This window comes from Perissodus microlepis, chromosome 14 (genome assembly GCF_051167445.1).
Source record: "Perissodus microlepis isolate ML-2025 ecotype Zambia chromosome 14, ASM5116744v1, whole genome shotgun sequence".
In the NCBI taxonomy this organism is placed as follows: Eukaryota; Metazoa; Chordata; class Actinopteri; order Cichliformes; family Cichlidae; genus Perissodus; species Perissodus microlepis.
The window spans coordinates 4621901-4766079 of record NC_140474.1 but is presented as its reverse complement, the minus strand read 5'-3'; the positions used below and the strand labels follow the sequence as shown (position 1 = coordinate 4766079).

General features: G+C 42.2%; 3 protein-coding genes across 6 annotated transcripts; 2 read left to right on the top strand and 1 right to left on the bottom strand.

Annotated features, from left to right (window-relative positions):
- The first annotated feature begins 2605 nt into the window (after positions 1–2605).
- clns1a (chloride channel, nucleotide-sensitive, 1A) lies at positions 2606–8575 on the top strand. Its single transcript, XM_084950829.1, has 7 exons — positions 2606–3009; positions 5194–5330; positions 5529–5660; positions 5766–5876; positions 6847–6852; positions 7640–7813; positions 8505–8575. Exons 1-7 carry the CDS (start codon positions 2891–2893, stop codon positions 8573–8575), a joined length of 750 nt encoding a protein of 249 aa, XP_084806955.1. The 5' UTR covers positions 2606–2890.
- A 2529-nt stretch (positions 8576–11104) lies between these two features.
- Positions 11105–15736, bottom strand: aqp11 (aquaporin 11). The gene is made up of 3 exons (XM_084950828.1): positions 15045–15736; positions 13760–13876; positions 11105–11861 (listed from the first exon to the last, which is right to left on the bottom strand). The coding sequence occupies exons 1-3, from the start codon at positions 15640–15642 to the stop codon at positions 11761–11763; spliced, it is 816 nt and encodes a 271-aa protein (XP_084806954.1). The 5' UTR covers positions 15643–15736; the 3' UTR covers positions 11105–11760.
- A 36493-nt stretch (positions 15737–52229) lies between these two features.
- pak1 (p21 protein (Cdc42/Rac)-activated kinase 1) lies at positions 52230–129221 on the top strand. 4 transcript variants are annotated; one of them, XM_084949716.1, is made up of 17 exons: positions 52326–52428; positions 72407–72462; positions 98591–98810; positions 101419–101513; positions 102659–102806; positions 102961–102998; positions 104050–104112; positions 104409–104522; positions 105598–105835; positions 109243–109306; positions 110859–110907; positions 112481–112593; positions 117415–117532; positions 118579–118678; positions 118982–119178; positions 120335–120472; positions 124292–129221. In XM_084949716.1, the coding sequence occupies exons 3-17, from the start codon at positions 98618–98620 to the stop codon at positions 124376–124378; spliced, it is 1755 nt and encodes a 584-aa protein (XP_084805842.1). In that variant the 5' UTR covers positions 52326–52428; positions 72407–72462; positions 98591–98617; the 3' UTR covers positions 124379–129221. The 4 variants fall into 4 exon arrangements, with proteins under 4 accessions (XP_084805840.1, XP_084805841.1, XP_084805842.1 ...); XM_084949714.1 differs by lacking the exon at positions 72407–72462 and having other exon boundaries at positions 52230–52428; XM_084949717.1 differs by lacking the exons at positions 52326–52428; positions 72407–72462 and adding an exon at positions 94861–95167.
- Positions 129222–144179: the final 14958 nt, after the last annotated feature.

Here is a 144179-nt window from a genome sequence, read left to right as displayed (position 1 = left end):
ATTATTGTAATGGACTTTACATTGGTATTGATCAGGCCTCACTATCACGCTTGCAAATGGTCCAGAATGCTGCTGCTCGCCTGTTGACAGGGACACGCAAACGTGAGCACATTACCCCTGTTCTTGCCTCTTTACACTGGTTTCCTGTCCATTTTAGAATTCATTTTAAGATGTTTTGTTTGCTTTTAACATTTTAAATGGCCTGGCTCCTTCTTACCTGTCAGACCTTCAACACCGATACACTCCATAAAGGTCTCTCAGATCAACTGACCACTCACTCCTTGCTGTCCCCATGTCGAGACTGAAACACTCGGGGGGGGGGGGGGGGGGCAGAAAAATTGGTCCACCCCAAGGATCGGGTCCCGAGACACAAACAGAGTAACACAGTGTACGCTGTTAAGTGCAGGAGGATTGCCATGATTTATACATCGGGGAAACCAAACAACCTCTGGCGAAGCGGATGGCACAACACAGAAGAGCTACCTCGTCAGGCCAGGACTCTGCAGTCTATTTACACCTACAGGCCAGTGGACACTCTTTCAATGATGAGGATGTGCACATCCTGGACAGGGAGGAACGCTGGTTTGAGCGCGGAGTCAAGGAGGCCATTTACGTGAAAAGGGAAAGACCATCTCTGAATCGAGGAGGGGGCCTAAGGGTACATCTGTCACAATCTTACAATGCTGTGATTGCAGCCATTCCCCAACTCTCTGTGAATGGGACTCATGGTTATTGATCAGTGGTTGTTGATCAATGGTCATGAGAATTTGCATAACTAAGATTAAGGAACTGACCTCCCTGCCCTTTGTTCCTTCAGTGGGCTGGTTTCAGTCATTATGCAAAGGTAGTTTTTATAAGATCGGGGAAACCTGCAGTCAGCTGAGACTGAAGAAGTCACCTGGATGAGTGACGAAACGTTTTGTGGGAGAAACGTTTCGTCACTCATCCAAAAAAACGTTTCTCCCACAAAACGCTACGTCCAGATGAACCAGTACTGGTGTGCAGGTTTAGACTTTTTTGAAGAGTTCACAGAAAGTTCACAGAAAAAACAGTTCTGATCCACAGAGAGCCCTTTGGGGTTTACTCGACCTTCTACAGAGTCAGGTGGATACTGCTCAGCGGTCTGCAGGTGATGCTTTGTGTTGTTGTGGTCTGTGTGATACAGAAAACCAGGAGAGGAGAGTAGCTTTCAGCTCAGACACACACTTAATATGCTTATCAGCATTTATTATGATAATAATAATGATAATAATAACAAACAAATATTATTGTAGATATGAATCTGTGCTCTGAGCTGACTGGATAGCTCACTCTCTTATATAAACATTATTATTATTATTATTATTATTATTATTATTATTATTATTATATTTTGCCTTTTTTTAAATTCTTTGATGTACATCTTGATGATCTTTTTTCATATATTCTCATTTAATTTCAGCTTTAATGATTATGTGCTTTTTTCTTTTATGTAATTTGATGTTTATCCATATCTCATTCATGTATCTCTCAGAGTATCATTTTGAATATTCTTCTGTTTCTATCAGTGATCAGTTCGATCTATAAGAAATGTTAGAAACCAGTTGTAAATGTATTCGTTCTTCACTCTGATGTGAATCATTATCATCTCTCTTGGAAAATGTATTTTGTTATTGTGTTTAAGAGCAGATTCATTACAGCACCATGTTTATCTGCACTATATTGTTTTCATTGTTGTAAATCATTTATATTTGCATTTCAATTGTTGTGATGCAGCAGACTGGAAACATGATTGTCTGATACAGCAAACACTTCATAATATGGACTTTACTGCTTTGATTGTGTTTTTATATTCTCCATTTTTGTTAGGAATCATTTCTGAAATAAAAATATCTAAATCTAATTTAACAGGCTGAATGTTGATGCTTTTCTGTCAATGACTCCATAATGATTTTAAATTTTAATAAACACACAATCCCCATATTTCAGTGCAGGATTTAATTAACCGGATCAGAGCTCCCAAACTTTGATGTCAAATGAGTAATCAGTGTGTGTGCGTGTGTGTTCTGCCTCAGTGCTTGTGGACCTTATAGTCCTTACAAACTCTGTCTTTATTCTGTTTCCAAACTATTTTTCAAGAAACTGATATAATGAGGATCAATTATCCAAACGTAATGCGTTACTATTTTGAATATTAATGATTCTTTTTTTATTAAGTCAGTGTTTAAATCAGTTTATACAGTTAGTCACTCAAATTTGTAACCAGTGAGGAAGCCCTTAAGTTAATGTCTTTACCAACAAGTGAAAAAAAGAAAGAAAAAAAATCTTATGGTGTTTACTCAGTGTGTCCTTTCCCTTTTTTATACAGATAATCATTTATTTTTACTTTGTTGATTTGTGCTTGTTTATTTAAAAAATCGTGTTTGTTCTGTCTATATGCTCAGTCTTTGTTAGAATGTTATTTTTTTACTTTTTTGGGGGGGGGGGGGGGGGTAAATAATGTAAGAATTTATGTTTCTACATCTTTAGGAATAAAAGATTACGAAACAGCTCCATCTCGCGACAGCTTTTTAAACTGCCAATCTGGAGTATGTGAATTCTCGTTGGGAGTTCTGTGTTGTCGCGATACTTTAGCGTGACGTCACCCTGAACAAGCACTTTGTAACCTGTGTTTTCAGTTTTTGTCACGCCTGTTCTCGCACTCAAAGCTTTCTGTCCCGGATCTGCTAATCCAAGGGAAGAAGCGTTATAGCACGGCTGCCGTTTACTCGCCTCCAGCTGTCGGACACTGATTTAGCACTGAGAAGTTACCCCGGGTAAAATTAGCCAGCTTTAACCAGCACAAAATTTGTCACGCAGCTGCGCGTTTTCACCGGTTTCTGTTCTTTTCCGTCCGAGCGGACCGAGGACTATGGTATTACTGAAAAACCTCCACCCTCCCACCGAGGGAGTGAGACACGAACAAGCCGAGACCACGGCGGTGATGGACGGCCAGCGGCTCGGCTGTGGCACCCTCTACGTCGCAGAAACGTAAGTGGTGCACGTGGCGCGTGTTTGGCTCTTTGGCTCGTGGGTCTGGGGTTCAGGCTCGTGTTTATTGAGGTTCTTATCGGGCTTTGACGCGCACTTCATTGCACTTCATCAAATCACACCAGTTTACATTATAGACACAAAATAAACGTCTGCTCCGCGCGCTGAAATCACTTCCGGAGCGCACTCTTTCAAAATAATACATTGCAGAACAAAATGTGGATGTCTTCTTTTAAATCCAGTATTAGAAATGTGTTTACTTATTATTTATATTACATTTTTTTCTTGTACCTCCGTAAACATGATATATTTTGTGTGTGTTTTGGTATACCTTAGACTCTCGGTAATGTTAAAAGGCGGGTTTCTTTTTCCTTTCTTTCCTTTTTACATTGCCTTTGCGTTCTTTTTCATCTTGTTGTCTTCGTGTTTTTATATTATTTCAGTTATTCAATTCTTAATTTTATTTATTTATTTTTCTTAAGCTAGTAAAAAATTTTGGAAAAGCACAAAACAGCAATAAACTGGGAAGGAAACATTGTGCGTGTAAATTCAGATTTTACAGCTGTGTTATATTTCTCACAGACCCACGCTGTTGCATTACAATTACAACAGCGATCGTGGCTGAAGAGTTGGGAGTTCGCCTTGTAATTGGAAGGTTGTCGGTTCGATCCCCGGCTTGGACAGTCTCGGTCGTTGTGTCCTTGGGCAAGACACTTCACCCGTTGCCTACTGGTGGTGGTCAGAGGGCCCGGTGGCGCCAGTGTCCGGCAGCCTCGCCTCTGTCAGTGCGCCCCAGGGTGGCTGTGGCTACAATGTAGCTTACCATCACCTGTGTGTGTGAATGGGTGGATGACAGGTTGTGTAAAGCGCTTTGGGGTCCTTAGGGACTAGAAAAGCGCTATACAAATACAGGCCATTTACCATTTACATATTTTCTCATTACATATTTTTTTTTAGGGCTGCCACGATTAGTCGACTAGTCACGATTACGTCGACTATTAAAATCGTCGACGACTAATTTAATAGTCGACTCGTCGTTTGAAGCTTTGTTAGATCCCAAAAGACGCAGGAATGAGTAGTAGGATTTAAGAGTGTAATAACGGACTGAAACAGAAGATGGCAGCACTGCATGTACAAGGATGCCAGCTGCCGTTAAACCCCGAAGAAGAAGCTGTGTCCCATAATTCATAGCGCGGCCCAGAACAGTTTCCAACAATGGCGGCAGCTAGTTAGTTTTAATATTACTCTTATTATTCTTTCTGGGTCACAAAATAAACGTTTAACATATTTTCAGGTGAGAATGTAGCTGTGTAAACCTCAAATATCTGCTCAGTTTATCAGGACACCACATATTTTCAAAAGCGCTCCCACGTTTTCGGAGACGTCTGTTACCCACTAGCTCGATAGCTAGCAGGGGGCAAGGCTCATTAAAGCCCGTGAGAGCACCGGACTCCCGGCAAATCGTTTTCAAACCCACCGCCGTCTTTCGCTACTCAGGTTAAATATATATAAGTCACTTAGATAACTTAAAAATGTTATTGTTTGTCTTTTTTCAGTATTTTATTTGTTCCTGAGTAAATCGGTTTGGCTGAGATTAAAGTTATAGTTTTTACACAGCTGAATAAACATCAAGCAGACAGCTGATTATCAGAAGTGTGAGATGCTCCCGTTATATTTTAGATAGCAAGGAGCAGACAGACAGTTGAGTTTATTAAACTCAGCTGTCTGCAAATGTCATTAACATTTAATAAACTATCATCTTGTCTTTATTTTTAGTTAGCACATACCTTAAACACTTCAAGCTGTAAGCTAATGATAGTTATATAAGAGCAGATGGATGCTGGTGCAATAAGCTGTACGTTTTACGTCCAGTGGATGATGATCTGATTAGTCGACTAATCGCAAAAATAATCGGTGACTAGTCGACTATCAAAATAATCCTTTGTGGCAGCCCTAATTTTTTTTACAAAGCACTTTTTTACTTTTAGAAAGTAGAAGCAAACAATGTTAAAGTAATTTAGTTGGCATTTTTTAACATTTTTTAAAATATCATATGATAAATTAATAGTCAGTTGAGACCGTAATTAGTCGTTGCCAGAAAAGTCATAAGCTTGGCAGACATTTAAAAGCATCTAAAAGTTGTTTAGTGCTGTTGTTTGAAGCAGTTTGTTTTCTTTTTATCAGGCGCCTGTCGTGGTTTGACAGCTCAGGCCTGGGTTTCTCTCTGGAGTATCCCTCCATCGGTCTGCACGCCATCTCCAGAGACGTCAGCGCTTACCCACAGGAACACCTCTATGTCATGGTCAACGGCAAACTCAACAGTGAGGCGAAGTTTACATCTGAACTTTATATCTCTTTTCACTTGTTTAGGCCCCCAAAAATATGCAGTTTTTGGGGGGCGAGGGGAGTCCAGTCTTCAGGGTTGTTAAAGCGTGTTTGACCCGTTGTGTACAAATAGTTTCTTTACAGTTTCTGAAGGAGTTTTTGGGTCACTGCTGACTTCTCCTGTTTCCTTACAGAAGAGAACGAGGCAGAAATGGCAGAGAAAGCAGCTGATGATGATGATGACGGCAGCAGTGATGGTGGTGACGATGATGAAGACGAAGGGGTGATCACAGAGATTCGATTTGTTCCCAGCGACAAAGCGGCATGTGAGTGACCTCGCTGAGGATGAGCAGCAGGCTGCACATCCTGTATAAACGACAGTTGGAGATGGCGCAGCATCACACTTAAACCTTTGTGTGCCTTACTTGCAGTGGAGTCCATGTTCTCAGCCATGTGCGAGTGCCAGGCACTTCACCCCGATCCCGAGGATGACGACTCGGACAACGACTTTGAAGGAGAGGAGTACGACGTGGAGGAAGCCGGTGAGGCAAAACTCAAACGCATAGATGCAGAATGCACCTGGCTCAACGTTACAATGAAGTGGCCTGTAAAAATGGGTCTGATTTCAGTCTGGATGATTTAGGATCCTCTGTTTATCCACTTCTTTGTCTCTTTAGCAGACACAAAGAAGACAACAGCTCCTCGCATTCCAACAAACAGTGATATTAATCCTCAAATTAATTCAGAAACACAAAACAGAAGCAGAAAATCTTTCCAGAAAAAAACAGAGTTTTCTTTTTAAGCATTTTATTGTATTTGTGAATACAGAGTAGAAATGGCTTTGTGCCTAATTGTATTTCTATTGAAGTGAATTTCTTACATCACCAATGGCTGTTCTTGTAAAGTTGACCTGTTCTGCTCATTTCCAACCTTAAATATTTATTCTTGGACACTAAATTATCTTTAAACACATTTCATATTTACTTTATTCCTCCTTCCGACAGCACCACAGTTCATCCTCGATGCTCCTTTGTCTGACACAAACCCCTCCCATTTATCTCCTTTAGCTCCTCCCATTTAAGTAAGCTTCCTTCTGATGGATGGATGGATACTTTATTAATCCCACAAGGGAAATTGTTGTTGATTAGCTTTGTCTAGCAAAGAGAAGGTCTGATTAGCCACATTATGGATGTCCCCGTGTTTGAGATTAGACAGATCCAGGTTATAAACTAATCCTCATTAATAAGCGCTTAAAAGCTCATAATGATTACTTGTTAGTATGGTGATCTCATGATTTGTTATGGTGGCTGTTTTACTCTGAGCACGCACCATTGTAGCTGCATATATGACAGAAAATAAGGATTAACAAATAGTTCCAGTTTAAATAGTTTACTGTAAAGAACATTTTATAAAATAGTTATTTTGTCTTAATGTAAAAGTCTTTTCATTTTTCTCCTTCTGTCTTTTCTCTTTCCCCTTCACGGACTGATGACTCGGACTGCTTGCTTGCAGAGGCTGGTAAGTTTAAATGAGATGAGCACAGAGTAACTGATGTTTATGGCAGTGCAGTGTGGACAGGTGGATTAAACAGTACTCTTTGTAAATCTGTCTTTAAATCACTGAAGAAGCAGCAGGACTGAGAATAGATGGTTATCAGCAGCTGAACTTTCAAAATAAGAGTGAGGGGATTGTGCTATCCTGTTGTTAAGTGATGATGTGTGAACCCTGCATCCAGGTCCAAACGACTGTTGTCTTTTTAAGGTGTCATTTAATCTGAACAAGCCCTTAAAATTAGTCATCACGATCACTGCCTACCTCCCACTTTTCATCTGCAGCACATATTAAAGCTCAGTTTTTAAAACCATGTGGTGTAACTACAGCCCAGCGCTCAGGTTTGCCAGACACCAGATACTTGAAGGTATCAGAAAAGAATCACTCTGAGACTAACAAAGATTTGAATGGGTACACAGCTGTTTAGTTTTCTGTCTTTGTTTATGTGTGAAGTGACAGCAGAGCTGTACATTTTAGTTTTTCAGAAATCCCTCAGAACATGGTGCATCATCTTTAGATGGAACGGCTAATGATGTCAGACTTACAGGGCAGACTGGAGATGCCACTGTTTGTTCCAACAACAAAAAACAGTAGAAAGAATTCACAAGTGGTTGTTAGACATCAGTCTGGGAGATATAGTCTGTGTGCGTAAAAGCTTTCAACACCTTTATCATGTTACAGCAAAAACAAACAGGTAGAATTTGTCTTTAAATTGTTGCTGCTGCATCACCATCTCTCTCCTCCACCTGCTTAGAGCACGGTCACGCTGACATCCCAACCTTCTACACCTGCGACGAGGGCCTGTCGGCGCTAACGCAGGAGGGTCAGGCCACGCTGGAGAGGCTAGAGGGGATGCTGGCTCAGTCAGTCGCTCAGCAGTACCACATGGCTGGAGTCCGGACGGAAGAAACAAAAGCCGAGTTTGAAGGTCAGAGTCGCACAAACCTCGACCTGTCGCTCTTTGTGTTTTAGTCTTAATGACATGACACACGGAGCACGATGAGACAGATGTGAGGGACACAATAACACAAAGTTAGACTAAAACTAAACAAAATGGCACCGTAGATACAAAAAAGGTCAACTCATGTTCGACGTTGCTCTGATGCGTATCGGGAAGGTGGATGGTTGATCAGCATGCAGCCTGGCTGTCATCCATTGCTGTCTGAACTTTGCAGCATTAGTGTTTTGGTTGCCACCATGTTGGTTTATTCAACAAACTGTATTTGTCAGATAAATTCATTAAAATGCTTCAGGAGGCACCAGCAGCATAGACAGAGTGGAGGTGAAGCTTAGCAGGCAGCTAGCAGCTACACCTGTGGTGACACACCTGTGAATCAAAGCAGCCAGTCCCTAACTTTAAGCTCTGGTATGAGTTATCATCACCTGTACAGTTGTTACTAAAAATGAAACTATCCTATGTTTTTCTTGCTTTAACCAGTCAATGAGAGACTAATAAATATACTGTTCAGTTTATAATGTAGAGCAAATATAAATTACTTACTTACATTTCCTCAAAAATCTTTTCTGTGCAGTGAAAATTAAAGTATTTCTGGATGATTTGCAAGATGACGATCAATTATTTTAAGATTTATTTCTGGTGTGTACATTTATGTTGACAGATGGGATGGAGGTGGACACAGCAGCGATGGAGGCGGGTCAGTTCGAGGATGCTGACGTAGAGCACTGGTAGGTCTCAGTGTGTCGGTCAGCATTTGCAGGAATTGGCCTTTAGAAACAGGAACAGGCAGTCTGGCCAAAGAGCAGACGTTATGAAGAGAAAGAGAAAGCTCTGTGAAAAACGTGGTGGTAAAACAGTAGCTTCAGGGTGGAAATCTTTTTAAAACTTCATTTTGGGGCAAAGGTGGCACACTTTTAAGCATTTTAATCAGATTTAACAGGTGATGCTATAAGTGCTGATTTTAATTACCACTGAAATAAGAATTCATTTACGTCATGCTTCAAAAATAAGTACAATTACATTTATAATGGCTGCAAAAGATCATGTGATGATCTTTTGGGTCCAGATCCACCGTCTGAATCTCAGCATGCCAGTGAAATTTAACTACACTCACACTACACTACCACTTGTTTAACTAAAAATGTGAGAATGGGTGGATGACTGGATGTGTAAAGCGCTTTGGGGTCCTTAGGGACTAGTAAAGCGCTATACAAATACAGGCCATTTACCATTTAAAAAAGGCAGTGATAATATATACAGAATATCATATGCAGAATAAAATGTAAAATGTGTGCTGAGATGAGAAACATACTGCACACGGCCCACTGAGCTAATCATCAATCAGTGTTTGCACTGATTAACCGTGTCGTGAACTTGTGACCACAGAAAAGTTGCCTGTTTGCAGTTTGGTTCATTCGTGTGCGTTCTGACTCTTTCTGTAGATGGAAATCATGTCTGCAGCCGGTCAAAGCATCAGTGTTGCATCGTGGGATTGAAGACAAGGACAACAGCACTTCTTTAAAGCTCTTACTCTCTTTTCTGTGAAACCTTTTACCGCTGAGCTTCCGACATCTGCTCTGCCGCATCGTGTGGTTTCTGTTAATTCGATAACAGTCACATCGACATACTGTCAGGCACTTCTGTAACAAAGCTACTCTGGACTTTTGAGATGTAGTCCTGAACGTGTTTGTAACACCAACTAACGCTGAGTTTTTGTTTGTTTTGTACCTAATGACCAATTGAATATTTGATGTTTTTGCTGAGGACAGTGGATCTTTGTATGTGATTGTCAATAAACAAGTAGTTTTTGTATCAGCTTGTTTATTTCAGTGTTAGTGCAGATAACAGTGAAACTCAATGTGGATGGGAGCACCAAAGTTTGTCCGTCTGGAGTTGCTCATTAATTCGTATATCACGTAATTTCAAACACCACAACAGTTTGAGGTGTTTGTCTTCAGTCCTGTTTTTGAGCATCAACAAGTTCATTTGTAAGGCGCTGTTCTCAGGCCAGCAGCTCTAGGAGTCCTGGTTAAAGTCGGTGTCAGCTGTGTGAGTCATAGATGTCATTTATTTCCTACAAACTAAAAAAGCTGAACCATCGTCCTCCAAGTGTTGATTACATCATTTTTTACAGGGTTTGTAAATCGAACAGTTCCATAGCATTATATTCTATAGACCATACTGGTAGATCTGGAGAAGCTGACAATTAAACCACCAGCCTTCCAATAATGGTAAACAGCCTGCACTTCCTTCTCAGCCGTCATTGAACAGGCAGTGAATGCCCACTCATTTAGATGTGCGAGGAGCAGCACACAGCAGCAGCTCTATAAGGATTTTATATATGATAGAAGCTTCTGAGTAATTTTCAGCTTTGCGTGGTCTCACGAAGGTCAGTCAAAAGAGGAAGTGTAATCTCACAAAATTATATTTTCTTGATGGGCATCTTGACACTGGATTGAGTCTTGAATTTTGCAAATGTTTAATGGACTTTATCAAAAACGGTAATCGTAAAATAGTGAATGAGCCAATTATTGCATCAGCTTTTAGAAGTTTTCCATCTTGCAGATTATCTGCACAGAAGAAATCAAAAATATCTTTATTTAACTTATTTGAGCAGCCATGTATCCCACATGGTGAAATGGAAACACAATTTTTGAAGTTTCCTTCAGTTAATCATCAGAAAACGGATCAAACTTTACGGCAGGCGTCTCAAACTCGCGGCCTACGTCACACCTATTTGCGGCCCATATATTGACGTGAAGAAATACAATGGAATTTGGTCCTTGTTAAAGTGAGTTCTTTAAAAAGCAAAAAGTTTTTTAATATGAAGGCAACAAGAGCAGAGAGCACAAACATGCTGAGGGATTGGCTGTGTTAGTCCAGTGAGAGCGTCAAAAACTGATGTGCACACTTATGTCTGTGTTTTTATTTTTTTAAATACAAACACAATTATGCAATGTTTTCTTGTTTTCTTGTTTTTCTGGTACTACTTGAACACTAAAGTGGCCCTCCAATGAGATGGCAGCGCAGCAGTGGCCCACAGCTCATTTAAGTTTGAGACCCCTGCTTTATGGTATCAACATAAAACTGATGCATATTTAACAGCAACAGATGTGTTCAGACTGACACTTGGATTTGGCTGAAATGTGCAAAATTTCAGGACAGCTTTCATAGTATGAAGCTAATAACTTTTCGTGGCTTCTTTGGAAACACTAATGTTTTTGCTGAACCCTTCCCAGGATCAAAGAAACAACCAATCAGCACTGACTACACTGTTTATTTATGTTTGCATGTACAGTATTTACAAAGAGCTCAAAGGCACTAATTGCATTTGTGCAAAAACTAACAGGCATGTGCATGTACACTCCTACACTGTGCATGGCTCAGGAATGTTATATTAGGTAAAAATATGACTAAAATACACAGATCATTTACTCAAAGACAGACTAATGAGGTTGTTGCAATATTATGCTACATCACATTTTCAGTTTGCAGTTGTCAGATTAGTTTAGTAGCTTAAAAAGTGATTTAAACATAAAATAGGGGCTAAGTGTATGTTACTGTATAACATTTGTTTGCAGGGTTTCAACACATCTGTGTCCTTTGTATCAGCTCTGTGGTTCCAGTCGTTTAAAAAAAACTCGTGCAAACATTATTTTAGTAACCCTAAAAAAGGTCAGTGTGTTGACTCAGGATTAAAAATACAAAAAGTTCTACAGGTTTGATTGAAAGTAAAATGTTGGCGTTGCCCTGTTCACAAATTTAAAAGCTAATTTTGTGTTGAACTTCTCAGATGTGCTTCTGGTATCCCTTAAAAAGAAGTGCATTCGTGCCGTTCTTCTTCTTCCTTCTTTCTCAGCAGCAGGTTGACAGTCCGTCACAAACAGCTTCACCTGAAAATCGCCGTCCAGCAACGCTCACGCCTTCTTCTTGTTCTCCGTGGGAAGATGGCGAGGTGACGGTTTTGTTGAGAGCGCAGGGACAATTTTGTCGAACAGCAGCACCGAGCTCATCATCCCTGAAAGAACCACGATGCAGAAGAAGAGGAAAAAAATTAAACTTTTAAGACAAAAGTTCTTTTCTGTATATCAACCATGAAAGTTCTGAATAAAACATTTAAGGTGTTACTGTGAAGCGATGCACACCGCTCAGATAAATGAAACAACTCCCAAACAACAGTCACCTCGAGGTGCTTTTTATCCAAAGCTGTCTTATTTTTTAACTACACAACAAATGTCAGTCAAAAACTGGAATATTTCATCGACCAAAATCTGATGTGTGCTCTCTCACGTTTTTGAGTTTTGCTGTTGCATCAAATTAAATGTGCCTGAATCCTGAAACAGCAATCATGGGATTTATTCCATTAAACAAACGATGTCATTCCTGAAGCACCGAGAGATATTTTTAGACGCTCGTCGCTCTGCCAGCGAAGGTAAATTACACACATCTTTGCTTGAAACAAATGAGTCATGAGATTTTAATATTTAAGCAGCTTATCAGATTTGTGTCAACACTTTGAACACAACTGGCTCGCTGGCTGCCAGAGACACAGGCACTAAAACGTAGCAGTGCTCATCGCTAATGTGGTTTCTTCTGTCTAACAGTTCAACTAAAACCTTTACTGGTGATCCACGTGGCAAAGAGGGGTCATTTATGACCACAGCTCTTTATTTCTGTGTACCGTCGTGTAAAAATATTTTCTATCTTGAATCTGTCCTGGAAATATAAAGACGAAACTGTCTTTAAGGCTGCACCACGTTTTGGACTTAACTTGAAAGAAAGGCAGATGTGAAGGGTAAAAGTGAGGTCATAGGTCAAATGTGACATGATATTTGGATCGAAACTATATTGTGATATTTAAAATCCGCATATACCAGTGCAACTTCCTAACTGTCGTCAAAGGCAGCAGCATTTTAAGCACAGTTTTACAGATTAAAAACGTTTTATGAAGGTTTGGCTGTATTTGACCTTAAAGAACTTAGACTTTTATTGTCATCGACCGGTTTCTTGCACAGCGAAATTGGATAGCTGGACCACAAAGGTGCAAAAATAAAGAAAAGAAAACAATATACAAGGAGGAAAAAAATAAAAAACAATATATATGTAAACTGCATGGTGTATGCGTACAAACACTGAAACAGAAACATTGTGGGGCGGTATACAAGGACAGTTATACAATATAATAAAAAAATAAATAAGGGTGGAGGGGCTATGGTCATTTAGGGTGGGGATGGTAATTTCACTGAGACCAAAATATTGCACAGAACATGGAAAGACTGAGAAGGTCAGAAAGAAGGTCCAAAATAAGGTGATATTCAGGAACCCCATTTATCATTCCCTATATGCCGACACGATGAAAATACAATGACAGTAAGAAACATAGTTTTACATAGCTCTATTATTATCCCTTTGACATTCAGAGCAATCAACTGACCTTGAAGGAAAGGTCGGAGGTCAAATGTGATATGATATTTTAAACCTTTATATGGTATTTTCTATATGTTGACAATACACACCACACTTGTTAGAATCATAGTTTCTTAGTTAAAAGGCTTTTTGTCTATTTTCAAATAGCATGTAAGGCAAATGTTACTGGATTGTTAACATGACTCCACGCTACACCCCCTCAAAGTTTTATCAGAATTCATTCAGGACTTTTTGAGCTGTCATGTTTATAAACAAAATGAAAAGCCAGAAGAAATTTCAATTTAGAAAAAAGTTTATGTGTTTATAATTATTAAATGTCAAAGACCTGAATTTATAGCACTGAGGATTTTCCAGCCAGTTTGTGCAAAAATCACATTAAAAACTATTTTCAAACTGATGTTACTGGCTTCAGTCGGCAGCAGGAAAAATACTTGTGATCTCTTTAAGTTGAGATTTTTCTAACGTCTCTGTCAGGTGTGTTAGTCTCACCGAGCAGCGGGCCCAGCCAGTAGACCACGCAGTACTCGAGGAAGGAGTGTCCACTGCAGGGGAACTGTGTGGAGAAGGCCAGCGCTGGGTTAAAGACAGCTCCGGTCACGCTGCCACCTGGACACACATGCACAGTTTTATTAGTGAACTCACATTTGTTCATCATTTAAATCTGTTATACAGCACAAAGCAGCTGAATGCATTCCTGAATCTGCCTTAGAAAGTTAAAGTCTGTGAAGGTTCTCAGTCATGCAGGTCATATTTGCATCTGGACTCCAGACGCTTTTCTTCTCCATAAAGGTATAAAAAGAGAGCAGAAAATTATAATATTCCAGCAGATGTGTGACTTTAAAGGTTACTGGCTGAAAAAAGGTTATTGATCAAACAGATTCTTGCTTAGATTTTAATAAGATTCTCTGGAGGAAAATTTGAAAATATTTCCTCCTAAATTCTCAGTATTCACTCATCAGCATTCAGTCAAACGTTCATTTAGGGGTGTAGTTAAAAAACTGCTAATAACTGACTTTACACGGGAGTTGGTTGGTCGGACACAGTGAGAGATGTAAACTGTTACTCTTCATGTGAGAAAGAAGGTGTCTCTGAGATGTACTAATAGTGTGTTAGTTCCAAATAGTAAATTAGTGAATATATTTCATTGCAGTTTGATTATTCTGGGACAAACAGCGCAGTCTTCCTCAAAGCATCACTGTGAATATAATAACAGTTTATTATTGGTCAATGAAAAAAATAAATCCTCTTTATTATCAGAGTGAAAACAGACTTCCACAAATGAATGTCAACTGATGACTCCATAAATATTCACCTCTTTAAAGATGACTAACCTCATTCAACAGCCAAATGACTTATAAAATCCTAAAATCACATATTTCTGGAAGGTCCACTCACTGGTTATTCAGCATGCCAGGCTACAGTTACACCATGCAGACAAAAGAGCACTCGCAGCAAGTTAAAGGAAAGGTTATTAAAAAGTAGCAGTCTGGGAATGGATACAGAGATGAAAACTACCACAAACAAAGCGGCTCCGTCCCTCACACCGCTAATGCGTGTATATGAAAGCAGGAGGTCTGAGCCACTGTTCAGCCACATTTAGGTGATTTTTATGTATTCGTGGCTGAAGTGTCTGATTGGTGCCCGGTTCGTGTCTCCCCCAACAGACCCCGGCACCATGTAAATACTCTGATGTGCTCGTGATTTCCGATCACGTGATTAATTAGCGGTGGAGCCGGATTTGATTCCCTGCAGCAGTCATATAGAGTTATCATACCTGCATAAACCGCTGTGGTGATGACCGCAGCCACGGCGTGCACGCGGTATTTCTCCTGCACCGATTGCGTGTGCGTGATAACAGTCTGAACCGCAAAGGCGCACGCGAGCTCAACCGCAGCGGCCTCGTGCAGGGGCGCGTGGATGGGGCTGGTGCATCGGAACCCGAACAGCTTGTGTCGCGCGTGCAGTCTCGACAGCCCGACCCCCCACAGCCTCGGCACCGCAGCGCGTGCAGCGGCGGCCGCCGCGAACTGGCACGCGATCCTCCGCAGGGCGCGGGAGCCCGACAACTTGGCGCGGTAGGCGCGCTCGAGCGCACCGGAGGGGTTCCCGATCGCCCCGCTGAAGGTGAGCCCGTGGACCACCGACGCCAGATACGTGAAGGTGAGCGCGAGACCAGGCTCGATGCCGCCCACCTCGGACAGCAGCTTGAGCTCGTGGGTGCAGCAGCACAGCTGGAAGGTGGACACGAGCTCCACCACGTACTCGGAGAGCCCGGTGTCTGCTAGGGCCCGAGCCAGCAACCTGCGGGTCACGTGGCTCAGCACGACGATCCCCGCGAGCACCGCCAAAGACACCGCCACGTCCGCAGACATGCTGCCGGCCGGTCCGTGCTCCCAGCCGGGGACAATCCCTGTGCGTGGCCGCTGCGTGCACTGAGCTGCGGGCCTCCTTTCTCCCACTAAAGCGCCCTGATGATGGGGTGCGGAAGTCTTTGCTGTGCCGGGGTGCTGTTTCTCTATACCGGAGGATGTGGAGTTCAAGCGGGAGCAAATGAGCTCCAGTCCCGGTGGCTCACATGGTGCGGAAGTGACTGAGCTCCGCAGTCCTCCTCCTGCTGGTTGTCTGCTCACAGTACGGACTAGTGATGTGTCGGTCGCGAACGAAAGCTGAAAATTTAAATAGTTAAAAGTTGAAATGTGAATAGTTGGTTTTTGTATTATATGATTTATTTATTACATTTTATGTGGAGTGAATAAATAAAAGTATATTTACGGTGGCCCCTACAGACAAAGCACGTGCAAACTCCAAAACACATAAAAACTCAGAAACACATAAAAACTCCAAACACATACAAAACACAACAGAAGTGCTCCAGGATGCTAGGCGCAGTGTTGAGCTTTTGTTACCTAGTGGCTACACAAGCCAGCAAGTATCAACGACCGGATTTGGTGTGTGGTAGTAACAGGTAAATGAACTTTTTTTTAAAATTATTTGAATATATATGAGTGCTTGTGTATAAATACACAGAAAATACACAAATGCTTTCAATTGTGTAATTTAAGTGATCTGGGTATCTCTGTTTTGGAAGTTCAGTTCATGCTAGAAATGTGTTTTGGAGTTTGTAGTGTTTTGTCTCTAGGGGCCACCGCATATATTTATATATAAACATATATAAATAAAACCACTTTTTTTACATTAGTAATTCCTTTTGTGCATAATGTTATATTATTGTTAACAATAAATTAATTAAAGCAAAAAAACAACAAGAAGAGCCGGTTCGGAGCCGAAAGAGCCGGCTCTTTTTAGTGAGCTGAGCCGAAAGACCCGGTTCTCTAAAAAGATCCGGAAATCCCATCACTAGTACGGACTCAAATCAGTATAACGATGTAGGGAAAGGAGGACTGATTCACTGCGTTTCTTCTCCTTCTTCCGCTTTCTTCCATGTTTTTTCTCCCACTCGCGGCCCCGTGACGTCACACACAAACATTTTAAAATTTACTCAAACAGAAGCAATAATCATATTTACAGTACAAAAGAGTTGCTATCAAATTATATTTAATGTCAATAATACTTTTATATTGTGCAGAATCATGAAGTATGATCATTAAAGTATTCTTCACTATTTTGTTGCAGTAGATTATTTTAATTAACCTACTTCATATTCTGCAGTGAAATCTAAATTAGTGAAGAAATAAAGCAGACACCATAAACCATCCCTTAAATTATTTAAATCAATAAGGTGTTGGCCTGCATTCTGTTTTTGGCTGCATGTTAAGGTCAAAATGCTGATGAGCTCTGATCCAGTTGACTGATATACTCTGCTCTAAATCCTGCACTGAAATATGAAGATTGCGTATTTATTAAAATTAAAAATCATCATGGAGTCATCGACAGAAGAGCATCAACGTTCAGCCTGTTAAATTAGATTTAGATATTTTTATTTCAGAAATGTTTCCTAACAAAAATGGAGAATATAAAAACACAATCAAAGCAGTAAAGTCCATATTATGAAGTGTTTGCTGTATCAGACAATCATGTTTCCAGTCTGCTGCATCACAACAATTTGAAATGCAAATATAAATGATTCACAACAATGAAAACAATATAGTGCAGATAAACATGGTGTTGTAATGAATCTGCTCTTAAACACAATAACAAAATACATTTCCAAGAGAGATGATAATGATTCACATCAGAGTGAAGAACGAATACATTTACAACTGGTTTCTAACATTTCTTATAGATCGAACTGATCACTGATAGAAACAGAAGAATATTCAAAATGATACTCTGAGAGATACATGAATGAGATATGGATAAACATCAAATCACATAAAACAAAAAAGCACATAATCACTATAACTGAAATAAAAAATGAGCAGAAATATAGAAGAATTAAGTCGAAAGATAGAAAAAGGCAAAATGTTTAAAATATATAATCACATAAGAGACTGAACCGTCCAGTCAGGTCACAGATTCATATCTACAATAATATTTTTTGTTTGTTTTTGTTTTGATTTCATCACTTCTATGTATTATTATTATTATCATTATTATTATCATTATTATTATTATTATTATTATAAGCATATTAAGTGTGTGTCTGAGCTGAAAGCCGCTCTCCTCTCCTGGTTTTCTGTATCACACAGACCACAACAACACAAAGCATCACCTGCAGACCGCTGAGCAGTATCCACCTGACTCTGTAGAAGGTCGAGTAAACCCCAAAGGGCTCTCTGTGGATCAGAACAAATGTTTCTCCTGACACACACTCATCCTGTGACTCAAAACCTGTACACACATACTCTCCTGCATCTTCCAGTGAGACATTAGAGATTATCAGGCTGCCATCGGAACAAGTGATTCTATTGTCATTGCAGAACTCATCGTACACAATTTTGCCTTCTGTTTGGATCAACTTAATGAACATAAAGTCCGAAGTACTAGTTTTCCAATTACCAGAGCATCTCATAGTGACTTCATCTCCCTCTGAGAAAACCTTTACTGCAGGTGGACCAAATTTAGGGCACACCAAAAGCCAGTACGCATGTCTTACTGTTTCACCTACACAGTAGTAGATACCTGAATCATTTAACATTAGTGATGGAAGTACCAGCGAGAAGTTTCGACCAACTTCTTGATCAATAATATTGTAGGGAATTGCCTCCCTCAACCAAACTGGGGGCTGGTCATGAATGGGGTCCGTGAAGGGACACTCCAGCACAGCTGTGTCTCCCTCTGAAGCATAACGTAGCTTTGTTTGTTTGGTCAACCGTACAGAGTAAGTGCTCACACACTGCTGTTGGTTCATCAACAGGCAGATGTAAGACGTTGGTTGTGTGTTGACATGAAGAAGTGATGCGTTTGTCACCTGCAGGAAACTTTCTTGGACTTTATTCACCTTCAAAATTGTTCTGTCTTCGAAACTACTCGGCCCGGCTTGTTGCCACTCCCCGTAATGTCTGATCCAACGCACCGTCAGATTCTCACCTGCTCCCTTACATTGTACGTCTTCAGTGGCATCAGGACTTGTGATAGATTCTTCCCACCTTACTGTCTTGCACACAGTCAGGCTGATGTTTCTCTCATATGTCACGCTGCCCTGAGTCCAGCACACATCTTGGTACAGTCCAGAGTCTGAGTGGGTCAGGTTGTTGAGAGTAAATGAAGGAGAACCATGAAATGTCTCAGGAAATGAGAGTCGTCCTGTCAGGTCTTCGTGTACTGTGAAGTTTCTGTTCCAGGGGTCAGAGATGTTCCACAGGACCAGAGTATCTTCACCAACACGTCTGGAGGTGATGCAGGAGCTGTTTTGATCTGGGAGCTTGAACTGTAAAGAGCCTCCTTCTTCTTTTATGGCGATAAATTCTTCTGCATGAATGTTGCTGATGAGAGTGAACAGCAGGGAGAAGCAGAGCTGTGCGACTGCAGCCATCCTGCTCAGAGGTCTCCTGGTGAGTGTCGTACAAACACTGACACTGCTCGCTTCATGAGCTTCCTGTTTGTGGTTGGAGGAGGAACGCCACTTCTTTATCACATCATCAAGGAACACTTTGAAGCATTTGGCTCGATATCACGCCGTATATCTGGTTTCACTCTTCACAGGCCAAAGTGTGGACACGTTTTTTTAATACTTCCTTGCATGGGTCCAGGGGTATCAAACATGTGGTCTGGAGCACAGAACCGGCCAGTCACAGTGTCCAATCTGAACAGTTACAAGTGAGATAATGTCAGCTTTACCACACAGCCATGAATATTTATGAAAATCCTTTCTAAACTATTTAAAACTTTTTGAATAGTTTTTTAGTTTCAAAAACAACTAAAAAATGTTGTTTCTTATGTGATCCTTCATAAAACATCACATATTTTCCAACATAATTCAGGGTTTGGTTTGGTCTAAGTAAGCAGAGAAGTCCAGGCATCCAGTTTCCATGCAGATGTTTACATGAAGCTCATCATCTGATGATGAAACTTACTTTGCACCCAAGCAGCCCAACCAGAAATTGAAAGTGTACATGCATCAAGGGACGGAGCGCATCCCGTCAATAGGTCCAAAGTGCAATCGAGGCTAATCCCATGATCTTCTTATTTTCTTGTAGACCGAAGCTGAAAATCTGGCAGTATTTATTTTTGTGATTTCTTTTCCACTCTCAGCTGTTCTTCTCCTGTATTTGGGCCTGTTTGTTAATTTATTTCAATCATGTAAACAATATACAGGTACATTTAGCAAAGAAAATTAGAGAAAAAAATACTATACAAAATAAAGTTAATACATTTCAATATTGCTTCTGTTCTGATTCAGTTACATGTCGAAAGGGAGAGGGAAGAAGTACACATTTATTTAATCCCACCCCTTTGCCATAAGTTATCAGTCAATATTTAGTCAGCTTCCTTACTGATATAATCTGTAATAAAAATAGTGAACAGATTTCTGATATAATATATACTATAATATCACATCAGGAAATTTTCTAAATAGCGACATTCACTTAATTTCAACATTTTCCCTTTTCTTTATAGCTCAAGAAGATCATATCTTTATAACTCTTGTTGAACTGTTTTATGTTTGGATATTTCTTCAATTCCATATTCAAACTGTTCCACAGCTTCACTCCATGCACAGAAACACAAAAGTTTTTTCCTGTTGTACGTACCTTCCCTGTTTTGAAGTTACAAAAACCCCTTAAATTATAACTTACTCTTTAAAAAAAAAAACATACTCTGAATATAATCTGGCAGTTCCTTATTTTTTGCTTTGAATAGAATTTGTGCTGATTGGAATTTCACTAGATCAGCAAATTTCAATATTTCAGACTGCAAAAATAGTGAGTTTGTATGTTCCCTATAACCTGCATTGTGGATGATTCGAACTGCTTTTTTTTGTTGAAGAGTAAAAAGTGAAAGTAATGTGGTTTAATAGTTGTTGCCCCAGACCTCTGCACAAAAGCTTAAGTATGGTGAAACCAGTGAACAGTAGAGAATATGAAGTGATGTCCCGTGTGATACCTGCTTTGCCTTGTTTAGTATTGCAATGCTTCGTGATACTTTGGAATGAATATATCTTACGTGAGCACTCCAGTTTTTCATCTATTATTACCCCGAGAAATTTATTTTCACTGACTCTTTCAATATCAACACCATCCATCCATCCATCCATCTTCATCCGCTTTATCCGAGGCCGGGTCGCGGGGGCAGCAGCCTAAGCAGAGAGGCCCAGACCTCCCTCTCCCCAGCCACCTCCTCCAGCTTATCCGGGGGAACACCAAAGCGTTCCCAGATCAGCCGAGAGATATAATCTCTCCAGTGTGTCCTGGGTCTGCCCCGGGGCCTCCTCCCGGTGGGACATGCCCGGAACACCTCACCTAGGAGGCGCCCAGGAGGCATCCTTGTCAGATGCCCGAACCACCTCAGCTGGCTCCTTTCGATTAAAGGGTTAGGGTATCAACACCATTTAGTTTAGGGGGGGTTATCAACACCATTTAGTTTAATCTTAGCATTGTATTTAAAGTACTATTTCCAAATAACATAATTTTAGTTTTATTCAAATTTAATGATAATTTGTTTTTATCAAGCCAGAACTTCACTTTACTTATTTCATTAGTCATATCATCCAATAAATTCTGCAGATCATCACCAGAGCAGAAGATGTTTGTATCGTCAGCAAAGAGAACCATTTTTAATACTTTGGACACTTTACAGATGTTGTTAATGTACAAGTTGAAGAATTTTGGGCCCCAAACTGAGCCTTGGGGTACACCACAAGCAATGTCCATATATAAGGAGCAACCACCATTTAATTTCACAAACTGCTTACTTAAACTAGAAAGTGCATTTTCTGAAGAAACTGCAGTGTGAATGCTTGAATCTGAATGTATGCACTGAAATGAAATAATTACTGAATTTAAGTTAAAAATTTTGAATGAGATAAAAAAAATCTGAATTTTTAAACTGAAGACAAAAGTGCTGAACTGCTAAAAGCTGACAATCACACAGAAGAAGTTGGAAAATAGCTGAAAATGTTTTAAATGTAAATTAGAAAAACCTAAGTAATGAGAAAAAAAATTAGAGTCAGAAAACATCTGAATGAATATTAAAAGTTCATATTCTTTGAATTACTGAATGACTAAAATGTGATCCCTCCACTTGGATCCACACAGTTTAAAAAGTTTACGTCTCTGAGCTTTGAAAGACACGCTGTTCGAAAGAGAACAACGATGGCGATGTTTTGAGGGTAAAATGATGGCTGTAGAGCAAACACTGTGGACACAGCAGCAGTTGAAAGAGAAGTGTTTAAGATGAATCTTGGCAGAGTGAGAGACAGCTTCTTAAGCAGGCAGGTGTGAGCCTGGTTGCTATAGTGACTGCACCCAAAGGCTCCATACACACGCACACAGACATGCACCTCACTTCTGCTGCTTAAAATGAACAGAAAAGTCAGGCCGAAACAAGTCGTTCCCAAATGAAAAGTACAAGTCGTATTGACAAAATTCTTGTGACATGATACAGTACATACTTAAAGTTTACTCTTCAGGCGCCCCTCATGTGCCGTTTTTTTCCGCCAAAATTATCCACACCCACTGCCGCGCTATGCATTCTGGGATATGTTGGGCCACGAAGTCTACACCGCCACATCCTTAAAATTCAGGGAAATGAAGGATGCATTTGAGGGCCGGATTTCGAGCAGCCTTCGAAGTGGGACAGCCTTCGTCGCGTCGCTGTGACGTAATTGGCCTTAAAATGCGGCCTTTAAGGCTGCAGACCCTGAATTGGGATACAGCCATAGCCTAACATATGAAACAGGAAAAGACGGCCGTGTAATCCCTTTATTTCCCTTGAGAGAGAAATGGATCTGAAACCACAGAAACCAGAGTGTTTGCAGAGTGCAGACACACAGATAATGAAGACATGCTGCTCGGAAATGTTAGATACAGATAAAAATGGAGTGTGTGTGTGTGTGTGTGTGTGTGTGTGTGTGTGTGTGTGTACTGAGCCAAGATTGCAAAACAGCCTAACTGCCTCAGTAATTATGGACCTTATAGTCCTTACAAACACTGTTTCACTAACTTCAGTAAACATTTTACATACATATGTCACTGCTGTATAATTTACAGCAAACGCCGTGAACGCAGCGGTGCACGAGCCACTGCAGTGGAGCTCACGTACAGCTTTATGGGCTCAAAATGTGGTTATAAATATTTTGTACTTGTACTTTTGTATGTGTAAAAAGAATTTGTGTGTGCGTAAAAAAGATTTGTATGTGGACTCAGTCAAAAAAAAAACGTGTGCATCTCTGCAAGTTACAAGTACGAATTTTGACCCTATTTTTCTTCCTTTCATCTGATTGGTCAATGTCATGTCAATCACAAATGTAACAATCCAATCAGAGAACAGATGGGTTTGGCTGTCGGAGGGGAGCTTTTTTGAACTGCGGGTTATTACTCTATAATATTACTTACTCTAATATTACTAATAATAATTATTAGTAATATTAATTATTAATTATCTAATAATATACTAATCTAATATTACTTACACCGTACTTTACAGTTATTTATTTGTAAAAAATGTTTGGAATCATGTATGATTTTTGTTCCACTTCTCACATGTTTACCACTTTGTGTTGGTCTTTCACGTGGAATTCCAATAAAATTGATTCATGTTTGCGGCTGTAATGTGACAAAATGTGGAAACGTTTAAGGGGGCCGAACACTTTTGCAAGCCACTGTAAGGAGCTTGGAAAGAAAAGCATCTTGCATCAGGACATCCAGATGTTTTTCTTCTCTACAAAGGTGTATTAAAAAAAAGAACAGCAAATTATAATATTACAGCAGATGTGTGACCTTAAAGGTTTCTGGCTGAAAAAAGGTCACTGATCAAACTGATTCTTGCTCACAAAAAACATTTTAATCAGATTCTCTGGAGGAAAATTTGAAAACATTTCCTCCTAACTTCTCAGTATTCACTTATCAGCATTCAGTCAAACGTTCATTTACGGGTGTAGTTAAAAAACTGCTAATAACTGACTTTCCACAGCAGTTGTTTGGTCGGACACAGTGAGAGATGTAATCTGTTACTCTTCATGTGAGAAAGAAGGTGTCTCTGAGATGTACTAATAGTGTGTTAGTTCCAAATAGTAAATTAGTGAATGTATTTCATGGCAGTTTGATTATTCTGGGACAAACAGTGCAGCCTTCCTCAAAGCATCACTGTGAATATAATCATATAATGTTAAAAATATAATAACAGTCTTTTTATTATTGGTCAATGAAATAAATAAATCCTCTTTATTATCAGAGTGAAAACAGACTTCCACAAACGAACGTCAACTGATGACTCCATAAATATTCAGCCCTTCAAAGGTGACTGACCTACTTCAACAGCCAAAATCACATATTTCTGGAAGGTCCACTCACTGGTTATTCAGCATGCCAGGCTACAGTTACACCATGCAGACAAAAGAGCACTCGGAGCAAGTTAAAGGAAAGTTTATTCAAAAGTAGAAGTCTGGGAATGGAGACAGAGGAGTTCACTTAAATCTGTCATTATGAAACGGAAGCAATCAAATCTGCCTAAATCTGACACTCAAAGGTAAACTGGATACCTGGCTGACCATCACGTTCACGACCAGGTGAGGACGGATCAAAGATCAGGAGTCGATTTCAGGCTTGGGCTTGCTTTCATCATATTAGTCCAATCCAACTTTATTTATAGAGCATTGTAAAAATAACATGGTTGAACAAAGTGCTTTCCAGCACAAAAACTGAGATAAAAGTAAAAAAACAAATAAACAGAGAAAGAAAGTAAATCTCCTAGGACCTGGCATCCACATATGTGGACATCACATTTTGGGTTTTTTAGACTAAAATATTCAATTTTGCTTTACAAGGTCCCGATATCCACTTACGAGGACATTATACTGCTACTGTTCTATCGAAATTTTAAACGAATATCCTCATATGTAGCTCTTATTTTTCTTAGAAACAAAAATCAGGTTAAAAAAAATCTGGTCATTCTTTGTTTTTACATTCATCGGGTCCCAATCAACCCAAATATCAAAGAGAAATCAAAAATACATGCCATGGAAGAGTTCGGGTCTTAGGAGGTTAAATAACAATAAAATAAATACATAAATGAAAATAAAGATTTAAAAAATTAATTAGCAAAAATATTAAATATAAAAACTAGTGCTGTCAGCGTTAATCTTGTTAAAATGACGTTAACGCCATAACCGCATTAACTAAATCTCTGTTTGTGAGTTAACGCAGATCGCTCCGTGCGTGGGGCTGGACAGCGCTAACGCATTAACGAGCTAACTGCGCTAACGCATGTAGACTATGGACATGCTGTACACCTACTTACTGGTTTTTGTTGCATCAGTCTGCGTCTCCCAATTAACTCAGTCATGTGACTGATGCAAGCCAGATACTTTTATCTGGCTTGCATCAGTCACAACCCTTTATAAAGATTTTCCCCCAGCGGAGAATCTGTATTACATTTAAACCACACTGTGAGTAATAGAATCAGTGAACGTGATGTTTGCAGCTGATTTTAAACATAAACTGCTTCCCTCCAGTTTAAATTTCTTATCTCTCAGCTGCAGCCTCTGTGCTTTTTAACGGTTTGAGAGTAAAAATTAAATATGAAAACAGAACTCAAGCACAAGCTTAGTCTGTGTAAAGATTTGATATGAGTTCAGCAAATGCAGTGAAAGTGTCTAATTTTAGGATATTAATGCTTATAGAAAATTTAATGGTTGTTTGCTGACAACAGAAAAAAGCATCAAAGGAAAAAAGTTGCATCTAAGAACACGTTTTTTTTTCTTACTGATGCTCATTAGTGAAACACAAAGACATTAGACAAAAATGAAACTTTAGACCCTCTCTTCCCCCCCAACAGAAGTCAAAGGGATCTTCCAGGAATAGTGACACTATTTTCTGGAGAATTGATTGGTCAGTACGTCGTGATTTCATACCTGCTGATTTCTAATCTGGAACCTAACCGGAGTAAAAGACACTTAACAGCTAAATTGAATCACGCATAAAAACATTTTAGGCATCAAGACAAGTCATATTATCTGTGAATTTCCCTTTTTTTGATTGGTCAGATGCTGCCAACACCTCCCTTTCCTGTGAGTGATAAACAGTGAGATAAAGATCCTCTGCTGAAGGCAGAAAAGGTTTTATATATATATCCTACACAACCTGCAGGGGTGATTCTCAAGTCTGTTGGAGCGCAGGCAAAAAAATCTGCTGGCAGGCATCTTTTTCTCTCTCTCTCTCTCTCTCTTTTTTTTTTTTTTTTTTTGCCTGTCCCGTTTGGCTCTTTTGCCATCAGAATTATTGTCTAAAGGCGAAGAAGGATGCCCAACGGGTTTACTTTACCAAATGGACCATCCCAGCCTTGCCGTAATGGTCTATTTGATTCACCTTTTATTGTTTATTTTATTTTTTATTTTCACTTGCTAGATACGGGACAGACCTGACTGAGGAAAAGAAAGGGGAGAAAGAAAGAGGGAAAGAAAAACAGCGGAGAAGAGGGACGGTGATGAAGGGCAAAAAACCAAAAACCAACAAAATAAGCAGACAAAAAATAAATATATCAATCACCTGGATCACCTGTTGAGAAAGAAAAAAGAGAAAACAAGCAGAAGAAAAAGAGAGCAATAGAATAAACAACATCACGATGATATATGGAAATATAACAGTAAATACTAAATATTAAACATTATTGTGCAGCACATAATATCAACAGCGCACAGGGTGCTTTGAGGTAGGAGTCAAAAAGGGTGTAGTTTGTGTGTGTGAGCACCCGTGTGTACACCTGTGAACATGAACGCACTTGTTTTTCCTTCATGTAATGATCTGCTAGAGGGTGTGGGGGAGCCACAGCCCCGTCCACCAGGGCATAAAGCAGGTATTGAGGAGATCAAGACTCCAGACATCCAGAGGCCCCCAGAACACAAGAGACCAAGGAAGACCAACGTTGGGGCAGCCGCGCCACTATCCCAGAAAGAGCTGAGGAGAGTCCCAGATGAGGGGTCACTCAGCAGCCGCGGAGCAGAAGCCAGGGGGGGTTGCAGTGACGTGCCCGTGAGCTCCGCCGGCAGCCAGCTGTGCCACAGTGACCGAGCCCTAGGCCGAGAGGCCGAGGGCACCCTACCCCCGAAGTGGCCCGAGCGAGCCCCAGGCTCCAGGCCCCGACAAGCAGCCACCAGGAGTGAGCTGGTGTGTACCTGGACGCCCATCCCCGGACACAAAGAACCACCAACGCACGGATGTCTGAGGGCGTCTGCCACTGGAAGCGGGAGTGGTGGGGGGAGATAGGCCTCCATACCTTGGAGGGCCTGAGATGTCCCCAGAGAGGTGGCGTCTGATACCCGACCTGACATATAGACACAGACAAACAGGCACACACAGATACAAACATCCATTCCCACCCTCATGCTCTCATATGCAATTACTCAACACTCACCCAACGTGGAGACAGACATAGAGAGACACTGTACACACAATCACACTCCCCAAGCGTACTCTAAGAACCCGGTCTAGGTACCCTTGCCCCTGGAGGGGGAAACTGCACCCAGACCCAGGTAGTGTTACCCTTTTCCCTGGGGTGGAGAGAAGCAGACTGCCCCGACTCCGCAGCAGCAGGGAGGCCCCACATTCCAGACCCCATTCGGACGGCCAGCTCCTCCTCCTAGCCCCCCTGCTCCAGCAGGCGGCAGAGAACGGGGGTGTGTGAAGACTCCAAACCTCCCTCCGCCCGCTCATATGTAGTGTTGATGCATGTGTGTTCTAAGGTGCATTTAAAACCCAGGAGGGCATGGAGCTACCTGCCAGAGAGCAGCAGGTAAGCGCATAGCCCCTCCTGATAGCCCTCAGTGTCTACGTGTATTTAAAATTGAGAGGCGTGCCCACCCCCAAGATCCTATATGTATGTGTTATGAGAGTGTGAGTAATGTGAATGTCTAAGTTGTGGGATAAAATTGAGGCACAGGCAGCCAGAAGGGGACAGAGGGGGGGGATGCCTCCCCTGCACCCTGGTGACACACCCTTACCCCAAGGCCCTGCATGTGTGGGTGATTGTGGTGGAGCGGGAAGAGGGAGGCAGCTGGAGATGGGGAGGGAAAGAAGGGAGGGGCAAGTGACCCCTCCCTGGGGCCAGCTGACCCCAGTAGGCACCCCCATACTCCGCAACCCGCCAGGGAAAGGGGGCCCAGGCCCATCTGGACCGGGGCCCAGTACAGCAGTGCCGCCTGACCCCACAGAGCCCGGGACAGCCCACCTGACCCCAACACAGAGAAAACTGCACCCACCCCTTCATCCACTCATCTTCCAGACTACACAAGACAATAGACGCCCAGGCTGAGATCTTCCTCCACCTCTCCTGCAGAGAGAGTTCCTGAAGAGAGGAGACCTCCTGCAAGATGTAACAACCTCCTCCACCAGTTGAAGAGCCCCCCAGGTGGCTCGATGCACTGGCGGCACCCTGCGCCAGGGCTGGGTTTTCTAATTAGATGAAAGGTTTTTAAGCATATCTGAGACCAGAAGTTTTGGTCTAAGTTAACTGATAAATCCGCTTCCCATTTTGCAATAGGAAGGGATATTGATGCATCTGTTTTAGAAAGCATTCTGTATATTTTGGAAAGTAATTTGGGGGTTTTAAGAGTAAGAAATTGAACCACACTTGGTGGTGTTTGTAGTTCAACTTGACCCGGTTTAAATTTTTTTTTTACTATGGATTTAATTTGTTGATATTCTAAAAATCTTTTCTTGTTGATCCCATATTATGTAACTAGTCTGTCAAATGAAATAAATTCTGTTCCTTCTAGTATATGTTCTAAATATTTGATTCCTTTACCACTCCAATCTGAAAAGTTTATCATATTATTGTTTTGTAATATGTCAGGGTTGTTCCAGATAGATGTACGTTTGCATGGGATTAATGAAGACTCCGTCAATTTTAGAAACTCCCACCATGCTGTCAGAGAAGAGCTGATGCTGACGCGTTTGAAGCATTCATGTCGTTGGATGTTTGAGCTGATAAATGGTAGATCTGAAATCTCTAGATTATTGCAAAGTGCGTGTTCTACATCTAGCCAAGGTTCATCTAAGAGGGTATGTTTTAGCCATCCTGTGATAAATTGAAGCCTGTTGGCTAAGAAGTAGTGCTGAAAGTTAGGTAGTTCTAATCCTCCTTTATCCTTGGTCTTTTGTAGTGTTTTTAAGCTTATACGTGGGGGTTTATTTTTCCAAAAGAACTTGGACATATATGAATCTAGAGATCTGAACCAATCTTGTGGCGGTTTAGTTGGGATCATTGAGAATAAATAATTTATTTTTGGTAAGACCATCATTTTTATAGCGGCAACCCTTCCCATGAGTGATATGGGTAGACATTTCCACCTAGCCAGATCACCTTCTACTTTCTTTAAAAGTGGGATATGGTTTAATTTAGTTAGATCTGCAAGCTTGGGAGAAACATTAATACCTAAATATTTTATATTTCCCGATTGCAGTGACGTAGAAGAAGAATTATGGAAGGAGCAATTAATCAGAAGGACTGTAGATTTTGACCAGTTAATTGAGTAATCTGATATTCTTGCAAAAGAGTTTATCAATTCAATCACCCCAGAGATATTAGTTTGTGAGTTTTGGAAAAAAGTAACACATCATCCGCATAAAGGCTCATTTTATGTTCCACGTTCTTGCATTTTATGCCCTTAATTACTGAATTCTGTCTAATTGCTGCTGCTAGTGGTTCAATAAAAATTGCAAACAGTGAAGGGACTTTGGCACTGGAGAGGGTGGCTGAGACTTTCATCCTGATTTGTCCTCCTTCTGTCTGTGATAATTTATTCATCCATATGGCGGATTTTGTGGTTGTGATGAGGTCCACTATGGGCAACTGTTGTGGAGAAATGGCAAAATTAAGACTTTGGCTGATACTCTCTTTTCAGGTTCAGTGAGATTCCGGTCAGACCGGAATCTCACTGAAAGTCTCAGCCACCCTCTCCAGTGCCAAAGTCCCTCCATCCAACCTCACAATACAAGAAAAGAAGGCCGTCGCTTCCCTGAGCAACACCCCACATCAAATGGTAAATGGCCTGTATTTGTATAGCGCTTTACTAGTCCCTAAGGACCCCAAAGCGCTTTACATATCCAGTCATCCACCCATTCACACACTGTTGATGGCAAGCTACATTGTAGCCACGGCCACCCTGGGGCGCACTGACAGAGGCGAGGCTGCCGGACACTGGCACCACCGGGCCCTCTGACCACCACCAGTAGGCAACGGGTGAAGTGTCTTGCCCAAGGACACAACGACCGAGACTGTCCAAGCCAGGGCTCGAACCGGCAACCTTCCGATTACAAGGCGAACTCCCAACTCTTCAGCCACTATCGCCCCCTAACATCAAGAACTCCACCGACTTCACTGACAAGGTCCAGAAACGTACCCTGGATCCAGATGAAACCATGGTGTCCTTTGATGTAGTCTCTCTCTTCACTTGCATACCCACCACGGAGGCAGTGGAGACCTTTAGAAAACGACTACAAGAAGACAGCTCCTTGGAAGACAGGACCAACTTCACACCCGATCAGATCTGCACACTGTTAGACCTCTGCCTCACCACAACATACTTCAAATACAACGAGGGTTTCTACAGACAAAAACATGGCTGTGCCATGGGCTCCCCTGTGTCACCTATTGTAGCCAACCTTTACATGGAGGAAGTGGAAAGAAAGGCTCTTGGCTCTTTCAAAGGAAGAGTACCCAGCCACTGGTACAGATATGTAGACGACACCTGGGTCAAAATCAAGACAAAAGAAGTGGAATCCTTCACTGCGCACATTAACGCTGTGGATGAAAACATCAAGTTCACCAGGGAAGACATAAAGGACGACTGTTTGCCTTTTCTGGACTGTGCTGTGCACATTGAAGAGAATGGCAACCTCAACATCGAAGTTTACCGGAAGCCCACACACACGGACCAGTACCTCCTCTTTGACTCCCATCACCCTCTGGAACACAAACTTGGAGTAATTAGGACCCTACACCACCGGGCAGAACATGTTCCCTCTTAGCCTGAAGGAAAAAAGAAGGAACACACACATGTAAAGGAAGCACTCAAAACGTGCGGCTATCCTAAATAGGCGTTCTTAAAGTCAGCAAAGAGGCACAGAAAAGAAGATCAGACACCAGCGAGGGAGGATAAGAAGGACAGACGCAACAACATTGTCATCCCCTATGTAGCCGGTGTATCAGAAAAACTCAGGAGAGTTTTCTCCAAGCATGACATCCCAGTGCATTTCAGACCCAGCAACACGCTCAGACAAAAACTGGTTCACCCGAAAGACAAAACTCCAAAACACAGACTTAACAATGTGGTGTATGCTGTACAGTGCAGCGAGGAATGCCCAGACCGCTACATCGGAGAGACCAAACAGCCACTTCACAAGCGCATGGCACAACATAAAAGAGCCACCTCCACAGGACAAGACTCAGCAGTCCATCTGCATCTTAAGGATAAAGGACACTCTTTCGAGGATGCCAATGTTCGCATTTTGGACAGAGAGGACAGATGGTTTGAAAGAGGAGTGAAAGAAGCCATCTATGTCCACTGTGAGCGACCATCTTTGAACAGAGGCGGTGGTTTACGACACCAACTGTCTGCCATCTATAATCCAGTTTTGAGTTCCCTCCCCAGACGCCTTAACGCCCACTCACATCCTGGGCCATCTGACCTCAGGAATTCGCATGATAAGGTGGGGCCAGGTTTCCACAATGAGCTCACCCGAAACCCTGGCTGATTGGGACCCACACCCAGTTTCACACCTTGGCTCAGACGATTAGAGGATCATCAGGGGGTCCTTTTGTCCCTCTGTGGGGGGATACTCCCACTAGGTTTAAATCTGGCACTCTCCACCATTTGACCTTAGAACTGAAGAAGCTCCTCGGATGAGAGGTGAAACGTCTTCAAGCAACTTAAAGAAGTCCAGACGCTTTTCTTTGCAGGCTTCTTTGACTGAGAGGGGGGTTCTTTTCTCCAGTCTCTTTGAGAGAGCTTTGCAGATTATTTTAAGGTCTACATTTATAAGGGATATTGGATGATAGCTTGAGGGATACACAGGGTCTTTGCCTGGTTTTAGCAGGAGATTAATGTTTGCAGAATTTATATTTGATGGAAGTCTGCCCTTTTCTTTGATTTCCAACAACGTTCTGTAAAAAACTGATGCTAGAATTGTCCAGAATTCTTTGTAGAATTCTGCAGGAAAGCCGTCTGGACCTGGAGCCTTATTATTGGGCATGCTTATCAGGGCTTCCTGGAGTTCACCTGATGTCAGTGGCGAATCCAGTGCCATTACTTGAGTGTCTAATAATTTTAGAAGAGTTATGTTGTCTAAAAACTGATCAATTTTCTTTTTAGATGGGTTTATTTTTCTTTTATAGAAATCCCTGAAAATGTTGTTTATTTGTTTCGGGTCATATACTGTGTTCCCAGATGAATCTTGAACAGCACATATAGTTGTTTTTTCTTTATTTATTTTTAGCTAGTTTTCTAGAAATTGACCGGATTTATTACCATGTTCATAATTTTGTAAGCGTAGTAGACATCTTTTTCTCAATCCTGCCCCTTTCATATAAGTGTGCAGGGAAGACCCAAGGTTAGAGAGCTGATAACAAACTCTGTGTGACAGTTTATCCTGATTACAAACGTTAGGGTAAGTGAATCCACATGATGGAAAGATAGCCCGGGTCTGCTGATGAGCACAGTCTGCTCTAACACTGACTATGATTGTGTTTCCTGGAGTCCCGTCAGTCCTGTAAATCAGCGTCCCCAACCTTTTTTGTGCAATGGACCGGTTTATGTATGCAATATTCTCATGGACCAGCCTTTAAGGTGTCGAGGATAAATACAACAAAATAAAACCAGTACTGCTGCCAAAAAAAGAAGAGTTATTCAAACCCCTGAAAAGCATCAATTTCACACCCGACCTCAACTCTCGTGGTCTGGTTCCAAATGATTTACGGACCGTTGCCAGTCCGTGGCCCGGGGGTTGGGGACCGCTGTTGTAAATAAAAGAAACCCCTGCTTGGACGCTGTGCAGAGCAGCTGGACCACACATTGTCACTTAATGTTTCTCATCATATTAATATTTATTTGTAAAATTGTAAATTTTAGTTTTAATTTTCATCAAATAAAATTACATTATTGAATACTACGTGCTACGCAATAATAGTAATAATATTAACTGTAATAATCGTAATGGCAGTTGTTGTTGTCATCATCATGCTGTTAATATTGTGACTTTTTAAATTCATAGTTTTTCATTAAAACATTTTTAATTCATTAAAATGAAATATTAAAAAAAAACTAAACTTTAAACTCTATCACCAACAAAAATCGAATAATAAAAATAATAAATGATAACCATGTGCAGCTTCTCTCGTCTTCCATTTTTCCATGATATGTTTCACTCTACATGTTAAAGTGTGTTGGCTGCATATTAAGTTCAAAACGCTGATTATTCATTTGAAGTCAAAGTTTAGGAGCTCTGATCCAGTTTACTGATATACTCTGCTCTACATCCTGCACTGAAATATGAGGATTGTGTGTTTATTAAAATTAAAAATCATCATGGAGTCATTGACAGAAGAGCATCAACGTTCAGCCTGTTAAATTAGATTTAGATATTTTTATTTCAGAAATGTTTCCTAACAAAAATGGAGAATATAAAAACACAATCAAAGCAGTCAAGTCCATATTATGAAATGTTTGCTGTATCAGACAATCATGTTTATTCACAACAATGAAAACAATATAGTGCAGATAAACATGGTGCTGTAATGAATCTGCTCTTAAACACAATAACAAAATACATTTTCCAAGAGAGATGATAATGATTCACATCAGAGTGAAGAACGAATACATTTACAACTGGTTTCTAACATTTATTATAGATTGAACTGATCACTGATAGAAACAGAAGAATATTCAAAATGATACTCTGAGAGATACATGAATGATAATAATAATAAATGCTGATAAGCATATTAAGTGTGTGTCTGAGCTGAAAGCCGCTCTCCTCTCCTGGTTTTCTGTATCACACAGACCACAACAACACAAAGCATCACCTGCAGACCGCTGAGCAGTATCCACCTGACTCTGTAGAAGGTCGAGTAAACCCCAAAGGGCTCTCTGTGGATCAGAACAAATGTTTCTCCTGACACACACTCATCATCTGAATTAAAACCTGTACACACATACTCTCCTGCATCTTCCAGTGAGACATTAGAGATTATCAGGCTGTCATCGGAACAAGTGATTCTATTGTAATTGCAGAACTCATCATCGTACAAAATTTTACCTTCTGTTTGAATCGACTTAATGAACCAAACGGATAGAAATCCAGCTTTACATCTCATAGTGACTTCATCTCCCTCTGAGAAAACCTTTACTGCAGGTGGACCAAATTTAGGGCACACCAAAAGCCAGTACGCATGTCTTACTGTTTCACTTACACAGTAGTAGATACCTGAATCATTTAACATTAGTGATGGAAGTACCAGCGAGAAGTTTCGACCAACTTCTTGATCAATAATATTGTAGGGAATTGCCTCCCTCAACCAAACTGGGGGCTGGTCATGAATGGGGTCCGTGAAGGGACACTCCAGCACAGCTGTGTCTCCCTCTGAAGCATAACGTAGCTTTGTTTGTTTGGTCAAACGTACAGAGTAAGTGCTCACACACTGCTGTTGGTTCATCAACAGGCAGATGTAAACAGTTTGTTGTTCATTGAAGACATGAAGAAGTGATGTGTTTGTCACCTCCAGGAAACTTTCTTGAACTTTATTCACCTCCAAAATTGTTCTGTCTTCAAAACTACTCGGCTCGGCTTGTTGCCACTTACTGTCATGTCTGATCCAACGCACCGTCAGATTCTCACCTGCTCCTTTACATTGTACGTCTATATTGTCTTCAGGACTTGTGATAGATTCTTCCCACCTTACTGTCTTACACACAGTCAGGCTGATGTTTCTCTCATATGTCACGCTGCCCTGAGTCCAGCACACATCTTGGTACAGTCCAGAGTCTGAGTGGGTCAGGTTGTTGAGAGTAAATGAAGGAGAACCATGAAATGTCTCAGGAAATGAGAGTCGTCCTGTCAGGTCTTCATGTACTGTGAAGTTTCTGTTCCAGGGGTCAGAGATGTTCCACAGGACCAGAGTATCTTCACCAACACGTCTGGAGGTGACGCAGGAGCTGTTTTGATCTGGGAGCTTGAATTTAAAAAAGCTTCCTTCTTCTTTTATGGCAATAAATTCTTCTGCATGAATGTTGCTGATGAGAGTGAACAGCAGGGAGAAGCAGAGCTGTGCGACTGCAGCCATCCTGCTCAGAGGTCTCCTGGTGAGTGTCGTACAAGCACTGACACTGCTCGCTTCATGAGCTTCCTGTTTGTGGTTGGAGGAGGAACGCCACTTCTTTATCACATCATCAAGGAACACTTTGAAGCATTTGGCTCGATATCACGCCGTATATCTGGTTTCACTCTTCACAGGCCAAAGTGTGGACACGGTTTTTTTTATACTTCGTTGCATGGGTCCAGGGGTATCAAACATGTGGTCTGGAGCAGAGAACCGGCCAGTCACAGTGTCCAATCTGAACCATTACAAGTGAGATAATGTCAGCTTTACCAAACAGCCATGAATATTTATGAAAATGTAAAAGTCCTTTCTAAACTATTAATAGTTTTTTTCACAAAAAAGACAGAAATATGGCGGGGTGTTTTTGGTTTCATTCTATAATACTGGACTCATTTTTCTATGGAGGACCGCAAGAACAACGTGCATCGAAATAAAGAATTCTGTGCATATATATATATATATATATATGTGTGTGTGTGTGTGTGTATATATATATATATATATATATATATATATACACACACACACAGCTTCAGCAGCATTTCTATTCATCTTATGAATTCCAGTCTAATGTCAATTCACTGTTTGAGTTTGGTCTTAAACTCCAGAGAATACCACCTAGTTCAACAATCTTTTTATCTTATTATTTGCAAAACGGCTTTCTTCTGAGAGATGCTCCTGAGGCTGAAATTGAGCCCAGAGAAACAACAACAAAGTTTGTCTGTGAAGGTTCTCAGTCATCCAGGTCATCATAGTCAAAGAAGCCTGCAAAGAAAAGCGTCTGGACTTCTTTAAGTTGCTTGAAGACGTTTCACCTCTCATCCGAGAAGCTTCTTCAGTTCTAAGGTCAAATGGTGGAGAGTACCAGATTTAAACCTAGTGGGAGTATCCCCCCGCAGAGGGACAAAAGGACCCCCTGATGATCCTCTAATCGTCTGAGCCAAGGTGTGAAACTGGGTGTGGGTCCCAATCAGCCAGGGTTTCGGGTGAGCTCGTTGTGAAACCTGGCCCCACCTTATCATGCGAATTCCTGAGGTCAGATGGCCCAGGATGTGAGTGGGCGTTAAGGCGTCTGGGAAGGGATCTCAAAACTGGATTATAGATGGCAGAGAGTTGGTGTCGTAAACCACCGCCTCTGTTCAAAGATGGTTGCTCACAGTGGACATAGATGGCTTCTTTCACTCCTCTTTCAAACCATCTGTCCTCTGTCCAAAGTGTGAACACTGGCATCCTCAAAAGAGTGTCCTTTATCCTTAAGATGCAGATGGACTGCTGAGTCTTGTCCTGTGGAGGTGGCTCTTCTATGTTGTGCCATGCGCTTGTGAAGTGGCTGTTTGGTCATTGGAGAGACCAAACAGCCACTTCACAAGGGCATATATATACATATATATATATATATGTATGTATAACTGTTTAACTTTCACTGAACCAGAAAATTATGACTCTAGAGATAAAATCTCTTTTGCAAGAGTCTTGACCTCAGCATGCTGCTTACATGCTTTTTACCCTTTCAGGAAAAAGGCTAAAATGTTAAAATGTTTTTTAGTATGTGTAGGGATTTATACCAAATCTACACAAAATTAGGGTCATTTGTTGCAGAGAAACGATTGATGGACAGATGTGGAGGATATGTGGGAGGAAACGGACATCAAACCACTGAAGTAAACATGTTTTCAGAGATAATAAAGAACTGCGTGTGGGAAAGTGTACGAAACAGATAAAAGCCACATGTGTGTGAGAGAGAGTATCAGATTATAAAGTCAAAGAAAAAACAACTTTAACATGAAAACAGATTGCGGAGCATCCACACTTCTCAAATCAGTAGTAAATGGCCTGTATTTGTGTAGCGCTTTACTAGTCCCTAAGGACCCCAAAGCGCTTTACACATTCAGTCATCCACCCATTCACACACTGGTGATGGCTGCCGGACACTGGCGCCACCGGACCCTCTGACCACCACCAGTAGGCAACGGGTGAAGTGTCTTGCCCAAGGACACAACGACCTTCCGGTTACAAGGCGAACTCCCAACTCTTGAGCCACGATCGCCCCTCGAGATATATACTCAATCAGTATATATCTGCCTCATGTAAATGTCTAACAGCAGCAGTTTTAACAGTCATGATTGTGTTTTTGAATGCATGTCTAAGGTGTAGTTTATACACTGGAGTAAGTATCTTGTTTGCACTTTATAGATATGATATTAATGTCATAGACGGCTGTAATGCAGGCAAGAAAGAACACAAAATGCAGACTCACAGAGACGGGAAGCTCAAAAATACAGCTTTATTTGCTGAAAGGGGAATAATGCAAAACTTTACTGGGACATATATAAACTAAACATACGAAGAGGCACACAGGGGAAACGCACAGCCATGAGGGAGAATGCGACACTATACTTACGTATACTTACATTTGTAGCCCGATTACGTCACAGCGATGCAACGAAGGGTGTCCCAATTCGAAGTGTACTCCAATGCACAGTTCATTTCCCCAAATTTGAAGGCTGTGTCCGGTGTAAGACTTTGTGACCCAACCTATCCCACAATACATAGCGCGGCGTTGGGTGTGGATATTTTTGTCAGAAAAAAACGGCGGGCGGCTGAAGAGTTATCCTTTAAAAGCAAGTACTGAATATTATGTCAGTTATTTATGTGCGAATGTTTAATAATGAAGAACATTAAAACATTACTGTTGGCCACATGTCGGCAAAGTTATGTGACATTAGTGATGTTTGTACTTTCAGCGTTAACTTGGTTTTAAAGCCTTTACTTTAAAATATATGCTGTTTAATAGTCGACCTTAATCCTACAGAGAATGTGATGATTTTATGGATAATTAAAGTCAGTCATATATCCACAAACACAACAAGCTGAAAGTCAGTGATGCTGCTCGGTTTGCAGTCCTGAATATCACGGCACAAGCAGGATTCACTGCACTGTTAATGTTAGCTATGTTACATTGCTGCCTCTGTTTGGTGGTGTCGAGCAAAACGGACTTTGACGTGTGTTTGAACGAGCTGACGGTTAGGGTGCCTGGGTTGTTGACCCAGAGTTTTGAGTTTATTATGTTATTGAAATTGATTTTGATATTATTTATCATTTCTAGTCTTTGGTTTCTTTGTTAGAGTTCTGTCTTATGGTTTATGTCTCTGTGTTATGTTTCCTGTTTTACTTTAAAAGTCTGTGTCTCATGTTAATGCGTCTGGTTTTGCTTCCTTTGTCTCGTCAGCCCTGATTTGTCCCAGCTGTGTTTCCCTCCTGTCTCTCAATCCCTGATTGCTGTGTATATTAGCCCTGTGTTCTCTTTGATCTGTGTCGTGATCTCCCTTATCTACCCTCATTCATGCTGTGTGTTCTGCCTGCCTGCATTTATTGTTTGTATTTTGGAAGTTTGTTACTTTGAGTTCAGCATTAAAGCTGTTTGAGTTCACGTTTGTCTCCGGAGTCTGCACTTTGGGTCCTTTTCCTGCCTGCACACAGCCATTTCATAACAGACGGTTCACTCGTTAAGCTGAAAGAAAGATGCTTTAATCACAGCAGTCACACATGTGTCCACTGTACCATCTGGGAACTCTTCTTGTTTAGCTCTCGTAATAACACAAACACTAAATCCTCCTTCTCTTGTGCTGTTTTGTAGCAGTGTGTACACCTGAGACTGTCACCTGTCTGTCTGTCCTGCACTCTCTCTCTGTTTCTTTCTCTCTGATTGTGGAATAAAAGTATGAACATGTATTTATAAGTTACACTTGTGTTTGAATCCTGCAGCTTATCACACATTTGATTTGCATGTGTGACAACTGCAAGTGTCCAGAGTGAGGACAGACTGAGGGACCCACTGCTGCACATCATCTGTGAGGCTTTGCACCCCTGATGATCCACCAGGACAAACTCAGCAGTGTGTGAGGAAGAGGAGGAGGAAGAGCCAGCAGCAGCTGACAGATGGAGAGAATAGACAGACTGTTCCCTGTTTGTGAAGGACTGCTAGAAAAGTTTAACATAACTAATTGTCTGTCCTGAATCAGTCTTATTAGGTAATGTTCAAATAATGTTATCATCCCAGTGTTTTCAGTGTGGGAGAAAGTACTCAGGGCCTTCAAGTTACACACTATGAAAGGCAGCAACAAGTTGAACTCACTGCTGTAATGAATCATAATTAATATAATAATAAATATAATATTGGCCATATTGTGTTTACATTACCAAAGTGTTATGACTTTAGTCTCATGAACAACATTAGCTGATTGTTATTTACTAGCTAATCTTAAATGGCTGTTCAGTACAGAAATGAAGCCCAACAATCATGTTTTTACAGTCCTGTGGTCTCAGCCTCAGATACTCAACAAATCAAAACATCTCATAAAACAACAAACGAACGAAAACATTTTTTTCTCCTTCTGTCAAACAATTCTGTGTGAAACATTTCCAGTGGTTAGTATCATGGTTGCTAGGCAACCTGAGCAGCGCGACGGAGGCTAGACGTCCCATTTCACAAGCCTCACACTTCCGCCCTTCTGGCTCTTCGGAGTTCCCGCCCCGCGTAGTCCGCGAAGGCCGCATACAGTGTGGCACCTGAATTGGGGCACAGCTATAGACCTTCACGAAAAGACAGGAAACATGAGGAGGGAAGCAAGACACAAGAACTCACAACATACATAAACACAGACACACAGAGAGACACAGAGGCCAAGGACACAAGAGGGAATCTGATAATCAAGAAGCTAAACAGGGAATATAGGAAACTAAAAACAGAATAACTAAGACTACAAATGAACCAGAGTATGAACTATGATACAAAGTAACACTAGAACCAGAGCTGTGACAATTGAACGATTCTGAGCTCAAGCACATTTTATTTCAAAACATAAAATAATTAAATTCTCTTCATTGCAGTAATTGGGATAAAAACATGGGTACAGTATGACACCTAGTGATGATCTATGCTAATTATTTAATGAGAAAGCTTATGCCAGCTTTCCATAGTGAGTGACAGCACAGGCATCTGTGTTTTTCATTGCATGAGAGATTAGTGACAGGCTAAAGTGTCACTTCACTAAAGCTGCTGAGAGGAAGAAGTGATGAAACACGGTTTTTAATAGAAGGCTTCAAACAGCAACAGAAACTCTGTTATTCTGGGTGTTTCTAGCCTTGAAATCATGCTGTGTAACTCAAGGCATCGTGATTATCTGTTCTATTTCATCTGTCTCCAAACTTTGAATGAATGCATGCTTCAGACAGGCAGAGGTGGAGCACTCACAGGCTTTGTGTTTTAGTTGCTGTCCAGGTAAATCACTTTTCTCATTAAAGATATGTTGGTGTACAGCTATCAAGCACTTTGATCATGTTGTACAGTGAAGGAGATTTAGTAGAGGTGGGAATTTAGTGTGTTAATTGTGATTACTTAATTTGGGGAAAAAAACGCATTTAATTGCACTTTGCATTCCAAGTAAAGGGGAACTTTTGTCAATGCACGATTTCCTCGTATACCGATTACACTGATGCACACATCAGAGCTACAAAGAATCAGAAGAAAGCGCAGACTGATCTCGGACTTTTGAAATTTCATTTCAAAAGACTACCCGACAGAAGCCTTGATAAAAGCGTGGTTTTGTGCAAACTGTGCAAAAAGGAGTTTGCATTACCACCGAAGCACTTCAACCTGAAGGTACCATCTAAATGCAAAACATATTGCAGCAAGCACAGAAACACTGGGAGCTGTTAATGCTAGAAGGTCGACAAACAAAAGGTGTCGGCAGCCCAAACCTGATGAAATGACTGGCTTCAGGACCAAAATTAGTAAGTCAACATTTGACAAACTTACAAATTCTCTCGCACAATCGATTGCTCTGAACTTCAGACCACCATCATTGGTAGAAGATGCTGCTGCGCTGAAAGACTATTTCAAGCCAAAAAAAAAAAAGCCAAACACCATTACAAAAAGAAGGTAGAAGAACACTTCTCCAACTCCAACCCCCGACGCATGTGGCAAGGACTCCAGACCATTACAGACTACAGGACCACCAAACCCTCCCCCGCATCCTCTGATGTCTCCTTCCTCAACGAGCTCAACAACTTTTATGCTCGTTTTGAGCGAGGGAACCCCACAATCACAACCAAAGCAGACGTGACGCCAGACCACCAACCTCTGACTCTCTCCCCCACCGATGTAGGAGCGGTACTGAGCAGGATCAATGTCCACAAGGCTGCAGGTCCTGATGGCATCCCCAGGCGTGTTCTCAGAGCGTGTTCTGGGGAGCTTGCAGGAGTGCTGACAGACATATTCAACCTGTCCTTGGCCCACGCCGTGGTACCGGCCTGCTTCATATCCACCTCCATCGTCCCGATACCCAAAAACTCCAACCCAAGTAGCCTCAATGACTACCACCCAAGTGCTTAGAGCAGCTGGTCCTAGCACACTTCAAATCCTGTCTCCCCCCCACCCTGGACCCCCACCAATTCAAATACCGCCAGAACAGGAGCACAGAGGATGCAGTCTCCATCGCACTGCACTCTGTCCTCTCACACCTGGACAACAACAACACCTACGCCAGAATGCTGTTTATAGACTTCAGTTCAGCATTCAATACAATCCACCCCTCACAACTCATCAGGAAACTGACAGACCTGGGCATCAGTTCCCTCATCTGCAAATGGTTACTGGACTTCCTGACCAACCGCCCCCAACATGTCCGGCTGGATAACCGCTGCTCATCTACAATCACAATGAACACCGGTGTACCACAAGGCTGTGTGATGAGCCCCTTCCTCTACTCCCTCTTCACCCACGACTGCAGACCTGCTGATGGTTCCAACACCATCATTAAGTTTGCAGATGACACCACGGTGATTGACCTCATCAATGACAATGATGAGGCCGCCTACAGGGAGGTGGATCGTCTGGCTGAGTGGTGTGACACAAACAACCTGCTGCTTAACACTGAGAAGACCAAGGAGCTCATCGTGGACTACAGGAGGAATGCTGACCCACATCCACCCATCTACATTAAGGGGACGGCTGTGGAGCGTGTGAGCAGCTTCAAGTTCCTGGGAGTCCACATCTCCGAGGATCTCATCTGGACGACCAACTGCTCCAAGCTGGTCAAGAAGGCTCACCAGTGCCTCTTCTTCATGAGGACTCTGAGGAAGAACCACCTGTCCTCAGACATCCTGGGGAACTTCTATCGCTGCACCATCGAGAGCATCCTGACCAACTGTATAACAGTCTGGTACGGGAACTGCTCTGCCTCGGACTGGAAGGCGTTGCAGAGGGTCGTGAAAACTGCCCAGCGCATCGCCGGAGCACCACTTCCTGCCATAAAGGACATCTACAGGAAGCGGTGTCTGAAAAGGGCTGGGAAAATCATCAGAGACCCCAGTCACCCATCACATGGACTCTTCACCCTCCTGCCCTCTGGGAGGCGCTACAGGAGCCTCCGGACTAAGACCACCAGGTACCGGAACAGCTTCTTCCCCACAGCTGTCAGACTCCTGAACTCTGCCTCCTGACATCTGACCCACGTTAAACACATGGACTGAACATACACACACCCACAACCACCTACACACACAATGGACACCTGTACCCTCAAACACACAATAATAACATGGACTGAACCACCACTCACAACCACCAGCACTTTATATAGCCTCTGTAGAAATTATCCACATATCTCACTGATCTTAACTGCACTACTGTATAATTCTGTGTAAATAATCATTCTGTACAATACGATAATTTTTAATTCTACAACTGTTTATAACCTGCATAGTTCACATTTCTGTATAGCTGTATATCTCAGATCCCTGTATAGTTTTTCATATTTATGTCCTGTTCATAGCCTGTACATAGCTTGTACTCACTACAGCCTGTACATACTTATGGTTATAGCACATTCATAACATACTTCATACCGTGTACATTATAACATACCGTAATAGACCCATTTCTGTAATATACTCACATATCTATATTATTGCTAATATATATTGTAATCTATATCATGGCTAAAGCACTTCTGGATGGATGCAAACTGCATTTCGTTGCCTTGTACTTGTGACATGTGCAATGACAATAAAGTTGAATTATATTCTATTCTATTCTAAGTAAAATTCAACAGCTTTATGACACTGAAAAACAAAATTAGATGCATTACAGACAGTCCTGCTAATATGGAGCAAACAAGACTCATCTACTAAAAAATCAAGAGGCTGTTTTTGCTGCTTTATACAAAAAAAAGCACAAGCTAATAATTTTAACTCCATCAGAGCTGGTAAAACTCCAAAAGCTGGCGACTGTCCTTTAACCATGCAGGTAAATAAAACTATTTTTCAACTTCTCCAAAAGTTGAATCTGTTCATCTGGACATAGCGTTACGTCCAGATGAACAGATTCAACTTTTGGAGATTTACTTTACTGGATGATTGAGAATGCATCAAGATATATTTTTAACTTATTGTTACTGTTTTGTCAAAAAGCTCTATAGTTGACACTAGTTGTGTAGATTAATAGTTACGTTCTTGAACTGTCTACTACAGGTTTGTGACTGAGCTTCTTGGAGGTGAGACATAGGTCTCATGTTCAGTGATTTTACCTGCTTTTTGCCATCTGCATGACAGCATGGAGGAAGTACATGGTGAAATTCACAAAGGACCTATCTCATCGTGTAGCTACACTCAACAATCAGTCACTCAATCGCTCAGTCGTTACTGGGCAGTGAGCTACAAAACGCTGTAGCGTTGCACATTTATGTTGTACAGTTTAATAATAATAACTTTATTTATAAAGTGCTTTCAAACAAAGTGCTGAACAGCTATTTGAAGATAAAAAAGATAAATAAATAAAATAAATACAGAAAAAAGAACACAATTTAAAATAGGCATGAGTAGACCAAGAAACATTGCTTTCCTTTACTCTAGCAGCATTTCTTTATTATGCAGGAAAACAAAGACATGTGTTTCAAGCGGCACTTCTTCTTCTTTTATTAAGATCTATCAGGGATTAAATGTGTAATTAACCTTCTTCACACAGACAGAAAAAAAAGTTTCACTGGTCCGACCCACTTAAGATCAAAGTGGGCTGTATGCAGGCTATGATGCCCCTGGCTTAATTTATTAGCTTTTTACCATAACATTGACTTTTCTCTCTAAAATATTTCAATAAACAATTGAACTCTACACAAACTGACAGCTGTATTGTAATGAAAAGCCATCCTCACACTATTGACCTTATTGACTTGAGGTTTTATTACTCCATTTCCAATCACAAACCCAAGGTACTCAGTTTCAGCCTTGGCAATGGCACACTTAGCTGGATTAAGAGTAAACCCTGCAGACTGAAGACGCCCCAATACCTTCTCCAGGTGTTGCAGGTGTTCTTCCCAGGTAGAACTGAAAATCACTATATCATCAAGGTAGGCTGCAGCAAAATCAGACATGTCAGACAGTACCTGGTCCATCAGTCTCTGGAATGTTGCCGGGGCACCATGCAGTCCAAAGGGCATGACTTTAAACTGGAACAAGCCCCACGGGGTCCGGAAAGCAGTCAGCTCTTTTGAGCGCCCAGTCAGTGGTACCTGCCAATAACCCTTGCAGAGGTCTATTGTTGTCAGGTATCTGGCCTTCCCAAGGCGCTCAACCATGTCATCAATGCGGGGAGTTGGATATGAATCAAATTGTGATATTGCATTCAGGTACCTGAAGTCTATGCAGAAACGGATACTGCCATCCTTCTTTGGCACCAGGACCACCGGGTGGCACCACTCGCTCTTCGAGGCTTCAATGATTCCTAGTGACAACATCAGGTCGATCTCCTCTTTCAACGGGATCAGTAGACGCTCAGGTATCCTGTAACTCATTCTCCTTACAGAAGCTCCATCTTTCAACACAATGTCATGTTCCACAATGTCCGTTCTACCAGGATTTTCACTGAACACATCTAACCCTTTAGAGCCGGTCGGAGCGGGCACGCTCTGTTTTGCGTAACTATTTTTAAATCCCGGTAGCACTGCAACCACATAAGCTAGCGCAATAATTTTTTTTGCATATGAAACCGGAGGAGTTGTACTTACATCTTATGCCATCAGCTTGTCCTCGGTCACAGTTTCCTTCCACATATAGCTTTGCAAAAACTGCATAAAAAGCACTTGCAGCAACAAAAACATAATATTCCAGAAACACGCTTTGCCGATCCGATCAGCTGTTCATAACACTTCCTACGTTGGAATAGACATCAGCGCGAACTTTTGCATGTCCGCCATTACCTGCCCGAAACCGGAAGTGACGTCATTTTCGCGGGCATGTAGTTTTTTTTACCATCAGGGCCTCAGGGCCTATACTGGTGTTTTTAAAAGTTATCTTTGACTTTATGACTTTCTGTGTCTTTTCTGGGATGCTTAGGACTCATATTGCACTGCTGGAAATAGTTCATTTTGATGCATATGCTGCTTTTTTGCAAATTTGCAGTATAATATTTATTTTCGTTTTTCCTGCAGTATATAAAAATTGGTGTATTTCAAAAATAAAACTATGAAGACACTCAAAATAAATTTCCTGTGGTAGGAAACTATTTTGTGCAACTTTTTTGTATTTACAGTTTTGAGGGATAAGCCTCTTAAATTTCTCTAACTAGAAATATATGTTAAAAAAGCAAAAACGATTTTCAATTTTTTTGTAGTTTATTGCACTTTTTTGCAATTTATGTAATTACTATGCACTTAATGAATACATATTATTAAAATCTGGGCTATAATTGTTGTATTGATGTATAGCAACTTGAAATGCTCCCAAAAATGGCACTACACCATGTAAAAATATAATATAAGCTCTGGCGGACTTGGTTCTATGGTAGGTCTTAAAGGGTCTAATTTACACAGGTTTCTCACCTGAGCCTGTCTTTCCTCAGGAAGATGGTTGAGATCCAGGTCCTGAGGAGTGGGTTTTGGCAGATACTGATCATCCACTTCCTCCTCCTCCGAAACCTCCCGGATCAGAAAGACATCTGCTTTTGGTCTCTCCATCCATTCCTTAAGCAGGTTAATGTGCAGTACTCTGCTGGAGCGGGGCTGATCTGGAATAGCGACCTTATAGGTTGTTTATCCAAGTTTCTTTTGGATCTCATATGGCCCTTGCCACTTTGCTAACAGCTTACTGTCATCACTTGGAAGAAGCACCAGCACCTTCTCACCAGGACTGAAGGATCTTTGCCGAGCTGACTGGTCGTACCAGGCCTTCTGGTGCTGCTGTGCTTCTGCTTTGTGGGCTTGGGCCAGCTCCGTCATCTTCTCCAACCATTCCCGCATCTGGACAACATAAGAGACAACATTGACAGCCTGTGATCTTTCTTGGTCACCCTCCCAAGTCTCCCTTAGAAGAGACAAGGGGCCTCGTACCTCATGGCCATACAACAGTTCGAAAGGTGAAAAACCTGTAGAAGCCTGGGGTACTTCTCTATATGCAAAGAGGAGGTAGGGCAGCCACTGATCCCAGTCTGTACCAGTTTCATTGACAAATTTGCGTAACATTTGTTTCAGGGTCTGATTGAAGCGCTCTGTTAGGCCATCTGTCTGAGGGTGGTATGGCGTTGTCCTCAGGCTCTTAATCCCAAGGAGCTGGCACACCTGCTTCAACAAAGCGGACATAAAGTTAGTGCCACGGTCAGTAAGAATCTCACGAGGAAAACCAACCCTCGAGAAGAACTGTATGAGACAGAGGGCGACTGCTTTGGCTTTTATTGATCTCAAAGGAAAGACCTCTGGATATTTTATAGCGTAATCTGTCACAACAAGCATGTAACGGTTGCCTGCCTTACTTCTTTCTAGAGGACCAACAATGTCCATTCCTAGCCGTTCAAATGGAGTGCTGATAATTGGTAGAGACTGGAGAGGAGCTCTGGAGGGGATTTTAAGAGAAGACTTCTGGCACTGAGGGCAGCTTTTACAGAACAGTGTCACATCCGAGCGCATTCCAGGCCAATGAAAATATTTTCTAATGCGGGCCATGGTTTTGTGCTTTCCCAAGTGGCCAGCCCATGGAATGGAGTGTCCCAAGGAGAGCACCACCTTCTGGACTGCTCTAGGAACCACCAACTGCAATGCTGAACCCTGCTGACGATACAGAATGCCATCTTTCAGCAGAAACTCCCCCCCTGCTGTTCAAATCTTGCTTAGTTCCTTGGTTCCTCTCTGCAGCTTTCTGGAACAGAGATGTTAGAGATGGATCGTCATGTTGCATTTCAATAATATTAACAGGGATTTTAAAACCCAAAGGTAACTCAGGCTCTGTGCTAGGAGCTGCTCGAACAGCAGTATGTAGAAACTTCTCTTGCCTTCTCTGTCCACGTGACTTACGAGACTTCCCGGGTGCAGTCTCTATGTCCGCATCATAGAAGGGCAAGGCACGGAGTGGGTGTAGGGACTCCTCTTTCTTCTTAGCTTGAGCTCTTGTTACTGCAACATTGCATGTATGACTAGGATTCAGCAAGTCAAACAACACAGGCAGATCTCGACCCAGCACTACTGGAAATGGCAGATTCTCTGCAACACCAATATTTAGAATATACGTTTGTCCTTGTACCTTGATGTACAGATCTGCTGTTGGATATGACCTCTCATCTCCATGAATGCAGCGAACAGGGATTGTCTCCACATTATTAACTTTATTTGCGGGAACAAAGTCTCGGTGCACAAGAGTCTGAGTACTTCCTGAGTCAACAAGGGCCTTTAATGGTTTCCCATCAACCTCAACTAAGGTCATTTTGAAACCATTCTCAAACTCCACTTTAGGCTCCACACTTTGTCGGGGCACAAAACACATCTGAGTTATATTTGTAGAATTCTTTGGGCACATAGGTTTTGTGTGGCCCTCCATCCCACACAAATAACAAATCACAGTCTTGGGTGGAGGTCTTGACGGCATATTGACAGACTGGCTCTTTGGAGGTTTACTCACCCCTGCTTTCTGGTAGTGAGGGACAGATTTTGAACCATCTCTCATTTTCCATGCTGTGTGGCTCCATGGCTGTCCTTTTCTCCGTGCCACCACAAACACATCAGCCAGCTTTGCAGCCGCCGCTGCAGAGTTTGGATTGCGTTCTTTAATCCATATCTGTAACTCAGGAGACAGCATTCTCAAGTATTGTTCTAAAATTAATATTTCACTAACCTCATGCACCGTTTTTCCTTTTGGCTTTACCCACTTCTCATATAACTCTTTCAATCTTGCATATAGTTCTTTTGGATTCTCATCAGGTTTTACCTCCAGCGAACGGAATCTCAGTCTATATGTCTCAGGATTAATGTCATATTTTTGAAGAATAGCTGCTTTAACTTTGTCATAGTCTAGAGAGTCATCCATATCCATATGAACATACGCACCTCTTGCTTTGCCAGTGAGTAAAGGAATCAGATGAAAAACCCAGTCCATTTTTTGCCACCGGCAAACTACAGCCATGCGTTCAAATGTTGTTAAAAAATGTTCAATATCATCCTCCTCTGTCAAGTTTTCCAGCCTGGGTTCATAAAAGCGAGACTGACCTGATTGAGGATGTATTTGCTTATTACTGGAGCCAGCACAGGGAGGATCCTCCTCTTCAAAGGACTCTACCTCTGGTTGTTCAGGTTCCTCCATTTGAGGCTCAGGGACCGGGGAGGTACGAGCTTGCACTTCTACCTGCAACAGCTGAAACTGATGTTGTAGTGCTCTAAAGCGCTGTTCCTGGCGGGTAAACTCCTCCCTTCTTCTTTCTTCCTGGGCCTCCTGCTGACCCATATGAGAATGAAGGATGGAAATCAGTTCTGACATTGTCGGCTCCTTACCTTGGCTCTCAGTACTATCCACCCCTCCAGAGGCTCCATTTTCCTCTCCTCCTTCTACTTGCTCTACCACTCCAACTGGCTGGTTTTGACAGTCTCCTTTTTCTCCTCTGCCACTCCTTCCCATTCTGTGCATGGCTTGATAAGTGAAGAGGGGAAAAAATGAGAAAAAAAATCCTGTGCCTTCAACTGCTGATCCCACTCCTGACACCACTTGTGATGGACCGAGCAGTGAAGGAAACTTAGGCACAGGTTAAAGTCCAAAAAAAAAGATTTTGAAAGTCGAATTTGAAAAGTATGTCTGAGCCTGCAAAATAACGTCACAGCACACACATTTAAAGATTAGAGAGTTTCAGAAGTGCGGATGCTCTGCAGGCTGTTTTCATACCAGTGCTGTCAGCGTTAATCTAGTTAAAATGACGTTAATCGCATTGACGTGGCAAATCTCAGTTAGCAAGTTAACACGGATCATCCCATGCACGGTGTTCCTTCTTCCTCGATTATCACGATAAATTTGTCTCCATGAATGTTGCTGATGAGAGTGAACAGCAGGGAGAAGCAGAGCTGTGCGACTGCAGCCATCCTGCTCAGAGGTCTCCTGGTGAGTGTCGTACAAGCACTGACTCTGCTCGCTTCATGAGCTTCCTGTTTGTGGTTGGAGGAGGAACGCCACTTCTTTATCACATCATCAAGGAACACTTTGAAGCATTTGGCTCGATATCAAGTGCTCTGTCTATCAAGCGGCTTTTATACTTTACAGCTCTCACAAAGTTTGTTGCGCAGGTTCAGAAGTATCAAATGTGTGATCTGGGGGACTAAACCGGGCCTTTGTGTCCAACCCAGCCCACTGGATAGTTTTGAAAGTACATTTTACAGTTTTATGGTTTGTTCTACAGTGATGTAATACACATCAGATAAGAAGAACTTTGAAAGCCTCACTTATATATTTCATCGTGTGTTTTGGTTTGTGGATCTGAATGCACAGAGTGTAGGCTTAAACTGTGTCACATCATATACACGTCCAGGTTTGGGGGTAGTAGGGATGTCTCCACAGCCATCTTCATCTTCTTCTGGGAGACACAAAGGTGTTCCCAGGGCTGCTGAAAAACAAAGTGTCATGGGTCTCCTCCAGGTAGAAGACGTCTGAAACACCTGAGCTATGAGGTCAGTCATGACCAAGCTCCTCACCATATTTTTAAAGCTGAGCCCAGACACCCACATTTTTCAGTGCCAGCTCCTCATGTTCCTTTGACTTGGAGTACGGTTGCTTCCTTGTAGTTTTAGACTCTATTTTTGGAATATCATGTAAACTATCTGTAGTGCATTTGTCTTATTTTATTTAAATCCATTAAAATCTCTTTTGTTTTACGCTCAGCTGTCAGTCCTCAGGAAACCATGAACCACCAAAGAAAATATCACAGTCAGAGTCAGAGTACTGCTAAAGTCATTAAAATTCAGCCTTTATTACTTGTGAATATCTGGACAAAATTTAAGCTTACACACACATAGACACACAATATGCAAAAAAACATTTGGATGTGTGTGAAATTGTTTGTGTGTGTGGGAGGAAACGACTCAAACCACTGAAAGCAGCATGTCTACAGACATAAAGATAATAAAGAGATATTTTCTTACTTTCAGTTTTCTTTCAGTGTGACTTATTATCTTATTTTATGTTTTTCTAATCATTGTCCAAACAAATTGGGAAAATTAGGAATTATTTTTTCATAAGACAGGCAGTAAATGTTTATTGTGAGAGTCGTGTAAATAGTGAGTATATTGTTTATAATTGTAGGAAATTTTAGAAAAATTTTCTTCAGCAAGGACCTGAGCAAATTTTTGCCCCCGCAGCTTTCCAAATCTTTCCAAACTTTCTTGGGTTTTGTTTTTTCAGAACTAGAAAACAGCCGTTTGCCCGTTTGAGTTTATGTGCGTTCCTCATTTCCACCGTGAGGTTTGAACAGCCTCTTGCCACTAGATGGCGCCATCCCATTCTTCTTTTTCATGTAATTGTGGCTCGTTTAACCTGACATGATATGTGATTGGATGGAACTGACATCAAATTTATTGTAAATTCTTTTTTCTTCTGTTTTTTCCCCATAAAGTAAAACCAGAAAAAGTGTTTCTCTACATGTTTAATTTGAGTTTACCAGAGGAGGAAAGATAAAATAATATAATTTTATCTTCAGATTCTTAAAACGTCTCAACAGCTTCTTAAATTTAGGCTTTTTCCTATCTCAGGTTTTAAATGAGAAGGAGCAGTTATAGATGTTCGTCCAGTTATTACAGACACAGCATATTTTTTATAGAGCGTTACAACTTTTCTTAGGCTCCACAATTTTGTACCCTGGACCCACTTAATGAGGCAACAGTACGTAGAATAACCTGTTTAATTATTTACTTTGAAAAAAATTGATTGCAAAATTATACATTTTTAATCTAATAATGTCATACATGCAAATGAAAGTTCTGGAGATATAATCTATTTGTTATATTTATTGTTTCATAGGTTTCTTTTATTTTCCCCTCTTCATTAAGTTAATTTCCCAAGCATGTTCTTTGTTTACCATGTCGTTTACCCCAGTAAGTCTGTGTCATCAAATAATTGATTTATTTGTTTTAACAGCTATTTTCTGTTAACTGTTTTCATTGTTAAAAGAAACATTAAAAACATTAAACTTACTTTTAATTTTTTTTATTAAAATGAGTCAGATGGTATTTTTTATTTCAGATAACATAAGACATCTTAAATAGCGTAAATAAGGCTAACTGTTACATGTTACATGTACAAATAATCTAGCTTAATACAATAAAACATTTATCAAAATGATATAATGATAAAGTAAAAATCTTTCCGTTACTTGTGTTTAAATATGCTTCGTAGATAAAACGATTTGACTTGCATTTTTAGCTGACTGGCACAGACTGCTCCCATATCTGTGTCTTAATAATCAGGTCTTATTCATGGTTTCATAAATTCCTTATTCTTTCTGCTTTCACAATCTACTGTCAGTGTCAAACATGAAAGCAACGCCGGGAGCCAGTACCCAACGAAAAGTAAAATTTCTCACTATTTTTTAGTGTTGTGAATGCACCACGGCACGCTCTGAACCGGGGCGCTGCGACCCGCCCTGGATTCTAGGGGACATCTGGCTCAGCCAATCGGAGGAGAGAGAGGCTGAACGGGATCCAATGGCGCTGGAGGAGGCGGGCGTTTCTGTGCAGCAGCCTTCTCTGCGCCTCGCTAACAATAGGCTGGGTTCGGCAAGTTTACTGTTAAAAAAGCAGCCAGGAGGGAGACGGAGCACAGCAGGGCTGAGCCGACAGGGTAGCGGAGTTTTCCCACTACAGGAGACGTGGTGTCCCGGTGTCGGAAATTACCACGCAGGCACTGTGGGATTTACATTTACGACCGGACAAGTGGTGAGTGAACCTTTGGACTTTATCTTTGAATTAGCCCTGCATCTCCATTCTCAGTCGGGCATGGTGCGCTGGGAGCTCATTTGCGTGAGAATAGAAGGGGTTAATGATTACTGTAGGCTGGGAGCGCACTGTTATCTCCTTATTCTGTCCACTGCACCTCTATATTAACGCCCCGGAACCTGCAGGCCCATAAAACCCGAATATCAGAGCTTGTAACAGTCTGAGGAGTGGGTGGTATGATTATTATTTTATTACACCGGCAGGGGCGTTTCCAGGGTTTTTTCCACGGGGTGGCACATGTGGAGACCAAGAGCAAGGCACACGGGGGACCACGGGAAATCAGAATATATCAGAAATAAATGCAGGAGACAAATCTGGCAGAAAACACAAAAGATTTCACACTGATGTGCAGCAGTGAGTCCAAACACAGATGAAAAGTTTCTCTGAAGGTTGTTTAGTACGTAATAACTGATTTAGAAAGAAGTGATAGAAGTATTTCGTTTTTACTTAAGTCAAAATTACACAGTTGGGCATTCAAGTACATGTACTAAAGTAGACATACACATTATGTGGAATCTTATATGTGTGGTGGGATCACAATTATTGACTTGTTAATGTGTACATCCCTTTAATGTTGTAGCTGGAGATGATAGTAACTGAGTGCACCAGTGGAAAACATTAAGCACGGTATATGCTGTTAGTTTTGTTTCTTCTTCTTCTGTTATAATTTGTGCTGCCAAATTTTCATAGAACAAATGTTATGAAAATGTGCAGCATGATGCTTTTTTGGGGCGTGGGGGGGCTTGATCTCAGGCATACTTTAATCTACAAAAGTCATTTAAACTTTGGACTTCAGATGATTGAATCTCTATTGATCACTGTATTGATATGTTCTATGGATTTTTAACGGTTGCATTTTTATGTTTTTTCCTTCACTGTGCAAGCACAGTATGATCACATCACTCTTGTCAAACCTTAGATTTTTTTCCATAGCTTTACTTCTGCATGAACAAATTACACATAAAACAACAATAGCACAAGCAAGAGTGGGTACCAGACCAGTTTTACTACATATTTTTGTGCACTGCCTCCCTCTGACCACTGAGCTCTATGCAGGTAGATGGGCCATCCCTGTTTACCTGCAGAGAACTTATGGTTCAGTGGATTGCAAATGTGGTCTCCCTGCTGAACCGTAAATTCCGCTTAAGGGAGCAGCCGAAAGGGAAAAAGGTTGTAGCCAGGGCATGATGGTGTATTTGGGTTAGAGATGGCACGATACCACTTTTTTATGTCCGATACCGATATCATAAATTTGGATATCTGCCGATACCGATATGAATCCGATATAGTGTATTTTTTAATCAATAAAACAGTTTTTTAAATATCTTGCTGCTTTTTGTATAAGTTCATACTCAAGTTAAAAAAAACAAACACTAAAGCTATTCTGTTATACCTGTATGCAAAAAATACACCCAAAATATTTCATAGTTCAGCAAAACTGATCAATCTAATAAACTTAAACCTACTCCATCCTCCCTATTCTGGTATTTTAAAGAGTACTTAGCAGAAATATTAAGCAACCTAACTAATAGGGTTCTAAAACTCCCAGCAAAAAAAATAAAATAAAATAAAATAAAATAGGGAACCACCTCCCACCCTCCACCTCATGATGCTTAATTGACGTAATCAACTATAATTTGATGCAGTGTGAAAAAAAAAATACACAGAAATCAGTTATTTTTCAAGAATAATCAAATAGATTCAACATCTTTCTTCAACAAAATTGCAGACTGCACAGATGGTACCTTCCCAAAGGAAAAAGACTATAGCTTACTAGGGTATATTAGACTTAATAGTTACTATATACAGTAATGGACTTCTATACATTTTACATCAGATTAAAACTTTGGGTGTAAGATTCGGATAATTATTTATTAAAAGCTAGACATTTTAAATGAGAATAAGAAAGAAAAGTATGTCTTTGTGCCCCCTTTTCCCTGTTCATGCCCTATCGGCCCCCCTGGCTAAACTTTGCTAGATCCGCCCCTGCACAGTTACCAGCCGTCAGCTACTTAGAAAAGGATCCTGGTGTAGAAAGTAATATTAAATAAATTCTAACAACAGCTTATCAAGCTTAAACGTGCTGCTGTTGTTCAGCCGCTGGTTTCCTCTTTCTGGCGCGAAGTGAGCAATAAAAGAAAAACAAGAGAGACGGACTCGCGACAGAAAAGCCGATCAGCTGATTATTAATCAGTTTCATGATTGAAGTAGCAGCAGAAGAGGGAGAGAGAGAGGCGGTCACTCCATATATCTGTTGTTAAGCTTAACGCAGGAATGCTTTACAAACATTCAGAGATGAACTTACACACTTACTTTACTTCTCTCTGGGATAACTTCCTCGGAGATGAAATGCCGGATTGCTAGCGAGGCTACAAATACACACAGCCGCTCTATCACGTGACCCGCACTGCTGCGATGTGCTACGGTTATGAGCCGAGTTACGCCGTGTCGCAAGTTTTGCGAGGTGCTTTTTTGATATTTAATGGATCGGATTACATTTTTTTATTTTTCTCCGATATCCGATCCAGTAATTTACGTCAGTATCGGACCGATACCGATACGTAATATCGGATCGGTCCATCTCTAATTTGGGTCACTGAAGGTTTAAAAATTCTTTTTAAAAAATAAAATAAAACATTAAGTGGCTCAGTGAGGCTATTAAATTCTGAGGAAAAAAAATCGCTAGATTAAAGTTGTAAATTCATGAGAAAAAACTATCAAATTTCCATCCATGGATTTTATTAACATGGTCGTTAGGGTGCTGGAGCCTGTGCCAGCTGTCATAGGGCTAAAGGCAAAGTACACCCACGACAGGTCTAACACAGAGACACAGACGATCACTCACGCTCGCATTCACATCCATGGAAATTCAGAATCACCGGCTTACTGAACTTTCATGCGCAGAAAAGACTTACATTTATGAGAAGAAAAAACATGAAGGCTTATAAGAAATAACTATGAGGATGTCGCGTTTTGATGAAAATGAGCTTGTATGTTTGTAATGAGTTATTCATCCCAGTAGTTCAAATTTCTTTCCTACTGAACCTTGAAAAAAAATAACAACACTGTTTTTATGAGTGCCTCTGCACCAGTTTCCTCCCAGTTCACATATTATCAGTCTGTCTGTACTGGAGAACTGATGACAAAGAAATTAATGAATACAGGAAATTCTACTTTGTCATTTCTGAAATGCACATCAAAGAACAGAGTGACACATGCTGCTCTCTTCTCTCTGAAATGTCTTTTTCTGCTCTCGTTTGGGGAATCAAGAATATTTGGGGAAGATTATAGGCAAGTTTTCACAAGTTGATAGTGCTACCTAACTGTGCTTATACATCAGCTGCTCTGCCTTTAATGAAGCGAAACATCCTTCTAGATTTCAGCATGTTCACTGTGTTCTGTTTGAAGCTCCTGTTTCTAGGTGGCTCAGCAGAAATCAGAGCACTGCTCCTGTTTCTGGGGGGGTTCTCTCGCCATTTATGATTTTGGAAGAGAGGATTTGTGGCTCTTGGTTGCTGCATATTATTGATTAGAGGCAGACAAGGGTGCTGTAACTTTTATTTGACATTTGAGGCAACTTTGAATTAAAAGGATGGACAAACAACTTTCTGCCCTTCAGTGGTAAAGCTAAAGTTTCACCTCAGTGTTTTTGGATTTTTAAAAACTGTAGGTATCGTATTTAGCATGCACAAAACATGATATGTGCCGTTATGGATGCGTGGCACAAAAACATTGACGTCACCACAGTCCCTTTGCCCAAATCCCAGTTTTCCCAGCAGTTGCAACCAGTTACTTTTGGGGGGGAACATTACTTTTTTAGTTAAAGTATCCATGAAAAGTAATTATTTTTCCTAAAAGTAATGCAGTACGTTGCTTAATTGCCCAGAACAAAACCAGTTTGTTACATTTATTTTCTTGTTACTTTGTAAAATGACCTGAAACACATTGTCACATAATTACCAGTTAATGACATAAACCATAAGCTACAGTCCCACACACCAACAATCCCTGTGCTAATGTCCTAACGAGAGTACACATCCGGTATTTATTTCAATGTTTACACAAAGCATCAAAACCAGCCCAAAGGCTCTTTAAAGTGGTCGTCATGGTGATTCTACTGTAGAAACATGGAGGCTGCAAGCCTGACTGCCCATCAGTCTGTTACCTGTCGAAGATCAGGTAACAGACTGGATGCTGGGATGGAGACGCTGACAAGTTCTACTTCGCTCCACCATTTAACTCCTCCCACACACAAACTGAAATCAGCTGATTGTAGCGCAGAATGAAAGAAGTGTGCTTGTTTGATGTTCCCACCCAGCATGACATAAATGCAATTGTAATGTAATTACTGGATTTAGTACACTGGTTGCATTAGCACCTTCTGTATCATTTGTGAGTCTCTGAGCTCCTGGACTGATGTATCATTGAAGTGATCGTAAACGAATGTCATGCTGTCTCATTTCATAGCAAACGCCTCCTTCTTGACGGAAAAAACGGTTGATTAGGGAGCCAGGTGTTGTGCCTCTTAGTCATAAAAAGGTGAGAAATTTTACGACTTTGTGATGTCCTAATTTGTCTCTGTGACCATCGACACAAATGTCACGTAGCTGAGCTTGGTGTTAGTTGATGTTAGCGGGGTTGTCACTTTGCTCTCTCTGGTTTCCTTGTGTGAAGAAAAGGTGAGGCCGATAACTGAGCCGGAGAGCCAAATACGAGTCAGCGTAGATCGAGTGTAGTGGTGTGAAAGTGCTCCTCTACCAGTGGAAGAAAGCTGTGATGAACACGACATTGTTGTTGAAGGGGTGATGGCGAGGCAGTGGTTGCCATGGAAATTAGGGGTGTGTCTGAAATGTTTTAATGGCCCCATGTGAAGCAGGAGGCCACCCGGTTGTGGCTTTGACACCTCGACAGCCTGACGGGAGCGAGGAAAGCTGGGAGGACTTAATGACCCATTTGGCTCCTGTGGCTTTGGGCTCGGCCTCTTCAGGAGACTGAGGACCGTGTGTGTGTGTGTGTGTGTGTGTGTGTGTGTGTGTGTATCTTTTGGCTCTGTCTCACCTGTCATTGAAGTTATTTTTAACCCCAGAGATGGTTTGTTTGACTCTGAGTGAATTAGACCTGTTGACCTACAATGCAAGTCTCTTATTCTACCAGAAACAAACCACACAGAAAGGTGTAAAGCACATGATTCTCAAATGAAGTCATTTATTCATTTTCAGTTCGATATCATGATCAAATAAGTCAGGAAAACATCAGTTTTTTGAACCAGTAATATATTCTGACTGCTTTGTATCAAAGAAGAGATAAAAAATACTCAGTATTATTTTAAACTGCAGATGAATAATTGAGTTTAGTTATTGTTTAAGCAAAATTCCCATACATAAATAAACTCATTATGTCACTGGTTCTCCCGCAAGAACACTTGTTTGTGACCCGTACACCGCACAGTCACAGCAACCCTGAACGAGCGCACTGACCGGGTGTCGTTATTCACTACAGGAGCCTTCGTCTTAACTATTAAACCTTTACTGTATTTTTAGACACAAAACACTTGAAAGCACATCACACATTCACAAGAATCAAAGTTTAAACCGAATAAAACACATAATGATAATAGCACCACTAAATCGAGGCCAGAAGCCGAACATTATCAGCCCATTAGTTTCTGTTCTTGCCATTGCAGAAGTGTTACTTGGAAAGTACTTTAAAAATCCAGTATAAAGTATTAAATGAGGCAGATATGAACAGCTGTACTCCTCATTGAGTTGCAGATAAGCCAATATAAGAGGGTAAACTTGAAAACTAGAGTAAGGTGACTTCCATCCAACTTCTGGTGTTTATCCGCATCTGTGTTGCTGTGGCTGCAGTCTCAGCACACCTCCCTCTCCCCCGGTTCCTCATCTGGCTCTTCTGGGGGGGACACCAAGGCGTTCCCGAGTTCAGATGTCATCGGGCATACCGGTATGCCCGATGGTGATTTTTCGTTTTTACGGGCCGATGGTTTTTTGTTGTTGTTGTTGTTTTTGTAACGGTATAAACAATGAAAGGTGGTGGATTGGCCAGATGCTGGCCGATGTGTAAAAATAACTCAGTTGTTTGGTGGTGGCTATGGCGGAGCTTCCACAGAGGCCAGCAGGTGGATGAGGGAAAGGTGAGGCAGGAGGAGGAGAGACCCGAAGCGGCCGCCGGTCCGAGTGTCAGGTGAACTGAACTTCAGGTAAGAAGTTATGACCTGCAGTCTATCTGGGTCAGATATGAACCAAGTTTAGGTAGGGCTGCTCGATTATGGCAAAAATGATAATCACGATTATTTTCACTGAAATTGAGATCTCGATTATTTGACGATATTTATTTAACAATAACAATGTGTTGAATAATGACTTTAAAGATTGTCAAAAAAATAATATAAAACAGTGTGCAAATACTGATAACAGTGCAAATGTTTGCAATATAAAAAATAAATGAAAAGTGTAAACATCTATGTTTAGTGAACTTTGCAGTGTTGCTCTGTGGTGCAGCTTCGACACTGTAGCAAAGTTTACACACTATGTCTACTTGATCCACGTCTGACTCCGCGAACCCATAATGTTTCCACACCACTGAAGTTTTTTTTTTACCTCTCTTTTCAACCAACAGCAGTCACTCTCCTCTCCAAATAACTTCTGCTTAGCTTTCCGAGCTTCCCTCGGGTCCTCTTAATCAGCGGTCCCCAACCCCCGGGCCTCGGACCGGTACCGGTCCGTGAGTCGTTTGGTACCGGGCCGCGAGAGTTGAGGCTCAGGTGTGAAATGTATGGTTTTCAGGGTTTTTATTGGTTTTCAGCGTTATTTTGTTATCGTTTTTATCGTTTACTCGGTTTTCCTGGGTCTTTTCATGTGTGTTATGAATAAATTTTCTTTTTTTCGGTACCGGTACTAGTTTTATTTTGTTGTATTTATCCGCGACACCTTAAAGGCCGGTCCATTGGCGGGCATAAACCGGTCCGTGGCCTAAAAAAGGTTGTGGACCGCTGCTCTTAATTGTTGTGACATGTGTTCGAAATGCAGAGAGGTGCGCTCGATTTGCCACATGGAGCAGCGTGAGAGTAAAGCACGAGGGAGGGGCTAATAATTGGCTCAGTCATTTTTAATGATCGTTGAAAGCCCAGATCGTAATCGTGATTAAAATTCGATTAATTGAGCAGCCCTAAGTTTAGGTTTAGTTTATTTTCGTTGTTACAATAACTCGTACTGCTAGCTAGCATGACGGAGTTTCTATACAGCTGTGTGGGTGTTATGATGTTACTGATAGTAAACTTTATTTTATTCATAAGGTTAGTTAGTAGAGTTGCCAACTGACCTGTAAAAAACAGAATCATCTGGTATTCAGAGAAAATATTACGCGTTTCGTGTTGAGCTGAGAAGGAACACAGTTTGTCCCGGACTTCAGCTAGGATGGAAAAAGACACAAAGCTGGAGTTATTCTGTGTCTTTGCTGCACAGCTGCCTCTTCTTCTCTCATTCTCTCTCCCCCCCTCTCCTGTTGCTACTTCAATCATGAAACTGATCAGTGATCAGCTGATCGACTTTTCTCCCTTGTTTTTTTATCTCCCACTTTGTGCCAGAAAGAGGAAACCAGTGGATGTCGTGCTAAACAACAGCAGCATGTTTAAGATTGATTAGCTGTTGTTAGAATTTATTTAATATTAATTTCTAGTATCAGCTGATGTTTGCTGGAGCCACAGCTGTAAAAGCTGCTGGTCATGATGTCGGTTTGGTTATGTGGTGAGAGGGAAACATGAAGATGAAACCAGGAGATGTCCTTATTGAATCATCAGAGCTGAACAGGTGATGGACAAACAGGTTTACCTTTTAGGTGACATGAATGAGTTGAAGGGAAGTCATGAACTGTTTCTGAGAGACAAATAACACCAGGATCCTTTTCTAAGTAGCTGACAGCTGGTAACTGTGCAGGGGCGGGTCTAGCAAAGTTTTGCCAGGGGGCCAGGTAGGGCATTAACAGGGAGAGGGGGGGGCACAAAGAAATACTTTTCTTTCTTATTCTCATTTAAAATGTCTCGCTTTTAACAAATAATTATCTGAGTCTTACGACCAAACTTTTCATCTGATGTAAAATGTATAGAAATTGTACATATACCAACAGGACAGCATACATCACTGTCACAACAGAGTTTTTTTTTTTCATTCAAAGGCTTTATGGCTTTTCTTATAATACCTGGTGGGCCGGTCTCTAGTCAAAATGCCCGGGACGATTTTTTGTCCCAGTCCAGCCCTGAATGTAATATCTCCAGGCTGCCCTGAATCTAGCCCTGGGGCCTCCTCCCAGTTAGACATGCCAAAAACGCCTGACCGGATAGACCCGGATAGATTTGAAAACGGTGTTTTCGTCTGAAAACGCTCGGCGTCCACACAAGTGTTTTCAGTTGTTTTCACAGAGTTGTGCGTCCACATTGAAATGGCCGAAAACGCTTACGTTCCAGTCCTGCACATGCGTGAAACGCAAGGAGATTCAGCCTGCCTCATTTCTGTCTGCTGCTTATTTACTTTCTGGCTCTTTGAAACGTCGCGGCAAAATGTCGAGGAAAAGCACCGAGTTTTTTAAATGGGCTAACAGTGAGGTGGAGTTGTTGCTGCGAGTAACACAGAAGTACAAAGTTGCAAAAGCGAGTGAGAATTAAAGAATTTGAAGAAAAGCTATCTGGAGCATGCACAGACTGATATGAATCTTTAATAGGACTGTCAAAACTGAGAGCAAACAAAACAACTGCTGTGTAATGCCCTCCGCTATCTTGGCTTAATTGGTCACATGACTGCATCACATGACTAAAATGTGTCATCGTTTTCGAAAAGTCTCCGCGTTCGCTGTCCACATTGCGACACGAAAACTGCGTTTTAAAATGTAAGTGTTTTGGAGAGCGTTTTCAAAACGCTGCGTTTTCCTTGACCCAAAACGCCATCTCAGTGTGGACGAGAGGCCAAAACGGAGAGAAAACGATGCGTTTTCAAACGAAAACATATTAGTGTGGACATGGTCACATAGACAGACAACCATCCGCTCTCACATTCACACCTGTGGGCAATTTAGAATCACCGGTTAACCCAAACCCACTAAGGTGAAGGTAGGAAGTTCAAGTTCAGACTCTATTGACAATAACTGTAATTTTACTTATTTTCCAGCCGTCTGGTTGGTTAGTTTGTGTTGTAATTTGTTGTTTTGGATCCAGACTAACATGTTATTGTGAGATAAACTGGAAATAAACTCGTTCACAAAGAAGACCTACAACTTTAATTTTCTGTGGGGTGTTTTAAAACATGGATGCATCACCCAGCCCCGGCTGCTGGGTGGACAAAAACAGGCTACCTTTGACCCGGTTTCTGGTTGTGTGATTGTGAAACAGTGAATAAGTGTTAATCTCCATCTTTAACTGTCAGATTTGTGCAGACTCAGCAGTGTTGCTAGCATTACCTGGCTGGTGTGATGAATCGAAAAGCCTGGGAGGAGATGGAGCACGATTTAAATTACTTCTGAGCTATTGATGGAACATAATTAGCTGCAGATATGAATTCAGGCAGATTTTCTACAGTCAGCACTGAAGTTAATTACTTGTTAACTTGCATACAGTATTTTTCTGAGACACTAACTCACAAACTGTACCAGCATAAATAGTAATACTGGCTGTGGAGCACCAGAAGTCTGCCAGCAGCTGAATAATGGATAGCCTGTCTGCCTGGAAGGCTGCTGGAGCTGCTGAGCACGCCGTCTAGACGAACCCCGACAGCACAAAACTACATGCACGCTCCTTTTCTCTCCACGTAACAGGCTGACTGGCTGAATCCAGATGAAAGCTGTGAGCCTCGCTCGATTCTTTTTTTTTTCTTAAGTATTTTATCCACTTTGTTGATGTGGAGGCAGATGAAAGGAGGGGTGATGGTGCACCTCTAAGCCGTTAATAGTATGGTTCAGGATCAAAAGATGGCTCTAATATTGTGGATGTAATTATAATGTTGAAATATTCCACTGCTTCAGATCAGTTTCATTAAACCCGGAGTCGCCACACGGCCTGATCAGAGCCCTCACCCCAGGAGAGGCAGAAGCTGTCGCAGGTGGAGCCATTCAGGAGCAACATCAGTGATTTCATTTATTTGCTGTCAGCACTGAGTTTCCTGCACTAAGACAGAGACCTGCTGTTTTAAGCTGAGCCTGTTTTTGAAGACAGCTCAGGAGCAACCTGCTGCTCTAACATAATACAGCATGTTAGCACGTGCTGTCACATGACCACTTCTTTATGTGTCCTTGAAGACCATAAGCTCTTTGGCACTTGTGTTCAGAAGTAGTGTTTCACATCACAAGTGCTTCTTTATCTGAACCACAGCTTAAAACCCCAAATATCCCTCCTGTCCTTATCAGTCCCTCAGGCTTCTGGATCCAAATCGTAGACCGTTTACCCGTCAGTCAGACTGTGCTTGATACTTTTCTCGCAAGAGAGCTTCACAGCAAGATGATAACAGGGCACAACAAGATCAAAGCAAAAATTAAATAATATGTAATAATAAGTCATTTGAAATACATCAAAAAGACAAAACATCAAAGAAATAAAGTCAAATTTAAAATGGTTTATACATAAAATAATAAACACTGTAAAAAGACAATAAAATGAATAATATAATAAAATGTAAAAAAAAAACTGTGAAAAGTCCAATAAATGTGCATCTGTGAGTGAAATGACCATGTAAAACAGTTATTTTATTTTAGCTGGTCTTTTAAATAAAGGCTTTTTTGTGGTACTAAAGATTAACAGATAAAATCATTGTAATAATTTAATACACATCATTCACAGTTTTCTGTCTGAAACAGACAACAAACAGACGTGAACACGAAAATACCACGAAGGACTTCTGCAAGTGAAGATACAGTCAAGGCCGAATCACCACTTCTTTAGAGCTCATGTTCTATGTGTGTGTGTGTGTGTGTGTGTGTGTGTGTGTGTGTGTGTGTGTGTGCATGTGTGTGTCCAGGGACCATATGGTGGAGGAACCACCCACTCATTGTGACTAACCACACCTTGCAGCAACACACTGAGTGAGAGAGACAAAAGAACCATAAACAGATAGAAGAGCAACGCAGAGACTCCGTGTGTGTGTGTGTGTGTGTGTGTGTGTGTGTGTGTGTGTGTGTGTGTGTGTGTGTGTGTCCATACGTGTGTGTGAATAGTTCCCTGTTGAGGTATTGCATTCACACCCTGTAGCCTTACACCCCCCAGGAGAGACCACGGTGTGACTGTGGATTACATCGTCATGTGATCACATGTGTTTTGTTGGATTGCTAGGAGATGAATGCGATGGTTGTTTGTGACGTGCCTGAGAGGTGACCTCGGCTGAGAGGGCTGTGCAGCACGTCTGCACAAGTTCATTTAAACTTCAGGCTCAGTTCACACTTATAACTGAATAAAGGTGTTACACCTGCAGGGGTCCATAAGTCCACAGTCAAAGCATGTCCAAGAATTTTTAATAATAAAAATAATTTAGTCAAAGAAAATGATTTGACCTCATCTCTTAAAACTAATATTAATAAATTAATCTAAAGACACCAAGACCAAAGACACAGATGCGACATCATGTCTCCTGATCCATGTGCTGATCTGTTCGCTTCACTTTTATGATGTTCTCTGTTAGCGGGAGGCTAACGTAGCATGGAGGAGAGTAACGCTACAGCAGGTTGGAGGTTTTTCGAACCTGCTACACCAACAGCTTTTCTTTGTATGTTTCCAGTATTTTCTTTACTTAAAATTATTAAAAGCTTAAAACGACTGACAGTCAGTTTCCTTGATGTTTTATCACAGGTTCTGCCAACTTTTTGGGTTTACCGCGTCCTTAACGTGCGATAAAATTGAACAAATATTATTAAACTCGCTCTCCACGTTTTATCGTTTAGTTTGACGCAGTAGGCCACTGGAAGATAAAACACTGAGCTCGGAGAAGTGTTTTCTGACATTTTATAGAATAATCTGCAATCGGTACTGGAAATGTTCGCTCGTTGCAGCACGGTGGATGTTTGCAGACGTCGGTCAGCCTCTGCAGAGACTTTAACAGCAAACTGTTTCTGAGTTGGAAGCAGGGGAAGTTCCAATCATGAAATCGTCCTGATATTTCTAAATGCCGTCATCATGATATCATTGCAGATACCACCCAGCCAAAACTGTTCCAAATACACAAAGTCCTCTCCCACCATCTCTTTCCTTCTCCCATACTCTTCATATCTTCTTCAGCTTTTTTATCTCCTCTGCATCTTCATTTTTTCTCCTTCTTCACGCTTTTCTCTGTACACCATGTCCTCGTGTATTCCTTTCGTCCTCTTCACCCTCTGTTCCCTCATTCTCTCCTCTCCTTCAGTCTATCTGAAGTAACCAGTGAAGCAACTATAATGTTATTAGCTATAAATACCCCTCCATCTCTCCTCCTGTCAAATAGAGGAAGTTTCTTTCTTGCTCTCATCCTGTAGTTATATCTTCTCTGCTATTTTTGCCTGAGGGATGTTCTCCATGTTTTCACATTTAAAGCACAATAAGAGCTTATTTCAAATGAGAGCAGGAGAAGTTTCATCTTTAATTTCTACAGAGAATATCATGTAAGGATACGTGAACTTTTAAACCTCTGTGGCTCTACCCTCACATAGATCCATGAGCTGTGGGTAGTGACCGGAAAAAAGTGGTGGATGTGAGCTTCTTGTTAAGAGTGTCTGGGCTCAGAGATACGGTGAGGAGCTCGGTTATTCGAGCTGCTGCTCCTCCATGTTCAGACGAGGCAGCTCAGTTGGTTCAGGGATCTCATTGGGGATGTCTCCTGGGAGATATGAGGGGTTCCCGATCCACCTAAGAGACAAAATGTCTCCAGTGTGTCCTGAGTCTGCTCCGGGGTCTCCTATAGCTCCCCACCTGAGTGTCTGAGACAAGCCACCGTTCAGAGGACGCTCCACAGCTTGCACTCATGTTCTTAGTCTCTCCATCATACCCACAGCTCAGCCAGCAGTCCCACAGCTTCACTTTCACGCTCAGTACATTAGCTACATCTTTATTACAAGTGGGTTTTTCTACCAACGAGCAACTGAAATGATAAAAACCTCGACCGCACACATGCCTCAGCATGATTGGCTCATACGCTCATGGCACCAATTGGCACTTTGGGTACAGGAGACATTTTTTTTCCAGAATATTATCCAATATTCTTGGGAGAATATCACTTATTAGCTGTAAGTATGAAATTAAGAAAGCTCCCCGTGCTGCCTGCGGTCAGGGAGGCTGTTTTTACGCTTTATCTGTGCCTGTTACTGAGTCTTATTTACTCTGTCCTGGTTTATTTCTTCTTATCGCTCTCAGGCCAAGAGCCAGCTCACTCATTTTCTCTCCCTCTCATCCATCTTGTCCCTTCCCCAGGGGGACGTTTCAAACTGAGTTCTCACCTCCGTTTCAACAGAAACGCAGGAACAACACCCTCTTCTCTCACCAACACACTCTACAAATTTTAAATATGGCCAGTCAAGTGTGTCAGCTTGCCCTCCACATGCACCCTATCTCTTTCTCTCCAGCCTGTTTTCTTTCCCACATACACAGAAGGCTTCCTTTGGTGAGGCACAAGATTTAGGAAATAGTGAGACGGGTCTGTCACTCCCAGCTTATCACAAGTGGGCTCTTAAATTTCCTGGTTAGAGCTGTAAATTTCAGTGCTGTCATTGGATTTTCACTTTTCCAATTTCTAGAATTTTTCTTGGTGATTAATTTGCCCTTGGGAGTGAAAAAGCACGTGTTATGAAGGCAAAGCATTCACTTTACCTTCCTAACAGAAGTCTGTGCTTATTTCAGTTACTCTCTGACAATTTTATAAACGAAAGGCATTACACAGGGGTCAGTACTTAGCCCTGTCCTATTCACCGAGCACATGACCTGGGACCACTGAGACCTGTGCATTGCTATGCTGAAGACACCGTTTTATACTTAGAAGTGCACTAACTCAGAATCTACAGGTGCAGGTTAGACTTAAGTGTTTATTATATCCTGATAAGACTAGAGGTGGGAATCACCATACATCCCACGATACGATATTATCACAATACTTAACGCACGATACGATATTATTGCAATTTTTTAAAATATTTTGCGATATTCAGATTCTGTACATAAAGGTAAACTTTAGCAATATTCATTTTATCTAATATCAAAGTCTCACACTCAGTCTTTCTCTCATTTCAGTCAGTTTTATTGTTGACAAACTGAACGGTTTGTATTACAGTCTAGTCCAACTTAACTGAATGCAACCATCTGGTACAATTATAGCTATTCTGAACTATGCAATTTGTGAAAACTATGCAGCCCCTTCAGCAACTGAAGAATTTGAAAGTAAATTAAAACAAAATATAATTTTACATTAAATAAAAAAGTTTTAAACTTAATTAAAATAAAACATGTCTTAAATTAAAATAAGTAAACTGTCATGTTTATTGCTGCCAAAAAAAAGTTAAACACATTTGGACAGTGAAGGAATGTCAGGATTCTTGCTCAGAAAAAGGATCAACATGCTCTGAAGTCAGAGCACAAAAACCTTTTTTGTAACAAAATATCGATTTCTGCTGTCCCTGTATCGATACATTATTAGCAAACAAAATATCACGATACTACACAGTATCGATTTTTTTCCCCCACCCCTAGATAAGACTAAGCACAGGCTCTTCACCAGATGCTAAATGAAAAGTTTAAAGTATATGCTGTTAAAGCAGCAATTACAGTGACAGTTAAATGCCTTGATATCTGAAGCTGAGCATTGTATGTTTTTTAATGAGCAGCGCTTCTGTTTTAGTTTATAAAGATCTGGTTTTTACCAGTAATGATCACGTCGCTGTCTTGCTTTCACAAAGCCGTTCTTATTTGAGTACCACATTCAGAAATAGGGCTGCCACAAATGATTATTTTGATAGTCGACTAGTCACCGATTATTTTTGCGATTAGTCGACTAATCAGATCATGCATCCACTGGACATAAAACATACAGCTTATAGCACCAGCATCCATGTGCTCTTATATAACTATCATTAGCTTACAGCTTGAAGTGTTTACGGTATGTGCTAACTAAAACATAAAGACAATCTCAGCCAAACCGATTTACTCAGGAACAAATAAAATACTGAAAAAAGCCAAATTAACATTTTTAAGTTATCTAAGTGGCTTATATATTACGTTTAACCTGAGTAGCGAAAGGCTGCGGGGATCTGAAAATGATGTGCCGGGAGTCCGATGTTCTTGCCGGCTCTAGTGAGCCTTGAACTCCCGGTCAGCTCATCTCTGAATACGTTGGAGCACTTTTACAAATATGTGATGTCTTGATAAATCAAGCACATATTTCAAGTTTACACAGCTATGCTCTCGCCTGAAAATATCTTAAAAGTTTATTTTGTGACCCAAAAAGAGTAATATTAAAACTAAGTAGCTTCCGCCATTGTTGGAAACTGGAATTGGCTGGGCTGCGCTATGAATTCTGGGATAGGTTGGGCCATGAAGGATACACCCGACCCGTCCTTCAAATCTGGGGAAAAAGTGGACACATTGTTGGCCGCGTTTGTTGGAGTCCTCGAATTTGGACACAGCTACGATACCGGACACAGCTTCTTCTTCTTTGGGGTTTAACGGCAGCTGGCATCCTTGTACATGCAGCGCTGCCATCTTCTGTTTCAGTCCGTTATTACATTCTCAAATCCTACTACTTATTCCTGCGTCTTTCAGGATCTGACAAAGCTTCAAACGACACGTCAACTATTAAATTAGTCGTCGACGATTTTGATAGTTGACGTAATCGTGGCAGCCCTATTCAGAAGCATGCATTACCTTTGTGTTTCTTTTATAATAAAGATGTGGGGAAAACTGCCCATTAGGTGGTAAATTCTGAGGTTAGACATGAATATTAACCTAGAGCAATTTAAAGTTTCTTTGGGTGAATGAATGCTGTTTTTTATGGCTTTTATTACAGTCAGCTAAAGTAACATATTTTAGTAAACTGTAGAAGGAAAAAAAGCTGGACTAAAAAAAGTGAATTATTCCTGCATGACTGCCTTCACAAAGTGTTTTTGTATTGTAATGTCTATCGTTGTTTTCTGACAAATAATCCCCGTATAATAATAATTAAAAAGACTAAAACTAAACTAAACTAAAGATAAAGAAAAAAATCTAACCCTGGTGAAGCTAGCCTGAAGTTCTGACATATTTTCCTGTGAGCATCTCCATTAGCTGTCAGCACATGTCATCATGCTCAGCGGGAATAACTAGGCGTGCGGCCACGAAACAGAACTACTCTCACATTTTTCTGCCAAACACATTTCATGCACGAGTCATCTGACTCGTATGTGTTTGTTTCATCTGACGGACGCGGACAGACGGTCAGAAGTTTAGAGAGCAACTCGGTGGATTTTCAGGCTGAGCTTCGTGTTGTTGTTGCTTCAGCCGTGAATGAACAGCAAAAGTCAATTTATCGGGCTAACCTCAGAGGTATTGAACAGAAATTCCTCCACAAATAGTGACATAGTGCCCGCAGGACGACAGTTTAACTGAAAAATTATATAGGGACATGAGAGATGAGAGCTTTGCTCTTACCTAGGAACATAACGAGAACAACAACCGTTTGACTCAAGTCTCCTATTTCAAAGAGACGTGTCACAGACGAGTTGGGCTCATCAGCTGATTCGGGTTGTCACGTGTTGGGATTCTGCATTTATAAATGACATGGCAGTTTGTAAACCTGTGATTACAGCCAGTCTGAGTCAGGCTGTGAGTGTTTGGAGACAGCTCGCCTCCTGCCGAGTCACCTGTGCAGTCACCTTGCGCTTAATACTGGAGGTAGCTGGTCACTGCAACTACTTGTGGTCAGTCTCTGAAAGCAGAAAATATTCAGTGCAATCACTGGGCAGCCAATGATTTGCTGCCATCCATTTTTTTGGTCTAATATGTTCATTTGGAACACATCAACCTGTGATCCAGGTTACAAATATACAGTCTAGGGTGCTGAGTCTGTGGATGAATCCTCCCTGAATACACCAATCAGAGGATGTACTGGGATACACTGGACACCGATGTGCTATAGTGTGATTAGAGAAAATGAAAATGGTCTATATAAACAAACCTGATGAGTGGCTTTCAGTCAGCTCTTTCCTGCTTTTATATTACAGCTGCTCAAATTCACACCAGGCCACTGCATGTCCTCTGTTTTATGTCCCTCCAGCTCTCTGGTCAGTCACCTGGTTTGAACCTGCTGCTATAAGTGAGCCCAGATAAAACCATCGGACAATAAGCTGCGTGTTAGTGTGAGGAAACTCCAGCTCACCTGTACCTGTAGCTTAGTGAGGGGATGTATGTGCATGATTAGCAACAGCTTACGCCGTCCAGGTGGCACAGCCACGTATGCAGGTGGCTGCATGTTGCGTTAATCAGAGATTAGAAACAGCTTAATAAGCTGTAATCTAGAGCTGCATGGATGTGACCTTCTGACTGCTGCCATTCCATTACACTGTGTGTGTGTGTGTGTGTGTGTGTGTGTGTGTGTGTGTGTGTGTGTGTGTGTGTGTGTGTGTGTGTGTGTGTGCAGGCAGGCCTGTGTGTGTTTTGTCACAGTAAGGTGTGAATGTGTGAACAGCTGCAGGGCTGACCTCCTTTTGTTTGTCCTTCCTGCGTGCACACAAATGGCGTCCTGTTCTCTAAAAGCCTGCACTGTTTGTGTGATGCCATGTGGACTCCATCTGCTGAAAGATGGAGCAAAAGGAAAGAGAAGCACCTGTCCACACCTGTGCATGGTTTATGTCAACTTAGTGCAAGCCCAGTGGCCGTTCTGACCCACGTTAACCCCTGGCATGGGGCAATGACACGTCTGAGGGGGGGTTAAAGTTTGGCAGGTGTAGCGGTGCAGCATGGGGGAAAAATTACTAGAAATAAATCACATTATCTTTTTTGATCTTCCGGCTGCGATCAGCTGACCTGTGCTGCCAACTGGATTCAGTGTTTCATGAGATATAGGCTGATTTCCAACCTTAGACACTATAAAGCCAGAATAAAAGGAAGAATGCAGTGAATCTAATGAGCAGCATCCAGTATAACCTGATGTCTGCTATCTTTGATGTATCCCAGTAACAGTCAGCTAGATTTAATCAGGACATGACTGTAAACTCTGCCACAGTACTGCAAAGTCTGAACTGAGGGGCTGAACCAAGGCCCAGAATAAGATACAAGAAATCTTCTCAAATGGAGTCCCAAGAATACAAATATGGAGCAGGAAATGAGCACAAACACTTAGACGCATACTCGTCTGAAATATTCCCACATTTAAGGTCTGAAGGCTTTTCTGGTGTAAAGTGAAAGGGCTGAAAACACAGTTAATATTGAACTACATCGTTACACTTCTTCTAGGGGTGCAACGATACACAAAATTTACGGTTCGGTTCGGTTCGATACTTTGGTGTCACGGTTCGATATTTTTTCGATACAAAAAAAAATGTTCATGCCTTTTTAATTTGTCATTTATTAAAATTATAAATATATATTTTAACTCAAAAGTACAGTTTTTAAATGTAATGTTGCTGAAACAACAAAGTAATAAAAAAAATAAATATATCTGATCAAAAAAATCACTCATCTTTGGAAAAGAGAGTTTATTACAGAGAAATGGCTCTTTCCAAAATAAAAGCTATACTATACGCTTCTTCTGGGCTATATTCTCAGCAGCATATTAAACATATCAGGTCCCCATAAGGAGAATCCTGTGCTAACGGCTGTCTAAATGACTCGGGTAAAGTTTGTAGCATGCATGCTTGTTGTTTTTGTCTGCTTCCACTTGTCTTTGCACTGGGATGATGTCGGAGTAAATGTGCAGTCATATTCGTTGTGTTCCCACTAGTGCTGTCAGCGTTGATCTCGTTGAAATGACGTTAACGCCACAACACGGCAAATCTCCGTTAACGAGCTACCGCGGATCGCCCTGTGCGTGGGACTGGACGGTGTCAACACGTTAACGAGCTAACTGCGCTAACACACTAGTTCCCACCCATGTAATTGAGCATTGCGTGGCACATCCAACATACTGTTTTACTTTTGTCCATGACGCGCTTACCTTCCTGGTCATACGTCACATGAAAACCAAAATAGTTCCAAACGGCAGATCTGAATGAGGGTGGGGGAGGTTCAATTTGCCATGTTGCAACGAGAGCTTAACTTCTGTCTCGCTAGCTTGCCCTGCGCTCAGTGAATCTGCGTTCGACTACTCCGCCTAGGCTGCACTGTCGAGCGCAGATCCACTGAGCGCTCAACACAGACAGCATCGTCAGAAGGAAAGTTGATAAAATAAATTAAAAATGTTGTATTGTTCGATACATATGCGTACCGAACCGAAAGCACTGTATCGAACGGTTCAATATCGATACGAGTATCGTGGCACCCCTAACTTCTTCATAAACTCAAGGTTCTTCTGCTTTTCAACAGATTGCTCATCATTTCCCACCAAACTGCTGAAAATCTTTTACTCTAATTTCGTCTCGTTTCACGTCATTCATGTTCCTCGGTGGCATTAAAGTGCTGCGCAGTCATTTCCTTCTCTTTCCGCTCTGTTGACTTCAGGACTGTGGAGATGAGATTGAATTTAGCGTCATAAAACACTAATAAGCCAGAAGTACTGCCACTGCTGGCCTGCTCACCTTTTGCACCCTAATGATGAGCTCTGTCAAAGTCTGACAGCGTTGTTAATAAGAGGATTATGAGCCGTGTGGCAGTCATTGACAGATTTAACTCTGCCTTCTGAGCAGGTGGGATGAGTGAAATGACAGTTAATAAGTTGTGGCTCATTTAAAAGGACGACATGTGACGGCCAGTGTTAACGGCGCTCTCTCTGTTTGTGTGCAGGCTGCAGGAGTCTCTGCCTTTCTGTGACAGGAGCGAGCCACACATCACGTTAACAGGTAAGCGTGGCTGGTTTGAACTCTGCTGGTAGGATTTTATTGATGCCAGTGTGATTATCAGTTCTCCTTATAGATATTAGTAATTCCTGCTTGATTTTAAGCAGGTATTGGATGGATTTCCACCCCTTTAATGCTTCACAACAGGATGGATTTACGCACTCGAGGAAGCATATTTGACTGTAGGTCTCATATCATCCTGTTCTTGGCTCAGATGTATTTTGTCCTTTTCCTCCAGCAGTGATGTGGCTGCAGTTTTCGCTTCTAAAGCATCACTCTCTCTGTTTTAGCAGCTTTCTCTCCTCTTGTGTCCAATCTTTGTTCTTTAAATCACTACAGCGTTCATATTTTAGACACAAGCAGCTCATTTTACTGTTGTCACCTTGGGCCACGGATATATTCCCAGAGACGTTTCTTCCTGTTAAAAGGGAGTTTTTACTTCCCACTGTCACCAAGTGTTTGCACACAGAGGCTGTTTGATTGTTGTGGTTTTCTCTGTGTCGTTGTAGGCTCTTATAAAGAACTTGGAGGTGATTGCTGTTGTGATTTGGCCGTGTAAATGCTTTGTTTTTTCAAGGCAGAGATTGAAACAGATTTTTTTCAGTCTTAACATCAGGTTTTTTCCATGTTTCAGCACCAATTAGAATTACTGCCGACATTCCTGTTTCCCCAGGTGGTATCCTGGTTTGCTGTTTTTCCCGATAACGTGTGTGACCCTTAAACTTTATTATGAATCACTAGAGTAGAAGCATCTGTAAGTTTTGTATGCTTTTCCATTAACCAGGCTGCCAGATTGTCTGTGAAACACAGTCTGCGCACACGGTCCACACCCTAAACACAATTCCTACTGACGGAGCAAACAGAGAACACACAACCAGACTCAGGGAGTGTGTGCAGCTAATCTCTGTGCACACACACACACACACTTGTGTCGGATGCTGAATGAATTACCTGCTGTCATAGCTTTTGTTTCACCACTTCAGCTCACTGTGAAGATGCAGTAAAGAGCGAGAATGTGAAATTTAAGCAAGCAGGTGGAGGCATATATGCGACTCTTTGGATAATTCGGGATACACGGATACAGCGCTTAGTGCACGGATCTGTGTGCAAGAGGTTATCAGTGGCAGTGAATGGAGCCTAACCCTGGCATGAAAAAGTGTTAACAGGAGCAGAAGCCGTTTCTTGGATCCAGCTTTTTGAAATTATTAAATCCCTGCAGCTTCTCGGGATCCATACGCGTCTCCAGATCGAGCGAGTTTGCACGTGACACAGCAGCAGTGGCTCCGTCAATTATTCGATCAATTATTGCTGAGAGAGAGAATCAGTTGGGTGTTAATAGAAAGTCACAGTCTGCTTTCCACAGCTGAGACAGGTGAACTGTGGCATGTTAAATCATTAGTTCCACATGTTCAGGAGTCCTGAGCTCCAAACAGCTGTCAGAGGTTTTTACTCTGAGTCAGGTCGATTTATTTAATCTATCTGCTCCCTCCGCTCCACCCGAGCCCCACTCCATCTGATATGTGAGAGTTAACACCACCGTGTCTTCTGTTCCCTGAGTGGATGCAGTTCTGCATCTTTAGCCAGCGCTACCTGTTTGCATACCTTTAGGTTCACATGTTTGAAGCCTGCCTGTGTATACTAGTGAGACAGCAGCAGCTTAGAGAGAGCGAGTTAGAGCACGCCAGGGGCCGTCCAGGTCGGGTGTCGGTCCACCTCTGCAGCACTTCTGGCTAAATTCAAACATAAAGCCGGACATTATTATTTGAAACAGAAACTGTTTCCTTAGTAACTCCCATTCTGGTGCAGGTTAGCCTGCAGGCACGATGTTCATGAGGTCGTTTGTCACAAAGAAGATGTTTGAGCAGTGCATCGGATGTTTGAGCAGTGCATCAGTGTTTGCAGTTGTGGTTCACTGAGGGAAACCAGAGGACTTCATATGTGAGTTGGCTGTAACGGGATTCTGCATTTCTGGTCTGACGGCTCCCAGCGTGCACTGCACCCTTCATTATTTATTGCATTGGCAGGGGCGGAGTTACACAGCTGGTATGTCAGGGATGGAGACAGACCCCCTGCCCCCCATCAGCACACCTGTGTGTGTGCTGTGTTTAGGTGGAGAAAAGGGGGGATGGTAATAGGGTGGGGTTACTGCGCTGATGAGAGCGACTCGGCGGGTTTGCCATGCATTTTTTATGCACTGCATCATTCTGTGTGTGTGTGTGTGTGTGCAAGCTCTGTGTGAGTATTTGAACTATAGGCTTACAAAAAAGAGGTGGCTGAAAGGGTAACAGAGTAAAATCTTCCTGAATCTGTCCTGATACGAACTGTACTCTGTGAAGTGCAGGGGTCCTGGGTATTTTAGTGTCGTCTTGTTTTAAACGGGACCTGCTGGGTTTTCTCTATTTTCTGTCACATTTGTACTGTTGGAGTGGCAGATGTTCCTGTAAACATACATTTGGCTGCTCTGTTTGGATCTGTATGACGTCAGTGAGAGCGGACATCCCTAATTTGTTTTTTAGTTTTGAGGGGCAGCTAAACTTAAAGGGGGAGGAGCTAAAACAACTGAACTAAGCAGCTGCATCAAGGCGCAGAATGAAATAAATGGGGTTTATTTTTAACTGTTGATTATGCAAAGCTAGTCTTGTAGAGTCCTGCTTTGGGCTGAGTGATGCTCATCACATCTTTGTGAACATATCGCTGACATAATAAGGTCTCAACTTGGTTTGGACACTGACTGAAGGGCTGCAGCCGTACTTTTCCTGGATTGGTCCATCAGTGTGGTGACTCAGTGAAAAAGTCCCGGGATTAAATCCAGTCAAAGGAGCACCATTCATGCACAGGTTTCCTTAGAGAGGTTATTTTTCCCGCCATCAAATGCGTGCTAAAACAAAGCTAGGTTTGATTCTCCCATGACAAAGGCACTCACTTAGCGCTGGAGTTTAACCCCGTACGCTCCTCTGTGGCCTCCCGCTGCTCCTCAGACTGAGGGAGGATTAAATGTACTGAATGAATTTCCTTGCGAGGATCAGTGAAGACCGGCTTAACTTAATTGTTTAGTAATGTGTCAGAATTTGGTCTAAATGTGGTGGCGAGGTGGTGTCCAAAACCCAAACATTAGATTGGTTTATATTTTTTAAAACCAAACAAAGCAGCAAATCAAGAGAAATATGTTTCAAATGTGACCAAAATTCATGTTTGGGGAAAGGACTCGTTACATTTCTGGCGGCACTTCATTAATTTCTTGTTTCAGATGAAAAAAATAAGATGAAAACAGGGTGATGGATGGTAGAAGAAGAAAGCCGATAGCAGTGGAAAGATGAAGAGGGCGAAAGCAGTTCATCACACCGTGAGGGAGCAGAGCGTGAACTCTCCGAGTTTTTCCACTGAGAAATGGTTTTGTGTAAATTCTCCCGGTTTTCTGCTCGGATCTCTCTCCTGTTTGATCCTCCCCTCTTTATTTTCCTCTGACCCCACTTCCCCCTTCCCCCTCTGTAGTGTCTCTCTTACTCCCCCCCCCCCCCCCTCCCTGTTTTGTACTCCTTTTTTTGTCTTGCTCCTCGCTTTTCATGCTCTTTGTTGGATCCTTCAGGCTGGACACATTCCTCCCTCAATCTTCTTTTCATCCAGTCCTTTTAAAAATCTTTCTTCACAAATGATTTCTTCTGTCTTACACACACACACACACACACACACACACACATATGTCAGGTATTCATATCTTGGGGACATCTAATTAACACAATTCATTCCCTAACCCTTACTAACCCTTACTCTTAACCATAACCCTGACACTAAAAGCACGTTTTGAGACTCAAAAATGCCTTCAAACTTGTGGGGACCAGGATTTTGGTCCCCACAAAGATATGAAAACACGCTCACACACACACAGACACACATTCACATGATAAGTAGCTTCAAGCAGAAAACTTTCCAGGCAGATTTAACGCAGCGACGACTGAAGTGAGGAAAAAGAAGACAAGAAAAGCGTGACAAAGAGGGAGAAACTGAGGCTGTCGTCCATGCTTCTGCTATTCTTTCATGTTTGATCCTGTAAAATTACAGTATTAAAGTGAAAATTAAAGTTTACAGACATACTATAATCTGCAACAACAGTTATAACTAAAAAAATTATTTTAGTGTCCCGTATAAATAAAATGCACTTTACAGCACGATTCTGTTTGTCCACAGTTTCCTGACACTTTAATAAAGTTTTTTGACTTGCGTGAAGTGGAAAGTCAGAGTGAACCTTTACTGGGATTTTTTGTTTGTGGTGTTGACATGTTTGATGAAGCCGTGTGAAGCAGAGAAAGATGTGAGCTGCAAAGTAAGAGAGCCTGCGAGGGACATAGAGGGAGACGACTCGCTGTGTCAAAGAGTTTATTCTGTGAAAAAAGCAAACAGTAAGAGAATGGAGAGAAAACATTTGCTGTCTGTTTATAAATAGGAATGAATACACTCTCCACCCACTGTGAAACACACGCGCGCGCACACGCGCACGCACGCACGCACGCACACACACACACAGCTTTGTATTGACCAGCAGAAGCTGCCTTCTTTGGACTCTAATCTACTGGACGTCACGACTGATTTATCTCCACTGCAGGGTGTGTGTGTGTGTGTGTGTGTGTGTGTGTGTGTGTGTGTGTGTGTGTGTGTGTGTGTGTGTGTGTGTGTGATGTATCCATCATGTTTATGCCTCACATCATGTTTTCCAGTGTGTTCATTAATATCAGTCATGGTACCGTAAAAGGTGCAGTGTGTATCTGAGGTATTGACTGAATTTATAGTGTGTGTGCATTAAGCCTCGTCATTAGAGGATGGACTTTCCACTGAAGGTGCTGCAGTGCACCCTGGGAATGCATCCGATGCTTTACGCCAGCGTTTTGAGGCTGTCTTCACTTTGGCTCTCGGAGCTTCAGCCCGGTCGTTGCCCTCTTCTTCCTCTCTCCTCATTCTGTTGCTGTATTATTAGTCAGCTGTGTCACTTCACATCTTCTATTTCATTTCCGCCAACGTGGTGCTGTGCACAGAGTCAGCCTGCATTTCTACATGAATCAGAACTGATTATTACGCAGTGCTGCTAACAGAAGTTGAGGTCATTTCCATTGGAGGAAAATCACAGCAGGCAGGATCTGTGGGCTGCGTCCGCCAATCGTAGTTCAGTTTGTCTCCACTGGTGTCAGTGTGTTTGACTTTGGGCCCAAAGATTTAATGGTAGACTGCTGGTTCCACCCTTTTGACACCAACACCAGTTTTTTATTATAGTTTTAAGCTTTGAACTGGTTCTACAGTGGGCACCAGCATCACATCAGGGTCCATAGAGTCAAAAAATAGTTTCCCACAGAGTTTGATCGTGTTTGTGGTGATAGCACAGCGCTGTGTATGCGAGCAATAAAGTGCACCTACGCCTTATTAAATGAAAACAATACCACTGGTGACAATTATAAATAATACGCTTATGTTGCCGTGGACGAACTCTTGGCTGATGCGTTTTCTCTGCTGCTCGCCGAGGCAGTCAAAGAGTTCTACCACAGGATGTGCAGCTCACTGCTGAGGCAGATGATTAAACACTCGGGTATTTATTCATCTCAAAATGCTTGGCAAATAGTCACAGTTAGGGATGGGTACCGGTATCCGGTGCCATCATGGCACCGGTTCTGACATAAACGGTAGTAACCAGACCGAAAAGCAGCGCACATTTCGGTGCTTTATTTCGGTGCTTTTTTTCCTGAGCTGTGATACACTTTAGATTCTAGCCAATCATTTTACGTTTCCGAGGATAGTAGGTGGGTCCAGGTACGTACGTTCTTTTAGAGCAGAGCTACAGATTAAAAATGCCCAAGGAGGACCGGTCAAATGTATGGCTGTACTTCACAGCAAAATATGCAAACTCAGCAGCCTGCAACAAGTGCTTTAAGCTGATACTGTGATACTGTCAAAGGAGGTAACACCTCAAATCCGATGAAACACCTGGCGACGCATAGCGTTTTTTTTAAAAGCCGAGAAATGCGCCGTATTTGATAGCTTGCTGCGAGACCTCACTCCGTGCACATCTACTGCGGGTGTGGTGCCTGTTATCGGACCCGGAGCAACATCCCCCAAAAACCCGAAGAATAGAGTCCTGGCCCCTAGCCCTGCCAGTGTAGCAGAAATGATGACGGATGATGATGGCAGCAGCAGCCGTTCTTTGCGTGAGTAGCGTAATGTTGTTCGTGTGTAATTTACGTTGAGTAGGCTAACCACGTTATTACATTAATGCATGTAAGGTGAACTAGCAAACATCATCATAGCTACATGCGGCTGTCTTCTTGTTTGATGGCAGATGCTCCCTTCACCCTGGCCAAAAAGGCTAAAATGACCAAAGAAAAAGTGGAAAACAGTTAAACATGAGAGGTCTTTGGATAAAGTTTGTGTTTTTTCCATTGTTTAAGCACTGCTTCCAGCCAAGAGTGATACCATATATGCCCCATAGCTGCAGAAAAGGCTAACATTGTTATCTTTTTACAAAAAAACAGCTGAACATGAGAGGTTTTTGGACAAAGTTGGTGTTCTCCATTCTTTAAGCACTGGTTTGAGCACCGCTTAAGCACCGGCACCGTTTCAAAAGTACCGGTTTGGCACCGGTATCGGATAAAACCTAAACGATACCCATCCCTAGTCACAGTACAGCTGAAAGAAAGAGATGTAACTGAAGCATGTATCTGATGCGCTGTAACCTAATGCTGAAGTATCTGCACAAGGTTAAATTATTGATATGATGTGAATGAAAGTTTCATTGGGACTGACACTGACCTGAAAGGCTCTCGCTCTGCTGGAGCTACTCTGATTGCAAAGTTACCTCCTTCACAAATCATATTTGAGGAGTTCAGACCCAGACAGTTCAGATTTCTCATTAAGCAACTCACCGGCCAGCATCACCGCCGTCATCAGTCAGTCACATTCACGCACATGTCCTTCTGTCCCGTCTCTTCCCTCATGTCTTGTAGTTTTCCAGCTCTTCCAGCTTGTAAAGCTCACAGAGTTTGCTTTGAATGGCCATTCAGTCGCAGCCAGTGAGTCGACACTGACCAGCGACAGCCTCTCTGATTCACACCTCTGCTATGATGTCGGACAGAGTCGGACTTCTGTCGTGCTCCTCATCCTCTTTCTTCTGCTTTGTGTTAACTGTAAACCGATTTTACCTCCACGTTCTTCTGTGACAGCAATCAATACTGCTTCATCAGTATTGATTGCTGATAATGCATTCACAGCCAGCGCCAATGAAGACTAAAAAGTGCATTTTTCTCAAATCCATGGCTGCAGACTCCTGTTTCTTAGCTTTATCTTTAAGGCCTCTGACGGTGTGGTAGTTACTTCCTGTTTGTTCCTCCTCCAGCCGCCCACTTTTCCCATAAAACCAAACTGACCTCAGACGGTTGATCCATCAGACGGTGACTCACAGCTACAGGTATCTGCAGAACAAAGACGGGAACACATATATTTTCCTACAGTTTACACTTTAACAACCGTTTTGGACTCGTGTCAAACTCAAAGCGTGACCACAAAAGATTAAATCTTGATTATTTTAATCTGACTAAATGGTGTAATAGCTGGCATCTTGGTTTGCTGAGGCCTTTATGTGAAGCCAGTATTTGTATGAAGGCTGTGCAGCAATATTACCAGAATATATTTATATATACAACATATAATCCAGTAAAAATAAATGGTTGAGGTTATTCAAGATCAGACAGCTGATTGAAACACCTGGTAAAAACACCTTTGTGTGTGTCAAAATCAACAGTTTAAATAATGTTTGTTTCTCTGCTGTTTCCAGTTAGTGAGGAATAGGAGTGCAGATTTCAGTGATATTGTTTTAATACTGTTGATGTGACCTGCCTGCAGCTCTAACAGCTACATGAGCTGGAGATTCTTGTTTAAACAAAAAGTAAACCTCCCAAAAACTTTGAACACTGTCATCAAACCTCCTCTTCTACGTGTCGAATGGTATTGATTCATCTACTAATGTCAGTTTTACTGAAGCAGAGGTGCTGCAGAGCTAGAGGAAACACACAGGGGAGAAAGTGGAACCACAGAAACCAAAATCCTCAAGTTCAGTCTCGTTCAGCTTTCCTTCCACAGTTTATTTGCATGTGTGGTGTTAAGGTCAGAGATAGCAGGTCTCCCTGCTGGGGGTCTTAATGTGACCTTGTAATCCATGTCAGTATTGATTATGTAGAGCTGTGTGTGTGTGTGTGTGTGTGTGTGTGTGTGTGTGTGTGTGTGTGTGTGTGTGTGGCTAACGATCGAGGACATTCAACTAAAGAATAATCCCCAACAACAAGGACTCCAAAGACGCTTTATGTGGCATGCCAAAACACACCCTACAAAATCCAATAAAGACACACAGACACACACACACACACACACACACACACACGTACATACAGAAACCCTCAATTTGACTCAGAGTCTTGAGATAACTTTTATTTCAGTGTACAAACACAAGCTCAGACTGTTACTATGTTACTGACTGTTACAGAAAGTCCAAGTTTTTATTCATTTATACCAATTATTTTCATTTTTGTTAAACGAAAATAGTAAGAAAATGCAGACATATATCAGTGCAGAAAAAGCACAAAGTGATGTTTTTTTCTGAGGAGTTAAAAAGTATACTGTATTCAGAAAATCAGAAACTTCTGGCATATCAGAATCTGCAGACTCAGACTTATTATTTTTACTGTTATATCATGAAAATGTTCACCTTTGTTTTCTTTTGGTAGGTCTGCTGTCATTAATTTCCAGGTCCACACAACCCTTTCCTTAAGTTAAACAAACACTAAAAGTTTCAAAAAAAGTGAAAGTTCATTTTTGAGGGCCCCCGATGTGCAGAAAAATGCCGTCATATGGGAGTAAAAACAGACTGAAAATGGACCAAACAGCAGTCAAGAGAACATCTTAGATCATCTATCCACAACACGAGGTTAGTCATTAATGTGTCGCTGTGTGGTTTGGATTCCTCACTATAAAAACATCCTGGTCCTTTGCTTGAGATTGATTCTCTTCTGCTCTGTTACACCGTGTGATTTTAAAAGCGTAAAGAAGTGCAGCACATGAATCTGAGGCTAGATTTTTGTCTTCGATTAGATCATTTTCCTCCCGACCTTATATGAAACTCAGATTCATCTCAGGAGTCATAGTGAACCATTTAATCTGAACTCAAAGTGACAGGACCGGTGCTCCGTGAAAACCAAGCAAACCTGAAAACAAAATAAAAACTACAAGAACAGAAACACACGGGAGATGAAACAGACAGTTTGAGTTTTCTTTTTTATGTGTTGAATTAAATCGGATGATTACAGCTGAGTGTAACAGAAACCTTTAAGGCATGAATTATAAATGTTTTTTTTTTGCAGTGATAAACAAATAAAAACAAGTGGATATTCAGGATGTTATAAATATGTGTCTGTAAAATAACTGTCTACCAGAAAATGTCACGATCATGAGTTGAATTGTTTTATTTTGAAAGACTTCTCTGATAAAGGTCAGAGTTACGTGACAGAGAAAAAGCAGAGAGGCTGTGACGCTGGTTCGGTCTGACAGTGAGTGCAGGCGAGACCACGATCACGACCCAGTTTGTCCAGTAAAGCCCGAGCTGATCTTTTCTCGTGTCAGTCAACCTCCAAACCTCCAGAGTCTTTGAAGAGCTGGTTGATACTTGTTTAGCTGGTCATTTTCCAGCCAGTCAACTCTCTGAGCCTCTTCCTCCCCCTCCTCCTTTCTTCTGAGTCTGATTCTTCCTCAGTTTTTTTTTTTTTTTTGGTATTGTAGATTTTTTACAAAGGCTTGATTTTGACTTTAAAGTAGGGCTGCACGATTTTGCATAAAATGAGAATCACGATTTTTTTGCTTAGAATTGAGATCACGATTCTCTCACGATTTTCTTTTCCAGTATAAATATTTATTGCGCTTATTAACTGCACATCAACTTCGTAACAGTTGAGACTGAACATAAAAACAATAAATAAACATAAAAACAACAAATGTCTCACATTTTGTCGTTACCACAAAATGTTGTACTGCTTGAAATTCCGTCTCCACCGTTGCTCGACACTGCGTGTATAGAGCAGGTAGTGCAACAATAGAAAAATAGTTGCGGGGCGGCACTGTGTAGCGTTTGTCTAGGGTGTTGATCATTTTCCTAAATCCCTCGTTTTGCACAGTGTTGATGGGAGTCAGGTGATAAGTAATAGCCTCCGTAATTTCTTTGTGCCTGCGGGAGTTCGCCGGGTATGGGGAAGCGCTGTATAAGGTTCCCGTTATTGATGTTTGGGTGGTTGACCGGGACGGATTTTCTCCAGTCACTTTCTCATCATCCCTGACCTGCTCTCCGTTGTTTTTTCCCTGCCAATTTTAGCAGCCAGCTTCTGTATCACGTAGTATAAGGCTCCGCCCTTGTCATTTGTTGAGCAGGAAGAGTGAGCGCTTGTTTTCATGCAGATTACGTCCCGGATCAAAACGCGGTACAATCGTCGTCGTCTTTTTTTTTTTTTAATCGTTTTCATTTGGAAATGAGATCGCACACAAGTATGAATCGAGATCGCGATTTTCTAACGATTAATCGTGCAGCCCTACTTTAAAGGCTGACAAAGAGTGTGTTTATTTTAAAACACAAGAAAAGCTGCAGCCTCTGCAGTATTTGAGGAATGAGAATGAGTGTAGCAGTGAGCGGACATGCAGCAGGGACTCTTGGATGTGTGGGGATCGAACGGTCTGTGATTAGTGGACGGCCCGCCTCACCTCCTGAGCAGCACCTCCATCAGTCCCTGAATCACTGAAATATAAACGATCAGAGGCGGGGGGAGCGAGGAGAGACCATCTGAATGATCTCAGTGGGTAAAAGACCAAATTGATTATGGATGTTTTTTAAGTCAGCACAGATCCTCCCTCACACACACACACACACACACACACACACACACAAACACAAACACAAACACACACACACACACACACACACACAACCTGCTCCATACCGCCATCTGTGCAGCCCCGCCTCTCAGCATATTGCTTCAGGGCCAACTGAGGCCACAGTGTGTGTGTGTGTGTGTGTGTGTGTGTGTGTGTGTGTGTGTGTGTGCGCGCGTGCGGGGAGAGGGAGGGAGGGTGGGGTTTTGGGATGTAATGCCTTGCTTACAATAACCTGAATAATCTATGTACTCCTCACACACACACAGAGTCAGGTGGATGGATAGTTAATCACATCCTGTGTGTGTGTGGATGTGTGAAGGCAGGCAGCATGGGGGAAGAGTCACCACTGAAATATTGATATTGTAAGGTAATGATCCCAAAATCTGCTTTCTCACATGAACTTTTTGCATAATCTGCCCGGGACTGAGCAGCAACTTTAAAAACCGCAGTTCCTCTAATGGCCACTTGAGGCTGGCTCCAAATCGATCAGCTTATTACGTCTTTACAATAGAAATAAAGACGCCTGCACACTGATGCACAGAACAGCTTCGGCCTCTGTCGATAGTTTCCCCCTTCATATCTGCACGGTGGGAGGATTTTATTGTAAGTCTTCTATTCTGATTTATTTAAGGCTTACAATGTAACTTTTGGGGCGTGGCTGCTTTGATTGACAGATGTTGCTCTCTGCTAAGCTCCACCTCCACTAACTGGAATCACCGGACTTCTTGACCATTTAGTTTCAGTCATCTACCAAATTATGAGACATGCAGGATATTTGTGACCCACACAGTCCTACAGACTGGGAAAAATACATATTCCACAACCTTTTTCCTCAAACCACAAAGTTTTTTCCTCAAAGCCTCATGTTTTCAAGCTGTTCCAACACGTCCCTCTATATATCTGAGCTGCTTCTGTACTCGTATAGCACCTCACCAGTTTTAGCTGGTAACTTCAAGCTAGTTGTTCTCCCTACAGCCAAAGTCTTTTTTTGGGGGGGGGACAGGTGAGGTCACCACCTGCTGGTCATTATAAAGAACACAGGTGTAAAGCTTGATTTTCCAGACCTGGGCGCTCTTTTACAGTCTTTTTGTCCAAATGTGGTAACTTCAGCCTCCCAACAATTAAAGTGGTAGCTGCTCCTTTTGCAGATCTGGGATTAGCACATGTGACACCTGACATTTGTAATATGGCAAACACCTCTATGTCAGGTAAAGTTTGGAAGGTTCATGGCTGCTGTGCGTGTGTGAAAAGTATTTAAAGTCATTTGAATGAAATATTAAACCCATGTTTTGGGGTTTGATGTGGGTTTTTTTTTTTTTTTGGCTAAATTGTGTTAAATGTCCCATTAAAAGAGCCCGCTTTGATTTTTCAGTATAACAGCAAAAACACACGATTGAATTAAGGCCCTGCTGCTTCCACTCGTGTAGAACGCTTTGCTCTGTTGTCCCAAATCAGATTTTTCAGATTGGAGTCATGTTCCTTTTATCTGGACGTCTGTAAAAACTAGAGATGGCACGATACCACTTTTTTATGTCCGATACCGAGATCATAAATTTGGATATCGGCCGATACCGATATGAATCCGATATAGTGTGTTTTTTAATCAATAAAACTTTTTTTTAATCTTTAAATTTTTTTTATCATCTTTCTGCATTTTGTATAAGTTCAAACTCAAGTGTAAAAAAAAAAACACTAAAGCTATTCTGTTATACCTGTATGTAAAAAATACACTGCACCCAAAATATTTCATAGTTCAGCAACACTGATCAATCTAATAAATTAAACCTACTCCATCCTCCCTATTTTGGTATTTTAAAGAGTACTTAGCAGAAATATTAAGCAACCTAACTAATAGGGTTGCAAACTCCCAGCAAAAAAAAAATAGGGAACCACCCCCCACCCTCCACCTCATGATGCTTAATCAACGTAATCAACTTTAATTTGATGCAGTTAAAAAAATGCACAGAAATCAATTATTTTTCAAGAATAATTAAATAGATTCAACATCTTTCTTCAACAGAACTGCAGACTGCACAGATGGTACCTTCCCAAAGGAAAAAGTACTATAGCTTACTAGGTTATATTAGACTTAACAGTTACTATATACAGTAATGGACTTCTATATAGTTTACATCAGATTAAAACTTTGGGTGTAAGATTCAGATAATTATTTATTAAAAGCTAGACATTTTAAATGAGAATAAGAAAGAAAAGTATGTCTTTGTGCCCCCCTTTTCCCTGTTAATGCCCTATCGGCCCCCCTGGCTAAACTTTGCTAGATACGCCCCTGCACAGTTACCAGCCATCAGCTACGTAGAAAAGGATCCTGGTGTAGAAACTAATATTAAATAAATTCTAACAACAGCTTATCAAGCTTAAACGTGCTGCTGTTGTTCAGCCACTGGTTTCCTCTTTCTGGTGCAAAGTGGGCCAAAAACAAAGAAGAGAGACGATCAGCTGATCATTGATCAGTTTCATGATTGAAGTAGCAACAGGAGAGAGAGGAAGAGAGAGAGGCAGTCGCTCCATATATCGGTTGTTAAGCTTAACGCTGGAACGCTTTACAAACATTCAGATATGAACTTACACACTTGCTTCACTTCTCTCTGGGATCACTTCCTCGGAGATGAAATGCCGGATTGGTAGCGAGGCTCCAAATACTCAACCAGACAACAAGTCTTGCACGCCACAGCCGCTCTATCACGTGACCACACTGCTCCGACGTGCTACGGTTATGAGCTGAGTTACGTCATGTCGCAAGTTTTGTGAGGTGCTTTTTTGATATTTAATGGATCGGATTACATTTTTTATTTCTCTCCGATATCCGATCCAGTAATTTAGGTCAGTATCGGACCGATACCGATACGTAATAACGGATCGGTCCATCTCTAGTAAAAACCACATGGAAACTTCAGCCACATTCTAGTGGTTTGAAATCCAACTAAAGTGGATTTTTAGAGATGTGGCTCAGTCCTGGATTTACATTAATCTGTATGTAATGTCACGTACAAAGCAGCACATCCCGACCACAGCCACCCAGCTGTGACTGCTGCGTTAAACGTGGCTGTGTAAACTGACGTACTCCGTCATTTAGGCTTTGCTCTGCTGTTACTTTGCTGTTTAGGGTCTGGAAAAATACGCCGTGGGTTATCATGCAACACCAGCGTCATTAAAGCACCCAGAATATCCAGCCTGACCACAGTCAAATAACTAAACAAGAGCAGACCGATGCTGCATACCTCTGCCAGGCCTGAATAATCCCCCCACACCACTCAGAGAAGTTAGAAACCACAGGAGGAGAGGACCCAAACTCAGCACAGTGTGGGGCAGATTAAAATCCAGATTGTCCAAACTTTAGCTGCAGGCAGTGGTCAGTCAATGTAGGTGACATCACAGGTGAGCAGCAGGGAAACATCCAGTAAACAGTTTAAAAAGGTCAAACATGAGGTTGACTTGAGCGGGCCACTTCTGTCCTTCCAGCAGCGATACCTGCAGGGCACTCAGCATTTACTCCACTGCATTTAAGGCCAAGCTTTAGTTACTAATTATTTTAGATTCAGCTAGCAGTAATTATGGTAATTAAATGAGCTTTTTTATCGTCACTAAAAATATACAAAGGCCCTGATCTACAAGCCTGGTGTCACAGACATTGCTTGACACAGGCAACTAAATACACTAAATGTACATGCGTTTGGTTTTTTACACATTATGAGGAGTTGCCTGTGTTTTAGTGAAAAAAGTTCTGTTATCATTAAATCTTTAGTTGAAAACTTGGTTTGAAGTTAAGTTAGTCTGCAGGATATGAATATATGTCATTGCAATGTCCTCTGGAGAGATGGAAAAACGCCTCTGTGTGTGTGTGTGTGTGTGTGCGTGTGTGCGTGTGTGTGTGTGTGCCCCCTGCCAAGATGCAGTCTGTTATTTGGTCACGCACTCACTTCTTCCTTTCACCCACACTCTTCCCTTCGTTCTCTTTTCTTCCCCTACCTGCATCCTCTTTTTATCTGCTTTCTTCTTCTTCTTCTTTGTCTTTGTATCTCTTATTCCAGCCCACTCAGGCCCGCGGTGCCCTTCGTTCATGCAGAAAAAAAACACTATCCCCCCTCCTCTCCCCTCTGTTTTTCTCTTCGTGTTTCCTTTATTTTATATTTGGCCACGTCCTCGTGTTCTAAATTACCATCTGTCCTCTGACGAACACACACAAACACACTCACACTGATTGCCACCTGACAAAAGACTTTAAGGTTTCTGCATAAAAAGCCTTGACACGCTCTCTGCTGTTCAGATGTGATTCATAATGTTGAAGTTTTCTGCTCAGTTAGAAAAAGTGCTTCTTGCTTGGGACTATTTTCAGTAGCTCAATAATCCACTTTTGTTGTTTTAATGCATTTCTCTACCGTCAGAGCAGAATATGTGGGAGTGAGTCTACTGTGTGTGTGTGTGTGTGTGTGTGTGTGTGTGTGTGTGTGTGTGTGTGTGTGTGTGTGTGTGTGTGTGTGTGTGAATTAACCTGTCACCCGGTCCAACAGTGTGGCTGATTGATGTATTTTAATATAATGGAGCTGTGTAGCACAGACTAATGGCTTTAATACACACAATACTTGTTATTGTAATGTGAACAACAGGAAAAGATGGAGTCTTTATATGTCTGTATATAAAACACAAAGGCAGCTTCTGGGCTTGCAAAGTGAAGTTTTCTAATGACCAGCAGGGGGCGACTCCACTGGTTGGTGACCGATTTTTCAGAAAATCAAAGGATTTATTTTAAGTGTGCCTTATTTTCCAAAACACACGGTAATAACGGCGGCCCGCTAGCATGCGCTACCAAAAATAGTGCTTTGTTGTGTATCTGACGGACGAAAGCTAAACCAGTTCCACACCACTGAAGTTGCAGCATTTTTACAAACGTTCATCTGTTTCATTTAGCGATCCGCTTTCTCCCTTCTCGTTCTCCGTCGCCGCCATGCTTTTTCCGCCATGTGCATGTGAAAACAAAGGCACTGCACATGCACGTTTTACCCATATTCTATTGCGATATTTCATTTTCTTATCATTGCCCAACATTATACCGGTATTACCGTGAACAGTATGATATGGCCCAGCCCTACATGGAAGCACCATGTTTAAATCTGGTTTAGGAGGGGCAGCCAATCCTAAAAAGGTTAGCTTAAAGGCAGTAGGAAGTGAGCTAAAACAGCTTCAGTCAGTCAGAGGTTGAGCTGAGGCCCAGTATAAGAAATCAGGCAAAAGATATAAGAAGGATTATTTTGCACTGTGAGTCGTGCAAAACTGCTTCTCAGTCCAATAATAAAAACACAAAATAAAAGACGGAAGCTGCTTTAGATAAAGAAGGAACAGAAGCATCAGGGTGTGCTGTGCAAACCAGGGACTCTCCTGAGGTGGAAACTTCAAAGACCCAAATTATAATGGGTGTGGTTCAGACGTTTGTGTGGCTGTGTGTGTGTGAACATGAATACAGACTGTGTGGGGTAGACACTGATACATGCACATGTATCCATGCGTCCATGCATGCTGTCAAACCTGTGAAAATATGTTAAAATATACATTTGAAGTCTGGGCCTGGGGGTTCGTCTCATTACCATGACGACATGATTTTGGAGTCAGCTGCAGGCAGACGAGACAGAATTTGATCTCTTTGTGGTGATGTCTCAAACCGGTTCAGACTCTTCACGCTGCTGTTTGTCGGGACTTTTGCAGACGTGTTTTTTCCTTCTTTGTTCTTTATCCAGAAGGCTGCAGTAACGCCTCCATCTGTCTTCTCATCTGTCCCTTTGTCTCTCCCTGTTTAGATTCCTTGTTTATGTCACGCCTCCTCTAATATCTGACACCGAGAGCTTGTCGGGTGTGTGCAGTGTTTAGTGTTTGTTGTAACAGCGGGAGCTCCAGGAGCAGCTGGGGGGGCCTCCGTGGCCTCCCACTGCCAAGCGCACTGAGCTCTGCTGGGCTACGACTGGGGCGGATCCCCCCTGCTGGGTGTGCAAGTTCAGCTAAATGTTTAACCCATTTCTGCAACATCCTCCGGCATGTAGACGCTAGCATGCACAATTTATTTACATGCAGAAAAAAGCAGAGCTTGTGCATTCTGGTTCCCATGTTCAGGCAAAAACCTGCCTGACATGAAACGAACATTTTATTCCAAATCCTAAAATGGAATTTTTACCTCTGAGGTAACTCTGCTTACACTAGGCAACCTGTAACTCCAAACCCTTCTGAAACCCTCCGCCAAAGCTTACACCACAACCTGATGTGCACTTTTCTAGAGATGTATGTCCACAGTGTGTGTGGTGTTGCCTGTGATGACTGTGATTGATCAGTGTGATTGGAGGCATTTCTGTTTACTTTTTCTTCTGCCACCATTTTTTCAAATGAAGAGAGAAGAGAGAAAACCACCTGCCTAAAATTGCAGATCAGTATAGGCACAGCATGCACACGTGTAAATGCTGATAATGGTGTCAGGCACGAGGCTGCTGCACAGATTCAACAAAGTCGGAATTAAGTTGAAAGGGCATCCGTGCAGGAAGTGAGCAACTTTAGGCAACCACAGGCAGAATGACAGTAGATGAGTAAAGCGTTTCTCGACTATGAGTAAAGGTGATTAAAGTGACTACCAATGAGAGCAATGGCTATGATGACATCAAGACTGAGGAGACAACATTCACAGCTTCGGTTCCTACTGCAAAGAAAGAAACAGCAGCTACAAAAATGTAAGAGTAGCTTCTTAAAATCAAGCCATGATTGCATCATATGCATCATCCAGACACGGGGTACACATTTATATGACTGAACATCACAGGCAAGTCGTTCACAAGTGGATACATGTAACCCCTCTTTTAAGTGGGTTATCTGCTGTTCAGAAGGTTGTTGGTTTGGTCCTCAGCTCCTCAGATTAATCGCTCCAACAAACATGTCAATTTTAATGCTTGCATCAACTTTTGAAAGGTTGTTTCAGATATCTGCTGCACAAGGTGGGGAGGGGGCATGATCTCACTGCGAGGGACACTGAAGGCGTGGGGGCGGCGTGGGTGGTAGCTCCTCATTAAGTCCTCAGGGCAGTGCCAGCGAGGAGCGAATGCTTTTGGTGATCCATGATTTCACATCTACTGCTTGTGTCACTCAGAAACTCTTGAGGTGAAAAACCCACATCATGGTTACCATGGCAGCCAGGCAGGGCTCTAGAGTGCGACCAATTTGGTCGCAAATGCGACCAAATTTTTCAGTGGTGCGACTAAAAAAAAATATTTGGTTGCACCTGTGCGACCAACTGTTCGGGTAGCAAAAAAAAAAAAAATCTGCAACCTTCCCTGTGGTCAACAACAGACACATTTTGCCCCTATCGTGGACTAAACCAATCAGAGATAGTAAGGGGCGGGACCTCTCTGATTGGCCGTGGTCCAGTTGAAAGTGCAGGTGGAAGTGGGAGGTGAGTAGCTTGAATAAAGTGATATCAATTCATTAAATCCTGAATCGACTTTTAAATATAACTGTGTTTTGCCAGAAACGCCAGATTCTCAGATCAAAGCTCACAAAACCATTTCAACAACAACCAAACAGCAAATGAGAGCAGGTACACGGATTCCACACAAAGACGTAAACACGGAGCGGAACCGACCCATCAGAATCAGCTTTGTCTTTCTCGGCTTTCTCACCCGACGCCCGTAGACGGACACGCTGTCGGAGCCTAGTGATTCTGATGCGTCCGGTCCGCGCTGTGATTACGTCTTTTTGCGCTGATTCTGAGCTGCAGGTTTTGTCTCTCCAACCAAAATTCACTGAGCCAGCAGCAAAAGAAGCAGCAAACTGCGCTTCACATTTGATCAATGTCGTCATGAATTTTGCTGTTTTGCTTCCACGACTATTAAAATCACACTTCATGCACAGCTAGCTCTCTCTCTATCTCTCTCTGTACTTCAAGAACAGTTTCCCGTCTCCAATCTCTGTTTTCTGTATTATTCATTCGCTTATTACCCACCAGTCTACCGTTGTTTACAGCGCTGTCGGCTGCTGTCTTTTTTTTTCTTTTTCTTTTTTTCACTTAAATGACCTCGGACAAGAAAGCCTATTTTTTCTGTTGTTCAATACTGAAGAAATTTAAACTTTATATGCAGAACATTGTAGAATATTTTTAAGGTTATCTGCTATAAAAAGCCAGACCAGGAAAATCTCCTTCATGTTTTTCTGTGTTTTATTCTCAGTTACTTTCACACAAAGGCATCTGCTGTGATGTTCACAATTCTGATGAAGTCAGTACTGATAAATGATCAGAATTATAATATTTCTGACTGTCTGAGGCTAAGTTGAATCGAATCGGGACTTTGAAAACCGGAATCGAATGGATTATAGAAATCAGTGATGATACCCAGCCCTAGTGAGCAGCCTAGGCATGACAGAAGTGGATGTAGCTGTAATAGGAAAAGAACTATTGCTAACTTTTCTGTTAAGTTAAGGCCTGATCCTTCTGAAATTCATAGCCAGTGCTCTGACACGGTGTCATCAATCTTTGAATGCTGAAAAAGCACAGTGTATCCAGAAAAACACATTATATTATATAAATTATTATAAAATTTGTGTGCACCTAACTTTTGTGCGTAGCGGTACGCCCATGGCAAAACCAGAACTTTTTGTGCGTAGCGGTACGCCCATGGCAAAAAGTTAGTCTAGAGCCCTGCAGCCAGGGGCGACTGGTTCCAGGCTGTTAGCAACAAATCGATCCTTAAACCTCTGCTTTTGCCTTAAGTGGCCCCCTTTTTTTCACATTTCTTTTCTGACCTCTAGCAACACAAAAAGCCTTTTTCTGATCGTCCCGGACATCGTGATGTTTTCTTTTACTCGTTTCCTATTTTTGTGCCACCACAGTATACACGCAGTAATGAAACTGTGACATCCACCCAAAATTGGTCTGTGAGAGGAAATAAAACACAAGAAAACACTCAGCTCACAGGATGCATCATAAAAACTTTACTACAGGGCGGCGCAATAATTTAGTAATGCAGCCATTCAGTTCCCGTTTCTCATAAATCTTTACCGACAGTGACGATAAAAAAGATACAAGGAGGGGGGCAAAGTGAAACCTCGGTGATGTGCAGGAAAGAGTCAGAGGGGAGTTATCTGTGTGCGTGCTGATACGGCACTTCCAGGAAGCACTGACACTTAATGGCAGCTGTCTCTTGAGGTGTTTGTGGGTATATCTCCATAATGTAAGCTTCCCTGTGTGGACACACACGTATTCATCATCTGTTTGTGTTTGTGTGTGTTAGATGACATGATTGACTGCAAATTCCCAGAATAATATTCAGCCGCTGTTTATTTCCTTTATAATCACTGATCAGATCGAGTCGATGAGGTAGACTGTCACTGTTTCTGGTTAGCTGCTGGCAGACTTTATTCAGCTTCAATCTGGGAAACATGAGGTTTTTATGCTGTTAAATATTAACGTCGTCTATTGTAAGGTTACCTACGGATGGAACTGCTGATGTTAGTTGTGCTGAAACAAAATAATAATAATAAACACCGGGGGTCTTTACGATGCTTCACCACGTTTGTTGTGCTGCTGTTCATGTGTTCGGCTGCTAGTGGGGGGAGGGGCTGTTGGAGGATGAGTGTTAAATGAGCATCAAACCCGACGGTGATTTTTACTGTCAATTAGAATCTGAGTATCACCTTTTTTAACAACCCTACTCGGTACATATGCTACCTGATAAAAACTTTCCTTTGGATTTTCTGATTTTTGTTTTTAAAGGTACCAGAAGTATTAATTCATTAGACACATGTTTTAAAGAGATGGCGATGATGAATGAGTGAGATTCACAGAAGTGCCCCCTGAAGAGGTTTTAACTCATAAACTGTATATAAAAGACTGACATGTCACAGTGACATCATCAATTGTTATGTTTTTCTGCCAAAACGGGAGTGGAATAGTCACCTCACAGCAAGGTCGTCGGTTTGAATCCCCTGTCCTGCAGGAGTTTCTCTTCGTGGGTTTCCTCTGGGTGCTCTGGTTTCCTCCCACAGTGTTTTTTCTTTGAGCTTTTTCTACATGTTTCACCTTCACTTCCTCCTCCGTGTCCGGGTAGCAGGCACTGTGCCTCAAGCCGATCCGTATCGAGGGTATTTTAGATGATTTGATGTCCGATCAGATATCGATTCTCTAGTGTAGTTTCGTTGATGCTGCTCTCAGCTCACACTGCGAACGATTGGCGGTAACAAGCAGCGCGACGAAGAGGAAAAGGAAATGTTTTCACTGAGAAGACAGATAAGAGAGCGAGGAAGTCGTCAGCTGGAGAAATCAATGTGTCGGACATGACAGCTCAGACAGTTTGTGATTCACAGAACAGACACACACTGTAATCATCCTCTGAGTGAGTGTGTGTGTGTGTTGTAATTCTTGATATCATAAAAGTTGTCTGACAGTGATATTTTCTTATCACTCAGACACGGGTGTGGTTGTGCGTGCAGCCCCTCCCCTCAGAGTAAACAAATGCTGTGTGTTGTTTGATTTTGTCGATACTCATTTTATTTCTGTTTTGAAAGTCTTGTTTTTAGATTTTTTTAAAGATATAAAAAAGTTTAATTCATAAAGAAAGATGGAGTTAGTTCATCTAACTTACACTTGTTCTCCACGCAGAGATCCAGGATTAAACCGCGTCTTTCCTGTAATAAACTCTGGGTTGACTCATCCAGTTGATAATCACGTCGCTGATCTGCTTCACTGAGCTCTGGAAACAGAATTAGAGTGAACGAGCTCGGAGATGAGTGCGTACTTTTTGCAGTTTAGTTATGTTAAAAAATGCCGGGACAGAAATGGTCTCAGTCACAGAAGCACATGCTGCAGAAAAGTCAAATAGTCCCTCCAATCCTCCGTCATCTCGACCCAGAAAGCAGCCGTCACCCCCGCCCAGCTGTTCTGACCTGGGAGGCTTCAACCACCTGTTTCAGAATAAGACGTCAGGATTTCCTGTTCTTCAAAGATCCTCTCCTGGTGAGAGTGATCACGACAGGGCAAATCCAGATTTGTCTGTAGTTTGGGAGCTGTGGTGTATCACCTCGCTGGGAAGACTCGACATTAAACTGAGTTTTTGTCCCGCAGGGAAAAGTTGGAGTCTGGAAAATTCTTTGAAACCTTGCTCACTCATCCTGTGGTTATTTTTAGAAGATCAATTAGTGTGTGTGTGTGTGTGTGTGTGTGCGCCCTGCAGCAGACAGTGTGTGGCTTTGTTTGGTAACAGGTCTGTGCTGAAACTGACAGCACAGTCCGAAATATGAGACGTCTGCTCGTGTGTCTGGGTTTGTGTTTCACAGAAAGACCAACAACAAAGACATCACCACACACACACACACACAGCGATTGTTTGTGTGTGGCGGCTGTAAACATACACACACTCTTGTGTTTGTGTGTGATAATGCCTGTGTGTGTTCTCACCCAGCAGACACAATAAAGAGTTGTGTGTTTGAAGTTTTCCTGCTGCCTTTCTAAAACATGTGTGTGAGTATCTGTGTGAGTGTGTGTGTTTACTGTATGTCCCACTTCCTCATGTGACTCACCTTGTGACATCACACAATGACATCACCGTCTATAGGAGGCAGGATTGGTCAAAAGGCTCACAGAGCCTCTCAGTCTCTGCTAGACTTTAACCCTCAGTCGATCCAACAGTTTCTCTTCGAGCAGAAAGGTTTTCTCTTTGTTTGTTTGTTTGTTTGTTTGTGGATCACCTCTATGCTGTAAACATGTCTGTGTGCCTCGGCTAAGGTAAGAACTGCTTCATGAAGGACAAACCATCAGTTTTAGGATTTAAACATGAAAGTTTTCAATGATTTCAAGACTCAACCTTCATCATCTCTCTGTTGTTATTGTATTCAAAGTCTTATTTTTGTGAATGGCTTATAAAAAAGGCCCATTTGTCCTCTGATAACTATGAAATATAACTTGACCTTGTAAATCTGAACCTTTTAGTTGTTGATGTAATCTTTAGAAAACAGTCAGATTTACCCTTTGATGGAAAAAATGTAAAAATGATTTATGTGCATGCTGCGGTGTCGCTCCCAGAGCAGCAGGCGATTAAAACTCAGTGGGAAGTTTTTATTGTCGTAACTGTTCATATGTTTTCTTTTGTGAGTAAAACCTGAACAGTGGGCTGTGACAAAAATTCATTTTGAGGTGATTTGCTTCATTAGTGTCATTCTGATAACACAGAGTGTTTTCATTGATTGTTTTTTGGTCTTTTGCTTTGTGCTGTTCAACACTTTCGCTCAGCCCTCTTTGCATGAATAACAGTTTATTGCAGTCGTGATGATGCCTACACAGCTGTATAATATCTTATATAACGCTCATAATATTATCAGATTATTTTGATTAGGTCCACAGAGTTCATGTGAAAGAGGCCATAGCCTCTGTGCTAATTTTGAGCGAAAGTGAGATTTTGGCTTTAAATTGTGACCCACCTCTTTTTACTTTGAGAGCCTGAAACTCCGAGCATTTCATAGTATGAAGCTAAAATTTTGCAGTCGCTTAATTAAATACATTAGAAGTTATATGTGTTAAAAAATGCTAGGAGACATAAAGCAAATTAAATGAACTTGTACCATGTTTTTGTGGTGGGTTGTTGTAAATTTGGACATTTTAACACTGGAACCAGCCCTTCAGTCATTATGCAAATGTACTGTTTATAAGATTGGGGAAACCTGCAGTTAGCTGAGACTGAAGAAGTCGAAACGTTTCTCCCACTGAAAACGCTACGTCCAGATGAACAGAATCAACTTTTGGAGATTTACTTACCTGGATGATTGAGAATGTATCAAGACCTGGAAGACGTGGGAATTGACTCACATTTGGAGTGAGCCTCCAGTGGACTTTAGAGGAACTGCAGGCTTTGCCCTGTGAGGTACTGTGATGAGGTGCTTTACAAGATTTGGTGTCCTGTGCACAGGAAGCCTGGTTGAAAGCAGGGACAACAATTTAAACTTATTTCCAAACCTTTAAAAAATTGTTAAAAACGACTTGTCTTATAAAACCCTGTCTGAGACGCCGTGTTTTAACCCCTCCCCCTTTAAGTCAACATTCTTCCAATGGCTGCCCCTCATAAAAAGATTTCAACAGGAGTTGGGCGGGGCTTAAGTTGGGTGCCGAGTTGACACATATGAAAGCTATATAGTCTCTCTGATGTCATGAAGAGCCAAGAGTAGAAAAAAACTGCCTGAACCAGAGTGTTTAGAGCAGGGATGTCACACTGAACTTACATGGGTTTGACCAGTGAAACTACAGGAACTGCAGGAAAAGTTCCAGTAGCTCCTCACCTGGATTGTCCTGTAATCAGAAAATATAAAGTTTTGTTCATTCTCAGTAGAGGATAAGCCTTGAAGTGGGGTGATGCGGTGCAGCTGTTATGAATGAGACATAGTCCAATAACTCCAGCTGTGCTTATCATGTCTGTTTAAACCTTTATTGCTTTCCATCGGTTGCATTTGTTGTTCAACAGTTCTCTTAGTATCCAACATCATTTAACATAAATCACAAACCGTTTGCTCTTTCTGACCAACAACACCTCACGCTAATTACGTCCGTCTACCTTTAATGCTGCACCATTAAAAACACAAAAAGTGACCCCTAGTGGTACACATAAGCTAACAACACGAAATGGCTCCTACAGTGGACCCACTGTAAAACAAAACAGGTATTTCCGTAGTATAGCTGTGCATCACATAATTACCTTGGTGTAGTGTGAATGACAGTGGGGGGGTTGGGAGTCTTTTTTAGTAGGAATAGCTTTAAAATCTTTGCTGGGACGATTCTGGGCCCCAGGCCTTATGTTTGACACCCTTAGTTTAGAGCATAAATAACTTTTATTTGTCTCACACTTGGTCTTTGTGCCCTACTTCAGTTCTGTCTGTGACAAGGTGTTTTATCTCCTCCCTTGAAATAAATCTGTCCCTGTTTGATATGAGGATCTGTCGCTGCAGCAGTGCATGCAGCAGCGCATGTATTAGTGAATTTGAAGGAAAACTATACATGCCAGTAAAAAAATCTACCGTCTGCACGAATATCAGGGAAGTAGTGTTTAAAGTGAAGCATCTGGTCAGAGAAGCTGCTTCACCCAAACCTGCAGCACTGGGTGAGATTAGGGTCGGATCAATTTCCCACCACAAACAAACCGCTGGAGAGTTTGTTTGACTTGGACTGAGACTGCTTCCTCTCACTGTGGCTGTGATAATCCACACCTGGGATCGATTGCCCGAAGAAACTGTACAAAGGGGGAGAAGAAAAGATTTACAGATTTGAAACATTCAGTTTTCTCTCTGTGTTTGCGGCAGTGCTGCTAAACTACTGAAACAGCCTTTTAAACAAGCTTTGATTTCACCTTAGCTACACCAAAACTGAGGGAGATACAGACACACAGCAGTTTGTTTGTTCTTGTTACTGTGGGTTATTTCTATTTATAGTATGAATCGTGGTTCATTCTGAGTTTTTCTGACCTAAATAGACTGGCCTCGTGGGTTCCTGTGCCCAGTGGAGCATTTAGCCGAGCAGGTTGTGTTGTAGTCTGTGCGTGTGATTTTGTGTATTTTTGTATGAGGGTGTTGTGGTAAAACTGGTCATTAAAATGTCCGTCTTCTCCGCTCAGCTGTGTGGGCGCCTCCTCCAGGTTGTACGTACAGAAGGAAATGTGTGTGTTATCTTTTTACCAAGACTGCATTTAAGTCTGAGTCAGCACACGCGATGTTTTAGTCATCTTCCGACAAACCTCGCTCAGTGAGCAAATACAAAAACTTAAAGTTTTCTTTTTTTAATCGTACTGATTTTTCACCCATTTTTGTTGTTTTTTATGATCAATGATCTCCTATGATTAAAGCTGATTAAGCTAACAATGTGGTGGAAACATTTAATCTCAGTGTTCATGGTTCTTTGTTTTCTCTTTATGAGAAACCACAAAACGTCTTGTAAAGAGTTTCAATTTACTGGGAAACGCGACCACGTGCGCTGAGCTGTAGAGACGGGAGATGCAGTGATATGAGATGTTGTTATGGGCCTTTTGACAGAAAATAAAAACAGCATAATTAGTAAGCAGCTGATATTGTTTTTGTTTGTGTCAGATCAATAATGAAGAGTTGACAGATTTAAAACAAGTCCGTTATCGTCTGTGTTTCCGTCCTTGACTTTGGCCTCTCTGGTGCACAGGAACGGTCGGCTGCAGCCTATCTGAAGATGTCTGATAATGGGGAGGTCGAGGACAAGCCCCCAGCTCCGCCCATGAGGAACACCAGCACCATGATTGGCTCCTGCAACAAGGACCCCGTCCCCCTCAACCATGGCTCCAAGCCCCTCCCTCCAAACCCGGAGGACAAGAAGAAGAAAGACCGCTCCATTCGATTCATCCTGACAGGAGGAGGCGATAAAAGTGAGTCGTGATGCCGCAGGGTGCATGTGTGCAAACTAAATAAACATCTACTGATATTAACAACAAATTAAACCCATAAGCTAACATATTCATCCCTGAAATAGAAGCTTGGGGTCATAAATATCTGTGAGAATCCATCAGACACTGAGACCTTTTTCTTGATCCACAGCTGATACTGAGTAACAGCTCATCAGCTTTAATCCTGTAAAATCCTTAAAGAAGTTGACCTTTGACCCCCGACAGGTGCTGGAGTTAAAATGTCGACTAACACCACGCTGTAAAGGATCAGCTAACTCCATAATGTGTCATTTGTCAAATGTAGACGAAGCAAATAAAACAAGTTTGAAACAAAATAGAAGTCCAATGAACGGACACCACAGAGCTGAGCAGCATCAGCTTGTTGCTTTCTTAAAATTACAGATAACGTGTTGCAGTAATGTGAAGAAGAACATTGTCACATGACTCTATGTAGTTAGGTTAAAAACTAAGCACATCCTGCTTCCATTAGAGGGTAAAGAGCAGCCAGGTGCTACTAATAAAATGCACCCGATTAATTGATCATCAGCACGTTTGAGGACCTCTATAAAAGCATTCAGCTGTGTAAACACAACACCACAATGTTGTCAGGAGTGGACACCCCACCAAAGTCCCCCCAAAATCAGACCCTACTGACAGAAGGTTCAGTTTTATTTATGTAGCGCCAACAGTTGCCTCAAGGTGCTTTATGATGTAAGGTAAAGACCCTACAATGATGCAAAGAAAACCCCAATAAACATATGACCACCTACGAGTAAGCGCTTTGGCGACAGTGGGAAGGAAAAACTTCCATTTAACAGGAAGAAACCCCCAGCACAGGGGTAGGGAACTCCAGGCCTCGAGTGCCAGTGTCCTGCAGGTTTTAGATGTGTCCTTGATCCATCACAGCTGATTTAAATGGCTAAATTAGCTCCTCAACATGTCTTGAAGTTCTCCAGAGGCCTGGTGATGAACTAATCATTTGATTCAGGTGTGGTGACCCAGGGTGAGATCTAAAACCTGCAGGACACCTGCTCTCGAGGACTAACGTTCCCTACCCCTGCTCCAGCAGAACCAGGCTCAGAAAAGGGGCGGTCATCTGCCGCAACCGGGCCTGGCTAGCGACGGGTTTTTCAAGGCAAAGCGGGGTCTCCTTTTCAGTGATCGTGGCCTCCAAAGCTGCAAACAGGCTACAGTTATTACACTTATCGTTACTACTAAAGGAAACCAAACGTCTCACTCACAAAGCAGGAAAGTGCAGGAGGGAGAGGTGAAGAGGCCATGCCGCTAGCAAGTCAGCTACGAGCTAAGCTAAGCTAGTGAATCCTTAAAGATGGAGTGAGCGAATACTGTGAAAATAACTAGCGGGTGAAGCATCAGCCCTCAGAGAAACTGCAGAAACTCCAAGAGCTCCACCTCAGACTCTACAGGTCTCAGTTAGCATGTTAAAGGTTAAAATTCATGACAGTACAATTAGAAAAACACCAAACGGGTAGAGCAATGTTTGGAAGAGAAAGCCTCTTCTCTCTAATAAGAACACGGCGGCATGGCATGCAAAGTTACATCTACTCAAACTAAAAGACTCGGAACAGGGACTAAAGTGGAGATTTGAATGCACAGCTACACATTTCTGAGAAAACCACTGCAGTGATGGGGGGTGATGATTTGGGCAGTCACCGAGTCGACCGTGAGCTCCCCTGTATAACAAAATATTCCAGAGTCAAATATGAGGCCATGAGTTAAAGTTTGGCAAATGTTCAATCGTGCAACAGAACATTGATCCCAACGACAGCAGCAAATCTACAACAGACAGAAAGGCGGTAAAAACTGGATCAAAACATTTAGTTTTTAAAGATTATCAGAGTTGGTTGATTGTTACTCGTCTGCTGCTGGTTCTTTTTAGATCAGCAGTAAAGTATATTTTTCTCCACCTAAACAAACTGTTGTGCATCTGTGGAGGAAAAACTGTTTTTGTTGATGTGCTTCTCGTGCCCACACTTGGACACAGATTACCCATGATGCTTTGCAGGAAGCTGGTGGTCCTGCGTCAGTGTGAGTCCATCCAGAGGAATCTGCTGTGTGTGATTCTCACTGGAGTTATGATTCCCCAGAAGATCTTCACACTCTTTCCAACATACGGCGTCTCATGTGTTGGCTCGTTTTCTGAAACACTCTGTTTCTGTACTTTTCTCTCCGTCTCCTCCTGATTTTCTCTCCCGTGTTTTGCATGAACTTTTGTCCCACTGTTTCTTTCTTTTCAGTGATCCTCTCTGGATTTAAGATCTTTTCAGGAATTTTAATGAACCTGAATCTCTTTGTTCCCCTCATGAAGGGCTGCATTTAGGATTTTCGGTTAGAGCCGGGATCATTATCGAAATGGTGCAACCAGCATCTCAGATACTCCTCTGCAGCCTTTCAACGCCAAGTTAGAACTTGTTTTTGGGTCTGCCGCTCTTTAGTGTCTATTTATTCTAAACTGAAATAAATCCTGGGATAATCCAGAGTCCTTAAGGTGGAAAACTGTTCTGTGTTTTATTACAACACTTTAAAAAAATCAATCAGTGTGTTTGTTTTTTGTTCCTTTGTCATTCAGCCTATAAGAGGAAGGAGCGCCCAGAGATCTCTCTGCCGTCAGACTTCGAACACACCATCCATGTCGGCTTTGATGCTGTTACCGGGGAGTTCACTGTAAGTGCGTGTGTGCGTGTGCGTGTCTGTGTGTGTGTCTGTGTCTCCTCTCCTGTGTATATAAAGAAAAATATCAGATTCAACCACAGTGTGTTTTGTGGTATTTGGTATTTATTTCTGTTTACATACTTTAATTGAACCCATGCTCATTGTGTGTGTGTGTGTGTGTGTGTGTGTGTGTGTGTGTGTGTGTGTGTGTGTGTGTGTGTGTGTGTCTATGAAACAGCTCCTAACAGACACAAATGCTTGGCAAATGAACCTTTTTAAATAATCACTTTAGACAAAGACGCCTTGTTTCACTGACTCACTCGGTCCGCCTGACCAACTTCTTTTAGCTGGGAGTTAACTGTGTGTGTGTGTGTGTGTGTGTGTGTGTGTGGTTTCCAGGTTTCCACACATCTACATGCAGATGAACATTCCTGCTCAAATTGATGTAATCTAAATATAATTTAGACAGTAAATACACGAATGGATGGATATGAGACATGATGGAACAGGAAGTGGAAGAGTGTGTGCAATGGATTGATTCTGACAGATGAGTAGAGAGAGAGACAGAAAACACGGAGATGTGACCCAGATCTGTGGCTGAAGTACAAATATGATAAGACTTCCTTGCTAGGACTCGAAGAAGTGTGTGTGTGTGTGTGTTCCTTACTGTAGTCATGGACTGTATGTAAAAGCAGGACGTCACTCGATGGTTTCTAGACTTCACATTTTGAAGCCTCAGCTTTGGTATACTGGCTGCGATACGTTATCAGCTAATGCTAAGTTTAGTTTAAGCTGCATTCATATCCACAACGCCGCTTTAAAATTGCTGAATGACCTTGAATGTTTCAGCCTGTTTAGGGAACACTCTCGTGCAGAGGGCCGTGTTTTTCACATTAGTTGGTGTTTCACAGAGATACAAACTTATAATGGGAGCAGATGTTCTGTGAGCAGCAAATCCAGTTTAATGCTACAACTCTGAGAATAACAAGGGTTTCAGTATTTCACCGTTAGCGTCATTTTTCATACACAGAGTTTGGTCTTTGCTGTGTTATTTGTGTTGTTAATGTTGCCATTAACAAAGGTAAACTACAATAACACAGTTCACATAGAAATAAATGAATAAAATATTGATATTTTTTATCTGTGTGTGTGTGCAGGGGATGCCGGAGCAGTGGGCTCGGCTTCTGCAGACATCCAACATCACCAAGCTGGAGCAGAAGAAGAACCCTCAGGCCGTCCTCGATGTTTTAAAGTTCTACGACTCGAAAGAAACGACCAACAGCCAGAAGTACATGAGCTTCACTGGTAAGACCCGCCCCCCGCTGTGCTCCCATCGCCTACGTGCATTCACAATAACGTTCAGTTCACATTAAACAAAGTTCAAACAATGAGCCTCAGAGCCTAAAAGCTCAATCTGCTCTGAACACTCAACTTTGTGTTTGTGTTGTGTTTCCTTCAGATAAAACTGCTGACGCCTTCAGCTCCTCCACCACAACGGTGAGACCTCTTCAGTCACAGCGTTATTCTCTCACACAGCCACATACAGGCAGCACTGTGAGGAAGGCTTCCTCTCATTATTAGCTGTGTCTGCATGTTTTCCACCAATTTAGCCGTTACCTAAGCCAATAGCAGGTAACAGGTCAGGTCATTTTCTGAAACTGCCTTTTACACCCTGCTATTTAAAATGAATTCAATAAATGTTTCTACTTCACTCATTTTTACACTTTACACAGTTTCATGTTGGATTTTATTCATATTTTATTTAGCTGTGTTTGAGCCGGCTGTGGGAGAGTTGAAGATGTTAACTGGGATGTTCATGATTAAAATTAGGACAAAATTAGAGAGGCAAGGCTGAGCTGGTTTGGGCGTGTACAGAGGGTTAAACTGGGATAAACTGGACAAAGGATGACGAGGATGGAGCTGCCAGGCAGGAGGAAACGACGAAGAGGTTTGTGGATGTAGTGAAGGAGGTTGGTGTGATAGAGGAGGATGCAGGAACAGGCAGATGAGCCGCTGTGGTGCCCCCTACAGGAAGCAGGCAAATGTATTTTTCAGTTATTTTTCTTCTATATATTCAGGTTTTTACATATTTTATTTAGATTTTTGTTTAGAAAGTTATTGATTTCATCTTATTTAACTAAGTGCTTTTCTTTTGAGCAGTTTTTGATTGTAATATATTTTACGGAGCTAGTCTACTTTACTTTTTTTCTTGTTAGATAATAGTATAAACGAATAAATGCTTTTTTCTGAGCCTCTTATGGCACAGGTGTCCTTCCTGGTTTCAAATACAGAGCCAGCGTTATTGCTGGACGACAGACTCGAGCTTTAAGCTGAGAGATTCTTGTTGAATGAATGAGGATGTTTTGTTTTTGTCGCAGTGTGTGTGTGTTTTCTGAAAGACACATTTAAACCCAAATGTAAAGGTGAGAATAAGAGACGGAGGGAGGAGGATGATGGCACTCCTCTTCCTCCCACTCTCTCTCTCTCCCTCTCTCTGCATTGTGAATCAGCATCTTTTCCTCCTTTCACCGTTTCCCTGTCTCTGCAGCTTGGCCACCAGCCGAGCGTCAGACTATCAGCGAGAGACAGAGAGGAAGAGAGGGATAGAAAGGTAGGATGTGTGGCATGTAGTGGCGTCAGAAGCCAGATGTGACCTGAGCTTTCAGACAGCAGTGATGATGAGAGGAGGGAAAACAGGGTGGAAAGACAGAGCGGGAGGCTGAAATCAGAGAAGAAGAAGGAGAGCTAAAGACGGGCCGGAGGACTCCTCTGTATGATGAGACAGTGAAGCAGTAGAGGAAGTGGCAGGAAATTCAGGAAGCGATGATGGGTCTGGTATCGTTCGTGGCTCATGTGACCATGATGTCACTGAGGCTCCGCCCTCTCTCTCCCTGTGACATCACGCAGAGCTCCAAGGCCGTGTCCGAGACACCCGCCATAGCAACCGTATCTGAGGATGAGGACGAAGACGAGGCCGAGCCCCCGCCGGTGATCGCCCCCCGACCGGAGCACACCAAATCAGTAAGAACACAAACGCTGTCGCCTTTCTGCCACTGCACATACGAGCTTAACACACACACACACACGTCAGGTATTCATATCTTATGGGGACATCTCATTGACATAATGTTTTCTCTAGCTGCTTACCGCAACCCTAACCATCAAAAATGAATGCCAGACCCTAACCCTTACCCTAAACCTAACCATAACCCAATTGTAACCCTGACACTAAAACCACATTTTGAGTCTCAAAAATGCCTTCAAACCCATGGGGACCTGGATTTTGTTGGTCCGCACAACTATAGTAAACTTCCAATTTTTGGTCCCCACAAAGATGTGAAAACCCACCCACACATACACACTGATCCTCACAAACACACACACCCAGTGTCCTCACCTGTCAGTCCAGGTAAGCCCACTCCTGTTTGCCTTCACTGGACACATAAAACTTCACGTCTCCTGCTCTGTAGTTTTATTCTTGGAATTTACCAGAATTATTTTTTAAACAGATTTTTTTCTGATGAGAGTTTGCGTTAAAAAACAAAGATGGTGGGAATGAAAGATTATTAAAATTAATGTTTAACAGGCATCAAAGACAATGACAGCTTTTTAATGTAACTGTTGTTGTTAGGCAACATTGTTTCATCTCATCCTACACACACACACACACACACACACACACTGTTGCTTCTCACTCAGACAGTTTGCGGTTGAGAGGCTGTTTCCACGGCGCCACTGCAGTTTCCTCGGTGATGAGTCTCATGCACCTGACTCTCACCATCCCCTCTCTCTCTCTCTCTCACACACACTCACACACACACACACACACACACACACACACACTGTTGTGTTTTGTGTTTGTCTCAGTTAAACTCATTACTTTTACTTTAGGTTCACTCTCCAGTGTTTTTATGGCTTACAGACAATCAGCCTTTATTTAAACTGTCTCACTGATGTCCACGTCTCTGTTCCAGAGGCCTGTGGACAAAAAGAGATGAACAGATAACAAAAGCTGTTTTAATGTCTTTCAGCTTCGTCTTTAAACGTCTATTTGGCACCACAGATAAAAACAGGAGTGACTTTTTTCATCTTTCAGATTTACACTCGCTCGGTGATCGAGCCCCTCCCTCCTCCTCCCACGAAAGATGCTGCGACCTCACCCATCTCTCCACCGACCGGCGCCTCGGCCGCCGCCGTCACCCCTGCCCAACCTGCTGAAGCAGCTCCTAGCAGCCCTCCCAGTGCTAGCCCCGCCCCTGGTCCTTCCTTGCCCCACCCACAGGACAAAGCCAGGAAGAAGAAGATGTCTGACGAGGAGATCCTGGAGAAGCTACGTAAGGCTCATTCAGACACTCGGAGCACGCTAACATGACAAATCTGACCCCGGTAACGGTTACTGTGCTGAGGTGGAGATTCAGCCCTGACTGACGGAGCTGTGCTGAGATTTGGGCAACAGCTGTAACTCCACACAGTAATGACTGTGAGGGCTCATGGCTCACACCTGCTAGCCAAGTTATTTTTATTGATTATTTTTAGATTTGAATTTTCTGTTCAGTCTGGTTTCAGTTAGTTTACAGAGTGAGATTTAATTTCAGTTTAGTTGAAAACTCTTTAGTTTTCAGTTTGAGAACAGAAAAGCTTTAAAAACACAGCCCACAGATAAACGTGGTGACAGCGAGTGAGCCTGCGAGCCTCTTCAGCTGCGTCCTGTTGTTTGGACTCGTCATAAGCTCCGTGTCGGCGTCACCCACCTAGCTTTGAGGTGGCGTCAAAGATTTTGTATAAAAGAGCAGCATGCTGTTTCTGTAGCGCTTTAAAGTTGTGCCGGCAGCGCTGGATTGTTGTTTCTGGACTCAGTTTGTTGTCCCTTCGTGCTGTGAGTTAGACATAACTGTCGTTCCCTAAAAAGTTTGCTCAGACCTTTATCTCCAGCAATTTGTAGAAATTAATATAAAAAAGGTCATTTTCTTCATCCCGCCGTCGTACAGATAAATGAAGAACAGAAGCTCGGACTCAAAGTGGCTGCAGAGCTTTGTCTGATCATGCTTAAAGGCATTAAGCCACTGCAGAATAATCACACATGGTAAAATATCTGGATCGTAACTTTCAGGAATGTTGACCGGCTCAGATTCCATTAACAGGCTTTGTCACCTTCATTAAAAGCCTCAAATGTGTTTAATGTGTGTGCAGGTCGCTGACCTCTGACAGAGACAGATTACCACTCGGACAAAGGGGCAGATCCCCAGAGAGCTGGAGTCAGGCAGAGAGCCTTTTAGGGTTCTTTAATGTGTACATTAAAAAACGTTTCTACATTTTCAAAAGACATTATGAAAATGTAGAAACATTTTTTAAATGGTTTGAATGCTTTAGAAATAAGCTGATTGAATGAAATCATAATGACGTAGGCTGCAGGTCGACAGGGAGGAAGCATAAAGAGAGAAAAGCTGCCACAGTCCTGGATGCTAATGCTGCTAGCCAGAGGTCACAGGGCGATGAGCGATGGTGACGGAGCAGCAGTGCGAGGGAAGGTCACTGCACCCTCTGACATCTGCTGTGGAGGAAAAAGGTTCCTGATTACGGATTCACATTCAGCATTTTCCAAACAAATACGGCTCAGAGTGTCTGATGCTTCCAGCCGAGGGGAGGGGTCCTTTTTAAACATGTTCAGAGTGAGCTCGCCTGAACAGCCTGAGGTGGACTTTAACTTGATCAACGAAAGTCGGTGCTGTTGATCAGACTGCAGTTTTATTAAGACATAAATGTTTGTTTGACTCTAAGTTGTGCATACTTTACTGTATGTGTCAGATATGGAAGCTAACAGAGGAGCGGTGTGAATCTCAGCGTGAACTCTGCAGTTAGGAAGTGCAGGCTCAGTGTGCAGGTTTGAGTCTGAGGCCTGTGGTCCTGATAATCCATCCATATTCTGATTTACCTGCTGCAGAGCGCAGAGTCTCCGTGAGCTAATTTTAGCTTCTCTTAGTCGTGACAGGACATTTCATCGCTTTATCTGCACGCGCAGCTTCCCTCAGAGAGCAGGCTTTGAGTTTATTTTGGGCTCGTCTCTGCTGATTTCAGCAAACTGATTCTTATTTTCACGTTTAACATCATTTATGAGTAAGACATCAGCGTAGCAGCATAAAAAACACCTTTTTTCCACGTGTGTCTGTGGCCAGCTTGTTTTCTGCTTCATTTGCTCAGACTTTCCATCGCCATGAAAGATTTTGCTTTTTGCTGTGCTTGAAGGTCTGCAGTCTGTGAAGCAAAGTGAAAGAACTTATATAACATTATCACTTCTTGCTAACTAAAATATCCGCCTGCGCTCGCTCGCTGTTCCTGTGAAAAACTTTATTATGGCAAGTACAAATCTTCATATTCTGGTTCCACCGCCCCCTGCGTGACCCCACAGAGCTGTGCGGATACTAACAATAAAAGATCCCGGTTTGTTTTTTCTAGGAAGTGATCCACAGATATGAACGGATATTTGAACTTTCCTGCAGACTCGCAGATATTCTCCACTGACTCTGGCAGCTGACATGAGCCAGATGAGAGTAAGAGTCAAACACAGGAGATTTTATTCTATTTTTTACTTGATTTAAAGGTTTTTAGGCTACCTGGGAGGGGGCACGTCCCACATGTTTAACTCAAGGGTCTGTGAGGTTTTTCTATTAAAAAGGAAGGTTAATAACAACTCACTGGTTTTTATCTCCTGAAGCTACGAGGACTCAAATATCCTAAATAAATATTCATTAAAACACATTTCATCGCCCCCCCTGTAATGCCTGTAACTCTGAACATAATAATAGCATTAATCTGAAAGAAATCAGGTGATTCTGAGTCAGGTGGGAGGCACTGATTGATTTTTTTTTTTTACCTGTGACCCTGATCGTAGGCTACATCTGTCAGATTAAAATCTGAAAGACTAAAATGATTCAGTGCACCGGTGCAAAAGGAGAATTAATGGAGAAAATAAAAAGCTCTACCTAAATAAACCAGCACATTAAAGCATCTCATCTCTGCTCAGAAGTGTAGTATTTTAAAGTAATTATGTAATAATTATTATTTAAAGTGAGCACAGTTTTAAAGCTTTCTTCGCTGCAGTGAAATGTTTGAATGTTTGAATGTTTGAGTAAGAGCCTGTATATATTTCTTGAACCATGCCACGCGCCTGTCCAGATGTGCTCAGGTCTCCCTCTGCTGGTAAGACCAGGATACTGCTCGTCTGTCTGCCTCTTCTGATCGACAGACCTGATATCCTCTGTCCCGCCCCCAGTTGTCCAATCCTCACGTCTGATTGGCTGTCCTATCTTTCCATCGTTTCCTAAAAGAGTGACTTAAAGTTTTGTCCTGTAATTCTGAACTGCAGGCAGAGCTTCTCTTTGTTTCTGTCTCTTCCATCCTGACTTTTCAGTTCTGACCTTTTTCACGTCCTGTTTTATCTCTGACCCGCCCATCGCTCGTTACTGCTCTCCACCTCTCTTCTCTCTGCTCTTCCTCCCAGTCAGCATGCTGCATCGACCTCAGTGTGATGAACGTAGAGTAGAACTAGGATGGATAGAAAGACACGCGACTCTTCTATCCATCCAAATTCAGCGATTCTGTAAATCAGCATATAAAAATATTTTAGCTCTCAGTGAGGGCCTGATTTTTATTTTTATTTATTATCATTTTTTTTCCTGCAGTTCCTTAAAGCTGCTGAGATAAAAGTTTTTTCTCTTCTTTCTTTGTCCTTCCTCTAACTCAGGGACGATCGTCAGTGTGGGCGACCCCAAGAAGAAATATACACGATTTGAGAAGATCGGACAGGGGTGAGTCCAAAATCTGCCATCTGTGTTCGAAACATGAATCTTAGCATGTACACAATAAATATTCATACAGTACAATCTGTACGTGATGGTGTTGAATGACTACAAACTGTACCTAAATGATGGATGTTCCCCTGTGGACTCCATTGGTCTTAATATTAACGCTTTGTTGGCCGCCATGTTGGATTTCTGGAGCAGGAGGTGACCATTGCTGTGTCCCAATTTTGAGGCCGCATCCTTCGGAGGCCGCATTTGAAGGCCGATTACGTTACAGCCAAGCGATGAAGGCTGTCCCAATTTGAAGACTCCGACAAATGCGTCCTTCATTTCCCCAGATTTGAAGGACTGGTCGGGCGTATCCTTCGTGGTCCAACCAACCCAGAATTCATAGCGCAGTCCAGCCAATTCCAGTTCCCAACAATGGCGGCAGCTATTTAGTTTTAATATGACTCTTTCTGGGTCACAAAATAAACTCTTAAGATATTTTCAGGCGAGAATGTAGCTGTGTAAACTTCAAATATCATATAATTGCAAAAGTCCTCCGACGTTTTCGGAGATGTCTGTTACCCATCAGCTCGATAGCTGACCGGGGTTCAAGGCTCACTAGAGCCAGCGAGAACACCGGATCTCGGCTTCATCGTTTTCAGACCCCCGCGGTCCTTCGATACTCAGGTGAAACATGATATATAAGTCACTTAGATAACTTAAAAATGTTAGTTTGGCTTTTTCCGGTGTTTTATTTGTTCCTGAGTAAATCGGTTTGGCTGAGATTGAAGTTATAGTTTTCACACAGCTGAATAAACATCACACAGAAAACTGAATAAACAGAAATGATTTAATGATGATAGAATTTACTCGTGTCCTGATATATTTTAGATAGCAAGGAGCAGACGGCCGAGTTAATTAAACTCCACCGAGAGCTGGTGACGCAAATCTGAAGGTTAGACAGTCCAATTTCACAGCCTCGCACTTCCGGCCTGCTCGGTCTTTGAAGGACCCGGCCCACATAGACCGAGGTCCTCCGAAGGATGCGGCGTGGAAATTGGGACACAGCTCATATTTGAATGTGATAGCAGATAGCTTGGTTAGCTCGCTGCTTCTGTGCTTTAAGTCACCAAACTTCATCACAGTGAATCGCTGATGATGTGGAAACCAGGCCGGCTCCAAAACAAAAAGCAATGTTTCGCTTTAAAACGCTTTAAAACGTAAAACGATTATTTGCTATTTTTCCATCGTTCTTTCTCTTGCTGCACTTCATCTTCCTTTGGTGAAACATCTGTCTTCATTATTTTAAAATGTCACTAAAGCAGATTCAGAAAGTGTAAATGTAAAGTAATATTAACTGCCGATGGACGTTTGTGATTTAAAGACTAAATTTAAAGGTCATAAAAGGCAGCAGAGGCTCAGCTGTAATGTTTGAAAGCTGCTGTTTTAACAAAGAAAAAAACTTTCCTGCCGTCATAAAGAAGATAAAAAAGAAGGATTTATGACCTTTATGAGCTGATCCAGTCCTGCTGTGTGATGTTTAACTGAGGATCTCTGCTGTCTGTTTCAGGGCGTCTGGGACGGTGTACACAGCTATCGACGTCGCCACAGGACAGGAGGTACTTATTTGTCCTCAGCATGATTTTCTTCTCCTCTTCACATTTCTCCGTTCTTTCAGATACAAAGGAAATACTGACCATTATTAAAATCCAGCAAGTAGCTGCTGAGACATTTGATGTGCACAGTAAAGGTGGGAAACACGACTCAGACGTCCCACCGAAACGTCCACGTTTGGACAAGAATCGAGATAAAAGATTTCACCTCCAACTATTCGTGGCTTTACCAACATTTTGTATGGAGTGTTTTCTCGCTCAGACATAACGATATAGGGACTTACAGGATACACAGACATACATGCAGATGTTTAATGTGTAAATCAGCGCCACCTGAAGCAAACAGAAGGAAAACTAAACCACTGTGTGATGTTAATCTACACCAGGGGTGTCAAACATAAGGCCCGGGGGGCAGACAGCCCGCCAAAGACTCCAATCTGGCCCACTGAACGAAAATGTAAAGTGGACATAAATTTTAACTTTAACCTGTAACTTTATACTTTTTACATTTTTATGACCTCCCCCCGGCCGTCCATACAACACCAAAGATTAAATAAGTAATAAAAAAAAGATTCAATAATAACAAATCTGCACAGTGAGCTAATAAAAGTATTTTTCTAATTGTACACAATTGTTGCTTCCAGCCCGAAGCAGCATTTGTTCATCATGTAGAAAAACTGAGATGCAGTGTTGAAATTACACTGATTTTTTTTATTTGAGAATATCTCAGGGATTAAATGTGTAGTTAAACTTCTGTACACTGACCGAAAGACGACTTTCTCTGGTCCGTCCCACTAAGATCAAAGCGAGCTGTACGTGGCTCACAGTGTAGAATGAGTTTGACCTCCCTGATCGACACACTTTGGCTTCTTTATGGTGAACAAGCAACAAAACTGCTCTTTCTGTTGTTTCATCTCTCTTAAAAAACAACCTTCCACAGTAGATCTGACAGCACTGGTGCTTGTATCTGGGGACTGGACTCCTCAAAGACCAGCTGGTCTTTAACCTGCCAGCTCTCAAGTCTGTGTGATGTCCTGTTGTCCCAGAATACAAGTAGTCCTTTTGCTGAGGCTTAAACGCCCTGAAGTCTGAAAGTCCAGTTTAAAGGAAAACCTTGATTCGTTCCCCAGACGGAGTCTCAGACTAAACTAAACTAACAGCATGATGTTAAAAACTCAGCAGGAAGTTTGAAGAACGTGTCGATTCGTGCAGACTTTAATCAGATGAGATGAAGTGAAGAAGAGGAAGAGAGAAGTGATCATATGGAGTTTGCACTGGGATGATATAAACACCCGTTACTGGATTTAGTCTGGCTTCATTTACCGAGACTTCCAGGTTGATTTTAACCCTCAGCTCGCTCGTCTGTCGGAATAATCCTCCTCAGCTTCGCTCTCTGAGGATCAGTCTGTGTGCTCGCGTTTAAATGTCTGCCACAAGCCTTTCACTACCTTCAGATTTAAATACTTCCCCGCCTCGCGGCCTTTTCTCTGTCTGTCTGTCATCCTCTTGCATTATACCTCATACACAGACTTCTCCTTATAATAATTCTTCCCTCTCTCTATTATTTTTCTCCCTAAAGGTTGCCATTAAACAGATGAACCTGCAGCAGCAGCCGAAAAAGGAGCTGATCATCAACGAGATTCTGGTGATGAGGGAAAACAAGAACCCAAACATAGTCAACTACCTGGACAGGTGAGGCACGCCATCACGTCACGGTTTAAAATTCCAGTTTTAATCTTTTACATTGTTTCACATTTTCACAACACCTGATTTAGAGCTTTGCAACAGTTTGTGGTGTCAGTGTTAACCTCATCATTGCACTTAAGTAATTAAAAAAAATTAAAATAGAAAAAAGAAAACACAAAACTATTATAATAGACGTGCAACTACTGCGACAGACTGGCGACCTGTCCAGGGTGTACCCCGCCTCTCGCCCTATAACAGCTGGGATAGGCTCCAGCGCCCCCCGCGACCCTGAAAAGGATAAGCGGAAGCGAATGGATGGATGCAACTACTCCACAATAAAATGCACCTGTCAAGGGAACTTCCTGGACACCTCCAGGAGGTGTTTCCTCAGGGACAGAGCAGCTAAAGGATGAGATGTTTGCATGTCACTACATATTTAACATGTTTAAATGTTATTGGGTGGGTGTTGTCCTGTACGAGCGTAGCCTCACAGGCTGGTAAGCGTGGAGCTTTTCAGGCACTTCCTGTTTCCTGTTCAGAAAGATTAAAGCTGACAGATAAGACTTTCTAGAAGCTGCAGCTGAGCTGGTGATTATTTTGTTGGGTTTTTATTTCCTGTCTTCTCTTAATGGAGTCCAGCGACCAATCAAGTACTTTTTTACTAAAAACAAAAAACATCCATCCATCCATCCATCCATCTTCATCCGCTTTATCCGAGGCCGGGTCGCGGGGGCAGCAGCCTAAGCAGAGAGGCCCAGACCTCCCTCTCCCCAGCCACCTCCTCCAGCTTATCCGGGGGAACACCAAGGCGTTCCCAGGCCAGCCGAGAGATATAATCTCTCCAGCGTGTCCTGGGTCTGCCCCGGGGCCTCCTCCCGGTGGGACATGCCCGGAACACCTCACCTAGGAGGCGCCCAGGAGGCATCCTTGTCAGATGCCCGAACCACCTCAGCTGGCTCCTTTCGATGTGGAGCAGCAGCGGCTCTACTCTGAGCCCCTCCCAGATGGCCGAACTTCTCACCGTATCTCTAAGGGAGAGGCCAGCCACCCTTCGGAGGAAGCTCATTTCCGCCGCTTGTATCCGCAATCTCGTTCTTTCGGTCACTACCCACAGCTCGTGGCCACCAAATTGAAAGCCCTCCGCCACTTGGCTGCGCCTAGAAATCCTGTCCATAAAAATTATGAACAGAACCGGTGACAAAGGGCAGCCCTGGCGGAGCCCATCACCCACCGGGAACGAGTCCGACTTATTGCCGGCAATGCGAACCAAGCTCTTGCAACGGTTGTATAGGGATCGAATGGCCCGTAGCAATGGGCCAGACACCCCATACTCCCGCAACACCTCCCACAGGACACCCCGAGGGACACGGTCGAATGCCTTCTCCAAGTCCACAAAACACATGTAGACTGGTTGGGCAAACTCCCATGCGCCCTCAAGTATCCTCGAGAGGATAAAGAGCTGGTCCAGTGTTCCGCGACCAGGACGAAAACCGCATTGTTCCTCCTGTATCCGAGGTTCGACTAGCGGATGAACTCTCCTTTCCAGCACCCTGGCATAGACTTTCCCAGGGAGGCTGAGGAGTGTGATCCCCCTTTAGTTGGAACACACCCTCCGGTCTCCCTTCTTAAAGATGGGCACCACCACCCCGGTCTGCCAGTCCAGGGGTACTGCCCCTGATCTCCACGCAACATTGTAGAGGCGTGTCAACCAGGACAGCCCTACAACGTCCAGAGCCTTCAGGAACTCGGGGCGGACCTCATCAACACCAGGGGCTCTGCCACCAAGGAGTTGTTTAACTGCCTCAGTGACCTCGCCCCCGGAAATTGGCGGATCATTCCCCTCATCCCCAGACTCTGCTTCCTCCTCGGAAGACGTGTCAGTGGGATTAAGGAGGTCCTCGAAGTATTCCTTCCACCGCCTGACAATTTTCTCAGTCGACGTCAACAGCGCTCTGGCAGCACTATACACAGTGCAGGTAGAGCACCGCTTTCCCCTCCTGAGACGCCTGACGGTTTGCCAGAATCTCTTCGAGGCAGTCCAAAAGTCTTTTTCCATGGCCTCTCCGAACTCCTCCCACACCCGAGTTTTTGCTTCAGCCACTGCCCGAGCCGCATTCCGCTTGGCCTGTCGATACCTGTCGGCTGCCTCCGGAGTCCCACAGGCTAACCAAGCCCGATAGGACTCCTTCTTCAGCCTGGTGGCTCCCTTCACCTCTGGTGTCCATCATTTGGTTCGGGGATTACCACCACGGCAGGCACCAACCACCTTGCGGCCGCAGCTCAATGCAGCAGCTTCGGCAATGGAGACGCTGAACATGGTCCATTCGGACTCAATGTCCCCAGTCTCCCTCGGAATGCTGTTGAAGCTCTGCCGGAGGTGTGCGTTGAAGATCTCGCGGACTGGGGCCTCTGCTAGACGTTCCCAGCACACTCTCACTACACGTTTAGGTGCACCGGGTCTGTCCAGCGTCCTCCCCCGCCACCTGATCCAACTCACCACCAGGTGGTGATCAGTTGACAGCTCAGCCCCTCTCTTTACCCGAGTGTCCAGAACATATGGTCGCAGGTCTGGTGATACGATTACAAAATCGATCATCGACCTACGGCCTAGAGCGTCCTGGTGCCACGTGCACTTATGGACACTCTTATGTTCGAACAAGGTGTTCGTTATGGCCAAACTGTGATTGATTTGCACAGAAGTCCAATAACAAAACACCGCTCGGGTTCAGATCAGGGAGGCCATTCCTCCCAATCACGCCCCTCCAGGTCTCGCTGTCGTTACCCACGTGAGCATTGAAGTCTCCTAGCAGGACAACAGAGTCTCCAGGTGGAGCACCTTCCAGCGCGCACCCCCCCCCCAGGGACTCTAAGAAGGCTGGGTACTCTGAACTGCCACTCGGCGCATAAGCGCAGATGACAGTCAGGACCCGTTCCCCGACCCTAAGACGCAGGGAACAAACCCTCTCATCCACCGGGAAAAACCCCAACGTACCGGCAGCAAGCCGAGGGGATATGCAAAAAACATGCATGCTTTAATTTCTGTTTTTTTAATGGAATGGTGTGTTTAGCTTTTCTTGTTTTGTAAAAAGAGCCGGTGTGACTGGACCTCTGTTGTCGATGTCTGTGTTTCAGCCATGTCTGCTGGGTAAGTGCTGCATGAATCACTGCAGCACATTATCTCTCTCTGTCTCACCAATGCAAAATCTGTGTAGATTTCAACAGGGGCAACGTAAACCCCCCTCATCCTCGCATGAACTACACAGATTCATCACTAACAGTTTTCGTCTCTCTTTCATTTTTACTGCTGTTCTTCTCCTGGATTAAAAAGTTGCTTTTTAATCATTTTTTCTTCTCTTGATAAAAGAAGTTGTTTCAGAGCCATTTTGAATGATTTACTCCGTAGTGGGCAGGGGAGGTTCCCACCGTTGAGTGCCACCCAAAAACCTGATTGTTCCTCACATGTTGATTCCTTACCTACATACTGTGTGCAAACAGATATTAACATGCGAGTTTCCTAAACGTTCCCTTTAAACGCGGAGAACAAATCAGAGGCTCCAGATGTTTCTGGACAAATGATACACAGCAGGCGTCACCACGGAAACTCAAGCTCAGCTGACAAATGTTCAGACTGAAACGACTTGAGAGGTTACCCGGTTCAGGGCTGCTGTTGCCATGGTAACCCACTGGACATGTGTCTGTGAGCGTGGTGTCTGGTTACCGTAGTTACCTGTCTGCCTCAAGAGACAGTAAAAAAATGTGCGAGACTGGTGATAATGCTGCCATCCCCATGGAAACAACATTCTCTGTGCCACTGATTTACTGTGTGTGTGGGAGGATCTGTGCTGACTTAAAAAAACATCCATAAACCCACTGATTGCTGCATTGTGTGGATTCATTTCTCTTAACTTTTTTAGACAGCTATCGTAGAGCACTGTTGTTTTCAGTGACGAGGGAGGAGGAGAGTCCCAGGTTGGGTATTAAAGGCAGGACAGTTACATTTTACAGGGAGCCGAGCGGTTTGCGCTGTTTGAGGATTTTAGTCACGCTTCCACACAGACCATAATGGAAACTGCAGAAAGCACAAAAGTATTTGTGGGTCGTTCCTCAGCAGTGCACACACAGAGCAACATAAATCAACTGATTTACCTTTAGCTGCGTCTCAGTGATCAGATGTGTGACGTGTTTCCTCAAAAACAAACACAGTTTAAACCTGCTGACACTGTTTGGTGCTGCTTATCAGTCCTGCTTGTTTTTGGCCTGCTGTCATTGATACAACAGTTAGAGCATTGTTACTGAACCATGCAGAGAACTTTTCACTCTCATCGATACATTGTTTGCCGTAATTTGGTAAATGTGATGCTAAAACTTGTTTTAAAGTTATCGTGTTACCAAATGAATTAAGTATTAATAATTATTCCTAAAACTTTAAGTTTAATGTATCAAAGAAACTCTGCTGTGTTTGTGGTTACCGCCTTCCCAGATCTAAATGTCTTTGGCTTTGTGCTATTAAAAATGAAAGCTGAGGACTCGACCTCAACGTTTTATAGATTAATCGATTGAAAAGAAAACAATCAAGAAAAGCGGTTATTAAAATGATTAATTTGCATCTGTGCCAACAAAACTTCAAGAGTGAAAAGCTTTAAGGCCAAAGTTCCAAATTACTCAAGCCAAAACAGTTCACAGATTTTCTGACATTTGCATCTTTTTCTTAGCAGAATAGCAAAAAAACTAAAAATGTTTCTTGTGTTTAACTTTTTTCATGGTTGCAGAAAAAGACGTCACAAGTTCTGAAGCTCAGTTTCCAATAAAATGTCTTAATTTCAATAGTTACCTGGTGGGTGATGAGCTCTGGGTGGTGATGGAGTACCTGGCCGGAGGCTCGCTGACTGATGTCGTAACAGAAACGTGCATGGATGAAGCCCAGATTGCTGCTGTGTGCAGAGAGGTAAAAACAGCTCTCACTCTGAGATCACCGTTCTGTCTCTCGCGAGCTCCTAGTGACAGAAAAGCAACACATCTCTACTTCTGGGGGGAAAAAAATATTACATATATATACAATATTTAACGTGAGCTCAAATTTAACGTGGAGCAGAATTCCTGAAGTGACTCTGTTCTGCTTTTCCTCATTTTATATCAAAGATAAATATTATCTACTCATCAAATTGTAATTTGTTTGTGTTCATCACTAATGAATTTGCACTGGAATTATATTTCAACAAAATGATCAAATTATTAACTTTTCCAGTTTAACCCATCTTTTTCTATACCCAACCCAGCTGCGTTTAACTTTGAAACCTAACCAAGTTATTACTTATGAAAATGAGCATCCCAATGAAAATAATACAAATCAAGTGTAAAAAATCTGAGTTGGACAACAAAATAATTTCAAACCCTCCAACCTCCCTCCTAACCTCAAATGTGGACCTTTTCAACCTTTAAAAGTAAAAAATAACAACTTTGTTTACATGTGCATGAATCGTTGTGAGAGGGGGCAGACAAATGATCATGTGACTGTTTCACAAACTGCCCTGAGATCCACATTTCCTGTTCCTGTGATGGTGTTAAACACGGCGTAGTTCAAAAACAAAGTCTATGTGTAAGAAATTGCAGCGAGTCGAATGTTCAGGCTCCAGATTAACACTCAATTTTAGACAGTTTTTCTATTGTTGGCTCTGTATGATGTCATGAAAGTGGATAATCTCAATATGATATTCTCAGACTTCACTGCCTGTGAAGCCCCGCCCCCTGGTTTTTCAGTTTGTGATGAGCAGCCAGTCAGAAGAGGGGGAGGAGCTAAAACAGTTTGCTTCAGTTTGAGGTTGACGACAAGGTTCGAGGTCATGCAATAAAAATATGAAGCTGGATATTTGCTCTTTCCTGTGAATCTCAGATTTTTTTCAGTTACAGTGTCAGTTTCTCCATTTTATTCTGACATGTTTCTTTTAATATATATATTTTGCATGCTAAAGTTATAGTTTTCTGTTTTTTCAGTGTCTCCAGGCGTTGGAGTTCCTGCACTCAAACCAGGTCATCCATCGAGACATCAAGAGCGACAACATCCTGCTGGGCATGGACGGCTCCGTCAAGCTCAGTCAGTCCACAAAAACTTACATTCAACTCTTAACTCGCTGCTTTTATCACCTTACTTTGCAGTTGTTAAGGATACTGTTTTTAAATTACCCACTGCCAATTTTAAATGAATGTTTCACCACCAGGGGGCAGGTGTGGTGAGATGTTACTGGATGTGTGCTGCTTTTAGCCCAACCTTAAAACCTACATTTCCTCGAGAGGCGTTTTCTTTTCCCATCATCATCATCATCTACCAAACACTGCTTTACATTAATGTTTTTTCAGTTTTTCCATCGACTAACTCTGTCTGCTCTCCTGCTCTCAGCTGACTTCGGATTCTGCGCTCAGATCACTCCTGAGCAGAGTAAACGCAGCACCATGGTCGGCACGCCGTACTGGATGGCTCCGGAGGTCGTGACCCGCAAAGCTTACGGTCCCAAAGTGGACATCTGGTCTCTGGGCATCATGGCGATAGAGATGGTGGAGGGAGAGCCGCCGTACCTGAACGAGAATCCGCTCAGGGTGAGTTCTGAGGGGGAGGCTCTTTGAAAAAGGTTTGAAAAGGGGAACAAAGGCCAAGATCACTTCAGCAACTCAAAATTAGCACAACAGCTGCAGCTGTGTGTTACGGCGCAGTGGTTAGTCAGAGCAGCCGCTTTCCCTACTTCACAACTGGAGGGAAATTCCTCCACTCCATGCATGAGTTAAGTCCAGACGCAGATATGGATCCAGGTTAGTTTGTGATATTTTCTTGAGCACACTGAGATGATTTTAATTTAATAGTTTTTTTGGGGGGTAGACAAAACTTGAGATGCCCAGTTTGCCCAGCTGTAACCACCCCAGGCTCTCTCCAGTATCTTATCAGATCCTGGAGAAGAGAGAAGAAGACACCCATCCTCAGATTTATGAGAGAAAAGACTTTTGGGATCACGACTCTCTGTTTTTCAGACAGATTGTATCAAAGTCTATGATTTATCTTTAAAAAGCCTCCTTACACATACAGGTGTTGGAAAATGAGGCAGATTTATCTTTCTGTGTATTCAGGTCAGCACAGTGCACGTGATCATACAGTACTGTGCAAAATGGTTAAGCAGGTGAGGAAAACTTCTGTAAACAAAGAATGCTTTAAAAAAAAATCATTTATTTTCATCATTCAACAAAATGCAGTGAATGAACAAAAGAGGAGTAAATAATAAATCAGTGTTTGGTGTGACCACCCTTTGCCTTCAAAACAGCATCAGTTTTTGAAGGAACTCGGCTGGTAGGTTGTTCCAAACATCTTGGACCACTAACCACAGATCATCTGTGGACGCAGGCTTCCTCACATCCTTCTGTCTCTTCATGTAATCACAGACACACTCGATGATGTTCTGTGGGCTCTGTGGGGGCCGTACCATCACTTCCACTACTTCTTGTTCTTCTTTACCCTGAAGATAGTTCTTAATGACTTTGGCTGTGTGTTTGGGGTTGTTGTCCTGCTGCAGAATATATTTCTGAGAGCATTCTTTGTTTACAGCATTTTTCCACACCTGCCTGAAACTTTTGCACAGTCCTGTATTGCTTCTGTATTTCTTAAGACACCACTGGATGGCACCAATCCTTCATTCTGTGACTCATTCTGAGTTTGCCTCGTGGGGATGAAGACAGACATGTTGCTTGTGTGTGTTTCACGTGTTAGGCGCTGTATCTCATAGCAACCAACGGGACGCCGGAGCTGCAGAACCCGGAGAAGCTGTCGACGATATTCAGAGACTTCCTGAACCGATGTCTGGAAATGGACGTGGAGAAGAGAGGCTCGGCTAAAGAGCTGCTGCAGGTGCGTGTGTGTGTGTGTGTGTGTGTGTGTGTGTGTACATGTTTATACGTCTTTCTGAGGCCAGAAAATTGGCATGCTACCATACTTGTGAGAACCAAGTCACTTGTGAGGACACACTCACCGGTCCCCGCAAGTTTGAAGGCATTTTTAAGACTCAAAATGTGGTTTTAGTGTCAGGGTTACAGTTAGGCTGAGGGTCAGGGTTAGGATTAGGCTGAGGGTTAGGGTTTGGAAAAGGAAACAGGGTCCCAGCATTTGCTGGTCCCCTGTTAGTGCACTCTCACTCGACTGGAGTGGGCATTGATGCCCCCTGATCAAAAAATTGCCCATCTTGGGTTATAGTGGCCATCTGCTTGTGTTATTGAGCCCGTCGCGACGTTTCGGCGATACTGCGCCTTCATCAGGCTGGGCTCAATGAGGTAGGGACTGTCTTGTCCTCTATTTATATGTTTCCTTGAACTTAGTTTTTCTTTGTGACTTTCTTGTCTTCTATTTCTCTGTTTCTTCTTACTTAGGTTTTTTCTGTACTTTCTTAGTTTTTTCTGTAAGGGTCAGGGTTAGGATTAGGCATTCATTTTTGATGGTTAGAGTAAGCAGCTGGGAGAGCATTATGTCAATGAGATGTCCTCACTAAGATAACAAACAACAAAATCCAGGATGTTAAATGTCAAACATAAATCCAGATTGATTACCGCTCTGAATTTGTGTTGGAACGTTTTCTTTTTAGTTCCTCGCTGTTTCGATCGTTTGTGTTTATTGACAGAAAAAAGCTTTTAATGAAACTCTTTGGTTTCAGTTCCTCTGGAAGGAAAATGTACAGTTAGAGCTTAAATACAAATAAAAAAAGAATAAAAAGACAGTAAATGTAAAATGTAAGATTTAACATAATTTGCTATTAAATAAAAAAAAGTTAATAAATGATTTATTCAGTTGGTTTTGTGATGTTAAAGTGTGGATCTGTGCATCATTAATCTGACAGGCCGAGGAAGGAAACACTCTGATGTCTGGTTTGTGTCACTGTTCAGTGAACAGACAGCAGCGACGCTCACTCGATCTCGACATCCTTTAACCCCTAAACCTCCAAGATATTCTTTCAAACATTTACCTGATAAAACATCCACAGATTTATTGAATAACAGCGACGAAACTGAAAGGTCAACATGAACGACCTGTGCTGTGTGGACAAGAGAAGGTTCAGAGAATATAACAGACACTTAAGAGAAGTCTCTCTCTTCAAGTGAATAACAGTCAGTTTTAACAGGAAATTAGGAGCCTTTTGTGGATCCTGGAGTCTGCCAGGTTAGAGTAACACAATATTTCATTATTAAAACTTCCTGAAAACAGAAAGAGCTGCACAAAGCTGACAGGATAGGTTAGAGAAGGAGTCGCAGAAAAGTACAAAGAAAGCTGAAAACGGGGGGATTCAGGGCCAGGCGGGCAGTCGCAGACATGATCGATCCTTTGATTAACCATCCCAGCCCTCAGTGACTGAATACAGTTTGTTTCATGGAGATTAGACAGAGGACATATAACCTGTAACTTTAACACCAAACAGTCATAAACATTTAATATGCAACACCGTGAAGGGCGAAGCATTAAAACACACCGACTGAGGAATGAGAAACATTGGAAAACACAATAACTGTAACGATGAGACACGCGAGAAACTAGAACCAAAACTACCTGAAAGACAGAAAGAACACGTTAAACAGGAAATGAAACGACATCCATAAAACAGTGAGTCAGTCACACGGAGGACATCGAACTGCACTGCTGAGATTTGATGCAACAGAAATGACGCACAAAAACAAATCAGTTTTATTGGAAATTAGTAGCAACGAATGTGCCGTGATTGGCCACCTTTAAAACATCGTATCAGACCTCAGACCAGAGGAGCTGCTCTGGTCTGAGTGAGACTACAGACAGTCAATAAATGGTCAGGGACTTATATCACACTCTAAATGAGCCCTGAGGAGTTTTTACTGCGAGCATCATTCACACACCTACCTAAGCACTTTGACTAACATGCGCACACTCTCACTCCGGGGTTCAGTATCTCGCCCAAGGACTCACACAGGAGGATCCAGACTCAAACCACCGACCTTCCCATTGGTCGATGAGCCACGGCTGCCACTTTAAACAGAGTTCAATCTGCAGTATTTCCACTGCAGCAGAAAATAGAAATATCTCAGTAAAGTACAGGTTCCACTATTTAAATTTATACTTATTTTATTTCTATTGGATTTGGCATAAAACATCCATTTAGACTTGACGCTGAGCACTTCACCTCCTTCAGAGGAGGCCCGAGCCTCACAGACAGACAGTTTGAGTGGGTGTGGAGACGAGGTGGAGGTGTGAGTGAGGAGCAACGTGAGTTGTGTAACTGCGATGAGTCAGATCTCGCAGGTCTTTGTAGTGTTCCAGGAGGAGCTCTGTGGAAGATGTAATTCAATTTAATGGATCCTCTGAGTGTGTGTGTGCAGTTACAGGTCTCGTTGTCTGAAATAAAAGTTAAAAGGCTGTTTCAGGTGTGTGTGAGCGTGCATTCATATGTTTGTGGGGACCAGAAATTGGAAATTCACCAAACTTTTGGGGACGAAAATCCTGGTCCCCACAAGTTTGAAGACATTTTTGAGACTCAACATGTGGTTTTAGTGACAGGGTTACAGTTGGGGTATGGTTAGGGAAAGCATTATGTCCCCACAAGATATGAACACCTGACTGTGTATGTGTGTGTGTGTGTGTGTGTGTGTGTGTGAGAGAGAGAGAAACAATTAAATAAGAGGACTTTCACAGTTACTCAGGTTTGTTTATAATAAAAAGATTCAGTTCAGTTTTATTTATATACCATCAAGTCACAACAACAGCTGCCTCGAGGTGCTTTAGACTGTAAAGTAAAGACAGATGATGACAGGGACGGTGCTGTATTTGCATTAAAGGCATTAAACTGATTTAAAGGGACTCACTGTAGATGAAAATAGTTTGCATGCAAACGAAACAGCTGCTGTGACTTTATGTCCGAAGCACCCGTGTCTGTATTTATACGGGACTTCATGTGCCAGTAATCTACTACTACTGGTCTATATGGTAGGTTTGCCATTTTTTGATGGTGTCAAACTTTCCCGTAATGTCTCAAGATGCTCATTAGCCAAACAGCCTGTATAATTTTAGTAGTATTTCTATTTAACAGTTTAAGAAAATACACCATGTATGTCAGTATTAATGAATTTCCTCTGCCTGGATCTGTGATGTTAAACAGTTTGACAGCAGTGACGTCAGTGACAGTCGACACTGTGAGGAGAATGACTTTCAAAGTGTCCTGCAGGTTTCTGATAGCAGAGAATGAAGTAAAGAATAACTAAAAACAGATTTCGAGCAGGTTACTCAACATATATAATCCCTGTTTTAGCGTTAAGTACATATGTTAATACTTACAGAACAATCAAATGGAATAAAGGGTTAAAGTTGCTCCAAAGAATCTGTTTTCTCTCATTGATGCTAAATGAAAGACAAAAACTCCTGAGGGCTCCTCCAGGTATCTGATTGGTCTTTAGGCAGTGATTTTGCACCCGTTGATCTCAAACACCACCTGCTCCAGAGCAGTTACAGCTGCAGCATAACTCTGCGTGGTGATGTGATCCACCTGTCCTACTGCACGCCCAGGGTCACACCTGAACTTGTCTCGCTAAGCCTCCAGATCCTGCTCAGCGCTGCAGGCCTGTGGTGAATGTTCTGTGCAGTGAACTGAAGTCTTTCTCTGTTTCTCTCTCCCCCTCCCTCTGTCCCCTCCTCCTCCCCGCCCCTCACTTCCTCCCTCAGCATCAGTTTCTGAAGATGGCGAAGCCGCTCTCCAGTCTGACTCCTCTCATTCTGGCGGCGAAGGAGGCGGCCAAGAACAACCGCTAGCTCTCCTTTGGCTCCTCCCTTCTGTCTCTGTGTGTCTGTCGTCCCTCCTGTGAAGGCGGCGATGGCTGCTGGCTGGGTTTGTCCAACCGTTTGAACGCCTTCACTCTTTCTCTCCTTCCTTGTTTTTCTGTTTTTACCTCCTCCTTCACCCCGTCACCTTTGACCCCAAGCTTGACCTCCCTTATCCCCCACCCCCAACTCCACGCTCACAGGGATGGCAAAAGGTAACATCTCCTTCTTCGACACTCCACTGGACTCAGACAGGAAGGTGGGGCCTAACTGTAATGAAGTGATGTCATTTCTGGCATCATCACCCTCTCAGCCGGCATGAACAACCACAGCATGGGAGCGAGAGCCCAAAGACTCTTTTTTTTTTTTTTTTAATGATGTTTGTTTCTAACTGTAAACACCCCGGACCACAAACAGCCAACCAGCGCCCACTGAGTGTGTGTGTGTCTGTGTGTTTTAACTTCCTGTGATGCATCGGCGGATACGGCCGTACCCGTTTCATCATCTTCTAAAAGTGCATTTGTTGATTTTCATTTTATTGTTATTTTTTGTAGCGCGTGATTGTGAGTGTCACAACGGGGGATGTTGGGTTATTATTTCTGTTGATTGTAGCGTTAAATTCTGTAGTTTCTGACACGGAGCAGACAATTTGTGGTACGTTGTCGTGTCTGCAGTGTGAGCTGTGAGTTAGAGGAGATTATTAATTATCAGGAGGAAACACTGGTGGACCCAGAGCCGTCGATGGACCCGGTTTGGACACGTTTTTCTCTGGAAGCTGTCATTTTACGCTGAGAGGAAATCATTCACAGCTGTAGGGTTCAAAATCAGGAGCAGAGTGCAGAATATGAAGTACAATCAAAAACTTCAAGGAGAAAGAAAAATGTAGAAATCAAAAACCTTCTCCTTCTCAATGTCATCTAGTGCACATCTGGACAGCTGTTAGCACTGCTGCTATCACGTTATGTCCCCTTACAGCTGTGAGGCATTACAGGTGCTGGATCTCCTCCAGTACACCAACATCTGCAGTCCTGTTAGCCTCACATGAAGGTTTTATCATCTCAAGATGTGAACCCTGGCTTTAAATATTCATATAGATATGATTGCACGACTGTAAAGGTCAGTCGACCTCTCAGTGTCTGAACCCAAACTTGAGGGTCCCACATGTAAGTGAGGCCTCGGTCACACAGGCCTAGAGACTGACTGGTAACCAACAGTCGCTAGGGAAAAATTAGCATTCAGCATTGAGTGCTTGCAGTGATCATTAGATAAAATTCATCACAAACAGCTACACGAGCTGCACTGAAAGCCTTCATGCGACTGCACTGGTCCATGATTCGTATGGAAGCTGCAGGCTTATCAGCAAACACTCGCTGTCTCGCTAAAGCTGCATACTCGCTGGAAGCGAACCTACGAGTCTCCGGGTGTCTCAGTAACCCTCTAATATATTTACTACCAGGCCAAATGCCGATCGCAGGTATTCTTTGGTCTCAAGTTTATATTTGGGTCCCGCCCTCTTCCCATTGGTTGAAGTCCTGAAATGTTATTCACCGCTTACGTCATGTCGCTGCAAATCGCTTCCAGTGTGCAAGTAGCATTAGGGGTAGTGAAGCTGTGAAGAACGATGGTTTTGCGTCACTCATGGCCCTAGCAGACCTGCAGAAAATAAAACTCTTTTATGGCTTATAGAGCAATAAGACGGATTTAGAAGTCACATGAATCGACAGCAAAAAAGAGAAAAGGAAGCTCCTGCAACAGCGGCTCATAAGAATCCACATTTCTTATTGACACTGCTCAGGAAACAACGAGCTGCAGACGCTGACTGAGATCAGGGGTGAGGATTGGTCGGTAGATGACCGTTTTGCACATGCTGATCTCTGATCTCTGCGTAAGTTTCTGTGAGCTTCCTAACTGATCACTCAGAGTTAAACCTGAAGTTATCTTGTCAGCTCTAATCCTGCTTCGACCTCTGTGCTGTTGACATCCTGTACGAGAGGAAAATCAAACTCTGTGTTTATCCATCACCAAACATGAGAAGTGGCTCCATCTGCGGCTCTGGGGCTTCGGTCTGCGGGCTCGACGCTCAGGCTGAGGGAGAGAATGTGCATGTGAACAAACTTTTTTTATATGGTACGTTAAAGATAGAGAGAAACAAAATAATGAGTTGTGGCGATGCTGAAACGTGCAGTCACGAAGGACGCCTGTGTACGATACGGGAGATCATATCTTAATCCTATTTTTTAGAAGCGAGATGGTACGACGCCGTTTTCGTCCTGCCTGGACGACTGTGCGATACGAGGTGTATATTTTACAAGATGACAAAAAAATGACAGCAACAATCTGTTTTTGCCTTTGTTTACAAACTCACTGTTTTTATTTGATTGTTTTTAGCTGATCGACCATAGAAAATTAGTTGTTTTTGATTCAGATGTCAATATTTGAGTAAGTGTTTTGGAACAAAAAATTTTCTTTTTAGCAAAAAAAATCTTTTAAAAAAAGGAGAAACTCCTGTTTCAGGTTCAGATCCTGCAAGAGCCAAAGCATCCATCAGCAGCCACGACTGTTTGCTCACACAATGAACACTTGCAATGTAAATACTCAGCAGACGTTTCCAAAACATTTATTCAAAACCGTCTCTATGATTTTATTGTTTTTATGTACTGTTGATGTACCTCTGGCCTTAAACTGTTTCAAAGATGCAGGACTGCTTTTCTATCAGAGTGACGGCAACGATCCACGGCAACATTTGAGGGATGCAGCTTGCTGTAATCTGCTGATTCTTCTCTTTGTTTTTCAGTTAATCCGTAAATTTCTCAAATATTGAAAAAAAGTGAAAGCATGTTTTTCTCGCTTACCCAGTTTGACATCTGTAGAAGTTTGCTATGTAACAAAAAAAAGTCCAAAAGCAGCAGCAATTGATTTTCTCTAAAAAAGGTGACGATACAGTCGTCACGGAGGATACGTTTCCTAACCTGTACGCTCATAAATTGTGATTTTTGACTTCAATTTTTTTTTAACTAAACTTTAGTGATCAGAGGACAAGAAAACATCCTTACTAACTAGCACATATCAAAAAATATTGACATTTCGTGTCTCCAAAATATGTAACGCTGAACCTGTGATGGGTTAAATCTCTCACACGGTTAATCGATTACCAAAATAGTTGCAGGTTATTTTCTTATAGTTGCAGCATTGGCAGATGTATTAACATAGCATTCAGGGTTTTTCCTGGCTTAAAGTGAGCCTTTGTGGGACGATTAAGCACGTAAACATGACTGATCTGTAAATCGTGACGGCAAAGAATCCCGTCTCCTGTTCTTTTTGGCCATGTGATAAACAAAAGTGTTTTTTAAGCTTGAAAACATGAAACCCTTTCACAAAGAATCACAGTCCTAGTGGAAGACCAACCCTTTAACGTGGATGATAAACTCATGTTAATGATCTTTTTGAGGGCACAGATTTGGACAATGGCTGCTGAAGTGTCATTAAGCAAGGCACCGAAGTAAACATCCAAAGCCTGTGTGAAGTGTGTTAACCACCACCGTGTATCTTTGTGTCCTGGTCTGAACCCCACCGCTGAGCTGAGCTGGACTTAAAGGGTTGTTCTGTGGTTACTCTGAAGCAAAAGTGTGTTTTAAAGTGGACCTATATATATGCTCACTTCAACTGCTGCAGCTTTGCATGATTCACAGTTCAGAATAATCCTTTGTGACTGGCAAGTTGAAAGCCTGTCAAAATGAACAAACTGTTAATAGACTGTAAATAACATTTAGGGTGTGATGTCAAGGACAGGTGTGTACTGTGCTGCAGTGATATCAATTTAAGGTTAAATAGGGCCGTGCTGCAGGATTATGCAATACCACTTTGAACCACAAGATGGTGCAGCATGAAACATTTGAATCTAATTCAAGCTGCTTTTAGCTCAGCATTTGTTTAAAATCACATTATTGTCATATTTATGTGTACCAACTAAAAGAGAACAGGTATAGAAACATTAGATTAGTTAAAAGTCGGCTGTTGGGGACTCACACCCATACTAAAACGAGTTTGGAAAATGCTGCCACCTTGTAGTGAAAGTTGTTAATTTTTTTTAGGGTTTTTACAAAAGTACCTTTAAAGGTCACCCTCCCTTTGAGCCAACTTTCCTCTGCCTCTCACAGAAGGAAAAAACGTCTTTTGTGTCTGAGACAACCATATTAGGAACAGCCACTCTCTATGATGTCATCCAGAGTAAAAAAAGAAATACTGTCTGAAACTGAGCGTTTAAAACAGTCCTGAGCTTTAAACTGAAATAAAACAGTACAGGAAATAACAGAATGAAAATCAATAAATAAAAGGAACAAAAGCTTATTTTGAAGCTGCTACCTAAATGAATCGGAGGAGAGATTTAGTTAGAGCTAAAAACTGTGTACAGAGTAAGTAAAGTGAGGATATGCATAATAGGTCCACTTTAACTCCAGTAAAACAGAAAATGTTAAATGTCTCTACCTGTACTGTCTGCGGGTGTACAAACACACAGAATATGTGCTTTAAGTGATCCTTTAAATCTCAGTAAAATGTTTCATTACCTTTTTTAATGTTTTTCTGGTTGGTGGTCCTCATCTGTGAGGTCTTTACTATGACGTACTTTGGTAAAATTCATCATTTTACTGTAGGAGGTGACTCTGTCCTCGCAGCAGTTCAGAGGGGCGGGTTCAGACTTGGTATGGTCCAAATGAAGGTCAAATGAAGTCTTCGCTCCCCGCTGTATCAGAGCCATAATTTATCTGTTTCTCAGTCATTTTGGATTTTTTTGAAACAACTCTAAAAAAAAATAAAAACTAAAAAAAACTGAAAACCTGGTCTGTTTTTTTTAAGCTGCTGCATGTACTGACCTGTTGTGTTTACACAATGTTGAGTTAAGAGGCACAACCAGAGACTGTAGGGGGCGCTAGAACAGAAACGTATATTTTGTATTTGTAGAGCTGTATTTATTGACCAGGACATGTCCTTCAACGCACATATTAAACAAATATGTAAGACTGCTTTCTTCCATTTGCGCAACATCTCTAAAATTAGAAATATCCTGTCTCAGAGTGACGCTGAAAAACTAGTTCATGCATTTATTACTTCCAGGCTGGACTACTGTAATTCATTATTATTAGGATGTCCAAAAAACTCACTGAAAAGCCTTCAGCTAATCCAAAATGCTGCAGCAAGAGTACTGACAGGGACTAGAAAGAGAGAGCAGATTTCTCCTGTTTTGGCTTCCCTTCATTGGCTCCCTGTTAAATCCAGAATTGAATTCAAAATCCTGCTCCTCACATACAAGGTCTTAAATAATCAGGCCCCATCTTATCTTAATGACCTTGTAGTACCATATCACCCTATTAGAGCACTTCGCTCTCGCTCTGCAGGCCTACTTGTTGTTCCTAGAGTATTTAAAAGTAGAATGGGAGGCAGAGCCTTCAGTTTTCAGGCCCCTCTTCTGTGGAACCAGCTTCCAGTTTGGATTCGGGAGACAGAAACTATCTCTACTTTTAAGATTAGGCTTAAAACTTTCCTTTTTGCTAAAGCATATAGTTAGGGCTGGACCAGGTGACCCTGAATCCTCCCTTAGTTATGCTGCAATAGACGTAGGCTGCCGGGGGATTCCCAAGATGCATTGAGTTTTTCCTTTCCAGTCACCTTTCTCACTCACTATGTATTAATAGACCTCTCTGCATTGAATCATATCTGTTATTAACCTCTGTCTCTCTTCCACAGCATGTCTTTTATCCTGTCTTCCTTCTCTCACCCCAACCGGTCGCAGCAGATGGCCGCCCCTCCCTGAGCCTGGTTCTGCCGGAGGTTTCTTCCTGTTAAAAGGGAGTTTTTCCTTCCCACTGTCGCCAAAGTGCTTGCTCATAGGGGGTCATATGATTGTTGGGTTTTTCTCTGTATCTATGAAGCGCCTTGAGGCGACTTTTGTTGTGATTTGGCGCTATATAAATAAAATTGAATTGAATTGAATTGAATTGAATTGGCAGAACAATAATAACAGCTCTATTTTTAAGTATTTAAAGGTTTCAATTGTAGCATTGTAAGGTGAGACTCCACATCACTGCATTTTGATCTCAGCTATAATGTGAAGTCACAAACTGCTGATTATCAGGAAAACTGAGATTCCATGCTAAAACAAAACTCAGCCCTCGTCGGAGATGTGATGCTGGTGACCTGGTGGATGTAGAGAGGTTAAACCAGTATTCCCCAACCACCGTGCCGTGGTACATAGGTGTGTCATGAGAAATGGTCAGGTGTGCCTTGGGAGATTATCTGGTTCCACCTGATTGGTACTCTGAGCAATTATATCCTCTTCCACCAGAGGGCAGTACAACTACCTGCTCTAATTAAAGGGGTTGCCAACTGCCAGTAAAACAGAAGAAGACGAAGAAGAAATTACATTAATTAATGGTTAATTAATAGTCATGGTGTGAGACGACGCATTGCATAATAGCAATAGATAAATATTTGAAAAGAAAGTAGTCAATCCGACATGGGGCTTGGAGAAAGTTCCGACCCAGATGAAGGCCCTGGCATGAGTAGTGGTCTGTCACGACTGGGGCAAAAGCCGTGTGATAAGTGGAAAAGAGGACTCAAAGGCAGCACTTACTAAGATGTGGTTTATTGTAAATGCAGAACTAAGGATAAACTAAACTGGGAAAACTAAACTATAGAACGACAAACCTGAACACGGAGGGAGGACGACAGGGAGAGCACTCAGTAGATTCACAAAGAGTTTCCAGGAGATGGACACGGAGATCACAGAGGATGAATACAGACGAGGAACAGAGGCAGACACACACTAAAATACACAGAGGGACACTGGGAAATCACACACAGGTGGGAGACACAGCTGGACCTGATTAACCTGACGAGACAGGGGAACACTAACACCAGGGACCAACAGAGGGAGCACAAACCCAGAAACCCAGTATCCAAAACCCCAAAACACAAACCATCCCAAAACAGCCCACAAATAATAATAATAACAACAACAACAAATACACCAAACACAAAATCACTGAGTCATGGACTCAGGACCATGACATGGTCAGAAAAAAGCAAAAAAGGTATACAGGGGACAAACTGAGCCATTTCTGCTATACCTGGTGTACGGGGAAAAATTATCAATATGATTTTTGTGACATTTTTGTTTGTTTGTTGGTGTGCCGTGTGATTTTTCTAATGTGAAATATGTGCCGTGGCTCCAAAAGGTTGGGAAACACAGGGTTAAACTATACTTCTGATATCCAGTGAGTCTGTCCTAAATGTTTCACTGGCAGATTGGTGGTGCTTTAACTGGCAAAACTGGCTTTACTGTAAGGAAAAACAACAGCACGAGTGTTTGATTTCACATCACCAGTGCTGTATAGAAAACTCAAATGTGGGAATTATTTGTCAAAGGTAATTTTAACATTTAATGCTGACCTCGTCTCTCGTGCACAGAGATTTCTCCAGATTCTCCAAATCTTTTGGTCCTGTAGATGATGATGTCCACAGATTCATTCTGAAACTGGTCCACAATTTTTAAATCCAGTTTTATGCAGATTGGTGAAGCTGTACCCATCTAGAGAGCGCGGGCGGGGTGGAGTGGGTGGAGATGAGTATCAGGGGTGTTTTGCGATAAAGGACAGGAGCGTGAAAGAGAAGGCTTGCATGATAGTAGTGAGACCTGCTGTGGTTCAGGTGGTGGCACTGTCAAAAACAGAGGAAGTGAAGCTGGAGGAGGTGGGACAAGATTAGAAATGAGTCCATCAGAGGGACAGCTCAGCAGTTTGGAGACCAAGTTAGAGGCGAGGCTGAGAGAGTTTGAACATGTGCAGAGGAGGGATAGAGCATATACTGGGCAAAGGATGTTGAATATGGAGCTGCCAGGCAGGAGGAGAAGATTTAGTGATGTAGGGACAGAGTAATAACCTCTGCCTGCCTATACTTCTGAAAAACTGCCTCTCTAAGATGCTCTTGGGTTTTGGAGATCAGCAAATCCTTCCTTTTATTTTCATTTTCTATAGTTTCTGTCTGTCCGTCCCGAGAGTCGACATTTTTCATCTCTGACTAAACTTTAATTAAATCTATTTTAATTTCATCAACTTTTCTTTATTATTGAAACAATTTAGTGGCAGTTATAACTGGTGCACTGCAGGCAGGAGCTGCTGATCGCTCTGCACACTTTCATGAGTGCCAGTTTGCACCACCTTGCTGAATCCATATCATGTAACATCATAATTCCTGTTTACAAGAAAAACTATTTGGAAAACCTCCAAAAACACAACGCCACCATGCAGCAGCACACAGTGTGAGGCTTGAGTCTCACTGTTAAATAATAAGGATTTTTTATTTATAACATTATTTCCTAATACCTCCAATACCTCTAAAGCCGCTCCGTGACTCAATTATGTAAAATGCGGTTCTTTGGCGGAGCCTGGAGCAGAAATGAGCTTAAATCTGTCTCGCTGTGACGGCCGCCTGCAGCTTTCCTCCCCTGCTGTTCCCGATTGTGAAATTAGATCCCACCTATTTTTCTTTCTCCTTTAATTAAAAGTGGTAATTAGTGTTTGCCAGCTTCCCAAGCCCCCCTTTCATCTTCATGTTAATAGAGGAGAGTTTTCAGTGCGAAACAGCCCGTGTAGCTGCGTGAGAATCAGTTTGAAGCTCCCAGTGGCCCCACTTTGGATTCAGTCCTGGCTGTTGCATAATTGTAAACTTTCATTAATGTTTCAGCTGAGTGAACTCGGGCCTGCTGGCTGTGCTCAGATGTAAAGACTGGCAAACATGCAGAAAACCAACAAACAGCATCTGAACAGACACGCTCCGTGAGCTGACACGTGCAGGCCGATCTGTTGTTGGTCTTAAAACGATCATAAAAGAGAATTTTTATTTGTTTGGGATCATGAAGTGTCACGTGTTTTTCATGTTAGCATGATTTTGTAAGTAATATATTTTAATAAGATGTATACAGTTCACAGGACTCTGCATTCATATTTAAAGTGAAGAACACCCCATGATTCATCTTTTTCTGTGCGACTTTATCAGTCTCTCGTGTGATTGTGGCCCGCTCTTCTTGGCAGCGTTGCTTCAGTTCATTGACATTTGCAGGCATTTGTTTATGCACAGCTGATTTCAGCTCCCACCTCAGCATTTCAATCAGGCTGAGATCTGGACTTTGACTGGACGACCTTGCTGCTGTCTTGGATTGCTGTCATGTTACGTGGCCCAGTGCTGGCTAAGCTTCAGCTGTCGGACAGATGGCCTCACGTTTGATTCGGGAATACTTTGATATACAGAGGAGTTCAGGGTCAACTCAACAACCACAAGCTTTCCAGGTTGTGTAGCTTCAATACACGTCTAAATCCTCACGCCTCCACCGCCGTGCTGACAGCTGGTATGAGGTGTTTGGTTTTCTCCAAACGTGGTGCTGTGCATCATGGCCAAACATCTCCACTTTGGTCTCATTGCTTCAGAAAGCTTGTGATTTGTTCAGATGCAGCTTTGCAAACCTGACCCATGTTGCTGTTGTTCTTTTTAAGGGTGAAGAGGCTTTCGCCTGTCAGCCTTTATAAAACAAGCTACACATGTTCAGTCTTTTTCTAATTGAACTGCCATGAACTTTAACATTTAACATGCTGACTGAGGCCTGTAGAGTCTGGGATGGAGCTCTTGGGTTTTTGCAGATTCTCTGAGCATTGCACGGTCTAACCTTAGGGTGAATTTGCTGGGGCGTCCGCTCCTGGGAAGCTTGTAGCCCCGCGTAAACACACCTGAATCCTCCAGACCAGCAAACTGCTCACACTTCCTGATGATCTGTTAATCAAGTGCACTGGATTTGCAGCATTTGGCTGGTATTTAGTGAGGCTGTACTTTTTTACAGCACTGCATAAAGTCCTGTGAAAACTCACTTTTTCACATCATGTGGGTCCTTCGTGTCACTCAGGGATTGAGTGAGATGGAGGCAGATGATCCACTTTGGTGAGTCATACGGGGAGAAGCTGAAAGAAGAAGAAGAAACCTAAACAAGTTCTTTTTCAATGCTTAAACCTACCCAAGCTATTTTTTGCCTATCCCTAAGCAAGTCATAAAAAAAATAAAGGTAAGAGTGATTTTTAAACCCTAAACCTAAAGCATTGAATACATAATAAATACATAATAAAATAGCCAATATACGTTTAATGGTATGTAATTTTTGTAATATGTAACTGGCTCTAAATACATTTTTCCCTACAGTAAAAACCCCCAAAACACTTCTCTTTCACACTCCAGTCATATATCCTCCTCTGCTGGTGCAGCGTGGAGAGTAATGAGGCTCAGTTCTGCTGAGGTGGTGGAAAAAGGACGAGTGACAGAGTGTGACGCATCGACGACAAGGACACGGAGGAGGAGACGGAAAAACTGAAATGACAACAAGACGGAGACGAGAAAGGAGTGTGAAAGTGAAACAAAATGATATCGGATTGGAGCAACACAGGAGAATTTAGAAAAGGCTGTAAGTGATGAATGATGCGTTTTAAAAAGTGACGAGTTGTTAAGTGACATGTGCAGGATAACAAAGGAAACACTGAAAAATATAAATGTAACTTTAGTGAATTATCAAATGAAAACATCTAAAAGAAAGAAACTAGACAAGACCATAAAACCTACATTTTGAGCAGAACAAAAGTTAAAAAGGTCGTACACAAGTGAAAGAATCATAAAAACACCGACTTAAACGATGGATGTCATCCAACATTTTATTTTTGAGAGCTATAAATGACCAAATTTGGACAAGAGGGTTATCAATTAATAATCTAAGATAGTAATTAGGCAATTGTCACGTAACAAGTTATTAAATAAGAAGCTAATAAAATGTTAAAATAAACTTTTTAAAGCTGTGAAGTTTTGTGATGATGTCATTATTGATACTGTGACGGCCCAGGTGCAAGAAACCAGGAAAAAGGATCTTCCCTAAACTGTTGCCACAAAATCTGAATAGTACTGTTGTTCAACTAATGGCTCCAAAGCTGGAGGTCAAGATACTGCAGATCCCTGCCTTTGCTTACCACCCAGCCTACACAGCAAATTACCCCAATGCTTCTCTGTAGAGTCACTGCTATCACTATATGTGGAAGAAAATTGATGGATGAGTAGATTATGTAGCGCTCTGTACTGTTGCCCTATGATTTAACACTGAAGAAAGAAACATCATCTTACAGTCGAATAATTAAACTCCACATGGCGTTTTCTGTCACTGTGTGAAACACAAACTGGATCCTGGCTTCACAGAGGAAAGTGACAGACAGCAGAGGTTAACCACAACACTAGGTGGTGATTGATTACTGTGTTCTCCACACTCTGTGTGTGTGCATGTACATGTTTAGATGTCTTTGTGAGGACAAAAAAAATTTGGTATGCTACTATACTTGTGGGGACCAACAGTCACTTATGGGGACAAAGTTCCCGTCCCCGCAAGTTTGAAGGTATCCTTGAGACTCAAAATGTGGTTTCAGTTAGGCTGTGGTCAGGTTTAGGCTGAGGGTTAGGTTTAGGCTGAGGGTTAGGATTAGGCTGAGGGTTAGGTTTAGGCTGAGGGTTAGGTTTAGGCTGAGGGTTAGGATTAGGCATTCATTTTTGATGGTAGGGGTTGGGGTAAGTTGCTAGGGAGAGCAATGAGATGTCCTCATTAAGATATGAAAACGTGTGTGTGTGGATGGGGTTGAGTGGGTGTGTGTGCATGACGTAAAGAAGCACCGAGGCATTCAGAAAGATGCCTGACTGAGCGAGTGTGTATGTGATGATGGGTTTAATCTGTGTGTGTGTGTGTGTGTGTGTGTATATGTGTGTGTGTGTGTGTGTGTGTGTGCGCGCTCACTGAGTTCCTCGGTATTGCAGTCGAGACCTCCCTCCCTCCCTTTTATTTGTTACATAACAGCCTCCACTGCAGAGGAAGATCACTGCAGAGGAGTGCTGGTTCACACACACACACACACACACACACACACACACACACACACGCATGCTTCCATCCCTCCAGAGGATTTTCTTTTTTGCACGCAGTTTCTGAAGACTTACTTGAGTTCAACTCATTATGTTATTCTGACGTCTCCTGAACCCGTCACACGATGCATCTGTAAGTTGCTCTTTCTGAGGACAGCTGTACGTGTGTGTGTGTGTGTGTGTGTGTGTGTGTGTGTGACTTATCCTGTGGTTTGGAGCTTTCTTGAAAATCTCCCATTCAAACTCACTGAGTGTGAATTTGTAAAGACAAAAAAATATGCAAACTTGTGCGTATGTCAGACCTTACCTGTGTCACCGTTGTTCTTCTACATAAATGTTCTGAAGTCACTCAGTTTAAAATATGCAGTTTTGTAACTGTACAGTCATCTTTATTAGTTTTCCTGGATGATTCCTTCTCATGGCAAAATAATTCAAATTGAAGCTTAAATAATCTCACAGCCTGTTACATGATTTAATTTGGTCCTTTTTTTGTCCTTTTCTGAGGAAAAGTGTTTGCAGCAGAGCGCAGAGTGCTGTTGCACCAGAATATATACGTCTCTGTTTAATGCTCCACATGTGGCTTGCAGGGATCCTAATGGGCTTCTCAAGCACTCTGCATGATACTGAGGGAGGAAAAGTAAATTTACCAGAAAAGAAGACATGGAGTGTGCAGGGAATAATAAACACTGAGATAAAAAGAGATTTTATTTTTCATTTTCACCTGAGGATTAAAGAAGACAGGAGTGAGGAGGTGTGAGAGCTGAATAGTTTTCAGCCCACCTCGTCTTTCTTCTTCTGTGTGCACAGTGAAGTTTAGTTTTATCTGAATGGCAGGTCGAGAGGGAGTGGATTATGATTTGAATCGCACTGTAATCCACTATGAACAGGAGCATCAGCTGAATGTCTAACGTGACTCTGGCAGCAGCTGCAGATGGAGGCCATTGGTTTATAAAATGATCTCAAAGGAATCTTTTGTTGTTTTAAAAACCAAATTTCTTTAGCAATGCTACAGAAACCCATTTATAACACCTTAAAAATACTTTTAATGTATGTCCTACCAAAATTTGGCTTGAGCATCAGTAGAAACCAAGCACATATACACTATATCACCAAAAATGTTCACTCACGTGTCCACATCATTGAATTCAGGTGTTCGGATCACTTCCGTGGCCACAGGTGTATCAAATCAAGCACCTACTCATGCAGGAGCTCAGTGAATTCCAGCATGGTACCGTGACAGGAAGTCACCTGTGCATCAGGTCCGTTCGTGAAATTTCCTCGCTACTAAACATTGCACAGTCAGCTGTTAGTGGTTTTATAACAAAATGAAAGCAATTGACAGCAACTCAGCCACGAAGTGTAGGCCACACAAAATCACTCAGTGGATGCTGAGGATAGTGCAGAGGTCACCAGCTTTCAATCACTAAGGAAATCCAAACCTTCAAAATCTTTATGTGGTGGGTTTTCATGGCTGAGCAGCTGCATCCAAGCCTGCCAAGCGTTGGCTGCAGTGGTCTATGGCACACTGCCACTGGACTCTAAACCAGTGGAGACGTGTTCTCTGGATGATGAATTGCACTTCTCTGTCTGGGAATCTGATGGACGAGCCTGGGCTTGGCGTTGTCAGGAGAACAGTAATTGTCTGACTGCACTATGCCAAGAGTAAAGTTGGGGGAGAGACATTTTGGACAACTACATCCTCCAAACTTTATGGGATCAGTTTGTGGATGGACCCTGTTCCAACATGACTGTGCACCAGTGAACAAATCAAGGTTCATAAAGACATGGATGAGCAAGACTTGACTGGCCTGCACAGAATCCTCACCTCAACCTGATAAAAACCCCTTTGGGATGAATTAGAGTGGACACTATGAGCAAGGCTTTCTCATCCCACATCAGTGTCTGACCTCACAAATATGCTTCTGGAAGAACAGTCAAAAATTCCCATAAACAGTTCTTAACCCAGAAGAGTTGATGCTTTTAAGAGTCCTATTAAACCCTATGGACTAACAATGGGTTGTCACTTAAGTTCATATGAGTGTGAAGGCAGATAAGCAAATATTTTTGGCAACATAGTGTAGGAGACCTCAGCAGCCTTGTGTTTTTGAGACAGAAGTGACCATATCTGGACAAAAGGGTAGAGTGTTGCATTGAAAGTGGAGCTAGCAAGCTTAATTAACAAACTGCATTTATAAACTGTCCAGGGGCATCACACAGATACAGATACCTGCTAGGTGCTGCAGAGTAATAAAATACAAGAACTTCAGTCATCAAAAATTAAGGACAAACTCCTTGGAGAGGCTACCACACAGAAAAACATATTACTGGTCAGATTAAATACAAAATCCTACAAAAGGCACCAACAGCATTGTTCACTGACTCAGATTAGCTGAGATGAAGTCTAGCAGGGAGCTAATGGCAACACACCAGTCAGTCATTGCAGGTGCAGCCTGAACTTTAAGTCTCAATAAATTCAAATAGGTGAGGTATAAAAAAGGAGACCCCCTGTAGAGTTGTTATAAATGTATAAATTATTCACAATTATGTAATTTCAGTCAGTCAAATAGTCAGTAACATTAAAAGTGGAACAGGATCTTGCATAAGTATAATTAAACACCTGTCATGTGTTGACTGCTGTGCTTAGAAAAAAGTTGCTCTAGTTGCACAACCTTGAAGAATGAGTTGCTGAAAATCCAGCTGAAACCCAGAATGTGCAGACAATAAAATGCTTTTATTTGACATCAGTGTGGTGAGATGAAAGAAGTGAAATGTGTGCTTGTAACCAAAACAACTGATTAAAAGTGAAGCTGACAGGTATTCAGGGCATTGTAGTAGCATTTTAATTACTTTGAAACTAAAAAACTTGGAAAAGAAAAACAAGTATGCATACAAAAGGTGGCACACGATGATGGCAGGAAAAACATCTGAAAAGGGCAAATAAGAGAAATCAAGAAGCACAAAGAGCCACGAGAAAACATCGAGCATGCAACCTGACAGAGACTCGGGGAAGGACAATAAAGAGCAGGTGTACTTAATCAGACACAAGGATAAGAAAACATCCACCCACTTGTCCAAGCTAGGGTTACACAGGTGGTGGAGCCTACTCCAGATTGTGATATGGTTTTTCATTGTTGGATTTAACAAAAAAATTATCTAAAACATTGTGATTGAACAGCTAACCTTTCTTTGTGGAAACTTCTTAATGATATCTGACAATAGTCTGCACGGGGTTGTTGAGTCCTCGATCTCTCGAGCAGCGACTGAACTCTTTGAACATCACAGGCTGGGATGCAGTAATGTGGAAGGTCACTGATGGATGCGAACTTTTACTTTTAAGCTTTTTACTCAGCATTATCACACATGCTCTCTAATAAAACTGTTTCCCCTGTGTGTGTGTCTGTGTGTGTGTGGGCGGGCGGGCGGTTGGTGTCTCCTTTGTGCATGCCAGTGTTGTAATGACTCTGTTACCGTGGCGACCCATGCCTTGTTGACCAGATTCAATGCATTATGATTAAAGGTACATCAAGTCGCCATGGCAACACTCTGCATAGGCGTTACATAATCAGAGTGAAGGGACCCCAGTGGCTCTTTGTGCTGATACCTGTGTGTGTGTGTGTGTGTGTGTGTGTGTGTGTGTGTGTGTGTGTGTGTGTGTGTGTGTGTGAGTGTGAGAGAGAGAGAGAGAGTTCCTCCTTTACATTCATACATTCACTACTCACATTCACACCTGGGAGCTGCCCAGTTTACAACAGCCTGCTGCTGTTGGGCTTTCAGCTCCTCACTTGCAGCACAAAGGAGTAAACACACTCAGGAATAAAATTTTAGTTTTTCCCATAGACAATATAAAATAGGCGAGAGCAAAATCATTTTCCCAGAGGGCAACATGAGAAACTGATAGGTTTGAACAGGTGCATTAAAGTCAGGTTCAGTGTCTGAGGTAGAAGAACTGAATGTTGCTGTTGATGTGAAGAACTGTCACATCGACAGCAAATTCAAGATCAGCCTTTTGTTCTGCATCTCTGAGGTTTGGAATGTTTTTGCCTTTCTTCTGACAAAACTCTCAAATCTCTGCTCTCGGGTCCCAAAGACTTTTTAGCACTTTGCCCAGGCTGAAGTATCTGATGGCTGTGTGGTAGCCTATGTCACCATGTTCAGTCTCCTGCTCCCGCAAAAGTGCAACAAACTGTCAGTGACTGTCAGTGAGAAAAAGTAAAAAAATGTTGACTTCATTTTTCAACTTAAGTTCCAGATTTCCTTTCCAGACATCCTTGATGCTTGACTCTCGGGGCATATTTGTGATGCAGAGTTCACCAAACACTCTGATATACTCTTCATCAAAGACTGGCCCACAGTTTTTGTTTTTTCGAGATTTTGTGGGACATCACAAAGCTGTCATCACTCCTCGATCCCTGAATGTGTAAAACTTGGTAAAATAAAAGTTCTTGTTGCTTTCGCAGCTTTGCTAGCAAAGGTTCAGGTGTCTGTTTCCAGTCTGCGTCAGTCAAGTTCTTGTATTTCCCTGTGTGTTTAGTCCTGCAAGGTGATTCTATCCAATCTGCTCTCCACAGATTAGGCTGTGTTCAAAATTGCGCTGATATCTTTTGGGGCTAGTAAACCCCTATCCCTTATAACTGTCTTTTCCAACATATTTACTGTGATGTTTATTTAGCTTCCACACAAGTAAATAAAGAAATTTTTAAAACTGGCAATCGCTTTCAAAATAAAGGTTTGTGTTGATTGACATCTGAAACAAACATGTGAATGTTTGCTAGCAAATCTGCAAAAGCAGCAAGGACCTTTTACTGGGCTTTACACATCAAGCGTTTCCCCACAAAAGTGCACAAAACATTGTGTGATGGGAAGTTTATCAAAGACTGTTTGGTGGCTGAAATGATGTATACTTCCTTACGTTTACGCCAGGGACAACCAAAAGGCCGGACGTGGCCCACAGACTCTACAGTGCCTATTTGATATAAAAAATGGACTTAGCTTCTGGGTCTCAAGCATCTCTTAAACCTGCATTATTTTAATGACCACCAGGGCACAACTTCTCTCACTGCCAAAAAGCATTCCAGTTATCTAGGTCTGTGGGAAGATAGCCATTGAATCACTTGTTTTGTTACCTCAGTAAACACATTATGATTTGAAGGGCTAGTCATTTTAAAATACAGTGGAACCCCGACTTACGAATACCCCATTTAACGAAAAATTCAAGTTACGAAGGCACTTAATGGCAATATTTCTGCCCATGTTACGGCAAAATGCCCGGTATACTGTAGGCCTTCTGGGCTCAGCCAGTATCTGATTGGCTGAGCCCAGAAGGCCTACAATGCCCACAATGCCTTCCGAATCATATGACAACCCCCTTGGCTTTCGTACTTGCGCTTCGCTGTTCCACTTGAACGACGTATTGTTGTTGCAGTTAGCAATTAGCCTATAGCCTGTCGTTCACTCAAAAGGAGCGATGGGTGCTTCGACTTCCGAAAATTTTCGACTTCGGGAACGAATTAATTTCGTAAGTTAGGGTTCCACTGTATGTCAGTTTTGTAAATTATGGTCAGTATTAGTTTCAGGCAGAATCAGCCAGAAGTCAGTGTGAAGAACAGGCAGTTGTGCAGCAAAAACACAGAATAACTCCAGCTTTGTGTCTTTTTTTCATTCTAGCTGAATCGGGACGAATCGCGTTCCTTTTCCCCTCAATACGGCTGTATTATAATTGGTCCAGCCCAGAGTTGATCATGACCAATTGGCTAATCCACCACCTTTCATTGTTTATACCGTTACAAAAACAAACAAACAAACAAACATAAAAATGAAAAATCACCATCAGTCCTCCGGGCAAATGCCCGGTATGCCTAATGGCCAGTCCAGCTATGCGGTCAGCTGGTGGGTAACAGGCATCTCCGAAAACATTAGAGCACTTTTGCAAATATATAATAAATCGAGCAGGTATTTGAAGTTTACACAGCACCATTCTCGCATGAAAATATCGTAAAAGTTTATTTTGTGACCCAGAAAGAGTAATATTTCAAACTCCGCCACTCTGTGTTCCTCCGCCACTGCCTTGTTTGAGTTTAGGACAAAATGGATTCTGGGATATTGCATTTCGTCATTTCGAGCTGACTGGAGACCAAAACAGACAATCAGATTTTTTTGCATCCAAGTCTGTGATTGGCTGGTTTTGTGGCACAAATATAACGGTGTAGAGAAAGAGTTGAACGCGCACGGGCAGAAATGTTGAGAGCGCGAGCAACACATTGTGAACGAGCGCAAATGCAAAAACTGAGCGAGAGGGGCTGCTATTGTGTGTGGATAATAGCAAACACTGAAATACAGTTTTTGCATGCAGCAATGAATTTTGTTCACTCAAATTTAGCTTTTCTTCGCTCAAAACTTCTCCTCAAAATGCAACACTTGCACCTGCAAAATTTTTTTTACATGCACTCAGAATAGTGGCACAAAAATAACGCCATAGTCCATGACCCTCCTGTGGACACTCTAATAGGACTGAAAAATCTGGGACTCTCCACCAATTGACCTTAGAACTGAATAAGCTTCACAGATGAGAAGTGAAACATCTTCAAGAAACTTAAAGATTTCCAGACACTTTTCTTTCCAAGCTCCTTAGACTACAATGACCTGGATGACTGAGAACCTTCACAGACAATGCAGTTTTAAGATATTCTGCACCAACTTCACTGTTCAGACCTGGCAGTCTGTGTTATTAAAAAAAACACCAAAATATGTTTCAAACAATATCCTGCATTAAACTGAAAATTGTCTCAAGGGGTCCAACTTCCCGTTTCCCAAAGATATTCTGTTTTATGTGCAGGCTTCTAAAGATCATTAAGGATTAAAAGACTCAATACTCAGGTTTCTTCTTTAACGGAATAAACTAGCTCTCAACTGGAAAATCTGTGCTCTGTTTGAATGTTTTCCTCCCTCAAATTAAACTTTGGAAACTGGAATTCGGATCAGGCCAGGCTGTGGTTATGTAATAACAACTGTAGTCTGACATTTCCTCGTGTTTGGCAATGTCTTCTGCTCTGTTGTCAGCAGGGAGTTAGCGCGCTCCTGCCTCGTGTGGTAGATTTACCACCACAGCATCTCCTCTAATGTAAAACAGAGACACACAAAATCACCACAGACATTCAAGGCTTGTTGCTACACACAACTGTCATTAAACTGTGTCTAAGGTGTTTACCATTACACAAGAGAACTGAAGCGGTTGAAGCAGGCACAAAAAAACAGCAAATAGACATTTTTATACTTTTACATAGTAGCTTCAGCGTTTGACCTACTTCATTCCTTCAAATTGTGATGCACTGCAGTGTGAGGAAATATTTTTACGAGCAACAGACGTGCAAATCAGCATGAGCTTACAGTTAGGCCCATATGTATTTGAACACTGACAAAAGTTTTGTTGTTTTACATTTATGTTTACGTAAACAAATTCCAATTATAGTTATATATTGGACATGGACATAATGTGTAGACTCAGCTTTCTTTTGAGGGTATCCACATTCGAATTTATGGTGGCCTCTAGAGACAAAGCACGTACAAACTGCAAAACACGAACAAAACTCCAAAACACTTACAAATTCCAAAACACTTACTGTTGTGAAATCTGTTTATGTTGTCCTAGTAAGGCTACCATGGGGGCAGCCACTAGAGGTCGCTAGAATGCTGGTGTATATGTTTTTTCCATAAATTGATGTAGCCACGTACACTGCTGCTACAATTCAATAAAAAGCGGTTCGTGCTTGAGAACCCTGCGTCTTATTGCCTCCAAACATGACATGGTGTC

Coding starts and splice junctions, on each gene's coding strand:
- clns1a (XM_084950829.1), top strand. CDS start 2,891: ATGGTATTACTGAAAAACCTCCACCCTCCCACCGAGGGAGTGAGACAC. Junction 3,010..5,193: donor ACCCTCTACGTCGCAGAAAC/GTAAGTGGTGCA, acceptor TCTTTTTATCAG/GCGCCTGTCGTGGTTTGACA. Junction 5,331..5,528: donor GGTCAACGGCAAACTCAACA/GTGAGGCGAAGT, acceptor GTTTCCTTACAG/AAGAGAACGAGGCAGAAATG.
- aqp11 (XM_084950828.1), bottom strand. CDS start 15,642: ATGTCTGCGGACGTGGCGGTGTCTTTGGCGGTGCTCGCGGGGATCGTC. Junction 13,877..15,044: donor CACCACAGCGGTTTATGCAG/GTATGATAACTC, acceptor ATGTGTGTCCAG/GTGGCAGCGTGACCGGAGCT. Junction 11,862..13,759: donor CTGGCTGGGCCCGCTGCTCG/GTGAGACTAACA, acceptor TGGTTCTTTCAG/GGATGATGAGCTCGGTGCTG.
- pak1 (XM_084949714.1), top strand. CDS start 98,618: ATGTCTGATAATGGGGAGGTCGAGGACAAGCCCCCAGCTCCGCCCATG. Junction 105,836..109,242: donor GGAGATCCTGGAGAAGCTAC/GTAAGGCTCATT, acceptor CCTCTAACTCAG/GGACGATCGTCAGTGTGGGC. Junction 118,679..118,981: donor GGACGGCTCCGTCAAGCTCA/GTCAGTCCACAA, acceptor TCCTGCTCTCAG/CTGACTTCGGATTCTGCGCT.